This window comes from Streptopelia decaocto (assembly GCF_964273445.1).
Source record: "Streptopelia decaocto genome assembly, chromosome: 5".
In the NCBI taxonomy this organism is placed as follows: domain Eukaryota; kingdom Metazoa; phylum Chordata; class Aves; order Columbiformes; family Columbidae; genus Streptopelia; species Streptopelia decaocto.
The window spans coordinates 31,262,828-31,407,006 of record NC_138659.1 but is presented as its reverse complement, the minus strand read 5'-3'; the positions used below and the strand labels follow the sequence as shown (position 1 = coordinate 31,407,006).

At 41.1% G+C, this 144,179-nt stretch overlaps 4 protein-coding genes across 15 annotated transcripts; 2 read left to right on the top strand and 2 right to left on the bottom strand.

The window, feature by feature from the left end:
- Positions 1 to 61,926: 61,926 nt before the first annotated feature.
- PDC (phosducin) lies at positions 61,927 to 64,729 on the top strand (the record flags this gene model as incomplete). The annotated part of the gene is made up of 3 exons (XM_082053397.1): positions 61,927 to 61,987; positions 63,341 to 63,501; positions 64,202 to 64,729. 3 exons carry the CDS (start codon positions 61,927 to 61,929, stop codon positions 64,727 to 64,729), a joined length of 750 nt encoding a protein of 249 aa, XP_081909523.1.
- A 6,895-nt stretch (positions 64,730 to 71,624) lies between these two features.
- Positions 71,625 to 87,576, bottom strand: ODR4 (odr-4 GPCR localization factor homolog). 4 transcript variants are annotated; one of them, XM_082052642.1, is made up of 14 exons: positions 87,225 to 87,576; positions 86,340 to 86,474; positions 85,899 to 86,030; positions 85,445 to 85,540; positions 84,207 to 84,313; positions 83,141 to 83,177; positions 82,883 to 83,023; positions 82,166 to 82,261; positions 81,581 to 81,646; positions 80,121 to 80,249; positions 79,393 to 79,483; positions 78,005 to 78,190; positions 73,517 to 73,609; positions 71,625 to 72,322 (listed from the first exon to the last, which is right to left on the bottom strand). In XM_082052642.1, the coding sequence occupies exons 2-14, from the start codon at positions 86,436 to 86,438 to the stop codon at positions 72,255 to 72,257; spliced, it is 1,341 nt and encodes a 446-aa protein (XP_081908768.1). In that variant the 5' UTR covers positions 86,439 to 86,474; positions 87,225 to 87,576; the 3' UTR covers positions 71,625 to 72,254. The 4 variants fall into 4 exon arrangements, with proteins under 4 accessions (XP_081908768.1, XP_081908769.1, XP_081908767.1 ...); XM_082052643.1 differs by having other exon boundaries at positions 87,270 to 87,576; XM_082052641.1 differs by lacking the exon at positions 87,225 to 87,576 and adding an exon at positions 86,716 to 86,781.
- Positions 87,577 to 87,898: 322 nt separating this feature from the next.
- TPR (translocated promoter region, nuclear basket protein) lies at positions 87,899 to 126,210 on the top strand. 7 transcript variants are annotated; one of them, XM_082054821.1, is made up of 51 exons: positions 87,899 to 88,057; positions 89,524 to 89,628; positions 89,846 to 89,919; positions 90,592 to 90,688; positions 91,055 to 91,158; positions 91,829 to 91,993; positions 92,724 to 92,816; positions 92,939 to 93,019; positions 94,336 to 94,423; positions 94,908 to 95,048; positions 95,961 to 96,052; positions 96,846 to 97,043; positions 97,515 to 97,622; positions 98,154 to 98,380; positions 98,871 to 99,034; positions 99,422 to 99,561; positions 99,647 to 99,795; positions 100,070 to 100,232; positions 100,624 to 100,758; positions 101,329 to 101,469; positions 101,639 to 101,807; positions 102,272 to 102,438; positions 103,398 to 103,550; positions 104,233 to 104,349; positions 105,416 to 105,619; positions 105,714 to 105,898; positions 106,339 to 106,486; positions 106,884 to 107,021; positions 107,658 to 107,789; positions 108,139 to 108,269; positions 108,631 to 108,841; positions 109,175 to 109,321; positions 109,712 to 109,910; positions 110,561 to 110,766; positions 111,448 to 111,509; positions 112,447 to 112,655; positions 113,951 to 114,223; positions 114,976 to 115,118; positions 115,520 to 115,603; positions 117,076 to 117,276; positions 117,504 to 117,635; positions 118,125 to 118,215; positions 118,650 to 118,870; positions 119,771 to 119,839; positions 120,752 to 120,861; positions 121,484 to 121,590; positions 122,369 to 122,464; positions 122,656 to 122,812; positions 124,295 to 124,413; positions 125,054 to 125,152; positions 125,997 to 126,210. In XM_082054821.1, the coding sequence occupies exons 1-51, from the start codon at positions 87,907 to 87,909 to the stop codon at positions 126,050 to 126,052; spliced, it is 7,152 nt and encodes a 2,383-aa protein (XP_081910947.1). In that variant the 5' UTR covers positions 87,899 to 87,906; the 3' UTR covers positions 126,053 to 126,210. The 7 variants fall into 7 exon arrangements, with proteins under 7 accessions (XP_081910947.1, XP_081910952.1, XP_081910951.1 ...); XM_082054826.1 differs by having other exon boundaries at positions 114,970 to 115,118; positions 118,686 to 118,870; positions 120,770 to 120,861; XM_082054825.1 differs by having other exon boundaries at positions 114,970 to 115,118; positions 118,686 to 118,870; positions 120,767 to 120,861.
- Positions 126,211 to 126,214: 4 nt separating this feature from the next.
- PRG4 (proteoglycan 4) lies at positions 126,215 to 142,838 on the bottom strand (the record flags this gene model as incomplete). Of its 3 annotated transcripts, none has more annotated exons than XM_082054827.1 (10): positions 126,215 to 126,352; positions 127,280 to 127,405; positions 127,612 to 127,791; positions 128,513 to 128,669; positions 129,435 to 129,574; positions 129,769 to 129,855; positions 130,604 to 133,786; positions 135,258 to 135,368; positions 138,230 to 138,349; positions 142,742 to 142,838. In XM_082054827.1, 10 exons carry the CDS (start codon positions 142,836 to 142,838, stop codon positions 126,249 to 126,251), a joined length of 4,305 nt encoding a protein of 1,434 aa, XP_081910953.1. In that variant the 3' UTR covers positions 126,215 to 126,248. The 3 variants fall into 3 exon arrangements, with proteins under 3 accessions (XP_081910953.1, XP_081910954.1, XP_081910955.1); XM_082054828.1 differs by lacking the exon at positions 142,742 to 142,838 and adding an exon at positions 140,478 to 140,596; XM_082054829.1 differs by lacking the exon at positions 135,258 to 135,368.
- Between the last annotated feature and the right edge of the window lie 1,341 nt (positions 142,839 to 144,179).

Here is a 144,179-nt window from a genome sequence, read left to right as displayed (position 1 = left end):
ATTGTTATAACTAACTTTGTATGGAAATGTTAACAGGGAAGCCTTTAAAGAACATGGAAAAAAAATAAATCCTGTAACTGCAACCCAAATAAATCCCACTGCAAAATGTCCATGAACCCTGAGAGGGACAACACCACGCGTGAGCAGACCTGTCAGGAAACCTGGGCAAGATCCTCCAGCCAGCCCAGGGCTGGCACTCAGACCAAAGCCCAGGCAGAGATGCTCAATATTCAACATTATCGTTCAAGTCTGTGGGTATTTCTGCAAAGTCCTGAGATTCCTCCTTGCTGTGAGGCTCTCACTATTTCATTGCGAATCGCAAACTCATTCTCCCTGGTAGAAGTGAGCAGAGGAGAGACAATCGTGGCATGTCTTACACAGAATAATCCCTGAAACAGGGAGAGCTGCTGAGCGACGGCGGATTCTGGCTCACGTGCGCTGCTCGAGTTTATGCACGCACACCAAATGAAGATTAGATATGCCAGTGTTACAACAGACACATCTGCTTTAGCCAAGAGTAACTACGCTTAATTGTTTTGCTTTTATGACCCGCTGAATTTTACATCTTAGGAGCTTCCTCTTCTCGCTAAGTCCTGTTATGATTTCAAGGATGCTTTGCTCCTTTAGCCCTCACGATTTGGTAACAGACATTGGCTTTGCAATAACTAAATTCGTGGATAGAAACAGAAATATTTTGCTTCGATGCTTGAGAAATCCAGATGTGTTGCACATCACACTGTCTGCTACCACGTGCGTGTGGGTCCTCAACAGCCACGTTGCAACAGCCAGAGAGGGGGGGAATTGCAGTCTCTGCGTTCCTGCAGCCACCGTCACCGTAGAAAGTGCGTGTGTTCGCGTGACCCACCTCAGCAGCCACAATCGGAGGCATTTTCGGCTAACACACACAAAAACCTGCAGAAATCCGTCCCAGAGAGTGACATTTGTGGGTGTTTGAGACACCCGGTTGGCTCCAACAGGCAGTGGGAAAAGGGCGGTGGTCTCTGCTTCATCTCAGCTGCAGTTTTTGCCGTACAGAGCTGTACTTAGTTCCCCCATGGATTCCATGCGCTAGGACAAAGAGGATTGCTTAAAATTCCCGATGGGAACACGGCCAGTAGTGCAGGGATGGTCAGGTGTGCTCTGGTTGGGGGGAAAAGACAGAAATAGCACTGACGAGCAAACTTCGCCAAGATGATGCCGGCTCTTCCGAGAGGAGATGAGCTGAAATATGTGTTTGCTCTCACTGAGCTCCATCACCCACTGCAAACACATTTTAAAAGCGCCCAGAAATGCTTCCGTCCATTTTCTTTGCTATGAAAAGTTCCCTCGATCAGGATCGTAGGCTTAAAACAGACAGACCAGACAGCAGAACTTGACGGAACTCGATTCCAGCCCCACGGAGGCTCAGAAGCAATCATATCAAGTCCCTGTGGGGTTGTTATCAAGCTTGAGTTACTCAAGAGAACACGTTATTTAATGATGCTGGTTTGCATCATATCCCTTCCTCTCCAATCTTTTCTAATAAAATGCTAGAAGTGTTTTCTTGTTGATGAACACGCTGTTCTGAACCCTGCAATTGCAGTTACTTTGCTTTCACACTTTTGGATAAGATACACAGAAGTGTCTCATAAAACCGAATCTTTCAGCAGGTCCTTCGTGTTACTCAGTAACGTTAGTGGATAAGTTTGTTCCTAGAGGCAAGGCACAAGAGATTAAAAGCAATCCTTCCCTAATATCTGTATTTCAATCAAGTTATTCATATCATTAAGTGTCAAACCTGCACAGCAAGTTCCACACACAATTCAAAGTGCAATAAACCATTTTCCCTACCTCTGGTTTTAACCAGAGCAGACAGTGTAGAGCAATGCAAGCAATTTGGACCTTTTAAACAATTGTTATACCTGTGTGTTTGCTGATGCTTAATAATCAAATACATTAATGCCTGACCAAGGGTGTGTGACTTCGATTTTCTTAATCTATTATACAGAAAGAATCACAATAGGCTGGTTTTACTATGAAAATCTTCACTGTCTCTTAATACAAGTTAGGATCAACTTTTAAATATACACCACTGTGAATGCGAGTATAAATATAAAAGAGCCAAGCAGTAGTCTCAATGGAAATCACTGAATAACTAACACGGCTTAAAGACTACCCACCCTCTCCATATGTTATATACTATAGTTTGCCACTATACAAAGTAATTTTTTGTTCTCTGTCCAGCCGTTATGGGAAATAATGGCGAATAATCTGCCCATTTTCAGTATCTGGGACTGCAGGACAGTGATCAACAGGCAGGTGAAACCTTGCTGAAACCAACCGACTAACGCAGATTTTAGTTGCATTTTAGGAGAGCTTTCATCAAGCGGGGCTTCAAGATAACATTTTTATCATTTCAGGGAAACAGAAACAGTTCCTGGACATACTAACAATGTCTGAGTGCCTAGAAAAAGGGGAACCCCTCAATTTCTTTGACCTAGGGGCTTTTTTTAGCTGGCCAAGGGGCTGATGCAAGATGCCTGAATCATCGGCATGTTGCCAGCGCACCATGACCCTGCTACACAAAGCTCTGCCACCTGTCTACCTGCTCTCAGAGATATTTGCTGGGGCTGGCTGGGGTTTGCAAGTCTCGTTGCTCTCGGTGAGGAGAGGAAACAGCTGCTTTTATTCATTGTTTGGTCTGTGTTATAGAAAGACTCCAAAAGAGCACCCTTGTCTAAGACACAGAGGCCTCTAAGAGGCCACTCTGTGGACTGATCCTGGCTGAAAAAGCCACAGACAAACATTATACCTTGGGAGATCCAACCGGAGCGGCTGCTTTTGACACAGAACCCCAGGTCAGCCTCCGGCAGGACCGCCAAAGCTGAAATCTTCACGTATTTCCTCAAAAAGTGCACACCAAGGCACGTTACATAGGTTCTTTCCAAAAGACACTAGTAAATGTCCTTTATTTAAGCCTTGAGTGATCACCAAGATAGAGCATGTCTGCATCCCACATACACCCTGTGACATTTTCTGTGCTTTGGAGAATTGTCTCCCAAAGTCTGACGCAGCTGAAGTGATATTTTTTGTGAGTCAATCAACATCAGGTCTTGCATTGGCTCAGCTGGAAAGTCATCGAAAAGGGATGTGCTGAACCTCCTTCTCTCCCACCAGAAACGGAAGAGTCCAACTGGCTTCTGCTCATCTCCTTGTACGGGCACCGCTGGGGACGTGACATTTCATCCTTTTCCCCTAATTTGCAAACGTTTTTCATAGGAGAAAAATTCCTGTGTGTGACTGGAAGCACAAAAATTTCCTATAAGGTATTGATGTCATAAACCTCAAGTATAACTCAAAACTCCTGAAAGTTTACTGTAAATACAGTGGCGGGGAAGCAGATACACCTTAGCTGACAGGTTGCCAAGAAGAAGGGGAAAACCACTATTAGCAACGGGAGGATAATTGTTGGGAACCGCCGCAGTTCATGCAAATTTTTTTCCAATAGGAAGAAGGTCCCTTCCTAAGAAAGGCCTTTTAAACATTCACTGAGACTGAACTCTGAAACAGAAGCTGTGCTGTGTGGTCCCAGGGGAAAATGTTGAATAACGGTCTAATTTTCAGTCCCAAGAGGAGGCTTTTTTCTTAGTCTCTTCAAATGGAGATCAGGTTTAAGGAAGGGATGTTCACACCAGGACTCTTTGCTGTTTTGCTCAGGCAAAATGTGAGTTATCCTGCTATCCACAGGCAAGTGAAAATAAGATGTGTAAAAGTAATGATCAACAGACATAAAAAGCCTACAAAGATCACCATTTCTCTGGGCTGCTGACTTTCTGGCAAGATCCAGACAAAAATAAACTAGATTGAGAACTTTTAAAAATTAACTTAAATAAAGATATGGGGAATCAATGCATAGAGGTTTGCTCACTGTGGTTTCTAATACATGGGATTTTTACCTCCAGTCTGACCTTAGACTACACACAAATACACGTGCACGTATATCAGCTAGTGACAACACATGAAGGGCATTAGGGAAGCGTTTAAAGTTTGCAGCCAAATGTGGATTTCAACAAGTGAGAGTTCCCCAGTGCTGACATCTACAACGGCTGGGGAAGGAAGTTATTAAACTAAAGAAAAATCTTGGGCTTTCTACATCAGGTTGCCATTAAGCTCCTCATTTAAATTGTTTCCAAGTTAGAGAATATTTATGGGGCACTATACAAAAAGGAATTTGCTACTATATAATAGCAAATGTTGAATAGGACCACCGCATTGTCCATCACCCGTGACAAGGGCGGCATAGATTTTCACACCTCCTGGACTAGATCAGGAAAAAAGTCTGTTAGTCGAAATAATTCCATTTGCATTCCTATTATCCTCGTCTTCCAGGATGGGAAGTATGTGAGGAAGAATGTCACCTTTTAGTGATTTTTACTTTCCAATACCACCAGCAGTCAGGGCTGTCTCCATCTAATGCTGTACATCTGAAATGGCCTCAGCTCCTCAGGCAGATGCTCTTACAGGTCAGACCTATTTCTACTCCTTTTCACCCTCTCAGAGAAGAGAAAAAGCTGCTTTCCATCAGTGCTACTACATGCCCCAGCTGCAAATGAAGTTATTCCTCACTGCGAGCACTTGTGGAGCTAAGACTATTACCCCTACAGGCCTAGCTGACTATTTAATCTAAGACTATTACCCCTACAGGCCTAGCTGACTGTTTAATAATGGTGGGGTTTTTAAATCTTTTAAATTCAGTCCTTCATTCTAAAGCTCATACTCAGAGGCATTGCAATATGTGCTGACTCCAAGCTACAGGGCAAAAAAACCAAGATATATAGTAAAGTTATTTGCAGACCCAAACTGCTCAGGGTGGAATTTCTGCTCAGTAATTTTTCAGAACAAGACTGAACATCTCAAGTCCTGAACTTCCCTTCACAGAGTGTTGGGTTTGGGGTAAAATGTTCAGGCACAGAGGTCACATCCATCCTGGTGCTGTGATTTCTCCTGTAACCTCCATCCTCCAGCTAGCTGGCCTTCTTGCAGATATTGGCATCTTCCAGCCCTGCTGAAATAGAATACAATAAATATCAGGTAGTGTGACCCAATTTTCTAACAGCCGGCATAGACAAGCGGTCAGAGTAATGAAAACCTCTCTAATTATGCGATTTGATTCATATACTACATGTGCAGTGTGTGCCGAAGAAAAAGCTTCAGCGTTTCTGAGACATTCATCATCATCTACCTGTTAATCCAAACAGGACTGTCAGGCTGTACCAACTGCGCTCGCTCAGTCCTAAATTGCTCAACTTGTGCTAGATTTAACCAGTGACTCAAAATGTTGACAGTGACTTCTTAGATGCTGGAAATGCGAAAGGGAATAGGTCAAAAGATCCGACACCCGAGCGCTCTTATCTGGCATGGGTAGGGCGGCTCATCCTGGCAAAGCCTGGCACGGCAGGGTGGTTTGGGTGTGTAGAGCATGGAGAAGGCTCATGGGAGTTAAACCATCAGTCAGACCTCCACAAATACTGACTTGGCATGAGCCTTCATGGTCCAAACTGATCCAAAACTTCCTGCATCAAATTTTTCAGGGGCTCCAAACTCACTGTGCTTGGAAAGTCGTGGTCAAGAACAAGACCGCTCAACCATTTTCAACCACCAGTACTAGCTTTCTGCTGAGAACCGGGCACCCTAACTGGCCCAGTTGTACATCTTTTCCGAGAACTGGACGCCCTAACTGGTCAGACTGGAAAGCAGGATGGTTCCCATGTCACCACCGCGACAGCTTTCCCAAAACCACAGGGATTCCCAGCGGCTCCCTCTCCCAAGGGCAGGTAACCGAGCAGGTTTCTCCCAAAACCCTGACTGCTTTGGCCATGAGTCCCTCAGAAATGACATCTTTTCCTGAATTATTCTGGGTGACAAGAGCTTAACATCATACCTCCCTTCTCCATTACAGACTTCTGTGGTTGAGATGCATCATAGAAGCCTGCCTTCTCTACAATTTTATTTTCTAGTTTTTCCTTCAATTTTTTTTCCCTTGGAAGTGGGCATGCCTTTTCTAAAGATACCCCGTATTCCATATTTATATGCCCTATATAAGGGATTGATTCCACAACTGCCTTGTGCTGAAACAGAACCAAAATCGGAGGAGGAAGCTGCATGACCTGCGGTAGGAAATCTGTGTTGAATGGCTTTGCAGAGGCCAAAAGGCAGCTTGTATTTCTGACTGATAAGAAAGAAGATAAACCAGAGCAGGATGTGGTTTCTATTCACCTCCTCTCAGAAGATATAAACTTTGTAAAACAAAGCCCAGAACTCTTACACTAAGGAAAACATCCAAAATCCCCGAGAAATCTAAGGAAAACCCCAAGGAAACAAACAAAACAATTAGCTTTCTGCTTAATGAGACATTCAATTAGCGAGTCATATGCAACACCCCCACTGTATCTGTTCCTGACTCTGGTTGACTCAGAGGCACTTGACTTTCCCAGAGGATTAAGACATCACTGCCCTCTGAAAAGTGAAATACAGATGTCTGCTTCAGTGTTCATCACTGATTTTAATGGTGAAACAACCCTGCAGATGCTAAAACAGCATGAAGGCCAACATGACAAATAATCGAATTTAACCTAGGTCAGAAAATGTTTTGTGATGATGAACGGTTTTACTTTTTACACCTACAAGCGTAACTTCAACCCAATAGAACCAAACCATGTGTCATGACCAAAAGGCAACACCAAAATCAAAATTTGCAGCCTGGCCAGTGCTGCATCATGTTGGAGGAGACCCAGTCCTCCTTTTCCCAGGATTTTAAAGTGCTCTGGAGACAAATATTTACAAAATCAGGTACAAATGATTTCAGGTGTCTCATCCAAGTTCAGAGTGCTAAAAAAATGCATCAGGGAGGAGAATTACATGTTAGACTAATCGTAATTTTGGTGATCTAGGAATAGCATGACTGACCATGATCGAGAAGAGGGACAAAAACTCAAATCCTTCTAGAAGGTTCCCATTACACTCAATGGTTTTAGGTTCAGCCTGTTACAAAAAGGAGGAAGCCTTTGAAAGAAAGTTTATTGTTTTAAATGAAATCACCTTTTCCTACTGCATTGCTGGCTTTTTCTGCTTCCTGAAAGTGGTTTGGCCAATTAAACTAAGGGGTAAAATGGAAAAAGGAGGAAGACAGGCATTGAAACAGGCATAAGGAACACTTGCCATTTCCAATTATTATACACACTTGAAAAAGAAATCTTAAAAAATTGTCTCCTGCCACAATTCCACCTTAAATAAGTCCAGTGAGTCTGAAAGTAACTTCAAATAAATAAATCAACTTCCTCTCCTCGAAAAATCTGAGGGTAAGTTATCATTTGTCATTTTATGATATCCTAACAGCCTCACCCTTTATGCATGAGAGTTCAGAGAGAAGAAATTCCATCAAAATATGCTGCATCCAGAATGAGGAAACTATTTTTCAATGCTCATCAAATTAAGTACTAATGTTAATAGCATACACAGAAGAGGAAATTTGGGACCTGAAATTGCACTTTAGCATTTTGAACTGATATACTTCAAGTTTCTGTTTCAGAGTCAATGGGTTATGGGGATTCTCCCCTTTCCCCAGACCAAAGGCAGAAGTTATAGAGTTTGCTTTATCTGTGGGTTTGGCTTCCATTTAAAGCAAGTATATAAATATAACTATGAACCAAAAGCATTGATTTTGGTAGATCCAGAATTAGATTTTAATTTTATTTTGTGTGGCTACTAGGACACAGAAATACAGCTCAACCAAGCACAAACACCAGAGCTTGAACAAGCTGACTCAATGGATCTTGATCGGGGCTGTAGAAACAAGTTGTTTTGCTTCCCTCACTCCCACAACCCTACAAAAATAATGGAGCTGAGAGCTCAATTTTTTCCCCCTAAGGACTTTTATTATTTTTAATTAGTTCTATTATCTATTAGTTTTATCCCCAGCCCACAGCTGCAGACTCCACCTGAAACACAAATCAGTGGGAGACGGACACACCAGAAGAGGTGACGACACAGGCCAGGAATCAAGTGGCTGAACAACGTCCCTTTTTCTTAGTTCTATTAATATTTAGTTAAGCTATATTTACTGTGTCATTACATTGAAGTGAATATGGTATAATCCCATTTATTGTGTCTGATATGAAAGCAAGCTTTTTAAAGGTTAGCAGCATCTCTGATATCTGCACTAGAAACTATTACACACAGAGTAACTTGGGTTTGCTCTGTGCCTCGAACAGTACTTTTTTTTTTCTGAGAGAAAGTTAATTAAAAGCAATCTAAATAGCAGAAGCTTGTGTCTCTGTTTCCCGGTGTCTCCCCAGATGACGGATATTCAGCGTGCACTTTTCCTGCTGTCCCCCTCTTGTTTATTTCCCTGATTTCAAACAGAAACATCTCAAACCATCCACTTTCCTTAATGTCTCCTGGGCAGAGAGGCAAAAAGCACATGATTTCTACCAGTCTGGAATTAAAAGGATTGAGCGGCTTGCCAGAAGGAGCCGCACAGACAAGCGAGATGGATTTCTGCGCAAAGAAAGATGTGAAATTCAAGTCCTGGGGCAAAACAGACATTTTTGTTCCAGAGAGCCAATTTCAGTCATTACAGGCTGCCTTAAATTGTAAGAAAAGGGCATTTCTGTAACCACAGTTTTAAGAGTCTCTTTGCAAAGAGCTCAAAGCAACTCTGTGGCAAGCAGAAGTGGCTGCGGCACTTGGTGCATGCTAGAAGATATCCAAACACGGAGGAGAAACACGGTTAGCAAGCGCTTTGGGTGGGATTCAGCTCACCCAACTCTATCCGTGCAAAAGTTCAACAATTTGGTCATCCTGGCTCCATCTGTGGTCAACAGATAAGAGATGGATGTGTTCAGAGGATGAATCATCCCACTCAGAGGCAGACGTTCAAGATGTGTGGTACGAGCCTCGTTTAGACAAGACTTTCGGATGGCTAAATTTAGACTAAATTAATTCTATGCGACCATTACCTCACCCCAAACCTGTGAAGTCTTGCCCTTCTTGCATCAAGACTGTGGGAGATGTGCTCCTATTCAGATGTTGGCATTTCATCATCACTGAATAATCTCTTCAAACCCCAGTGTTAATTCCATTCATGCCACATGCCATTTACCATTGGTAAATTAGTCATCCTGAAGATTTCCAAAGCAAATACCAAATTCCCCTTTTCTACACCAGCATGCACCAAACTGAACTTGATTTCCAGGAATATTGACTATCTTAATGACTCTAGATTAAGATCTTTAGGAAGTGTATAATTTGTTTAATTCTCCAATTAGTACACATGCTAAAGACACTAATAACCACCAGCTGGATCACCCAAGACCCACCATGGCTTTCCGCTGATAAAACAACCGCTGGAGGAACAGGGCATTTCCAACAAGGCTGGGTGGATATTTTCATCTAGATTCCTAGTCCAGCCAACAGTGATAAGGGTTCAGCATTTCCCTTATTGTCTCAGTAAACAAAATATTATTTTACTGAACCCAACTGTTTCATGGAAATGGTTCGATTTGGTGAATTGCCCTCAAAGTAAACCCAGCACAAGGAGCTTCACAGCTCTGAAGCTCCAGGACTCAGCACGCAGCTCACCCTCTTCAAAATGAAAAAGAAGCACAACTTGGCGGGGAGGAAGAAGTTTTATTGTTTTCTGGTCTGTATTTGATTAATAATAATGTCATTTTGAAAGGACTCAAGGTTTCCATGGAAGGGAATGGCCGAGTTTTAACCCGATCTCAAGGACACTTTGATGTGGGAGTGAAGGTGCTCCAGCCCCACCAGGTGCTGCTCCTGCAGCCAGGTGCTTGGGGCAATGGGAGGTTTCACTTTTGTTTCGTTGTAAAATTGAGTTTCTTTATTGCAACTGATTTAATATAGCACTGAGAAAACACCGGAGCTTATTATTTAACCACTGTCTACTTTTACGAGGCCTCCCAGGAGATGAAAGCAAGTCTTCAGCAAGAAGCAACGGACGATTTCTTTCATTCTGTTCCTCCGGGAGCCTCTGCCAAGTTGCACCATTACGGTAAGAAATGCTGCTGAGAAAAGTGGGGGCCGCTGAGCAGAGGCTCCCTGCACACTGCCACAAAAGGAGGGTGGGTTTTCCCTACTCAAAGCTGATTCTCAGCAGTGCCACACACAGAAAACCAGAATTGAAACTCTCCCTGACATGACTTCAGCCCATCCCTTCCGCCACAAGCCATCCAGCAGTAATGTTGGATTTGTGGACACCTTTGCCACTGGGAAGCAGCTTTCCCCAACCTAGTTAAAAGTCGAGTCCAGGTTGTGATGCCAAGCACACGCAGAATCAGGGCTCAGTATCAAATCTAGGATGAGTCAGGCTGAGCACTGAAGACAGAGCGCATGGCTGCTCCCACCCATCCCTTCCAGCCCAAACTAGTCTATGATTCTAAGCTTAGATCCATTTTGGTAAGCTATCATCTCTATTTAGCATATCAGCCTTTGACTCAGGTGCTCAGGAAGCACAAGCCAAAATCTGGCTGGTGGTGACGACTGTGATTTCTCATCTGAGCACGTAGCAGAATCTGGCTGGTAACGGGGAAATTGTTTCAGTGAATGGACAGCAAAACCTTATTCTAATTTTGTTCAGAGCAATTAAGGAAATAGGTTAATTGTATAAAATTCATTACTGGTGCTTGAGTCATTAAAAACCATGTTGGGACCACCAATGCAGCTATGAGATTGTATTTCACATCCTTTCATTGCTTCTCTCTCTGGGGGAAGAAAAGGAAAATTTAGTGTGATACAAATGGCCAAAAAAAATAATCTAGTGCCAGAAAAACTTCATTCTGGAATTGTTTTTTTGAGGGAAATCATCTGAGGAAAACTTATATTGAGTCAGTTGCCACAATAAGAATAAGCAGCAACAGGAAGGTGCTGAGCTGCGGAACTTCAGGGTTATTCCAGCTCTGTTGTTGCTCAGTTACAACCCTGTCAAAACCAAAGCACACTTGTGTTGGTGCATCCATTTCTACCTCTTCAAAGTGTATTTTCCTTCTCCCTTTCTCTCCATAGCCTCGAGCTCCAAGTGATATGCTGTTTATTCTGGCTTTCCCCCACCCGCTTTCCTTTTAATTTTTTTTTCCCCCTTAAAAGAATGCGTGCAGGCTGAGAAATAGACTTTCCCGGCTGAGTTTTATCGAGTTCAGCCTCTCTGCCAAGGGCTGGATGCTGCCAGCTTAAGACGAATTTTCTCCTACTCATTTTCCCATCAGCTGCTCTGCGAGTAACTCGATGACCGAAACATCCGCTGCCAGAGGAATCGAGGGGAGAGCCCCTATTTTATCATCTCCCTTGTTAAAACGAGCAAACAAACACACGCATGGCTGAGCTGTAGGTTCAGACTGGTCAGACCCAGTTCGCTTCCCCTGTCAGCGCGATGCTGTTGCAGTCACAGGGTTTCTGCACAGGCAGCAGCACACGTAGGAGATGCCCAAAACCACGGCGGACCCCCTCCCTGTTCATATGAGCAACGAATTCAGGAAACCCCGAGTTTCCCCTCAGCACTAAGGAGTGGGTTTTCCATCACTGGGATGAAATAAATGTACCCCCAGTCTCTAAATTCACGTGCCATGCCAGAGCTTCCCGAGCGTCTCTGGGCATCTTGTAGTTTAAGTAATAAACATTTACAAACAGGTGGCCACGATGAGAAAAGACAAGGAAAAAAAGGGCAAAGGGATGACAATTTTCTCTTAGGTGAATGTCACCTTAAGGAAACAGTTTTTTGCTAAGCTAAAGGCGCTCAGATCTATAAAATTAACATGAACATCCAAATATTTGTTTATTCCCCCAGCAGACACCGAGCACTCTGCAGTTCACCGTATGTTCTGTTCTCACAAGGACTCCTGACAGCAGACCCAAGGGGCACGGAAGGGAGTTTTTTCTTCATGTCAAGGTGGAGGCTGAAAAACACCTTTTTGGACATATATAAAATGTGGTGGCTCTCATCCCATCTCCTGTGACAGATTTAGGATGAACTGGTGAATGGTAAGTTCTTCCCTACTTCTGGGTGTATCCCCCAAGCTACCAAAATTGCCAACATCATCTGTCCCGAGTCTACAAATCACTTAATTGCTGTAAGAGTATTAATGCCTGCAGGTGATCATGGGCCATCAACTGGTGATAAGTTCACACTACAGCCTCTCAAAGGCTTCAAATATATCGACTGTGAATGCTGCTGGCAAAGAAATGTATCCCTTCCTTCTGGACAAAACCACAGACAAGAAACTCCCATGATTTGGTTCAAGTGTTGAAAAAAGTCAGTGTACACTCTGGACTAAAAAAATGCAGCCAACACTTAGAAGCCAGGGGTTTTATTCTATTGTAACCATAATGACAGGGAAATTTCCTATTGTAGTTTCTATGGTTGCTAATAAACTAGTTTCTGATGAAGGGCAAGCATGGATGAAATACAAAAACCAGCACAGAACCCAAAACAGACTCAGCCAAAATTTTATGTATGGAGGAGAGCAAAGAGCTGGCAAGAATGACCCTCATTGGAAGTGAGGAACCAGATGCACAAAGGAACGGTGCTTATTTCCTAATTGACACTCAGCTCCGAGAAGACCAGACATGGTTCCTCCCGCTGCCCCAAGCCGTGATCAATTCGATCCAAATGATTTGACAGATGCTGGTCCAACCTATTCTTAAAAGCCTCAGACCCGCGCTTTGCTTTCATCAGAGAAAGGCAGTGGAGCTTCCAATTGAAAATCAAACCCACAACTTCTTGCTCTGTTGCTGTAGCCAAGAAGAAACAGCTCATTCCCTCAATCGCTGCAAGAGACTTTTTCAGACTTGGGGGCGTCCTCCTTTCCTCCAGGCTCTAGAATCCTGTCCTTAAAACGCGACTTAAAATTAAGTCTACAGAACAAAGTCCATCAAATACAGCTTAAAAAAGCAGAGCTATAGTTACACAACTCAGAATCCTCCATATCCATGGAAAAAAATTGTTTAAAAATCTTTAAAAGCAGGGGGTACACGAAACCATTTTTCCATTTTTCTTTGGTGATCAAAGTTCTCCAGACATTGCTCATTCTTGCCAACATCTTCTCTACTTTAACCAAGCCAGACCTTCTTAGGATCACTCAGCCACGACATCCAGCGCCCCGACACATTACCCGTGAACATATATTTATTGAGCTTTTACAGGTATTTCCACCCTTCAAAGTGTTATAAATGAAGACAAGTTTTTAGGCCAATCAATTAATTTTATTAAAGTTAACCAATTAAAGCAAGCGGTAATTAGGCAAAGCAGCGCTGGGTGACCGGGGGAACTCGGTTCCGCCAACGGGCACACCCTCCAGTCTTCGTGGGTGCTTATATAAGTTTTACACGTGTTCATGCATTGGTTGATGCTGTTTGCGGGCATCCAGCAGCTCTCCGGATTGGTGGAAGGTGTTGCTGTGGAAGAATTTGCTGTGGAAAATGTTGCCTTTTGAAAAACCGGGCACTGCTGGTTTTTGGCTTTGAGAAGCTGAGTCACTGGGGGGGTGCTTGTCCTATTTGACCTTGCTGCCTTATCCAGGCATTCAGGCCTTGGTTTAACTGTCACTACAAGGTCCTACAAAACATAATCAAACTTGTACAAACACAGTTACTACTTACAACAATATGCATAATATAACTGAGTTCCAATCGATTTGTTCAACAATAACAATTTTGACCATTACTTATTACAACAGTATCTTGGTTTTATTGACCTAAATATCCCCTCTCTGTTACTTATTATAGCAACCTATCAAATCTTGCTTTTCCTGAAAGCATTTGCTGCATCCACAAACGTACTATTAATTTTATTTGGCCTGTCCATTAAAATGCATCAATGTTAATGCTTAAATCATAAAATAGTCACAGATGAAGAGATGCACTTAAGTTGAAATGAAGCTTCCAGGAAACAAAGCGTTTCCATTTAAGAAGTGTTTAAAAAAAAAAGAGCACCGGGAACAGCAAATTTAATAATATGCTTTGCTGCATTATTATTTACTGTGCTTTAGTCTCTCAGGCAGTTTTACTGGCTGACTTGTCTTCCAAGACTGAACTAACCCAAACTCACCCAGCGCTTCTAAAGGGCTCATAAAACTTTAAGGCAGCAGGTTCACATTCCATAAAAATCCAAGTGCCTTTGCAGCACAGTAGGAGCATGTCTATGTTATCCTTCCCCTGCCTCTGTCCCAGGCTGGCACATCCATCCCCATCATCCTTCTTGAACCGGTATTTAAAAACCTCCTTTTGATAAATGGAGGTCTGCAGCCCTAGTGAGAACCACAATAAATCATGTCCATGTAGTAGGGTTTTATTTGGAGGAAATCTCCTCCCCTGCCCTTGGCGCCTTTTTTTGCTTTTTCAGCGCTGTCTCTGGCCTTCACCCATGAAATCTCTCAGAAGCATCAAGAGCTTTTGGCTACTACTGCTGACAACAAGTGTTTAATTGATCTTATTTTATGGAACCTGCAGAGTGAACAGGTCTGAGGAGACTCAATTTGCAACAAAGGCAAGTCCAGACAAGTCAGCTACACCCGGCTGGACACCAGTAACAAGACCTGGACTGGTATAGAGCTTAGACACAGTCTTAGAGCTTAGATTTTTGTTATACACCACCTGGTGCTGTAAAGGCACGCTTAAAGGTTGCTTTAAAAGTAGTTTTACTGAACTATGAAATGAAATGAAATTATCATTAGCAGAAAAGGTGGACGCATCCAACATCTGGAACAAGCAGCGGATCAGTTAATACTTCCCAGGGGTTTTTGGGCAGCACAATCCTCTTGCAACTATTTGTAGCTCCTGATATCATCCATCCAATGGCCTTTTTCTTTTTCCAGAGCTATGCGAAGCCAAAAGTGTGGGTATGCCTCTGAATCATCCGTTTAATACTGCATTTATTGAGGGAGCCTCACACAAGCTAAACGGTGTCGCAGGTGTGAGAGGGATTTTCTGGAAACGAGTGACTCAGCTGGAGTTCAGTTTTTTAACTGTTACTAACAAAGCTCAATTGGGCACAAAAGAAAATGATGCTTCCAAAGACCCTGCTAATAAATGTGGTGTCCACTGGATGCTCAGTGCAGTACCTGCTCACCGGTGTTGAGGCTTGAATCCACGGAATAGCTACGTTTGCCTTCTTTAAATATCCATTTCAAGCATAAAAAGACATCAGGAAAAAAATAAAATCTGTTTTGAATACACAAAACAAAGAAAGAAATCTTTCGCTCATTCTTTCGCTCTTCCAGCATGTGTTTTTCCCTCTCATTTTTAAAATCAGAGGCAATAAATCCCTTGAAACTCGTGTTTTATTTTGCTTGATGAAACAGCTAAGGAAGCAAATTCATCATGAAAGCTGCAAGGCAGGGCTGGGCAGAATGCTCATCTTTAAATATTTAAAGATTTATCTAGATAAACACTTGCATTACTTCAAAAATGGATTAAAATTATGCTTCATAAGGAGAACCAGAGAGGCCAAGCTGGAATATCAAATGATTCTTTGGCAATTTACTGAATACTTTACTTAATTTCAGTGTTAGATTCCCCTAAATCAAAGACAAACATCATCACGACCCTGGAAATCCGTCAGGAAAATAAACAGGACGCAAGCAAAATGTGGGTAGCCAGCTGGGGGCCAAGACACTGCCCAAAAACAGAAGGTCTTGTGAAGGCATTTGGACTAGGTAGCTTCGGAAAGGAAACGGAAAATATTACCTACAATAAAATCTACATGTAAATTAGATGTCTGTCATAAATCCAACCCAACGCTGTGTGCTGGGAGGCACGCAAAAGAGAGTTTGGATTGCCCCCAGTGAAATAGCTGCTGGATTAGAAGTCAAGCTGGCCCGAGGACAGGAATTTTTGTCTTGTGGAAATAAAATGAGGTTTTGACATTCTTCACGAGCATGTCTGCACATGTACCTGAGTGTGCCCAGCTCTGCCTGCACGTGTGCAGGGCGAGCTGCCCCCTAAAAAGGCAACAGCACCTCCCAGTCGAGATGCTCCACTGGGCTGTTGGACGGTCACTTTTCCTTCTGATTGGAAGCGGGGATACGAATTCCATCTCTTTTATGCGCCAAGAGAATCAAATGCACCTTCTGGTTGCTGGCAATTCAAGTTATTGAGAAATAATATTAATTTTTTTCAATTCCTACATGAACTTGCTGCGTCCTCCAGCCCCTGCGCACACCTGGGGATGGGGCTGGATCTCACCTGCCCCACATGGAGTTTGGAGTCATGGCCCCCTCAGCGTGACCACAGGGTTTGTCCCACCTTTGAGCGCTTCCCGAGGAGGCTCCAAAGGACATGTTTATGAGAACTGAGAATCACTGAAAAAATCCGTGTTGGTTTTTTCCTCCATAGCGATGTGTCACCTGCGTAGCTGTGCTCCACAAACAACCGCTCGCCAACACGTGGGCAAACGCTCAGGCGAAAGAGAGAGAAATGGGACTTCTCCAGCTTGCTCGAGCTGTGAAATCCTTGTGAAAAGATTAATTTCTTGAACAATGAAAAACCTTCCCATGCCTATGTTATGAAGAAAACCTTTCTCAGAAAGATTTCCAGAGCAATACTGCATTCTGGAGAAATTAGGGTGGAGTTCATGGGTACATAAAGGTTTTGGGTGCTACAAAAAACCTCCCTAAACCCCCCAAAGCCAGGATTGCCTTCCTGGCCATAGCTCTGCAGGGTAAACGCCCAAAATCAGTCCCTCTTCATTCCTCAGCTTCCTAGTTTTAACACCGAGTGACACCAGAGTCCCCGGTTGGCCAGTGGCGACCTCCACACCAGTGGCACCCTGTGCTACACATGAAGCAGCATGGAAAGAGCTCTGGCATTTTCCATAGGGCTTGGTGTCCTGTTTTTGTTAAAAACAAGTTTCTCTTTTAGTGAATTTGCCTGTCAGCTAAAGCTTCATATTACTTGCATTTTCCTGGAGAACCGGATACATGTTTTGGTAAACATAGCAATGGAATGCGAAGTTATTGACAAGGACAGATTCACATCTCGCGAGAGGGGCAACGAGAAACAGGTGACCAAGAAACTGACCAACTGTGTATAACGTCCCATTGAGGTGAATACTTCATATCAAAGTGGGAGATCACGAGGATCTCGTCCCTTTTTCGTCCCTTTTCCTTATGGCCGACATTAGGAGAGGACGTTGCGAGTCTCCTCTGGGAACTGAGGCCTCGTGACAGACTGAATCCAGCTCCGGTTGGCTGCAGAGTCCAGTCCAGGACTTCGGGTGCCAGCTCTGCAGTTGCTGAGACTTTCAAGATTGGTTTTGTGCATTTTGTATTATTTTCTCTATTCTTATTAGTAGCATTAGTAAAACATTTTTAATTTTTCCAACTCTCTTCTCTCTTTCCTCCTTTCCCTCCCGATCGCTTGTCCTGAGTGGGAAGGGGGGAGAGGCGGTTAACAATACGTCTGCCATGGGTTTATTGTCACCCTGCAATCAAAACCTACGACACTTGGTAACACTCCATCATTCAGACAATTTTAAGAGGGAAATAAAACTCAACAAATCAGTTTTCCACACAAAAAGTCCTTTGCGGTCACTCGCCTTGTGATGCAGACCATTCAAAATGCCAGGGGTGAACAAAGGGCAGCCCAACGTGTTTCACAGTCAAAGTTGTTTCAGGAAACCTCAATATGCTTGTGTTTTTCTCTCAAAACCCTCTCTCTGAAGCACAGCTGACCTGCAATGTCTTTATTCTCCTTTTCAGCCCCTTTTCCTAGCAGGAATGGCACAGGATATTGCTCTGATTAAATCCATTCTAGTTGGTATGATACTTGGGAGGTTATAACTGAAAGTATAACTTTCAGATGTACTCTCATCCTCCTAGCTAGATATTTAACAGATTTATTTAACTTAAGTCTGCTTTTAACCATAGCTCTACCTGACCTTGCTGGTGACGTTACCACATCACAGTGAAAAATGGGGGTTTGCGCTGGGACACCCTCTTGATGTGAGAGTTGCAATACCAAAGGCTGGTGTTTAATTTACATAGCGCAAGGAATACAAGTGCTGCAACCCTCCTGCATTCCTTGTCGTTAGCAGAGACACTGGGACAAGGTGAATTTTTCCTGTTCCCAGCCGTCACCTCCGAGTTATGACATTGTCATTGCTCTGCATCACTACATACTTTATATACAAGGGGTTTTTCCTTAGCTTACTTAAAATTTTGGAAGTCGAATCACAGAGTTATCGTTCACCCCATAACAATGATGCTAACACTTATAGCATCTTGTGTCCCGTGCTTGTCCTTGGTGCCATCTCAAGGCATATCAAGGATAAGAGGGTTATTAGGGGCAGTCAGCATGGCTTTACCAAGGGTAGGTCATGCTTGACCAACCTCATAGCCTTTTATGAGAATGTAACAAGGTGGATGGATGATGGCAGAGCGGTGGATGTGGTCTACCTTGACTTCAGTAAAGCCTTTGACACAGTCTCCCACAGCATCCTCACAGCTAAGTTGAGGAGGTGTGGTCTAGACAATAGAGTAGTGAGGTGGGTTGCAAACTGGCTTAGGGAGAGAAGCCAGAGAGTGGTAGTCAATGGTGCGGAGTCTAGTTGGAGGCCAGTATCTAGTGGAGTGCCTCAGGGGTCAGTGCTGGGGCCAATATTATTCAATATATTCATTAACGATTTGGACGAGGGAATTGAGTGTACTATCAGCAAGTTTGCTGATGACACCAAGCTGGGAGGAGTGGCTGACACGCCGGAGGGCTGTGCTGCCATCCAGCGGGACCTGGACAGGCTGGAGAGTTGGGCGGGGAATAACCTAATGAAATTTAACAAGGGCAAGTGTAGAGTCCTGCACCTGGGCAGGAACAACCCCAGGTTCCAGTATAGGTTGGGAGATTACATATTAGAGAGCAGTGTAGGGGAAAGGGACCTGGGGGTCCTGGTGGACAACAGGATGACCATGAGCCAGCACTGTGCCCTTGTGGCCAGGAAGGCCAATGGCATCCTGGGGTGTATTAGAAGGGCGGTGGTTAGTAGATCGAGAGAGGTCCTCCTTCCCCTCTACTCCGCTCTGGTGAGACCACATCTGGAATATTGTGTCCAGTTCTGGGCCCCTCAGTTCAAGAAGGACAGGGAACTGCTGGAGAGGGTCCAGCGTAGGGCAACGAAGATGATTAAGGGAGTGGAGCACCTCCCTTATGAAGAAAGGCTGAGGGAGCTGGGTCTCTTTAGTTTGGAGAAGAGGAGACTAAGGGGGGACCTTATTAATGTTTATAAATATATAAAGGGTGAGTGCCATGGGGATGGAGCCAGGCTCTTCTCGGTGGCAAACAATGATAGGACAAGGGGTAATGGGATCAAGCTGTAACACAGAGGTTCCACTTAAATTTGAGAAGAAACTTCTTCTCAGTAAGGGTGACAGAACACTGGAACAGGCTGCCCAGGGAAGTGGTGGAGTCTCCTTCTCTGGAGACATTCAAAACCCGCCTGGACATGTTCCTGTGCGACCTCACCTAGGTGTTCCTGCTCCAGCAGGGGGATTGGACTAGATGATCTTTTGAGGTCCCTTCCAATCCCAAACATACTGTGATACTGTGTGATACTGTGCCAGTTCTCCTCTGCTGGGGTCACCAAACAACTAGCTGTTGGCTGAGAAATATGGCCAAGTGACACCCCACCACATTGTGAAGCTGAGCAAAAAAGAGCCTTGCAAGAAACTTCCAATGAAAAATTCCCTCACCGACTCATGACCCAAGGCTGTATTTAAAAACAAAGCAGAGAGGGGCTGGGCTATTCCTGTTAGGCTTCATCTACAACCAACAGAGTTCCCAGAAATTCCTGTCTCAGAGAAAACACACTTTCCAGTTCAGAATAACAGAGAGATCCAGTAAATACAGGCGCTATGTGGTTCATTGTATTTTAATATTTTGTTATCTTAATGATGTAGGGTATGATGTACCAGATCAGCTGAAGACACACACTCTTCAGAAAGCCAAGATGGTCCACTCCACTACTGATTGCCTCCCTTTGTAAAATCTAATTAGATGAAAAAGGAGAATATCGAGATGTAATTGTAGCAATGAGAAAAACAAAATTTGATCGCTCCTTCTCTCCCATTCCTCCCCTCCGTGACCTCTGTCCCTTCGCTGACCACGTCCCCGCCTGCCAGAGCGCAGGGTTAGCATCAGAGGCTATAATTAAACTTCAGAGCTCCGTGACACCACCCTCCAAGCACGTCTGATGAGAGCGCGGCTGCGGGTCCTCAAGCGCAGAGCGGCTGGCGATGGGTGTTTCTGGTGGCACCTCGGAGCGGGACGAGGTTGGGCGGCACAGAGACCCACTGACATACACGGACACTCCGCAAACCACCATCATCATGGGCTGCTGAGACTCTGAACTCACTGCAACACCGCGGGGGGTTATTTTATTTATTTAAGTCTTTTTTTTCTTCTTCAAACAGAGAGCATGAGTCTGTTGGGGAACAGGGTTAGCAAGCACGGGGTAAGGGAGGACAACCAACCCAGTTTAGCTCAGGACATGCCTCAAAAAGGTCTGCAAAGATGTGCGAGACCATTCACACTTGTAATTATATTTCTTGCATTTAAATTCCTTGTGGCTCTCTTTTTTTTTCTATGTTTTGGACCAGCCAAACAGGTGGATGCAGCTCTTTGTATGCACAGCACAAGGAAAATGCCAGCCTTCAGGGGATATAAATAGACATCAGAGCTGGTTTTGGTGTTTCTGATGGTCGCCTGAAATACCAGGAGGGGAAAAAAGGCATCTGTCATCATGTTTTGTTCATAAATGGCTCTTTTCTGGAGAGGGATGGGAGAGGGGTAAAACAGGTTTGTGAAAACCAGCACACATATCAGTTTCTTCACGTTCTTCCACATAAATAAATACATTATGCATTGCCCTATTCTGACCCATTTCTAGCGCTTCTTTGAGCCTACACAGTTCTTCCTGGTCAATGTGAAGCAACCAGGAAATCTCGTTGAAAAATACCCATCCTCTGAAAGGTCTCAATATTTCCCACATTACACTGGACAAACATCATCCCACCCCAGTGCTTCTCACGCCATCCCCTTCACAGCCCCAGCAACAAGGAGAAGCCTGTGAAAATGCAAATAAGGTCAGCAGGAAAGACAGTTTGCTTTCAGATCACGGTTTGGGTGAAGTTTGCCATTTCAATCTATGCAATTTCTTCCTCTTTTATGTGCCACCCTGCTGAAATTTGGAAATTATAACATGCAGTAATTTGTAAGGGAGACAAATCACATGCAAATGAAGTTGTAGTAATGTAAGCGAAAGAGGCAGGAAAGTGAGAGAAGACACACATGAGAAAAAAAATCCATCTCAGTCATTATTTTCCAAATTGAGATGGTCTAAATACCAGCCCAAGGACCCAGTGGCCTCAGGGGGTAGAGGTAACTGGACAACTCAACACAAGAAATAAAGACTTCACTGCAAATGCAGTCTGCGAGCACTTGCGCACACACACCACACGGCCAGCACATCATCACCCCCCATGAAGGTGCTTTTCCCTGTATCCCTGTGGCCACACCACGCGACTGAAAAGGCGGCCATGGCACAACGGGCAGGGACACCGCGGGGGCTCCGGGCTCTGATGCACATGGGCTAATGGCATTTCCCTCAAACCACAGGCTGGAGTCCAACGGGATGACTGTGGAAATGTTTTGTCATCTGCCCCAGGCTGGGAATAGCCCACATTACAGAATTCGAAGCGTGTGATGAAAAAAGAATCAATAACATTATATCATTCTTAGCAGGAAGACTGTATTTTCAAAACAGCCTGCTGCCCCTAGCAATTGAGGCTCAGACTCAATCACTCTAAGTCAGTCCTATGATGGTTTCTCTCATCCCACCCGTCTTGCTTTTGCCAGTCGGGTTGCCTGCAGGACACAGGGATCCTGGAGGACTGAGACAGAGACCTGAAAAGCTGACAGTGACATGAGAAATTTCCTGCTTATTTTTGTTGTTAACTTCTCTGGAGGATCATGCACACTCTACAAATTGCAGCACAAACTGATCAGAGAGGGTAGAAACTTCATGATGCTAAAAAGCCAGTTTCCTAGAAATCAGGCGAATGAGTATCTGTCTTTCTACACAGTGGCCACAGGAGAGAAGTCATCTGGATGATCGTTTAGGAAAAGAAATGCCTCAGACTACACAAGTCTCACAAGGTTTTGCTACAGAGGCAGCACCATACTCCTTGGGAAGGTGTATTTTGCTACAGACACCAGCATTTCTGGCTGTGATGTTCCATCTGCTCCCTCTTGTCCCTTCTCGTCCACACTTTCTCTCACTTGGGATACATCAGCTCTTCACACCTCTGCAACCTTCCCCCTGTATAGCCTGCATACACAACCCTAAGAAAACCAGCCCTGGAGCAGACTAGGAAGTTTCAGAAAGCCCTTTTTCTAGATGATTAGTCAAGAATCTGTAGCAAGAGAGAGAATTTATTGCTCTTGTGACCTAATTCTGCATTTGCTCCTGCTGTGCCTATTGAACATGGTACAATCAGATTTCCGGACCAGCTCCAGGTAGATGCCAGAGGTCCGGCTGGGCAAGGAACATGGATGAAGGGAGACCCGTGAGTCTCATAACCAGATGTGGAAGCTGTACATGTCTCTTACTCCAGCTCACTCTCCCTACAACACTGTTTATGTTCCCAAATAAACAGGCAAGCATCTATTAATATGAATGCTGTGTATTTAGAGACACAATAAGTTAGGCGACTTGTTTTTCTGCTTTCCCTCCTTACCCAAAACAAGCTCTTGGCTTCTTTTCCACCATTCTACCCTACTTCTTTATGGTTTCTGTTGCTCTGTAAAATGAGTAGGGTGAGAAGCTCCTTGATCTCACTCTTCCTGAACAACTAGGAATAGAGTGTTACTGCCCTGATATGATCAAGAATTCATTAGGTCACCTCTGTTTGACTATTACTTTTGCAGAATCTGATCTTTGTTTCCCACAGCAGCAGGAAGCCTTCTTCTTGAAGCCCTACAACGTTTTAACCATTAAACACACAAACGCCACTCTTGTATTATGCTAAAGTCGAAGCAAAATAAATGATCTCTTACATAAACTGAGAAAGTCCAGAGGGAAATAGGGATAGGAAATGAACTTCCTTGTTATGCAACTCATCCTGCCTAACTCTTTAAAGAAAACCTCAACAAGTGAAGCTAAAATGGCAGATGCAGAATCTTACTGTGTCAATTGAACATTGACTCTCTCCAGCCACATAAAGGCTGTGTGCGGCAGGAATGGCCCTGTCTGGTTCACATCACCAATGGAGGCACTTTATGCACACATAGTGCTCCATCGCATACAGCCCTGTCAACATGGATTCAATCGTGTCACCATTTTAATGCCGTTTTCTTATCTATTCACAGAAAATAGAATCACTAAGTGGGGTACGTTGCTTGCACACATCTCAGCAAGCCATTCGAGCAAATCCATTTATAGCATCCCTGCATTGGGAGTGAGGATTGAAAGTCTCTTTTCAAAGGCGTCCAGTCTGCGCCGTGCACTGGGTTTTGTGCAGGATGCATGTGCAGAGCAGAGCCAGCACCCCCAGCCAAAAATAAGACTGCAAAAGCACATTTTGAATACCTCATGGCAAAGCAAGATTAAAGTCAGGAGCAGTGTGGTTTTCCTTGTGATACAGGAGCTGTGAGAAGCAGGGCTGGGGAGATACTGTTGTGCTACAAAGCAAGGTGCTACCCCTGAAGTGCCTGAAAGCATCTTACCTGTCTGTGTTAAGTTTCCAGCAGCATCCTTAGCCTGTAACTTGAGAAAGGAAAAATACAGTCTAGCACACCACCCTTGGAATACAGCCCACCCAAGCCCAAGCTGGTATTTATGGTTTCCCTCAAAAAAGGTCACCAAGTACTCTGCAGGACTAGTGTGGGACTGTGTATCCACATGCGAAGTTGGAAAACTCACTAAAATGAGTGCTTAGTTCTATGCAGAAGAACCATTTTTCTGTAACTCCCAAAATCTTCCTTAAAGCCGTGGATTTCCTCCTTCTCCCATTAAGCCATCATAGGAGAAGTTTCCTAGATCTCCCGTGATGTCCCTTACAAGCTAACCAGCCTATGGAAGCCTGCAACTCACAACAAAGTCAAATGAAGCCCTTGTGATTTAAAAACGAGCAAGTTTTCTAGCACCACTTGAAGAAGAAAACAGCTTTCCTTGGTATTTTAATAACAAGCACAGCTAGAAGCGCATGGACTGCAGGCCATTTGCATGGCCTCACAAGCTGGCTGAAAAAATTCGATGGTTCATATTAAATTTAAAACCTTGAATTTAAAGGGGTGAAAATGGTAACAGTAATTTGCTAGAACAATTCAAAGTTTCTATTTGGGAAATGTAAAGTTCTAAATGATGTTTTCTTCTTCATGTCTTGTTCCCAGGAAGGGTCAAGTCTGTACAGCACAACCCAAAGTTGCTTTTGAAGGAGAGGAAAATTACATTTCCCAATGTAATTTGCCTTTCACTGTGAGTAAAAAAAAAAAAATAATAATAAAAAAAAAAATATATATATATATTTGGATATATTTCACACTGCACATAACGAGATGATGAGAATTGTGGTTCGGTTTGAGGGAGAAAAGAAAGGAAACGATGGCTTTTGGTTGATGATGCTCCCAAGCAACCATTTGTCTGAAGTTCTACATCTCCAGATTTTATACGTAAAGGGAATACAGATGTAGGTGAGTAGGACCAGAGACATTTGCCAGTGTACAGCAAGGAAAAGGAAATCACTGTGTCAAGCAGAAGTGGCTCCTGGAGGAAATTAGGGAAAAATAGACTTTTTGGTTCTTCACCTGGTGAAATCAGGAAGCAGATTCATTTGAGGTATTTTTAAGAAGTTAAATGGAACACCAAGTTAGCTTCAAGTGTTGTTTACTTGGATTTCTTTTTTTCAGATGAAACAAACTTTAACGATTCTATGAAAAAAAGCACTTTTGGGAAAAGTGCACCTCAGCATCTTTGACAATTGGAAATTCAAAGTTTCTCATTAACCAATATTTCATTCCTATTTTGTAAAGGTGGAAAACAGGGAACGGAATAATAAGAGGCATATTAGAATTTTCACAAAGTCCAAAAGTGACAAAATAAATGAGTTAAGACAACAAGGCATAAATTGCACAAGTCAAATGGCACCATACTGATGGCACAGTCAATGATCAAAGCACTTCAGCAGCCCATCCTGTTCAATTGCCACATTGTACTTGCATTAAGCTTTGGAAAACTTCTGAGAAATAAATATCTTTACCCTCAAGACGCTTTTCAAAGATGTCAAGCAGTTCACCCAAGGATGTGAACAAAACCAAGCTCCACAGAAAACCAGCAGGACATTTCCCTGGCCTTTCTTAGGAAAACAGCAGGACAACTGGTCCCTGGGAAGCAAGACAGACATACAGACTGATGCAATCACGGACTAGTTACCACAGGCTGGTTTTAAAAGAGCTATTCCATGAAGCTGCATTTTGTATTCATGACTACAGAAAAAAGAGCAGACTAAGTATCTCAACTGCACCTCAGTTGTGATGCCCAGTACCCAGCAATGATGTTGACCACGTGAATTTTCAGAATGATTTGAAGTTCTAACAAGATCAGGTACATTATAAACTGATAGTCTAGCGACTACCAAGCTCTTATACTACATAAAGAAGCAAAAAGGAAGCTGTGGCTGCAGGAATGCTTGGTAAAACAAATTAAATGCAGGCTTCATCCAGAGGTGGTGGATGCCCCATCCCCAGAGACATCCCAGGCCAGGCTGGACGACGCTCTGAGCAACCTGAGCTGGTTTCATCCCTATCAAACAACTGGTCTTTTGCATTTTCGAAGCAGAAGTTCATCCCAGTGCAACTTAAAAAGCTCTTCAGGGGAAACTACTGAAAGTAACTTCTCCTTTGCAAAACGACCTGCCCAAGATTTAATCTTCTCCTATTACAATTACTTCTGTTTCATGAGAAAAAAAAACTCATAAAATTGTTATAATTGGTGCTAGGTCAAAGCACACATTAATTAAGAAATGAAGGAATATTTCTATTAATACTGCTTTTGTAATGTAATGTCTGTCTCCTGAAATGAACTGCAAGCCACTAAAAATAGCAAACTGAACAATCTTTGGGGCCAGTGTTGTCTCTGAAATATAAACAGCTCCAGAATTTTATTGAGCACACAGAATTCCTCTGCTCCAACCCCCTTCTGCTCACAGGCAAAGAGCCAACAGAAAACCGACTTGTAATTAAAATCCTTGGAATTCATGCAGCCACGCAATTTGCTAATATCATCATTTTTAGGCACTGAGTTAGCACACGGATACCACTGTGCAATCTTTATCACCGTATCTTTTACCTCTTCTGTTTGTGTTTAGCTCTTCCAACCATTTCCAAATTTACAAGCTAACGAGAATGGGTTTATTAGTGGAGAACTAAGGTGCCACACAAACATTTTGTTTTAAAGAGTCTCATTTTTTCATACTTCTGACAAGTTTCTTTTTTTCCTATTCCATTTCTTTTATGTGTGGCAATTACAAAACTGCTTATTCAGTTCATTATTCTATTTTTCTTGGAATTCTTCTAAAAATTACAGCCTTTTCCAATAAATACTTTATTTTTCTTTTCCTTTTTATTAAGAGATTTCCAACCAATTTGGACCCAATATATTGTTAACAAAGCAGAATATGTTTCCAGCAGCAAATACTGGCTGGAAATGCACAATAGAATTTTAGCTCTGTAGAAAAAGAGAAAAATCATAAAATATAAAACTTCTCATATCAGATAAAAAACTAAGTCGAAATGGAGTTAAGGTTGATATTCCAAGGCTATAACATTGTGTGAAAGATGCTACCTCAAAAGTAAGCAAATTAAAGAAGTACAAACTACATAAAAGAAATTTCTTATAAGAAAATAGAGATATTTGAAATCCATTTTAACACAAAATTCACACATGTTTAGGTATAAAAAATGAATATATGTACTCAGCAATTGTTGTTATGCCTGCGTTTGAGGCACAAAACCTCAGAGTCAAATCTCATAGACATACACAAAGTATTTTCCTCTCCTTCAAAAGCATCTTTGGGTTGACCCTTCCTGGGAACAAGATATGAAGAAGAAAACATCTTTTAGAACTTTACAGAGCATAGAAAAGAGATTTTGTTTTTTGAAGAATTAAAAAAATTAAAAAATGTGTTAAGACTTAAGTTAGGCAAAGGATTGCTGGAAATTGAACAGGAAATTTGAACAGTATCTTTATTACTCCACCAAAACAAAGCTTGGCCTGGTACCAGGAACTGAATTGCATCAAGAACTTTCATTTGAATAAGTTTAAAAAAATGAAAAAATGGGCGTTGCTATGAACATGTGGAAAACTGAATGAACTCTGAAAGATGTAATGCTGTAATTTGAATCACAACGAACTAGCTCACTTAAAGAAAATGAGGTTTTCTCATCCCTGTTTCCCAGGAAGAACTCTCTCAACTAGGGAGCAAAATCAGTATGACTGATTAACCTCCTCTGATTAATAAGGTCAGAGTGAGTCCGTCCAGAAGACTTAAGCAATCAAAGGCAAAATATAAGATAAAAATCAAGAGACAATGTTCATTTCTGCTGACTATTGAGTATAATTCATACTCAATAATACACACTCAGTCCAGTAGGATCTTCATCATGGAAAATGTGCCAGAAGGTTGACTTGAAAGATTTTAGCTTAGGAGAGTTAAAAATGACAATATCATCTTCTCTTGCAGGGAAAAAAAATGAAACAAAGGACTTATTTCAGCAGATTGGTATACCGAACCATAACAATAGCCCTTCAGACAGTTTTAGAGTGATTATTGGTAAAGGTTGGTTCGTAATTAAGACTTTCAATCTCAGTCTAATAGTGAAGCTACTAATAACTGCCCAGCATTCAAGTACTTCCAACAAATTCCCATCAGTTTCAATTAAACAGACAAGAAATGTGCCAAAAATAAGCACTTTTGAAGGTTTTACTTGCTATCTACTCAAGAGGTTATTGCTACCCTGTGTAGGCATCATACAGCACTGGTAGAAGCACAAGAAAAATCACTGTTAAAAATGTTCTATAATTTAAGACAAGCACAAATAGATTGGCAGCTGGTGAATCAAAATTTGATGCCAGTTCTCTACGCGTTACAAATGTGAATGACATTTAGCATTAGGGGACACACACTGTAATCAAAGGAGGAATAAAAGCAGCTGTAGTGAAACTGCTGCTCTCAGTGATGCCCAAGGACAGCTCTGGGCCAGAGTTTTGAGAAGAAAATAATCTCATTTCTCTCTAGACTTCTCAAAATCAATTTATGCACATCTGTAGGGAGCACATTAATAATTTCCCTCTGACATTTTATCAGGGAATTATCAAAACAAATAGGAACACTGCTCAAACTTGTTTTCTTGGTGACGTTGCCAGACAAAGATGCTCAAGTTGGCCTCAGCAGCAGCTGCTTCGGGGTTGCAAGATCTTTACCATATATACATGGGCCATAAGGAAGGAAAAGAGTCAGGGAGCAACAGCTTCAGAAATACAGAAGAGCAAAGTTCGTTTTGAGTCAGGAAACTGAGACAAGATCAAACATATGTGGGTTATGACAGGAGATTTCTGCTCAGGCAAGCTGGTATCTGGTCACCAAATCTTGAGAACCCACCAGGTAGAGGTGTCCTTAATATTTACTAAACCCAAACATTTGTGACTACAATGTTAAATATCTATAGTAAGACAAGACATTAAAATAAACATTTGGGGAAACAGGTTTACAGACAGAGTAGCATAAATAGACTTTGCAACCTTTCCTCACTGAAAAACCTAATTGCAGTCATTTGGTCTTGTACTGAAATGGGATTTGCTGTATTTCAGGGAAGGGATTAGAGCAGAAATCCTTCTAATGAACATTGAATTCATCACACTGCTTTATTCATGTCTCCTGCCCCATTCCCTCTCTAGTTCTTCTCATTTCAGACTGACATAGTTGGAATTACGGAACAATTCAATCACAGGGTGAGGAGAAGGAAAAAAACAGGGCAGGGCATATTCTGTCTTTATACAAGGATTACAGTGAGGAGGAGTGTTCAAAATGAAATAAGCTTTTGCAAGCAATTAGTGCAAATTCCTACAATCTTGGATTATTTCTCTTTGTTACTATTCAACTGCAACAGGCTAGTCAGAACAGGAATTCTCCTTTTTGCAGGTGGTGTTCAAGGTGTCTGTACAGACACATATAAAACTCACCCACAGTTACTAAAGTTGTGTTAGAATTTTAAGAGCAATTAAAACTAAATCTGTTAAACTGGCTCAAGCTTAGACTGAGAATCAATCTTAGAAGCAGCATGAAGGCTATTTCACTGGTTCTCTTGTGCAAAGTCAAGTGGAGATTAGAAGAATGTCAAGAAATGAAATGTGATGCAGACTGCAATTATTAGGAGAAAAAGTTTTATCTTCATCTCTTTTCCATAATAACAAACAGCCCTTTGGCTGACGTTTCAGAAAATTCAATCCATCATTTCAAGTTCCTTAGAACTGGAGATGTAACTTGTGAAACAAGAAGTGGTTAAATTCCTGCTTCTTGTGTGAGATGGACCCATTGGATCAGGACTGCCCCACAGGGATTCCCAGGCAGGGGCCACTCAGCTCCAGAACGCTGCCCCCCTGCCTGACTCACCTCGGGTCATACATCGGGGGGCAATACGGTGCAGAAAGCTTTACATGATGGAGAGCTTTATACCTGTAGAATGGCCCTGAAGATGCCACTGCATTACTGGTGTCCCTTGCCCCGCGTGCAGGACAAGGCAGCAATACACCGACAAGACATTTGCCCATCACCCATGTACCGATACCAAGGCAAAGGTGCAGTTTGTGTCATTTGGGCATCTCTCAGGCTCAGAACTGAAAGCTGGAAGCTAGAAGAAGATTACAGCTACTCTTGCTTAATGTTTTCTGTACCAGGTACAGACACCACAGCAGCAAAGAATTACCGTTTTATTTCATTTCAGACATAGAATCATCTTGGCTGGAAGAGATAATCAAGCCCAGCCATTAACATTAATACAGAACAGGCAGTAGGTAACAAAAGCGAACCTGGCACCTTGAGTTTAAGTTTTAATTTGCTGAAGGTGTTACTGTAAACCGTGATTGAGGTTGGGCTTCAGGTTAGGAACACAGTGTCCGAAGAAGAACAGAAGCACCTGCATTATGTCTATAATAGTCTTGATCACAATTGTGACTGATGGACTTTGTTCAGCCTGTCTTGACTACAAACACCCTGCCCCCAAAACAAGAGGTCTGAAATCAAATGGAATAAGTAACTTTAATTTTATTAATAACTCAAGTTTTATTAAGATGTAGCTCACCCAGCTATGCTTAAAGCTAAGATAGGTTAGACCTGCAAGTCCTAGGAGACCTTTATTAGCCATTAATGTGTATATTGCAAAAGCCAGAAAGGGATTAGACCACAGGAGACACAACAGTCCCAGTTACCAAGAAGTCTGGGACTTGGAACAGCAAAAGATCTCTGGGCAGTCAGAAACCTGAACGTGAAAATGCCAAGATACACACAAATTGAAATTAGTAGCACCAACTCCTCACCAGTTACCCTTCTGTTACCACATCTTTAGAATTTTTTTTAATAACTTCACTTGCCAGGTAATTTATAAAGCAAAATGAGCAAGAATAAAACATTAATTAGAACTACTGCTGAACAAGAAATAAATTATCCACTCTGCCACAAGAAGACAAACAAGTTGAGCAGAGTGGTCCGTACACAAACACTAACAAGCGCATGAACTCAACCTATTTTATTAATTACTGCTCTAGTAAAGTCCATTTGCTTGTTATGTCCTCTGCCACCTCTGAAATTAATGAGCTCAAAGCTAACCTCTTTAAAACCTGTTAATGGTTACCACCTGGCTTGCTCGCACTAAGCCCTTTTGAAAATTTGGAGAGATACTTTACATATCACCCTACTAATTCCAAGAATTAAAATAAGTCCCCATTCTCTGAAAATTAGTCACCAGTTTTTGGTCCACCACCACTGTTTCCAGTCAAAACATTTGAAAAAGGAAACTACAGCAGCCAAGATAATCACGCACTGAGTTTTCAGGGGTGGATATTTTGACACCTTAAATTTTACCATGGAAATTTGTTCTGCTTGAATGAATCAGCAACCTGGAGAAAAACCAAAGTGAGTAAAAAAAAATACTACAATAGGTTGTGATTCATTTTTTCACTAAGCAGCTACGTGCACTCATACCATGCTGAAGGACACACTGTGGAGATCACTGCAGCAAGCGAGGAGAACCCAAACTAGCATTTGCATCAGCAAATGAGGGTGACACATTCACCAGGTTCCAGATCTTCATCACTGAAGAGGTGCTTTGACACCACAATGATGCATCTGGCAGGAAAGTCAGGGGACAAAGGAAGAAAGAATAACTGAAGAAGTCAACTTTTCACAGCAGGAATCTCTCCCTAGACATTAGGCAACATGTTTTACTCCTCAGAATGATGTTAAATATTAAACATACTGAATAACAGGGTCTAGAGCTTTTGCAAACCCCATTTGGCATTTGAAACAGTATATCCTTTCATTACAAGCCTGGAACAGAGTACAGGTAGACACTGACTTATCTAATGTGGAGAAACTTAGTACCCTGCATCGTGCTGGTCAGTACCAACTAGTGGTACCTGCATCTGAAGTGAAAAAATTTACCATTTTCCCAACTAATACCAATGATTTTCTAGTAGGGAAGGAGAACTTAGAGAATCGCTTTTGTCAAAAACAAGCGATCACTCTAAACACACTTTGCTTATACCATTTTGAACCCACGTCTTCTAAAGGACCTACTTGTGGAACAGAAGCTGGTTGTTTTGTATCATGACATGAAAGTATAGATCACACCTTTACTACGTGATGTAATAAAACAACAGTTAGGAGCCAGCTCTTGCAAACATCCCTCTTGCCAAAACATCCATGTTAACTGCAATCAATCACTGGGTCCGTGTAAACAAGTTCATAATTAGTGGTAGTGCAGTCTGATGAGCGTCATTAACTAGTTTACTTATGAGACAACGTCTCAGTCTATGGACTATAGTCATGTATACTACAAATCGGCATAATTTCACCGATCTCGCCAAAATTCCATCTACTTTGGGCTCAATTGGACCTTTAACTCAGTCTCGGAGCACAGGAGATGTGGCTCCCACAGTTTGGCACACAACACACAGCAACGTGTCCCTCAGACGTCAAATGTCAGACCCAACTGCAACAAAGACCATATGGAACAGGGCTGGGCAAAAAAAACCAACAAAGATGCTCTTTTGACTCAAAAAAAGCTGCTCTTTTTCTAAGTTTCAGCTACCTTGCTGAATCACACCTCTCTCCTGCCCAGCTCTATGGAAACAAGACATGTAAAGTCCACACAGTGTATAGATTTGAGCAACTAACCCAGCAGGATCAGGGGTTTTCCAGTAGGAAAAAAGAACGTGGTGTTTCATTTCAGAAGTTCACAATTAGCCTACCAGAACAGGGGAAAAAATAGAATTAAATGTCGCTATTTTAAAAAATTATATGTCCATAATGCTTCTTCATGAATCCATCTGGCATGCAAGACTGGGTTCATAGCTAGGAGGGTTGCATTGAATTTTCTGATGACCCTCAATTTTACATGCACTCAGCTAACCTAGGAGATTAAAGTACTTTTTCTTCTAAAAGAAAATGTTTTGAGAGCACAACTGTCTCTTATTTCAGAGACTGAAGTCATAGCAGGTCAGTAAGAAGAGAAACACAAATACAAATCGCTATTTTTTTCCTTGCGCTCGATTCCTAAACCGCCGCGCTGAGGCTTCACGAGTGAGCAACTAAGTTTTCTTCATCTGCTGCAAGCATAAAGTTACATCAACACCCTTTATTGATCACCGGCAATACCTGCTCCAGTGTTCACATAGAAGAATTATAGGACTGTTTCTAATTTTCTTATCTGGAAAGTAACTTTTCCCTACAGAGTTTATCATCGTTCAGGCAATTTTCAGTCTGTGGAGAGGCTGAGGCGGGAGGAAGATGCTGCAGATGTGGCCGTCCCCTTGGCGTCCCCACGCTCCCCGTTACTAATGGTGGCATCACGCCGGGCAGACGAGCCACGCAGGCATGACTGTACCGCGACGTGCTCCAAGGTACTCGCGTTCTTACACAGCTGTATGCACACGGTACGGGAAGGCAAGGAAAAAAGCGTTCTGGCGCTTGACATTTTGAGGAGCAGGGAGGAAGGCGTGCGGTTTGGCGGGTTTCCTCCCACCCCTCCGCCGTCACCCCACACGGTCCAACACCAAGCCTGTTTTCCTACCGTCTGGATATCGGGACGGCAGACGTGAGTGCCAGACCGGTTTGTGATTTTTGCCTAGCAATTATCTTCTATCTTTTGATAACATGCTGTAGCCTCCTCCTTCGCAGTCAAGAGCTGTCCTGACACGGGCGTTCTCTAAAGCAGCTCTGGAAACTGCTCTCTTCTCCAGTTTGGGGTTTCCGTCCTTTTTCTTTAAATATTTATATTGGAACAACCTGTTGAAATATGCAAGTGTATACAGAAAAAGCCTTGAAACTGGAGAAGGCAGCCAGTTCTACTTCATCTATTTGTTTTCTTGCTGCAGTAGAGAGAAGCCAAAATACAGGGCTGGAAGGAGTTCAGACTGAAACCGCTGGAACATGGCAATGAGTTTTTTCCATTACTAGATAGAGTTTTATCTATCAGTTTGGAAAATATTCTCAAACTGTACCAGTGAGGTTAGGAGAAGGTCAGTAAAAATGAGAGAAGGCCTCCTTTCAATTATCCCCTGCTTTAAGTATTTTTTAAGAAACTACACAACAAATTCCAAAGACAGACACAGGAAAATATAATGACCACAATCTTCAGTAACAGCTGGGGGATGTATTTAACTTGGAGGGGGTAACATAGAAGAAGCTTTAAAAGGCATCTTTGCAGTCCCCTAAGCCCTGGCCAGATGTGCTTTTTCCATCATGTAACATAAATCACTGCATCCTGCAATGATTTCAGTGAGTTACCAATGTCCCCAGGGGCTGCTGGAGATCATTGAGAGCAGCAGGTGCTCCCTTGCAGCTCTACCTGTTGCAAAGATGGAAAGAGAACAGAGGAGGAATATCATGTCTTTTTAAAGCATTTAATCCAGTCTGAATTGCTTGTGAAACCACGATTCTTTGTTACATCTGTAAAGAACAAGATACATTCATTTCACCTTAAGCTTTCATTTCCCTTTCATCCTGAGGGACTTGCATCATCTGCACGGCATTTCCTCATTAGCTGCTTTTCACTTGCTGCCTGTAAGTCCCATTACTTGTAGGGACTACACCTCTGCAGCATCACTGACATTTGTCTTGAGATCAAAATGATCAGTGTTTCACAGAAATGAAAATGTTACAGCTCCATGCAGCTCCTTCAGTAGATCACCTGCAGGCTCTCAGTGCACCCAGGCCAAGGTGAAGCCGAGACCTCCTGTTCAGCCAACACGCTCTTGGGCAGTTCCTTGAGTGTAACTGTGAAAATAGCCAAAATCTGACTTGACACGTGCCTCTTGTTCCTGTTAGAAGTGCAATAAAGAAACAGTGCAGCATTAAACCCCCACTTCCCTGATCTCTCCATTCAGAGCACCCCAGCACAGTTGTACAATGTTTTACATATTCCACTTCTTCACACACAAAAATACAGGCGTGTATCTTGATGAGATTTCTCTGAATGTACTTAGTCAGGATACTCTGGAGGTCAGCTGTACGTCGTGGATCACTATTTAGTATAAGAGATGGATGATGTGAAGCATTAAGCATGTTCTTCTCTCATCTAGCGGCTGATGATGAACGTTTAATTCATCTGTCCAAGTACGTATACTGGGACTTCTCAAAGGAGGCTCAGGAAGTTTGGTGGTGAGATCAGTGGATTTCGATGGCCACTCAGCACCAATATTACACACACATCTTATATTCTTTGGTATGGCCTAACCAGACTGCCATCTGACAAGCAAATTCCTATAATTTATGTCATAGGCTTCAGGTTCTTGTATTATAACCAACTCACAACAGCTATGTAGAAATATGCTGCTCACACAGCATAGAAATATAAAAAGGTAATTCCTCTTAATATCTAAATCTTGAGGTAGGCGATCCCATTGGGGATCCCATTCCAATCTAAATGAGAGTCTTGACCGTATCAGTCCTTCTGTCTTGTTTATATTTGTTTTAATCTCTTTGGGCAAAAGACCTGGAGGTCTGCTCCAACCAGGCATGACTGGATCCACAGAAATAAAAGTAAAAAGTATTTAAGTACATATGAAAAGTAAAGCCCTCCATGCACCTTCCCTCTGGCTGGATAATGAGCATCTTTCTTTTTGTGGAAGAGAAACAGGTTAAAATACTCAGGGTGATTAGCCAAGCAATCATTGTTGATAAAATTATAATGACCACAGCAATATTTCTCAACATTTCCCTGGATGCATTGTAATGCAATGGATAATGGAAGAAATAGTGCCAGGACTGATTCCAATATGCATTTCCACAACATCTTCAGGAAGTCGTGTTAGAAGGACCACTGTCAGATATTGACAGGTCCATTTATAAAAATCTATAAAGCACTCTTGATATGCAAGACCTTAGATTTTTAAATAAGTTAGGTAACCAAGGATATGTCCAGAAAATTACTTCAAACCATTCATCTTGACACATTCCGCAGCTGAACTCAGCCTGCTGCAACGGTTCAGAGGAGGATTTCTGAGTGGAGGAATGTGTTGCTCCCACCTTTTCCACCGGCCAGGACATAAAACTTTGTGAGAGATGTTCACAAATACTAATTCTCACATAAAAAAGCTAACTGCCGTAAGCACCCTTCACAGCCAGTAAAAATAAAGTAGCTTGTATCATGTTATTTTACATAATCTTGTTCTAGAATTGCAATATTTTAAGACATGATCTTGATTAGGCTGCAGTGCTGGTATAGAAAAGATCCAAACCAAACCCTTAGAGATATAGAAAAAGGAAAGAGCCTTCAGCACAGACATGTTAACATCACATAAATCAGGCAAGAATGGGAGCCAACACAAGTATGATTTAAGAAATACATTCGTTCAGACAACAGAGAAAATGAAAGCCCCGGGATACAGAGAAAGCAATCTCTTTCCCTTAAAATTTGGAATATGCCAGATTATAATGCTGCTGGGCTTAGTGCCATTAACACCATGCCAGACTGGGCAAGAATCCTCTTCCTCAGGCAATGACTGGCAGGTTCAACAAAGGAACTCTTTCGAAAGTCAAATGAGGTAATATAAATACCCAAAGGAATCAGAAAAGGCCAGGGGACTATTTATAGCCCATTCATATATTTTTAAGTTTGTGAATCCAACATCCCAGTGAGTCAAATGAAGTCAACTAGCCCATTAATTCAGCAGTACCTGAGCGAAGCCAAAGACTGTACTGAGATTGCTTGGGCTGATTAAAAATCTTAGTGCTACCTCTTGTTCCATTATTGTGTTCTCTACCAAGAACCACACACTTTGAATTCCCAAGGCAAAGCTTAATTACCTCTTGCCTCCTTTTCTCTTTGATTAAAACCAATACATTTACACCAGATAACATCCAGCACATCTGACTGTTGGGCCAACTTCTTATTCTAATTGTAACAACTTCTTGTGCTCCAACATTTCATGACTAAAGTCCCTGAATTGTCAAAATTTTGCCCTATAGTTTTTGCTATTATTAGAAAAATAATAAATGTGGCATACCCATGGAAAGGAGTCAGTAAAAGAAATATGCAAGAATGGGAATTTGGACACCAATGTGCTACAGGAGGGGAGAACGGAATGTAAATGAAGGAAACATGCTTGAAGCTTAAGTTTGAAACATGGAACGTCCTGATGTGTCCTTTATCCTCAGAAAGCGAAGCTAGCACATAATCTTACCCCTGAATGTCTTTGTACTGCCACGTCTTCGGCAATGACTACTTTTAAACTCAGTCCTGCGGAAGGATCTGGTCTGGTTGACCTCAACGCCTACAGAAGGGCTTAGGCTTTTGGCTTAAGCCAGAGACGGTAACCAAGAAAAAGAAAATTTCCTTTTCCAAGGAGGAAAAGTTTAATTAAGCAAAACAAGATAAGGCTTATTGATGCAAGGAGAAGGTTATCGTGAACACATTACCAAGATTACAACAAATGACTTGCGCAGTCCTCATGGTAGTTGAGCCTCTCACGTGATTGCAGCTGAGAGAGTTGTAGGTGCCCCATAACACCACGATACTGCACTAATCCACTTGCAGCTTCAAGCTGGAACACTCAAATTCAGTTTAGCATGAAACAAAAAAGTGCAAGTCAATGCCAGACATAGAAATCCTTATTTTAGAACATTGCTTGGGTTCAATAACATAACTGTGAAAATCCTCTGTCCTTCCTCAGCTTTTACACAGAAAAAAAATTCTCATGTTTAGTAGATATTTCCATTATTTTTTTAAATAGATTTTATATATTTTATGTTGTTTTCTCACAATTCATGTCGGAAAATATCTGCACAATCGAAGACTGAAGTCTAATTTGCTGGTGTCACAAATCACTTTTTTGCAGGATGGCTGTCACCGGTCAAGGGTTCAGAAACAACCTTGGCAACAGGCAACACCGGATCAGATTGGGAGGTGGTGTAACCCAGACTAAGTTAGAATTAGTAACTACTGCACACATCTTTTTAAATACGTCTCATAAGCAGTACATCATGCTTCACATCTATAGATCCTAATGGTTCCATCACCCCATGTCCTGCCTCTTCACCATCTTAGCTTTCACTTTCAAGGTCTGTACGTTCTAAGGCTTGTTTTGACCATAGTGTGGGGAAAAAATACTAGAAACACTTGCTTCTGTTGAATGTGATAGAGCAACAGATCAGTATTGTCTTGAAAGATATAGAAAAAGATCATCTGGAAAGTATGATTTAGGGCCAGTATTGATCTTCAATATTGACTTGGTCTGCACTAATTTCATCATCCAGAAGCAGGGAACCTAAGCACACGGAAAAATGCTGGGTATTTGCCATAAGAGCTTTCAAAATCCAGAAGATTACTTCAACTAAGAAAAATTATTAACTTGAACATGGTTATTCTGTGTGTCCTTCCCAGCAGATCCTCATGAAGCGTATGTGGCTGGAAAGGTTTGTGTGTCTTTTTTCTGTTTCTTTGTATAGAAACAGAGTCGTAACAGCATCATGTTGCTCCCAGTTGCCAGAATTTTGCTGGCACCAGCCACCAAACGTGCCCTGTGCTGTGTCTTCCCAACAGGGAAGTTACACTCACCCAATCAAAGAGGAACTCAGATTTGCTTACTCAACCACATGCACACACACAAATTTGAATCTCAAATACTTGAAGTAAAGCGTGCACAAGGGACCTAAAAGTGTAAAAATTCTTTGCAAAGTTTCATGTAGGAATGCACAAGAATAAGGCACAGCCTGTTCAGATAACTCGCTGCACCAAAAGGACAAATACTGATTAGAAAAATAATTATCAATTAATTAAACATTTACTGTAATTTTTCAGTTTCTCCAAGGAATCAGAAGCAACTCAAGAACTCACACTCTGCTATGTTTAATGCACGTGGAACACGAACATATACAGATTTTATATATATACACACATATATAAAACAACCTATGTATCTGACCCAGAGATTCATTAGCAAAAAGCTAAGACAGAAAAAGCACAACCCAGCCAGAATTTCAGCTCCCAGAGGACATTTTCGAGGACTCTTGCTCAGGAAACAAAATTACAAGTTCACTTATCCACTGAAAATACTTCAGTGGAAGTTACTGAGAAGCAGTAACCATGAAGCCCAAATTATGCCATTTTTTACTGTCATTTCCCAGAGTTTAACAACAATATACTGCGGTTCTTTTGCTTCTAAGACACGGACAGTGCAGCAAGCTGCCAAGAATTATCTTCACTGGACATAATGACCACTTGGCCTCCATCTGGGAACGAGCGGCTTAGTGTGGTTAAATTCCTCCATGACGCAGGGGACTGGACCTGATGACCAACAAAGGGTTCCTTCCAAATATCTTTCTGTGATTATATGCTGATTAAATACCTGTGTGTTTTGCCAGTTTCTTTCTCCATTTTGCTTGGAATTCATCAGGCAGGCTTAGATCTGCATCACTTTATGACGTCCAGCATTATATGAATAACTGCCCACCTCCTTTTTGTGTCTTCCCCAATCACTTCTGGCTTTTCATGTGGGTTGTTTTTTTTTCTTTCCCCTGGTTTTACAATAACTTACTCTCTCCATGTCATAACTGTAGCCCTTGTAGACAGACCTCCCAGCCAGCCCCTGCACGCAGACAGCCAGCACAAGCAGTCTGACATTCCCATGGTATATTCTCCAAAAGATCTGGCAAAAATCTGCCCTTGATAAACTGCAAAAACCCCACAATATTACCACAAGCAATTAGAGTTTCACTGCTACCCATGACGTTCAACTTTAAATAAACTTTGGAGGAGCAGCTGGCCATTGCAGAGAAATCTGAGAAGGAGCTTAAAGAGACCAGAAAGCACCACACTCCTCTCGCTGGTACAAGCAGTTTGTTCAGGTTTTCTTCAAAACAGGCAAATAGGAGAGAGGTTTGAAAGACCTTTCCTGGGGTCTCAGTGACATTGCTCAGTGTGGCGCTTTAGCACAAGACCCACACATACCCTGATCGTAGAGGACGCCATCCAAGAGGAGCATGGATTCTGGACTCTGTTAGGGGAAATCTTCCTATTTGCTTTTAAAGCTTTTACTGAACCATACATGGAGCTCTGGTTAATCCCCGGGAAGGAAAACCACATGTTCACAACAAATTTCTTGAATGCATCCTTTACACCCAGCCCATGGCAAATGCAGTAAGACTCGAATTGGCAACGTCCTTAATGATACCATATTGATCAGGTTTGAGACCATCTGAGGAACCTGAACAAACTCAAGTCCATGGGACCCAATTAGATTCATCCCAGGTTCCTGATATAGTTGCCAAGCCACTCGCCACCTAATTTGAAAGGTCATGGCAGTCAGGCAAAGCCCACAATAGCTGGGAAAACAGAAACATCACACCTATCTTTGAAAAGGGTAAAAAGGAGAACTCTGGGAACTAGCAGCCAGCCTGACCTCTATATCCAGTAAGATCATGGAACAGATCCTCCTAGAAGCTACATCAAGGCATATGGAAGGCAGGGAGGTGATCAGAGACAGCCGGCATGGCTTCATCAAGGGCAAATCATGACTAATCTGGTGGCCTTTTACAATGGACTGAGTGTGTTGGTGGATAAGGGAAAAGGAACTGATGTGGCCTATCTTGACTTCTGCAAGCCTTTGACACAGGCCTATAGAACATTCTGGTCTCTAGACTGGAAAGATAAGGGTTTGATGGATGGACTATTTAATGGATAAAGAAATTGGCTGTATGGCCACATTGTAGTCAATGGCTCAGTGCCCAAATGCAAACCAGTAGCATGTCCATCAAGGGTCCATACTGGGACGAATGCTATTTAATATCTTAATTGACAACAAAGACAGTGGGAATGAGTGCACCCTCAGCAGGTTTGCAGATGCCACCAAGCCGAGTGGTGCAGGTGACACACCTGAGGGATAGGATCCATCCAGAGGGACCCTGGACAGGCTTGAGGAGTGGCCCATGCAAATCTTATGAGGTTCAACAGGCCAACTGCAAGGTCCTGCACCTGGGTCATGGCAACCCCCAATGTCAGTTCAGGCCAGGGGGTGAAGGGATTGAGGACAGTCCTGCGGAGAAGGACTTGGGGGTACTGATGGGGTGGCAAATTGGCCATGAGCCGGCAATGTGCACTTGCAGGCAGAATCATACCCTGGGCTGCATCCCCAGCAGTGTGGGCAGCAGGTGGAAGGAGGAGATTCTGCCCCTCCAGTCCACTCTGTGAGACCCCCCTGCAGTGCTTGTCCAGCTCTGGGGTTGCCAATACAAGGAGATGGGCCTGTTACAGCTGGTCCAGAGGAGACCAGGAATATGGTCAGAGGGCTGGAACACCTCTCCTATAAAGAAAGAGTTGGGGTTGTTGAGCCTAGAGAAGGCTCTGGGGAGGCCTTATGGCAGCCTTTTGATAAGTTTGGAAGAAAGATGGAAAGAGATTTTTACTAGGGCCTATAGCAAAAGGACAAAGGGTAATTGTTTTAAGCTGAAACAGGGTATATTTAGATTAGATATTAGGAAGACATTCTTAGCTGTGAGGGTGGACAGGCACTGGAACAGATCACCTAGAGAAGCTGTGGGTGGGAAGGGTTCAAGGCCAGGTGGACAGGGCTCTGAGCAACCTGGTCTAATGGAAGAGGTCCTTGTCCACAGCAGGGAGTCTGGAACTAGATGATCTTTAAGGTCCCTTCCAACCCAAACCACTTGATGATCACATTGAGGAGTGGCAATATGAGGGTCATAAATCACTATATTATATCCCTATGAGAAGACAATAGGAGAATTGCTTGATCTGACTCCAAACCGCTGCTCAATCTTAGCAAGCAAAGGCTACCACCAGTAACTGAAGAGACAGAAAAGCCTTATTACGTGGCAATGAATTAGTGTAGAGCCTGTAAGCGCATCGCTGAACAGTTCCCAGCCTCACCCTTTCCGCATTGTTCTGGTGGAAGAATTCGCTGCCTGCGTATGCCAAGGTGGAGGAACCCAGGCGTGAGGGGAGAATTACTGTGCCTTAGGTAAGAGTGCTCCCTCCTGGCTACACATCTGAAAGAAGAAGACCTGAAAAGAAGTGATCTTCATTTGCCTAGATGTAAATTGAGAGTCGGGCATCATATTGTCCTATGCACTTCATTTTAAAAAAAGAAGTTAGGAGTGTTGGAGTAATGGAGTAATGGAGTATTTCAATACTATGAGAAGCCCTCGCCCCACGGCCAAGACACCTAAGGAGGGAAAACACTTTTTAAGGAGGGGAAAAACAGATGTACCAGCACTTTCAGCTGAACATTTCCACCAATATATTTCCAAAAGCACTAGCTGCACCACGCTTTCTGCAAATATTTCATTAATAATCAATCGTTCATTTAAACCTCACAATGAATGGAATACTAAGTATTAACAATTTAAAGTAATTGTTTTGATTTTTGTAGAAAAATGGTCACTCTTCAAAGAGGGATTAGGCCAACTTAAAGGAGCACACAGAACTGTTAATGGTAGTTTTATCAACAGGCGTGAAATACAAGAATCCAGACTACATTGCAGCCAGGCAGACATCCAAACCCATTTCCAACCGTCACACCTGAGGAAGCTAAGGAATGCTTATTTTAGTAAACTGAGTTGCCATGTCTTCATATGACAACCTAGGATTTTTACCCAACCTGTAAGTTAATTTAACATTTCTGCTTGAAAAGCATTTAGAGAGTTAAGTAAAGTGCAATGCACACAGCCTAAGGGTAACTTACAAACACACTGGAGGAGATAACTAAGGGTGGTGCAATACACAGGATTCCTATTTCACTGCCCACGTGAAAGCATACAGAAACTAACCCGAAGTACTATTTTTTTAGGGTGTTTAGGCAACACTGTTTGCAGTTTATTTAAAGAACATTTGAGAAGACAGTCCTTACAAAATACAACCTGCAGCCATGGGTTTTTGAGTGACTGCTTTTATACTTTCCTCACCCAGAACTCATTCAAAACTACTCTACAGACGTGATTTCCCAAAGTATATTCCATAATCTCAGTCGACTAGCTCATGTAATTACTCTCATAGAGCCACAACTGCTGCTACCATTGGCAAATAACAGCAGATAGGTCTCAGGATAAAGATGGAGGGGTTTGTTCTACAAGGCAGCAAATGGCTGCATAAAATATATGTAAGATGACAAATACAGATACGGTTCTCACTCTGAATGGTCGTCTATATTTCTCTTTTAGATATGCAAATATTTTATGAAATGTCAAGTTGCTGAGCTTTCTGAAATACGGTGTTTGATCTTTTAAAATACGTTAAAGATAGCGAAACCTAATGATGTACCAAAATACATACTAACGCTTTCCTTCTCAGTCGTGTCTTTAGAACCTCAGATCAATTTAACGTTATTAACCCAAGGAAATGGGTATAAGCAGATAGGAAAGCCAGCTTGCCGTGTGTTAATGTGACAGATACCGCAATGCTTCAGGCATACGGCTCCTCCCGTTCGAAGGCAAACACCGACCTCTATGGGCAACATGTAATGGTGCAAAAGAGATTTACTAGGTAGGATATGGATAAGGATCCTTTCTGTGGATGCAACGAAGAACTTCAGAAGCTGTCAGCGGGCATTGAACCGTCTCTGTGTGTGTGACAGAGACTCGGGCCGCACTGGGGTCAAAACCAAACACAGATTATGGGACAAAATGCAAAAATATCCAACAGCAGCGCATGGCAGTGAGAAAACAGGACAAGTGTAACCCCAGCAGTGTGAGGACAGAGAGGTCTGGCCACCAGCACCTTCAGGACTATCGCCTGGTTGCACGGGGGTGCGCTGAACTTTTCAGTGGAAACAAAAATACGTCCAAGTATTAAGTTTTCTATGCGTCAGAGCTTCAATGGGTTAAGACACAACAGCTCCATGATTAACGGGATATGGGAAACACATTGCTCGTCTTCCTGCTCTTTATTTTAATCTTCCTTAAGTTAATGACAAAGATGCAAACAAATGGAGTTTTGCTAATTGGTTTAGGATCAGTTTCCACGTCAAGACTTGATCCATCTTTTTGCAACAAAGGGCTTTATAAGCCAATAATGTACAAGTGTATTTTTATAAATATTCTTGCAAGTACAAATTCTTCATCATTAGATATAAAAGTATCATGAAATATCACTAGTAATCAATTACAGATGTTTTTTTTCCTGAAATCATGGCACATACACTACAGCTTGCTAGCAGAGAATAAGTAATTTTAAATTAAATACATTAAGGGCATATTTTAGCTTAAAACTGTAGAAGTAAAAAAGAAAAAAAGGAGGGAAAGGAAAATAAGGGGAAAAAAAGTAAGAAAATCTACCTGCTGTACAAGACCATAAACTGTTTCAAAATGGCATTTTTAGGCCTCACAAAGCTTTTTGGCCATGCTAGTTTAAGAGGCATACTGGGAATTTTTAAATCTCTTTTATGTTCCCGTGACTTGCAGTAGATAAAAGGCAGAGGGTGATGGAGTTCAGTCATATCCAGGCCTCGCACTGAAGTAACGCTGTCACGGAGGAGGAAATTAATGTCCGCAATGCGAAGCTGTAAAAACGGATGAAACGAATAAAAGTAGAAGGTCAAACATTTAGAAGCAACGATATTGAATATCACAGCCATACACAAAGCAATCTCAAACCTAATGCGACCCACTATCTTAAAAAAAACTGGAATCTGACAAGTTTATATTTCGAAATCTCCTTGTCACAGAGGTGCCCAAAAGTCAACATAGAGAAAGAACCGGCTCCAAACAGACTTTATTCCAGACAGAACCCTTTAGCAAAGAAAACCAACTGAAAACAGGGTTTATCCAAAATTATTCAGCACTGTAGCAACATTATAAAACACAGGTTTGGATACGAGTTGAGGATATTATTACCACACAAGAACAACGAGGATCCCCAGCACATGTGCTCACTCGCATGAAATGTCTGGCTTTTGCTCTTTAGAACAGAGCGAAGTGAGCTTCCCAATTCAGTGGGATCTTCCATTAAAAATTAACAGCCCTCTCCTAAAAGACATTTAAATATTGCATAAGGAAGGGAAATAAATGAAGAACCGTAGGTCTGTGACAGCTGGTGCATGGCAGGTAGGAAACATGGCAGGATGGGCTCAGCGAATAGAGATACAGCCAAGCAGGAAACAAAAACAGGCAAACAAACACATGTATATAAACCACATAAATACTAGAAGCTATGGGGGGAAATGTCATTGAAGTGGCATGTCTGATTTAAAAGGAAATAATATCATTTTGGCTTCTCAAAAGATTTTTAATTGGGGCGCAAGAGCTGTTGCCATCATGATGTCCCATCAAACCCAGATCCAGGTCCCAGCATTTCCTCCTGGGGCGTTCCTGTGTTCTCCACTTGGCACTTATGCCAGATACACAGTCGCTGTCTCAGCTGTCTGCGACTTCCATTTCGAGATACAGAAAAAAGCTGCAATAATCCGTAGGTTTGTCTTTCATTGCAAGAAACTCTGTGAAGAATTTTGGCAGATCCCCAACACGTCTACACTGTTATTTCTGAGGATAAACCAACCTTTAACGTGAAATTGAGTTTATCCATACAGGGGAAAACTGAATTCTCTTATCCTCATCTACAATCTTATTTCTAAGGAAACAGCGACCCCGTTTTTCAAGAATTTGCAACTGATCCTTAAGGAGCTGCCACAGTGTTAACGGGTTGAATAATTGATGATCTGAGGTTGGAGGCTCCTCGGGCAGGGTCAGGTAGAGCGGGTGCCCAGGACTGAGCTTTCAGCTTTCTCAAGGGTCGCTGCTGGGTGGACAAAAGCAGGACTGGTGGTTGACCGGTCATTGCTTTATCACTAAAGTTAGTCACAAATCACATAAAACCTTGGTTAACCCAAATTATCAGAGAGCCACTCCAGCAGCCCCCTCGGAGCCAGGGTCCCAAAAGCTCTTGGTCCCCTGCAAGTCTCACTATACCCTTGGGACAATAACCCTCATGTAGCATTTTCTCCCTCTATATAATGTTTTGGGGTTTTTAACTCGGTCAAATCTGCTCATTTTGGTGCGACAATAAACTATCTAAACTACCTCCATTACTGCTACATAAGCACTTCGAATGAGCTGGAAGCTAATGGTGGACCGAACCATGGAATAAAAGGAATGCAGTTCACATGAATTTTTTTGATTAGCTTTATCCCAGCAGACATTATGAAACTTACGGTGGGATAAACCCACCAGCTAATTTGAGTAGAGAGGAAGAAATCCAAAAGGAATAGTAATAAAATTCTCTCTTTCCCTTTTCTCATTTGCACTGTGTAGTATTTCATTCTTTAAATTAATGAGAAATATTTAAAAGGCCATCAGGGTTGTGAGAGTAGCTTTCCTACGTGCAGTAACAGGTTCTTATACCATGCTTATATCCATCCTTATATCTTCAGCATTTTTAATACACCTTGCTCTGCAATACCGAGGGGCCATCTGTATCTCTTCTTCAGCGTCACTTGTTTTTCTCCCTTCCCAATTATATCTATGCACTAAATCCTTTAAACCTCCATCCAGTCTGCAACTCCATTGGCTCAAACTAATGAACAGAATTTTCTAATTCCCTTATCATAATCCTATTACCTGTCCAGGGCTATTTCTGCAAGGCTCATCATTACACCGAGATGTCAATCTGAGACCGGGTCTATCTGTGGTCACTTGTAATCCAGCTCCTCTCCTGGACACCACCAAGGACACTTGGCAGCGCTTGGAAAAAGTGGAGCTGAGCAACTGAGCCTCTCAGGTAGAGTGATTTGTATGTCGATTGCCTTTCAAGTTTTACTGCAGTAGGGGAATGAAATACGGTGTTTTGAAGACGGCCACAGCTGCTAAAATTTATTAGCGCTGTATTAAACATTCTAATAAATAAACCTAACTGATATGGTCTCTCAGTAGAACCTCACCTTTGGCATCAGGCTGACCTGTAGCTGTTGAGATAAAAACTAATGCCAGATTTCCAGTTACAAACTTGGCAGGCAGTTTTGATTGAGCTGAGAATAACAAGCTACAAGAGCCGTCTTTATTAATTCTTTAAATAATCACAGGTTTTGCTCTAGCACGGACAGTAAGCGGTGCTTTGCTCCAGATGGAGTCATTTGGGGGAAGAGGAAATATATTAGCAATCTGACCCCTGGGCTGCTCGTGGTGTCTCAGAAGTGACACCTATGTCTAATTTAACTGAGCTTTTAGATTCTTTGCAGGGTGTCCTATCTCTCTTTATTTGATTTTGCCATTGATTTAATTCAAAATGGGATTTTGAAACCTAGCTGTATATAAGAATCTGCAAGAGAATATAAACACACCATTTGTTTTGGGGTGGGGTGGAGTTCAGCGCATTGGTGAAGGGTGAGCGAAGGGCTCAAATATCTGGGATAAGGCCCAGAAAGCCTTCATGTCTGGGTCCTTTGTTTTCAGAGCCTCCAAGAAACTCTAAATCTTACCTTTAGAATAAATCCTATCTAATTTCAGGCTCAGAATTGTTTTCTTGCGAAAGAATGTTGTGGTAAGTATGAATATTGGCGTGGAAGAATAGTAAATGCACAGGACAAGAAATTTCACTATGCAGCTGGTGTGACAGCATTAATTTTAGGCAGGTTGCAAGTATGTCACTAAAGGTGTAAATGGTGCATTACATGAAAAGATGAAGGAAATGTCCCTGCTCTGAGGGCAATCTGCCCCCGACTGCAGTGGAACAAATCATCAAGTCCACGGTTTGGTGGAGATGCTTCACTTACCTGTCAGTATTTTGATGTTCTCAGTGGCAAGCCTTAGCTATTTGTAATCAGATTTGGATTTGCTAGGGGGCATAACAACAGCCATCTTTATATATATGGAGGGATAAATATGTATATTTTATATATATATATGTATGTGTATATATATATGCCAATCCTTCAAAACTAACCATAACGAGCAAGCGAAGAAAACTTAGTGTATATAATAGCTCACTATCTCCCCCATTTTATGATACTGAGAGGTTGCTTTCTACAGCTGAGATCCCCAGAAAATAAGCATGTTGTGAATTGTACAGGTCCAGGTGGTCAAGAAACCCCAGGGCAAAATTACATTTGGGATTCTTGCTTCCAACTTGCTTACGCAAACTATATGATATTTGCAATCAACGGCTTTACAAGTTTCCTGCGAGTACTTGAAATGTTTTTGGCAGGAAGTAACAGTTTGAACATAAAGTTACTCTTCTGCAGCTGGTATATATACCAGATTGTGAGAATTATACATGAATACTTCATCCTGTTTCAGAAGGGGATAGGAGACTTTAAGCTGATCTCTGTTATAAATATTAATGTCTAATCCTAGCAATTCTAATTACAGCACAGCTAAAATCGTGGGGAAATGCATTAGGTAATGAAAGATAGTAATAATACAAATTGAGAGCAAATCGCATAACTAGAGATGATCGCTGTAAGCCAGTATATGCAACTACTAGTTTTCAGTGATAAAGGGATCACTAGCAGCAATGGATCTTCAAGGCATCACAGGGTTCTCTTATTCCTAATGCACAAAGTGCAAAAACCCTACAGGTATTTTACATCTTAAAAATACTCTTATCTGTTCATATCCTCATCTCAGCTGCAAAGATTTTCCTGAGTGAATTACATTATTAAAGGACATTCGTACCCCCTTCCAGCCCTTAAAGAAAAAGAAGGAAAAAATAATCAAAGAGAGCAGCAGTTCAGAAAAAAGGGGAAAAGGGCCTGGCTGATACAAACAGTAGCCCCACCTCAATGGGGAAATAACTTTCAATAATTACTGCACTAGACTGAATTACAGGGATTAGTCAGCTCAGTTGTGCAACTCACTGCAGTTACAGGAGGCTGCAGTTCTCACTTTTGCTGTGCAACTCCAGAGTAGTTTTAAAAGCAGAAGACACAAGGATTGATGAAAAATCTACATCACCCTTAAATTCCCACCCTGTCTTTTAGACCTATTGTCTTTGTAGACCACTTTCAGATGTCTAGTGGTATAAAAGCAGAATAACAAACCCATAGTCCACAAACCACTGTGGACAGAAAATCCTCCAGAGCTCCCTGGTTAGACACTGGTGAGCAAGGAGAGGAAAGAAGAATCAAGTTGCCTTCATGATTTGGTATGTTTAATATGGCAAAAAATGCAGGGAGCTCAGCTGGAGAGGCCAGTAACCAGCTTTCAGTGCTATTCTATCTTAAACCAGGTCATAATCTTCATTTTAAGGCATATGGATAACCAGAGTTAGACTGAATGATAACCTCAACTCTGAATTCCTTGTATGAGCACAAGGATTTAGCCTGAGTCCAAATACAGTGAAATGTTTCTCACTGATTTAAATGTAAGCTGGAAAATGCTGTAAAACTCCATTATATTGCAATGGGCATACACCTCAGTTCTTGCCTTTAACATTCAATGCCTGTGGAGTTCAAGTGAAAGCTGTAGAGGAATTTCCCCAATCAGTCTACCTGTACAGAGCAATTCCTATCCTGCTGCTTGCTGGAAGGAAGATATCAAAGAGCTATGAGTGGAAGAACATAAAATGAAAGAGAAAAGCAGGGTCTGCCCAATATGGGGTATGAGAAGGGTTGGCCAAAATTAGAGAAATAACACTTTCTGGTTAAAAGGATAAAAATCAAAACAAAACAAAACAAATCCCTTCCAACTATTTCAGGTGAAAGATTTTGTGAATTCTTATTGCCTGTTGTATTACTATTATTTTTTTAAGCTGAAATGAAACATTTCAATTTTTCATTGGCATTTTCAATTTGGACAGACACGCAAGACGAGGGCAACAAGTAGTACAGGAAAGGATGATAAGCCTGAAAAATAGCTCCATATATTTGCCTGCCAAAACAAGAAGTGGTGTTTGATGACCCAGAACCCTTTCCACTTTAACAGCCAGAGATAATAGAAAAAAGGAAAATGCAAGAAATCGCAGTGATTTTTTTCTGACCGCGTTCAATCAGAGGAAGGGATTGCAACACTGTAGGAAGAATGATTCCTGCAGAGCGAGCTAAGCCGGGCTTTAGTGGGCCATGCCAGCTGCTCTGAGCAAAGTACCTGCTGCATTATGGAACTCCCATGGTCAAAGCTCCTCCAAGAAATGCCCAAATTACTACTCGTTTCCCAATAAGGGATCTGTGAGCTGTACCTACAGCAGTGATTTCAGCTGAAACTCAGCCAGGCTGGCAGGCAGATTTGGTTCTTCATCTTGCAGGTGAGAACATCTTACCAAAGTCCTGAACAAAAACTCCCTGTTTTTTTATTTCTAATTGTTTCAGTGTTGATGAGAACTCCCACACAGGCAGTATCTTTGCTTTGAAAACATTAAGGTAATAAATTCAAATGGCATCTTGAAAATAAATTTGTTTCTATTTGCAATAGTATGTCATTGATAATACAACAACAACATTAAAATATTCTTAAATTATTCCACTTATGGAATATCTTAAAGAGAATAGCCTTGCATATTTGATCTTAATTTGAGATGAAAGCATGTAATATTAAAGTATTGTCATTTTTACATGAAGTATCAAATAAAATAATAGAGGTGCTGAGTCCTATTCTTCACAATTGCTGGAACCCTATTAAAATAGCTGCCTCCAGCGGTACCCAAAGACAACCACATGTTGTCTATCCTTAAAGCAGTAACATTAATAAATAATAAAATAAATACTGAAAATACAGCCTACCTAAAAATAACCTCGCTAAGTCTTAAGCCCAGCAGAATTAAGTAGACCCTCAGGAAGAGTTAGGAGAAGTCTACATCAGATGAGGAAACACACCGGCCATTGCCTGTCTGAGGTTGAAATACAGACTCTGAGGACTTCCAGGTGCTCTTTTCTTCTCAGGAGACCATCTCTCCCAGTTTTTGTTTCCATTCTCCATGCTAGTTGAGTTCTGTAGTTCTCCCGAAAAGGGCTTCAAGCCACTGAACCAAGTTGTCAGGAATGCACAACCTATGGTAAATAAAACAGTGGGATGTATTTATTCAGAGCTTACTTAGATGACTTTAAAAATCATTTTAGAAATTGTCTATTTATTTAAAATACATTAACAGTCATTTTAGGGCTTTACAATTTTATGATACTCTTCTGTTTAGTATGAATATTGATGCATCATCCAAGACTCTCCTACAATTTTATAATACAGGTATTAATATAGACTTGCTGTCATACAGACCAACCTAGTGTTTATTGACTGTTAAATGGTTAAGTGAATTATAATTTGATTTTCTTCGCAGAGCTTGTTGGAACACATCAATAAATGAGGCTCTTGCAAACTGATTCACATTTCAACTGTTCTATTGGGACAGTTAATGCTGTAACAGCCATTTATCATGTAAATCCAGATCAGTGACATCACGCTCATCTGAAATAGCATGTTTTTCCTCTGATTTATGATGCTCTCTGGTTTTATATCTGAGTGTAATTCTTCCAAAGGGACAGCGAGTGCTCTCACGTGCATTCACATCTACTTTTTTAACACTGAAGAATTCACAAATAGGGCCCCTTTAAGAGCTGAAGCCACACACACCCACCAAAATCATTAGAAAAAAATAATCCTAGAAAAATCAGATTTAATTACTTCTAATGCTCACAGAATTCTTCTGCTTTTCTAAAATCGGCACAGTGCTCATGGTTGCTGCTCCATTCCCTTCCATGACTGCTGCTCCATCCCCTCCCATGGCTGCTGCTCCATCCCCTCCCATGGCTGCTGCTCCATCCCCTTCCATGGCTGCTGCTCCATCCCCTCCCATGGTTGCTGCTCCATCCCCTCCCATGGCTGCTGCTCCATCCCTTCCCATGGCTGCTCCTCCATCCCCTTCCATGGCTGCTGCTCCATCCCCTTCCATGGCTGCTGCTCCATCCCCTTCCATGGCTGCTGCTCCATCCCCTTCCATGGCTGTTCCTCCATCCCCTTCCATGGCTGCTGCTCCATCCCCTTCCCTGGCTGCTGCTCCATCCCCTCCCATGGCTGCTCCTCCATCCCCTCCCATGGCTGCTCCTCCATCCCCTCCCATGGCTGCTCCTCCATCCCCTCCCATGGCTGCTGCTCCATCCCCTTCCATGGCTGCTGCTCCATCCCCTTCCATGGCTGCTGCTCCATCCCCTTCCACGGCTGCTGCTCCATCCCCTCCCATGGCTGCTGCTCCATCCCCTTCCATGGCTGCTCCTCCATCCCCTCCCATGGCTGCTGCAGCCAGTTCTGCAGCTGCACTCAGGTCCGTGCAGCAGCTCGGGTTTAACCAAACATTGTGCTCTGCTGCATAAATAAATCCGGAGGGAGGAGAAAACCCACCATCAGAATATCTTCAGTATCTCTTGTTCTTACTTCTCTTGATCCTGTGGCCAGCTGCTGTGAACACGGGAGGACAGGACCTGGCTTATCATGTCAGCCATGACAGCAACGAGACTGGGCTGCCCTGCTGCTTTGCAGAAGGTACCTAAATCCTGCAGCAGCTTCCTACAACACGAGGAACACTGTGTTCAGACACGTACCACCCATTTCCTATTTTATTCACTAGAAGCTTGCACCGTTGAGCATATTTTCCATTTACCCTCGAGATTACCACTGCAGACCCAAAGGGATTCAGAGATCTTTGCCCATACCTAGGACCGCAGAAACTGCGGTGCTGTTATTTCTTGGGCTTTACATGGCATTGTCACATTGCGCAGGTGACAGTGATGCTTCCCTCAGCCTTTGCTCCAAATTCTGTCCCTAGGAGGTAGATTGGCGTTCGAGTGCTGTACTGGTGCGCACATACAAAGCAAGTGAAATGAATTGGTAAGATCTTTTCTGATAAGATCATTATGTTCCCTTCATTGTCCTTTTGCCCTTTCACTTCTTTTTCCCCGCTAAGCAAACAATCTCCGACATCTCGTGCTGCTTGTTATAACAAGCCCTTTTCTGCTGATGCTCTTTTCTTCTGCTCAGATGAATGTTAGAAGCCTTCAAGAAAATACCACCGTTAGATGGCTGCAGCCATCTGCTTCTTATGGGGTGATACGACTGTATCTATGGCTTCTTATGGGGTCATACAGCTGTAGCCTGACCTCAGGGGAATATTTGGAATTAATTCAGGATACAGCCATGGCAATCTCTGTGAAGGAGTCTTAGAAACAACTAACGCTGCACAGAAAAATTGGCCCAGAATTTGTGTTCCAGTTTCTACATAAATAAAAGCAAGTCACAGGGAAAGTATCTAGTGTGCTGTTTATCTAAGCTGTGCTCTGGAACAGGATAGGAAAAGCACGTGTTTTCAGCCATTGGCAATTTTCTACAAATTATAACATTTATTTACACATTCAGGGAAACTTGTGTAAATGCCTTAGTTGCTGCATAACCGCAGCCCCAGCTTGCTCAGTTCTGGTCTGCAAAGGAGGCAAAGACATTCTAATTTCATGCCATTTTACAAGCCACACGTGAAGCCGTTTGCAATTTAGCTGGTGAGTTTTCACCATGTATAATTAAGAGTCGATATTGCAGGATCCAAAGGGAAACATGAAGCCTCTGGAGAGACACCAAGGGTATCTCTAGAGGAAAGGGGTAAATCGTGAAGCCAGGGCCCTGACGTACCCGCTGCGGGAGTTCCAGCTCTGCAGGGCTCTCTGTGGCCCCACAATATTGTCCACTTGGCCTTTCATCTTCTGATTAAACATAGGGAATACACTCCTACTGTCGCTTTTACTTGTAGTTTCACAGGGATGTCAGGATCATATACAGCAGAGACAACATTATTTCTCATATTACAAGCAAGGGCGCCAGGCCGCCCTGCGTACTGTAAGGCTGCAGCTGGCTGAATGGGACTTGGCCGTGAACCATTTGATTAATTACTTTATAAACAGTTACTGTATTTTTTGGTAAACAGTCAAATGAAAAAAAAAAGAGCAACATTCTGTTGTAACATGTCCAGCTGTCCACAACTTTACAGTTCAACAGAGGAATTTTGTTTCCTTCTATTTTGGATATACTAACCCGACTCAAGATCGCCAGCATCCTCCTGACAGCATCTATGCTGCCTCTTTTCCACTTTTACGTGGGGATCTTCTCATTTCACATAAATATGGAAATTAATCCCCCAAACTAGCAAGTTTCACTCTCTGCTCTATAAAGGGAGACAAGTTTGCATCCAGTAGTGCAGATGTAGCTATTGTGTTAGCGCGAGTAAGTGTAAGTCTTGCTTGAGCTGCTCTGACTTTACTCTTGAATCATCTCCGCAATACACATGTAAATCTAATTAAAGTCCCAAGAAGTTAATAAATACACCCTGTCAGGAGTTACTGGCCAAGCTTGCCCAAAGCTCTATCCAAAGGGGTGAGCAGGTCCCACTGCAGAGAAAGGCGCTAATTCAGTGTTAACAGCGGCAGAGCTGGAACGTAATATAACTTTTCAAATGATGGGATTGGAAGATGATATAACTTTTCGAAAGGCGGGAAAGCAGCAAAAAAATTCTTGATACATCTCAGAGGATGCTTGTTAATGCTCAGAGAAAGCCAGGAATGAAGAATACATTAATTTGAAAGCTATTATGAACAACTTTTTGGGGTTTTAATTGCTTAATTCTCTCAAATTTGAGAGAAAGACAGCTTAGGTAGACCCTGCATTTATAGGGAGCCTGGTGGCTAGGTCAAGCCTGCCTTTTGTAGATAACAAAGCGTAGATATGAAGAAAGCAAAAGCAAGAATTTCTGCTCATTTACTTCTACAGTTATAAATACATATTTGTAAAAAAACCTGCAACCAAGCTAAGAAAAAAACAACCAAACAACCCCCACGAAAATGAAATATTGGAATTTCTGAGCCAAAGCTATTTTCCTAAGTGGGCAATCTTTTGCACATCCAGAGCCTTAGGAGGCATTTTCAGGCAAGCCCTGCCCAAAACAGACCGTGCATGTTCTCCCAACTTCCCAAGGTTTCATTCCTCCCAACCCTCCACCCCAGGCACCTTTTATCTTTTCTGGATGGGAAGGAGAAGTAGGTGTCTGTCCAAAGTCCCTACAGGGTACAACTACTTCTAAATCTTTAATTCACCTCACAACAAATTTAAATTTCTTCCCTTTTCCAGCAAACACTGGCCATCGATGTCTCCAAATGTCTGGCTCCAGTCACTGCTGGAGTTACAGCTCTGACATATGTGATTTTTGACAAATATAGGGATTATACGAACTGCCAAACATCTGCTGAGCTTGGGAAAAAAAATACATAAAATCTCTCCCCTAAGGCTTCTGCCATTCATCGTGCCTTTGCTAATTACAGCAATAAACTGCAACCAAACTCTGAAGGACATGTCAATTCTAGCAGGCATAGAGATGTTTATTTAGAGTTGGGATGTTAAATATGTACTTAGACATCAACTGAAAACTCTGTCCTGACTTTCAGAGTTCCGCGGTGAAATGCTCAGTCCATCTGGCAAATCTGGGCGGGCATTGAGGTTAAACACGGATTGAGGTTTTGTGTCTTTAAATAGCTGCATTTGAAAACCTGGCTGTTCTGCTTCGGATTCAAATAGACACGGTCTTACCATCAACCACCCTCCTTTGGCACCCCTATGGATAGAGCCAGGGTTTGGTTTTCAAATAATATAAATGGATAAGAGGTTTCCTGAGAGAATTTTTAAAGTAATAGCAACTACATAACTGCGCCAATGCGATCCACAAATTTGAATCCTGAGATCCAAAAGACATTGACCATTTAATATACAAAATGAAGCTTTTTCAGATTAGAAAATTTGGTTAATGATAATTGAAATTTGACGTTATTAGTGTCAACTAATATTTTTTCCGAAATAATAAAACAAGTCCTGTTTGAAAAGATCTGCATTCTGCCTTTCCATACAAAACATGGGGGTCCTGCAGTAGAAGTGAATCTGATTGATGTGAAAGATGTTGAGCTAATTGCCCATTTCAGAGCGAAATCCAGAAATAAATGTGCAATCCATACAAGATGAAGAATTTCTGGTGCATAACGATACACCAGATTTGGAAAGACTAAAAAAACAAACAGGAGAAAGGGATATTTTTTTTAATCCAATGCTTTTTAAGTTAACACAGTGCTGTAGCCTGGGGCAGTCACATAGGGAATTTCCTAATTGGGAAAGCCTGAAGGAGAAATTAAACTTTGAACTGCATCTATTTAAAGTGTTTCTATCTCATGAATAAAGAACAGCGTAACCCTCCTAAAGCGGATGGAGCGAATAATCCGATCCTGCAGTCTCAGTGACCTTCCTATGTCAGCCCATCCTGGGTTAGATTTTCTTCCTATTGTACGGTCTCTTCTTTAAGCAAAGTCCCAGTGTTTTGAAATAATGTATTTTCCTCAAATACAGTGATTTAATCACTACCTGTTACACCATGTTTTTCCTCTAGGTAAGCCCAGGAAATATCGGTTTATCCATAGAAGCCTGTTTTTGCATGTCTGGTAACACAAGGCCGGTGCAGGTGGTCAAGGCAGAGGTTGGCGGCTCTGAAAGCTGGTTCTTCAATCTGTATTTACCCACCTTAACATGAGGGACCCGATGGTTTCTGGCTGCAAAGGCAGCTGCGGGTACTCGGTGGTTTCCAGCAGCACTTCTTTGGTTGGGTGCCTGACGGTCATTGTCGGGAGCGGATCACTAAAGGTGCTGATGGCTCTTGGCTCTGAAATCCTGACCTCTGCCATTGACTTTGCTGATGTAATGATGCTAATGCGTCTTGTAAATCTAAATGCAGGCGTGCTCCAGGATATATAGCGCTCTTGTGCTTTTTTTGCCCGCCTTTTATTTTTGAATTAAAGGGACCAGCTGAGAAGCACCTTGTTCCTGTGACACTGATGTGCTCCAACCCCCTGCCCAGTCTCTCATTCAGCAAACATGCGTTTTGAGTAACGGCATGAACTACACGGCATACAGAACATGCAAAGTGAACAGTGTGTTGGAATAGCACCTTTCGTTTAGTAGCTACGAGGCAGATCATGGCCAGGTCTGAAGCACACGTGTCCCAACCACGCAAATCGTGCAAATCCACGTTCAACCATTCAACCTTCCCAGTTCCCCGGCAATGTCCCAGCAATCGCTGGGGATTAGCACACACAGAACTGCATTTTCGGAGGGATTTGCATGTATGGAAGGCAGCAAATTTGGGCCTAGATCCTGTTTATATTTTGAGAAAAATATTTCGCATGTTTACTTATTGGACTAGTAGCTAAAAAAGCAAGATTTATTTATTGGCTTTGTCCTTAACAGAATGCATCTTGCCTTTTACAGTTTGTTTAGAGATATTTTTTTTTAGTAATTTCCCTCTCTTCTGTAGCTATAATTTACCACTAGAAGACACTATTTTTGTATTTACAGCTGCAATATATTACAAAGAGTAAATAAGTCTTCACTACGAACACACAGGCATAGCTTTTATTCCTGAGCTACCTCAGAAATTCAATATGGATAGAACAGTTGGAAAAAAAAGGTAATTTTGGGTGCACAGAACACTTTGTGAAGGCTAAAGGCACAACATACTTGTTACTAAGTAGAAAGCATTATTTCATATTGCATAAAAAGGAAACACTTTATCACATGGCCATCTCTACCCTGTGGTAAGGCTGGCCCGTCTGGTCTAATGACAACACAAGGATGAGCATCAGTAATAGGAATCGCTCTTCTTGAGCTAAAACAGACCCAAAGCTCACAGAAATTAAATGCCATTGATGATCTGCAGACCTGATAAGGAAAATATTTTCTCCCCATTAGCACATTTCAAATAAAAATCACAGAATCACAGAATGTCAGGGATTGGAAGGGACCTGGAAAGCTTATCCAGTGCAATCCCCCCATGGAGCAGGAACACCCAGATGAGGTTACACAGGAAGGTGTCCAGGTGGGTTGGAATGTCTGCAGAGAAGGAGACTCCACAACCTCCCTGGGCAGCCTGGGCCAGGCTCTGCCACCCTCACCGGGAACAAGTTTCTTCTCAAATTTAAGTGGAACCTCCTGTGTTCCAGTTTGCACCCATTGCCCCTTGTCCTATCATTGGTTGTCACCGAGAAGAGCCTGGCTCCATCCTCCTGACACTGCCCCTTTCCATATTGATCCCCATGAATGAGTCCCCCCTCAGTCTCCTCTTGTCCAGCTCCAGAGCCCCAGCTCCCTCAGCCTTTCCTCACACGGGAGATGCTCCACTCCCTTCAGCATCTTGGTGGCTGCGCTGGACTCTCTCCAGCAGTTCCCTGTCCTGCTGGAACTGAGGGGCCACAACTGGACACAATATTCCAGGTGTGGTCTCCCCAGGGCAGAGTAGAGGAGAGACACTTTCATTTGTCAAAAGCAATGACAAAAGGCAATGAAAATGCAGTATATCTTCTAAATCAGCAAATTTTTGCCCCACAAAGGTTGCAGTTCATCTGACACATCACATGCTGTTAAAATTATGCAAAAGGAAAACTTGCCAGCAGTAGCAATGCAGCTGGTGTCCTGGAAGGTCTGTTGGGTACTTACTTAGAACTAAGGAACACAAATGGCTTTTGTGATGACGTTTATTATCATGTTGCCATCGCTGGACACCATCCTGCATTGCTAAGTGCTGCCTCTGACCTCTGCGATCCATGGTGCTCTTTGCCTGACTCAGGCTTGAAGAGATTATGTTAACAGATGACCTTAACGAACTTCTAAAAGACAGCACTGTCGGCCAACTAATTATCATCGAACCGCAGAATCCCAGGTTGGTAGAGAGCACAAGGATCATCTGGTCCAACCTTTCTTGGCACAAGCCCGTTCTAGACAAGCTGGCCCAGCACACCTGAATCTTAAAGTGTCCAATGTTGCAGAACCCACCACTTCCCTGGGAAGATGATTCCAATGGCTGATTGTTCTCACTGGGAAAAACTTCCCTCGTGTCCAATCGGAATCACCCCAGGAGCCACTTGTACCCATCGCCCCTTGTCTTCCTTTCCTCCAGGCTCAACCAGCCCGGGTGTCTCAGCCTTTCCTCCCATGGCAGCTGCCCAGTCCCTGGATCATCTTTGTGGCCCTTCTCTGGCCCCTCTCCAGCCTGTCCACAGCTGGTTTGTGCAGCAGGGACCAAAAGTGAGCACAGGATTCCAGGTGTGGCCTGGCCAGCACTGAGCAGAGCAGGGTGATGACTTTGTCTCTGCTGGCGATGCCCTTGGTGATGTGGCCCAACGTCCTGTTCTCCTCCTTTGCCGCAGCAGCAGCCACTGATCACTCAGATGGAGCTTGTCGTCCCACCGTGCCCTCAAGTTCCTCCCCACCGAGCTGCTCCCCAGCTGGGTACAACCCAGCCTGTGCTGCACTCTGGATTATGTTTTCCCAGGTGCAACACCTTGCACTTGTCTTTGTTGAACTTCGTAAGGTTCATGCCAGCCCACTCTTCACCACTCAGTGTGGTGCCATTGGCAGACTTCAGCAGGGTACGCTTGATCCCACCATCCACATCACTTACAAAGATATTAAACTAATCCTAAGTAGGACCCACCTTCAGCTGGGTGCTGCAGTGTGTGGCTCCTATCTCTTGCAGAGGATGGCTCTAGCTGTCCCCACCGCCGGGCACACCAGATTTAACCCCCCTGTAAAGCCAGGGAGGTGACAGCTTTGGATCTGAGAAATCTGGTGAGGGGTCATTACCACCAACTCTGTTGGGCTATTTGCTTTCCTGTCCCAGCACTATGCATGGACATTTCCTCATGGAGGTATTTGCACAGTGTGCTCTGGAGCTGGTAGGACCCACACTTCTCCAAATACCAGGAACCTCCTTTTTTCCTTTGGAAAATGCTGCATGCCCAGTGTATAAAAGAACACCACCCCCCAAAAAACCCCACCAGCAACAAAAACACCTCATCTAAACACTTTACAAGGATGTGGAAGAGTTTCCCGCCCTGATGATTGCCCACACACAAAGCATGGTAACTTACACCTTTTTCCACTTAATTTATTGAAAGGAGAGCCAGCTCATCCTAGAACTGAGCGTCCCATGGATCACCTTGCACTTACACATTCATTTGCCCTCGTCCTCAGGTTGGGAAACACCTGGCTTGGATGGCCTAATTCTCCCAGCACCAAGATAAGCACAAGAAATATTTATAACTCCCCTGAGCGTGAAGAACAGTTTGTATAACTTGCTCCAGGCTCAGAGCCTGACTCAGCCACAGAACCAGGATTAAGTTGTAGGAGTTTCCCGCTCCCAGGTCCATGGGCAGCTTACCAGCCTGCGCGTCGCCAGGACCGCCGGCTCATGCCGCGCTGCAGAATGGTGAACCGCAGCTTTCCGTGCTGCTATGATTCACCTAATCTTTTCAGATTTATTAGGCACAACAGATCAGTAACATAAACTTTACAGAGATTTTTCATTTGTTAAGCAATCAGTTCCCATCTCTAACGTTTCACCGAAAGTGTGCTCAGCTTTCTGGTTTGAGCATGCAACAGACTGCTTAAGTTTCATACCCTGTGTTTTTAGCACCTCTCAGGGCTACAAGCTGTTAAATAGCAAAGCACACAGAGAATCAAGCCCTCTCTTTCCTCATGGAACAAAGAAAAACCTCAGCATCAGCAGACAGAAGAGCTTTTTGTAGATGTCCATGTAAGCCACAGGTCTGACTTAGGTGACTTTGACCCAGCATATCCACACAGCTCTCCAGCCCTGACATGGCAAAGATTCATATTTCCATTTCAGAACTGATTTAATGGGAATTGGTCCAATAATTTGGATCTATGTGCTGACAACAATCTATCTACAGAAAGAATTTAGACCGATAAAGTACAGCTCAATATCTGCTTTTCTTCCAAACTTATTTGCAATGCTTCTCGCAGGTTTTGATTAATTGCCACAAGTACATGTATGGAATAATTTATTCTCACATTTACTAATTAGCTTTGGTCCCAATACACACCAGAATCTGATTCCTTGTGTCTTGCTCAGCTGTTACTCTGGTTTATTCCTTGATGCTGGTATGTGAAGATGAAGATGCATTTCCTCTTGTGCATGTGTGCTACAACACTAACATCACCCCAGCCTAACCCACCGGCAGCTCTGAAACACGGCATTCATGGCATGATAACCTCTCAGCATTTACTGTGAAGTCCAATAAAGCTTACCTTAGCACCTGAACAGCTAAAACTGCTCCAGACTGGATGGGAGTGCTTAAGACTCCTGTGGACAGAGACACTTTATCACATTAGAATTACCGGTTTCAACTCAAAAGGAAACTTGTGCAATGTGAGAAAACACTCAGTACCGTGCGGTGGCAGAGCTGATGCAGAGGGCTATGTAGATGTCTATCAGCAGTCTTGTAAAAAAGCGTGTGAATAATTGGTACCTTTTTCCTCCTCGATGCTCTGCCCAAACCCTGCTGCTCTGGGATGCTCTGGCACCACCCAGCTGGGCTCATCCATAGGAATACACAAGGAAACCTCTGCCCCTAAAGAACAGCGGTTCCTCTTAACCCCTCCAAAAATTCCATAAAAGACAAAGGCTCTTGCGTGAGTGCTGCTGTATCACAATGTCCTGTCATTGCCATCCACTACTTGGGTTGCCGTATTTATAGACCAGGTGGAACAAGAAAAGGATTTTGATTTACAACCCACATAATTTTCCCTGTTTGTAGCAAACATGGCCAAACCAGTACAAGCAGTTTATCTCCAGGGTGTTCAGAAGTCTCTTGCCCAACAGCTTCAAATACTTGGCTCTGTCTTCTATATGAAAAATGAGCAGTTCAGGCAACCCTTAAAAATAAATACCTATAGGACTTGGGGGAATAATAGGTTCCTGATTCCAAGGGGAAAACAACAAAGGAAAAAAGAAGAAAATACTCAGTACACATTCCCAATGCAGACAAGTTTTACAACCAGTATTTCACACCATGTTCCCAGTATTCTCCAGTGACTGAGAAGGAACAGTATAACGAAGAAACCCTCAGCCAGGCAGTTTCTGTAAGAATCTGGCCACATGTCTTTTTAAAAAGACTGACATATATCCTATTTGCTTTTGATGGGACGATGAGGATGAGATGCTCTACAATTATCATGTGTATCTCGATCTCCACGGATAGCTAACAGCTGCAGGGAATTACACACCGCCCTGTACCTGCTGGAAGTTTATCCCTTTTCTATCCTGTTATTAACCATTCTCCTTTTCGAACTTGCAGCATCTCCTACTCCAGCCACCAAAATGGAAGAAAATGCCAACACCAGCTTCGAAGAAGATTTTGAAGGACAAGCGACACACACAGGCAAGAAAACTAACTGCTTTTCTTTTTTTTTTTTTTTCCTAAAAATAAGGTAAATTGTCCCTGTTCACTGGGGAAGCTCAGAATTCAAGTCGATCCAATTGGTTTGACAACAAACTTGCACAGAAACATCGACTCCAAAGCCAATGAGAACGGGTTTTGGAGTGACACTCCTCATGGAAGGGCAGGTGACACCAAACTGACCTTTGAGCCAATCTCCTTACACCCGAAGCAAATGGCAAATGCAGAAAACAGCTGAAGAAGCCACCAACAGCAGTGGCCCATGGCAGGTCTTGTTGGTTTATTGCTTCAGTCACAAACAACAGCCTTTGTCCTTCCAGGGATAAGAGAAGAAAACAAAACAGCAACAAAAACCACACTTGCACGCTAGAATTAGGTTATAAACTTTCACTATAAAGGTTGAATTATTTTTTCCTTCTTACAGAAGGAACATTCAGTGCTAAAAGTGAACTTATAAATCCTTTTGGCAAACACAGCATAGCATTTAAAAGCCTTAAAAGCATCCTTGCTCAGAATCACAACTCTTTTTAACCCAGCACTCAATCACCATGGTTTTTGTGAGTATTGACATTGCATTCAGCTCTACAGACGGGCATCACTTCATCCCACCCCACCAACAGGTAATGACACGGCAATCATTCCCTCCCTCTGCTCCGATGGCTTCGTTTGCTTTGGGCTATAATAAATGTAGCTCTTGTAATAACTCCTCCTGGCGTTCTTTCCCAACCAGCCTCACTGCTCTTGACTAACATTATTATATACATCTATTTTTCTAAGGACCCAAATGTAGGGCACTACATCAACACCTAGGCTTCCAAATAGTTGTAGATATCAGGCTGTTGTACGGTTATTGTTACGCCAAGAGGTTCAGGCTAATTCTTGCTTTGGAATCTTGTTTACAAAAGATCAGGTCACCTTCCCTTTCCAGCGAGGGGTGTGGTGCCTTTAGCCACCTCTTTAAGATGTTGAAATTTGATACAAAACAGAGTGTTGGCAACTGGCAACACCATATCTCTCTCACGGCAGGGAGAATTGCTTACTTAGCCTTTTCTATAGAGAAATGCAAATATACTCCTACGGAACACCAGCTTTGGCCAATATGTCAGTTTTTACAGGTTTTGATATCTCCATCCTCGTTAACTACTCATGTAATTCCCCAAAATCTTTGTAGTAGATCCTGACAGGAACTAGACCATCAAAGTAACCCAGGTTAGGAAAAAGTTATTTCTTTTGGATGCTAAAGTAACACACTGGTCCCAAAGCACCAAAGAACAGAACCTTCTTAAGACAACTTGTTGCTGCAGCCAGTTTCTCATCTAACTTCATGTCTTTTAGGGCCCAAAGGTGTGATCAATGACTGGAGGAAGTTTAAACTAGAAAGCGAAGACAGAGACTCCCTATCCTTGAGCAAGAAAGAAATTCTTAGACAAATGTCTTCACCACACAGATCTTTCAGTAAAGAGGATAAAGACACCAGAGAGAGATTCTGCCGCAAGGTAAGAGAAGAAAAGCAAAATAAATAAAACTTGATTCTATATAAAACATACTGATTGTAAGGCAGAAAATCCTCCATTTGCCAGATTCAATTTCTTCGCAACTTAGCAGAGCTCACACAATACAGACAGAACAAATGCATGCCTGACCATCTATCCAGCCCTATCTCAAGCAAAGTCTAACTTCACTAAAATAAGCAGTGTATTTCACAACGTATCACACAACATAGTTTGATCTTTCTTCCTCCCTTCCCTGCCTCAGTGCTCTATCCTTGGTTAAGGCAATGGAAAAATGTTAACACGTTTAAAAACCTACTAGTCAGGGTAGAGCTCTGAGCCTGAACGTTGCTCATTACTACTTACCAGTTCTGAAAGTGGGGGACCCAACCCCCCTCCAAAAAACCACAGGAATTAAACTTTGACCCCGCTACAGTCCCTGGCACAATTCCCACCAACTCTAGAAGACCTGGAAGTTTTTGCCAAAATGTGGCAACTGTCTTTAATACCATCAAGTTGACATGCAAGTGTTGAGACGGGATCTTCACCCGTCTCCCAAAGAGACCTTCCAGTGTCACTGTGGGAAGCGATGGCTTTTCTGGCTAAGCTTTCCACGCCACGTTCTTTAGACAACAACTTAGTCTCTTCCTGTCTCAGCACCGACACATTACCACTTATTAATACAACATTCTCTCAATATTCACAGATGAGCATGCAGGAGTATGAATTAATTCACGATGAGCAAGAAGATGAAAGTTGCCTACAAAAATACCGCAAACGCTGCATGCAGGATATGCACCAGAGGCTGAGTTTTGGGCCAAAATACGGTTATCTGTGTGAGCTGCAGAACGGGGAACAGTTCCTGGAAGCCATCGAGAAAGAACATAAAACCACCACTGTCATCGTCCACATTTATGAAGACGGCATCAAGGGCTGCGATGCTCTCAACAACAGCTTGGCCTGCCTGGCGGCCGAGTACGCCACCGTCAAGTTCTGCAAGATCAAGGCCTCTGACACGGGGGCTGGCGACCGCTTCTCCAGCGACGTGCTGCCCACTCTCCTCGTCTACAAGGGTGGGGAGCTCCTGAGCAATTTCATCAGCGTTTCTGAACAATTCAATGAGGAGTTCTTTGCTGGGGATGTGGAGTCTTTCCTAAACGAGTATGGGCTGCTACCTGAAAGGGAGCTTCCAGCGCTGGATAACGGCAACGCAGAGGAGCAAGATGTTGAATAGCTAGAGCGCCGTAGTCCTCGCTGTCTCCCTTCCCTCTTCAGTGTGGTGTAAATCAATCTCAGTAACACCCGCCTCATTTAGAGAAGGCTGCCTTTGCTAACTTATTTGTAAGATACACGTATGTATACATTGCTTAACTGCTAGTATGTGAATTTTATTTAAAACATATACGACTGGCAATCCTGTACATAATTATTGCTATGCCAGCTGCAAGTAATAAGAACAGGAGACAATACTGGTGGTGTTTAAAAAAGCAAGGAAAAATAAAAAATGAGGGCAAATGTGTGTCTCCATTAAGCACAAGGAGAACTGAATTCCAACAGGAACAGGATGGATCCGTCCCTCTGTATGCACAAAAAGCCATCTCCACGCTCCGGAGTTACGGCCAGTCCTGGCTCTGCAGATTCACATCTACTGGGTTCAGTAGGAACAAGATTTCATCTGGCGCTTTTAAGGACAAACAAACAGCCCGATGTCCTTGCATTCCTAAATGGCTTAGGTACCTAGGACATTATTTTATGCTTCTGCATTTAACTTTCAGTATTCATGAAAATACGGATGTTAGCTCAGCGCTTTGGTAAGTTTGCCATCCAAACAGCTAGCACAGACACATTATCAGCTAATTGTTGCTCCATATTTTGAACAGTGATTTTTAAAACGTCTGGGAGTTACTGAGGAAGTATATTGTGCTTATGTAATTTCTCTGAATAAAGCTTAACAGCTCTCAAAACCTGCCATTAGAAGTGTGAGATACCTTGGTAATATTTAATCTTAAAAACATCTGGAATATTAGTAAACACTCATTAGACGTTTACTAAACTCAAAGTGTTGAGTTTTGCTAAAGGGATGCTGCTGGGAAGTACGATTTAACAATCTGTTTGAGAAGATGACACAGGGTAAACTCACTTTAAAACCTCCTTTCTCTGTAGGTGTAAAAAAATCCCCATCCTCCACTTCTGATACCAGAAAGAAACCTTAGAAACATTTCAATGATTTCTTTTGCACGCTGGCAAAGCTGGAAGTTAAATCTTACTCTGAGGGTAGAAATATCTGTATCTTACTCTGACTACAGCGACAGATATGTGCTAACTGCACACAATTTTGCTGATAATATTTGAGATTATCAAAATGTTAATCATTTTCAGTACTGATGTGACTCATTGGTTTTTGATTTGATAGTTTCATGTTTCGCTGGCTTTGGTGGGAGCTTTCAGTCCGGCATCAGGTCAGCGTCCCAGCACAGAACTGTCACCCCGCGAAACTGCGCGTGGATCAGTGAGAATCCAGAACTGAGCAGCTTCTAAGTACTTTTTGTCTTTCACTTTTCACACATGGAAAATTCACGGGGGTAGCTGAAATATACAGTATTTTCAAACAGGTCTGCACAACAAAACAACTCAAAAAGACTCGGGAAATATAACCCCACAAAGCTGAAGGAGCCATGAGACACCCTGTCAAATACAAGGATTTAAGCCCAACTTATGCCTTGCTTTAAATGATGGTCAAAAAACATACATCTCTTTTGTTTGTCTCAAAATGCTCCTGAATTTCTACTTTTCAGATAGTTTTGTCATGGATTAATAATCTAATAGAGCACTGGAAACTTCACCTCCATGTACGTGTGGTGGGTGCACCCACCCTGATACAGACCAGGGCTTCCAATGTGGCAGCCGCTGCCTCATTTGTGCCCCTCACACTCCGCTGTGGCAGGCAGCATGTCCACCCTTTGATGGGGTCCCCACCACCATGGGGAAAAATTTAAAGCAATATAACAAGGGCAAGTGTAGAGTCTCGTATCTGGGCAGGAACAACCCCAGGTTCCAGTGTAAGTTGGGGAATGACCTATTAGAGAGCAGCGTAGGGGAAATGGACCTGGGGGTCCTGGGGACAGCAGGGTGACCATGAGCCAGCACTGGGCCCTTGTGGCCAGGAAGCCAATGGTACCTGGGGTGGGTTAGAAGGGGATGGTCAGTAGGTCAGAGAGGTTCTCCTGCCCCTCTGCTCTGCCCTGGGGAGACCACACCTGGAATATTGTGTCCAGTTGTGGCCCCTCAGTTCCAGCAGGACAGGGAACTGCTGCAGAGAGTCCAGCGCAGCCACCAAGATGCTGAAGGGAGTGGAGCATCTCCCGTGTGAGGAAAGGCTGAGGGAGCTGGGGCTCTGGAGCTGGACAAGAGGAGACTGAGGGGGGACTCATTCATGTTTACAGATAGATAAAGGGGGAGTGTCAGGAGGATGGAGCCAGGCTCTTCTCGGTGACAGCCAGTGACAGGACAAGGGGCAATGGGTGCAAACTGGAACACAGGAGGTTCCACTTAAATGAGAGAAGAAACTTCTTCATGGTGAGGGTGGCACAGCCTGGCCCAGGCTGCCCAGGGGGTTGTGGAGTCTCCTTCTCTGCAGACATTCCAACCCGCCTGGACGCCTTCCTGTGTAACCTCATCTGGGTGTTCCTGCTCCATGGGGGGATTGCACTGGATGAGCTTTCCAGGGCCCTTCCAATCCCTGACATTCTGGGATTCTGTGGTGTCCACCCTTTGATGCGGTCCTGACCATGACATCTACCCTTTGATAGGGTCCCCAGCACCACGTCCCCCCAGTGAGGTGACCCCAGTCACAGCCACCTCTCAGGCAGGGCAGCAGTGAGAGGCAGGACCCCTCACTCACCTGTCCCCAGTGAGGGATTATTTATCCTGATTTATCCTTGAGAGAGGCCTCGCCCCTTCAGGCAAGCGATTATTTCTCCTGGGTGCCCCTGAGAGAGTTTCCTGCCTTGTGTATTTGGGCTTTGGATCATTATTCTGTGTGTTAACCTGCAGCAGTAATACCCCAACTGGTACAGCGAACGTGTAGAGGATTAAAGGTGACCAGAAATGTTGCCTGGTTTTGGGCTACCCCTCTGATTCTCAGCGGTTTCTGTCGCTTGGTTTCGGTTTTGCCGTGAAATTAAGTTCGTCTGGGCAAATCCTTTGTCTGGATGAGTTTCAGTTTACCTCTGTGACAGCACACCGGGCAACACGAATGAGGTTCCTCCTCTTAACAATGCACAATCTTTTTCGGTCTGTAAAACAATTAATTCTTTTATTCCACTAAGAATTCAAACAGCATCGTTCTGTGCTGTACATTTCTGAATGCAAGAGTGTCATAAGGAATAAAGCTTTTCCCCCCCGAGCAGTTCTTTTTGCCCTTACACAAGCATTGTATTTACCCTTCACATAAAATCATCTTAATCTTAACATTTCTTTTGCATCAGTAGTTAACTCTTTGTAAAGCCGCCATTTGCAGATATACCTAACGCTATGAAAATGCCGTGATCTTATAACAGGTTATGGAGAAGATAATGAATTCTCGCACAAAAATAACCAGCTCCTTGAGTAGCGGGACAATATTTGTCTTGGATTTTCTTTATGTTATTTATGTTTTAAAGAAGAGGCATGAAAAAATTCTGTTCCTCTACACACCAGAAAATCACCACATAGCTGGTGGGAATTTGAACATTCTCGAGAACTTTCCCTCTTGCTCAAACTCGGTTCCAAAGTGATTAGGTTGCACATCAGCAGCTTGATCACATAAGCATCACTTCTCTGAGAAACCAGGCTGGAAGCAAATAAATCCTAACAAACAATAAGCACCACAGAAACTACATTTATAACTAGTTGTGAGAAATGAGCTGACACTCCAATTTAAGAGACAGATTAAACATGTTTAAGCAGGATTTCCTTCCACCTGTAATTTAAAAAACAAAAATCAAAGAAAAAGCAAACACACGTGTGATGTCGAGCCTCAACAGAAGCTCGTGACTAATGCAGTTGCAAATAAGGTCTGATTGCAGCAGTCATTCGTATTTCTGCAGAGAAAAAAAACCCCTTAAACACAAAAAGCAAGACTTGACTCAAGCATCGTGAAGATTCTCAAATAACAAACAAGTACATAAATAAAATAATAAATGTGTTATTAAGCAGATGGGAGCAGCCTTCCCGCTGCCCTCGGCTATGGTCACTCTTCCTTTAGACTCAGAGACCCTGAGTGTCCTCAAATATTCTGGCGCAGGCAAAAATGGGAAAGGAAACTGATTATCAGCGGTGTCACTGCTGCTCAAACTAAGCAGCTCTAGTAGATGCGTGTCTGTGACTGCGTGCCGAGCGCTGCCCCTCAGCTCTGAGGAGTTATACATCTCGTTGGACAAGATCACTGAGGCGTTTTAAAACTACATTTTAGAACGACATAGCACAGAAAATAAGGTTTCTGTGAAATTACTCCGTAAGATCAGTTTTAGAACTGCACTCTGAAGAACAGGATTTTCAGATGTGGAAGTCTCAACCGTTCCTATAGACTCTTTCGTATTAACAGTCATGGATATGAGTTACCAAAGCTCCATTTCAGGCACGAAGGAGTTTTCACAAACTGTAAGCTTCAGAAGATGACACAGGCAGCAGGAAAATTATATATCTACATGAAACCTGAGCACATGTTAAGCAGCAGTCAAGAAATAGACATTTTTCTCTTCCACATGCCTTTCTGTTTCTCTTAACTCATTTCCTTACATTATGAATGGCCAAGGGTAGAACCACAATGGGAAGGAAGACGACAATGAAATCCCCTCTTGGTTAGTTCTGTAATTCTTAGGCAAGCAAGAACCTGCTTCCTTCTACATCCACTGTTTCCTCACGGCAGGATGACTGGAAGGCTCAATCTGTAGATACAAGCCAAATTACTCATTTTTTTCTTTGGCAGGGTTAAATAATTTTCTTATTGCACAGATAGTTAAATGCAGCATCCTGTATTAGAGCAGAAACCTCACCCAAAGCAACTTTTCTTGGCCTTTTTCCAACCTCAAACCGGAGAATTAGACTCCACAGACCTTTGACAGTTAGTTATGGATTAATTTGACATTCTGTAGAGACACTGCAAAGAAAAAGATCGTTTGCTAAACATTGAATGAGCTTGCAGGGGGGAAGAGAAACAGCGTTCTTTGCTAATGGATCCATGGAATAAAACCTCCAAACAAGCTCTACTTTTTACACCACCAGTGCTAAATAAGATGATCTATTGGAAGAGCGTTTCATGACAACTTTACTCTCTGGTGTGAGGTATTTAGCATCTCAAATGTTACACTTCACTTCTATGGCTGAGTTTTGAGTAACAGGCAACTACAGAATAACCATTTTGTGTTTTACCTCCAAAAGCATCCATCACCATGGGGAAAAAAGAAAGACAGAGACAAAAAGAGACAAAAGACAAACTTCTTTCTTCTCATTACTCCCCTGCTCCTCCTTCTAATAGAGACCTTAGCAAAGCAATTTTTAAACCAACCATATCTGAAGCACATTATAGAATGCCCATGGATTCCACCCATTTGCCCAGAATGACGTGCACCGATGTCACACGCGGCAGCTGAAGGAGTCCCCTGAAAACAGACCCTCTGCTCCAACACCCCCTGCCCTGCTCCAGCAATACTGACACACAAGATCAACACTGTGTTCCAAAATACAGGTATCATACTACAAGCAGATCTTTTTTCCAAACAGACTACACAGATGAGGCAATAGTATTTAAGACATTGTTCTCATAGTTGCCTTTTGTTAAAAGTACGCTAGTACAACCTCGATTATGCTTTAGAGCTGAAGTGCTTATATTTGTTCTTAGTATTCCAGTGCCTTTATACAAAAAAGAAGTTTGCAGTGGAACTAAAATGCCCGATAATACAGAATCCTATTGTAGTTTAGATCCAAGTAAACATCATGTTTTATATACAAATGATCTTTTTTAAACTTATCAAAATTCCTCCCTCCTTCCACTCTCTTCGTGGCAAGCAAACAATAATGTTATTGCCTAAAGTACCCAGGAGAAAGCTCTGTTGGGCCCCGTTGAGCTTTCTTGGGCTCTTTCGGACTCTGATGGGCTCTGTAGGGCTCTTCCAGATCTTGCAAGGCTTTGTTGAGCCCTGTTGGGCTCTGTCAGGCTTCATAGGGTCCTGTTGGGCTCTATCATGCCCTGTCAGTCTTTGTCAAGCCCTGTCGGGCTTTGTCAAGTCCTAGGGAGCTCTGACAGGCCCTGTCAGGATTAGTTGGGCCCTGTTGGGTTCTGTTGAGACCTGGTGGGCATTATTGGGCTCTGTCGGGCCCTGTCAGCGACTGTCGGGCTTTGTTGGGCTCTATCATGCCTTGTCAGTCTTTCTTGAGTCTTGTCGGGTTCTGTCAGGACTTGTTGAGCCCTATTGGGCTTTATCGAGCTCTCTTGGCCTCTGTCGTGCTCTGTCAGGCTTTTTCGGTCCCTGTAGGGCTTTGTCGGGCTGTCGGTCTCTGTCGGTCCCTGTTGGGGACTGTCAGGCCTTGTCATGCTCTGTCAGGCTTTTTCAGTCCCTGTTGGGCCTTGTCGGGCTCTGTCAGGCTCTGTTGGGCCCTGTTGGCTTTTGTCAGGCTCTGTTGGGCTCTGTCATGCCTTGTCGGTCTTTGTTGGGCTCTGTCTGAATTTGTCAGGCTTTGTCGGGCTTATTCAGGCTCTGTTGGGCTCTGCTAGGCTCTGTCAGGCCTTACTGGGCTCGGTCAGGCTTTGTTGGACTCCGTCAGGCTTTGTCAGTCTTTGTTGAGCCCTGTCAGGCTCTGTTGGGCTTTGTCAAGTCCTATTGGGCTCTGTCAGGCCCTGCTGGGTTTTGTCGGGCCCTATCATGCCTTGTTGGTCTTTGTCGAGCCCTAATCGTAAAGTTATCATCTGTTTATAGTCTAAAAATCCTGATTAGCAACCATTTCTGACAACTTGCATCGATCTACAAGATAATCCACAAGGACTGCATAGAGGTAGCTCTTGCTGAAGTAGTTAATATTCCAACAGAATGATGACAGGAGTCAGAGCTGGACCAAGAAGTTCTCTGAGTTAACAGCAGCATATACACATCTCAAAATTTCTATGTATTTTATTGATTTCTGAATTCTCCATGTCTTGAAGTAAGGTATTTACATGCTGAATTGGTCTAGTCTTTAAATTACTAAAAACTATTTGTATACCTACTATTCTAGTTAAACAACATTACCTATGGTGAAATGTTGCATTCAATAGATCTAATTTTTCCCCAATTAACTTGAACGAGATGGGATTTCTCTTAGCAAAGGAACCCTTAAAGCAACAATTGTCTTAGCAGGTGACTCTGCCAGTCTTACCAATAGCCTGAAAAATACCAGTAGCAGCCTTTTGCATTAAAACAGCAAGTTAGAAGAAAATGAAGGTTTTACATTTGTTTAAGGGATTTTTCTAGAAAATTATACTATCATTCATTTATACAGAGTGACATGGTTATTTTCTTGTAAACTTGATTCAGTTTCTACAATACATGATATTGGAACTGCATGATTCTACTTGATACATTAAGTGCATGCTGGAACAAGGTACCTGAACCTATCATTACAATTTATATTGCACATCTAACTGGTGATATTTAGGCAACAATTCTTAATTACTAAGATATTAAACCCAGATGATTCCATCTCGTAACTGGCCAATACTTCCATGAAGCTCCAGTTCCTTGAGTTTAATCACTGAAGTAATTGAAGGAGAAGATCGATGCCAAGACTGCAACAGCAGCGGCGATGACCACACCTAAAATAACAAAGGCAATTCATTGGGTGAGTGGCACGGGCGCAGTTGGCAGCAGCCAGGGTGTGGAGGGCAGGGACGAGGTGAATGACAAGCAGAAGAAACAGCAAGAGCCACCTCAACAACCATGTACCACTGCTAAGCATAAAGTTAAAGCCATGAAGTCAGATCATGAAATTCTAAAAGCTCCATGTGACATTTGTCATCAGAGCAGGACCCTTCCAGCAATGCAGGTGACTACACACTTCTGCAGTGCCTTGGCCACGTCCTGGCCTACGAAACAACGCACTGACTCTGCACTACTGCTTAATTCTAGGAATCGGACTATGAAACAATATAAAAATTAAGCTTTAAGAAACAAAAGCTTTGAAGTTTTGTTCTTTTCTGTGTGGCGCTACATCTACTCCATAAGCCTTTTTGTAGCATAACAGTCATTTTTCTATTGATTAACATGCTTGCTACTGATGCAGTTAAGACGACATAAAAAAAAACCCCAAAGACCTCAGCGATGATTCAAGTGAAAACATTTTGACATCCACAGCAAACACATATTTACTGCTAGTACTCTAATCTTCCGGTTACCATGTCCTACTTCTAAGAATTAATAGAAAACAAAAGCTACTGTTTTGTTGGCTAAAATATAACTGTATTTTAATATGAAGAGACAGTGAAAGCTCACAGCAAAGAGCTGTACAAAGCACAGACAGATCTACGAGAGCTGGATGCAGAATATCATGGAGAAGCTGTAGCTGAAAGAAGAGTTCTGTGGCTGGAGTTCCCTGAATTATTGAGGCTGACAATTAGCACCCAAGCCCACGTGCATTTGTCAGCTTTGGGAGGAGATTACTGAGTCACCAGCCAATTTATGGGTGCCTACTTGACAAAGCCATTCAACTGTGTTATTTTTCAAGTGCAAAATTATAAAAGCGGTGAGTCTCCATGAAAGTAGTAAAGCCTACACGAGCCCTTTGTGCGGACTTGTAAGCGGAACGAATGCATATACTGGTTTTGTTCCCACAGCGGGTTGTGTTTTTTCCTTCCCCAGAAACACCCTGCCCCTACAACACTGAAATGAGGACTCATTTCAGTAAAACACTGCATTAATCTCACCATCTTCTTAATAATTCCGTGGAACAGTACTGAAAGGGTCCATTGAAGTTTCTGGATTGCCGTAACAAAACCAGGGAAATAACGTACCCATATTTTGTTGAAGTTTCAACAGCAACGTTGCTTTTGTCACTTGTTTCTGTTGTGTGTCATCCGCGTTGTCAGCAATGGGACAAATATCAACTGCACGGAAATCAAGTGAAGAAGTAAATACTAGGCGAAAAGCTAACAGTTGTGTTTTACAGTTGAATTAATGCAAAAGGCCAAGAACTTAATCTCAACTTTATAAGAAGTAAGTTTATGGTAGAAAAAATACAGTTTATCATAGTAGAAATAGTACAGTAGCACCAGTATAGCACCAAACTATTCTATATGGCTGGAAGGGTAAAAATAAAGAGAAAAAATACATTTGTGAATGAGTTCCTCTTCCAAAGCTCATTTTCCACACCCGGCTTCCAGAATAACATATCCAACCACCTTTAGGTAACTCGGGGAGAATTTGAGTGCTTTGAGAGGGAACCACCAAAACGAACCATTACCCACCTTCCAAGATCAAAGTTTGCCCTCTAAAGCCATTTGTCTGGAGCTCAGGTTACACACAAATCCATTGCCACTAAAAGAGTGAGCCCGGCATCATTTCCCTACCTAAGAGGCATAAAATGCTTTATTTCAAAGCACAGAAATTCCTTAAAAATCCATTTTCAGAGCAGACGCAGAGGACATGTGCCCCTTTGGAACAATTACTAAATCCTTAGACTATGCAGCCAGGCTGGGAGAGCGCATGACTCTGTTTCCAGTCTGATGGGATTCAAACCCATATCTAGTGCAGATTATCTTCTGGACCAACTGTTGCAGTGAGATCTGGATGTTTTCAGAAAGAACAGAATGGGCACAGTGAGATGAGAAATAAAGACTAACAGATTCTTCTTGTTCAGAACATGAAGAAGAAAACCCCCCAGGGGTACCAACTATCAAGTTTTAGCAGTCTATGGAATAAAACCACATCTCCCATCTCCAGAGGGGGGTTGTCAATCACCTATAAATTACAAATTATATAGCTGAGTAATACGGCACATCCGTTGTGTGATTCATATGAAAATGATTCATGGAAAAGTACTTTCTCTATCATAGCATTAGCTATGGGGGAAATGTATAATCTAGATGGGTGATTGTAAAGGTTGTTTCTGTCGCATGAGTCATGTGTGTGCTTGTCTTCAAAATCTCCTCCAGTCAAACTTGCCCAAGATGTTGTTACACACAAGCACTCTAACTGGACATTTAGGACCTGTCTCTAGCCATTTTTACCCCTGAACCTACTGACTTTGTATAGGATGTACTATCGCAGAGCAACTAATAACTGCTCGGTATGAAACTTAACAGGATAGCAAGACCTATAGATATGCAGATGCGTACACATGCATCCACTAAGCATAAACATTATTTTGAGATCTCTCTGCAACCTGCATATACACGTAAAACAAAAATAAGGGCACAACATTTCAATGCAAGGGGTGCTATTCTTGAAGAGAAACGACCACATATTTCTGAAGCCAACTGGTCCACAATGAAGCCGCAGTTTCATCGTTAGTTTTTCTATGCGAAGGAAAACGCATCGTCATCTGCCTAAAATATGAACAGAAATCTTCAACCGGAATAAATGAATTGTTAATTGTTGCAAGATACTTTTCCAAGTAAGTACATTAACTAGCACAGTAAGAGCACCACATTCTCTCCAAACTACTTAACAGAGCTTTCAACTCCCTAAAATAACGTATCTATTTTAGAGAAGCTGACCCCATTTCTTGGGTCACCTTTGAAGTCTAGACACAGCAGGTTTCTTTCTGCTTTAGTTTTCATGAGCAAGTAGGATAGTTTGCGCCCTCTAACTCGGTGTTTCTTCGCACCTTCATAAGAACCGCTGCACTTTTAGAAAAATGGCTTTGGAAGGTGCACATCAAGGCAGCAATGCTTGCTTGTTCCGGAAGGGAAAACACAAAAAAGAGGAAAAAAGAAACACCCTTGAGCTACTTAGGTACCAAAGGCATTTATGTCATTAAGGAAGACTTGCATTTGAAGTGGCTGTGGTATAAATCACACAAAGAGTTTTCAAAAGCAGATGCTTTCTAGTACCAATTATATGAATTATTAATTCATTAATTCTTCCATTTGCTAACAAAGATGGGGATGCGATTACCACTCCTGAGGTCCTATTTAAGTTTATCTACTCAGGGTATTTAACATACCACCCCCTGCACCAAGGAGGAGCAGGGATTTAGCAAAGCCAATCCTAAATGCAGAGCTTTCAATTGCTTGTATTAAAGCACTAATACCTTGAAAGCGCAGTGTCAGAGCTCCTTATATCTCTCAATCATAAATAGGGCAGTTTTTACTTTCTATTTTCCATGTAACAATTTTAAAGCATGACCTGATAGACCTCGCTGGAGAGTTGTACAAGGAATCAAGAGAGTAAAACTGTAGGAGATGGCAGCAGGGGCTGTACTAAGCACATAAAACTGACCTTCCCAAAACACCTTTATTTCGTATATTTTGACTCGAAGCTCCTTAAAAAGAAATCTTTTGGCAATACTGATTAGATAATCTTCTTCTCAAGTGCATATTTTAAAAAGCAACAGCAAAACCAAAACAGAGATTATTTGAAAAGCCTGTTCACGTTCTTGAATTGTAAACAGTTCTTTTTATCAGCAACTTCACTATGACGGGCATTTCCAGTCAATTCAAGGTCGGTGCCCAAGACCACAGGCATTTTAATACAAAAAAAATTCACTACAAACCAACTTTTATACCATTACTGAATTCTGACTGTTATTAATAGAGATAGCGCTAAGCTTTGAGAAACAACAAATGCTACCCAAATTGGAATGAAGCGTTGAAAAAGCTTTTACACAGGGGAAACCTCAAACTCTCATTGTGTCACAAAAACATGGTTACAGCAACGCTTCGACACCTCACACCAAAGCACCAATAAAAGTCAAATTGCAAAATCAATGCTTTTTCTCACAATGCAGAACACTTTTCTTACCCAGTTAACAGGTCTAATTTCTAAAACGGCCTTCCTGGCATTAATAAAAGTGTGTAAAGAACTGAAGATTTTAATAAGCCACAAGTTATTAATATGGTAACAATAATTCCCAGAATTGAAGAGCACTGTGTTGATAGCATTATTACCACCATCGCTATGAACAGAGCCCATTATACAGACAAACTTTATGGTGTTCATGGGAATAAGCAATAATAGCTTAAAGATTGTTAAAATTACGCTTATAACGCAAGAGAGATTTTTATTCGCTTTCCTGTTTTTCGTGATGGTCTTGAGCTGTGTACATCTGCTACTTTGAGATAATGAGCCAGATTCACTGCTAACAGGTTTAGTTAAAACCCAGGAAAACTAAATAATTTAGAAAGGCTTAAGAATTTGTGGTTAGCTCTGAAATTAAGAAACTCAAAAAACCCTCCAAGTAAACAAGTAGGTCAAGCAGAACATCAGTTCACCCTATGCACCAAGCTCATGGCTATGTTTCCCATTTTTTGGTCCCAAATTATCAACATCAAAGAGTCTCTCTTATCTGAGAATTTCTTTTTAAAATTTTCAGTTATAAAACTGCAACCTGTAGCTCATATTCACATTGATGGGAGAAAAAAGGGAAGAAAAGAAATCTCTTAGTAAGATCATAGGAAGCATTGTTAGATGAATTTCAACTACAGATTTGACCCCTACATTGAAATCAAAGCCACGTGGGGAAAAAAATTAAAGACACAACAGGAAACAATTTAAACCGAAAATATTCAGAAAAAGAAAGTCAATAACTACATAAAAAAAAAAAATATCTCTATTAAAGGGAACATAACAGTCTTGTGATCAGATCAGAAACTTCTAAGATATTCAGTAGAAAAGGAAAAGCGCTCACAATTTTCTTTCCATTTCAAGTGAATCACAAAACTTCAGGTTTGGGCTCTGCATTTGCTACAGAAATCAAAACACTCCGAACAAAGAAAGATACTTGGTGTTTTTGAAAGACTCAGGTTCTAGCATGAGAACTTCCTGAAAGATGCATTAGACTATACACATGGTTTTTAATATTCAGTGAAAATTTGTAGATTTGAGAACAGCTGTCAACTTCTGATTTTGACTTAGAATAAGTAGTGCCAGAACTACTCAGCTCTTAAACCAGCAACATTGAACTACTGAAGAAGTAACCAGAATATAAAGCTTTCTATGGCTTTTTTTACAGTTTATTTGCCAATATATATATCCTTAATTCCGGTGCAGAGTAACGTACGTAAACCTTGTTCAACTGAACCGTAGTTCACGAGCTGCAACCATACTTGCACAGAAAGAGCAAAATATTTGAGAAAAGAGAAAAAAAAATCTGTTAAAAGTCAAATACAAATCCACCAAGAGCCTTTACCACTTTTCACAAATATATTTAAACTGTTATTAGATTGATATAAACCCTTAGAGCCTGATATGAAGGAAGCCAACTTGAAGCATATTCACATGTGGATGGAAGTGTTCTGTGCCATCGGTCACCATTTTTGGCTCTCAGATCCCATATTTACCTGTGCTCATCTCCTCTGCCACGTGGATATCTTCAGCCTGCACAGCTTGATCCAACATCTCAACAAAACGTTCCTGAATTTCTCCAGCGGCCTCATCACCAAACTTATAATCGCTGAGCATCACGCTGGATCCAGCCACGGGGACAAACAGTCTTTGAGGTAAGACATGATATTGCCTTTTAAAGTCTAAAGGAAAAAGGGGGAAAAATTATCATCCAAATAAAAGCCTTGACAGTTACGATAAGATTCTTTATTCATCTCTGACCATAAGATAAAGATATTGCAAAAGAACTGCTCAAGGTTTCCACGTAAAAGTCTTGGTTTTGGGTTTAGCTGTTACTGTTTTATGCAAGTTTTGGCTGCTATCATACTGATTTATGTTCTTATGTTAGTCTCTCCAGAAATACCCAAGAGAGCTCCAAAACAGCCCATAAAGTGCTAAACAGCCCTTTTTTTCAGGTTCAGAATGACTAGCAAAAGAACACTGGGAGAGACTGCAGATAAGAGCATCCACAGAACAGCGCATGATTTCAACACCACAAACATTTGGCCATCAAGCCACAAAGTACGGGTGCCACCTAAAGAGGAAGCTGAAAACTGCATGCGATTGAAAAGTTCAAATCCTGCAGGTTGAAGTTGGCTAACGCCAAAATGAACCATGTTCTCCTAAAGCAAATGGTAATTCTGAACATGAATCATTTTTCCTTACATAATCCACCCGTTTCCATTTCTTTTCTATTTTTCCTAAAATCACTATCAAATATAATATCTTTTAAAAGGCTTTCCCTTCTTTAAGATCGTCAAACTGATTATTTTGACTGCTTTAAAAAACTCCAAACAACACAACAACATGTAGATAACTTGATACCATTGCACCAACTCAAGTTTAAAGAATCACCCAGTATGAGCTGGGAGATTTGGTCTCATCATGTACCCCATTAGGTTTTAATATAATCATGCTAAGTTTTATTTTCATTAGATCAATTAGCACGGTGTTCTGGCCACTGCACAGTGCTCTGTTGAAGTCAAGCTAATGCAATCCCACAGTTATTCACCTTGCCTAAATAAGATCTACTTCTTTAAAAAGGAGGACAGGGGTTTTCAACTACAGTATTTTTAAAAACTGCAAAATTTCTCATCGGTGAGAAAGAAGCTGAAATTGCATTTTGTGGTCAGGAGAACTGAATACAAACTTGGTATGAAAGCTGCGATGCCAAAGCACATATCTGGACTTGACAAAAAATCCTCAGGATTTTAAGAAAAACTCAAGGCTGCCAAACAGAAATTGTGTCATTTGCTCGTTATTCTCCTCTAACTTCACTACACTAGCAGAATTTTCTACAAGAAGCAAAATTCACTCGAAATGTTATTTATTTATGAATTCCTACTTTTTTTTTGAGGTCCTTCATTTATAATCAGATCTTCAAACAGTATTTCACACCGATCACTCAACGTGTTTATTATGTCTCTCTTCAAAGCCTGCAAGGACAAAGCAAAACCATCAGTAACCTAAAAGTCATTTGCAAAGCTTTTGACTAGTAAGAAACAACAAAAGTCGTCCCGCAGAGGTTTAACCCGCATTGAAATAGTTTTTCCCACAAAGTAAAAACTCTGAGGAGAATATTAAACAATCCAATAAAGAGAAGCTAACTTTAAAAGAATTAAAATCAAAACCAACAAAAATGAAAAGCTGAGGAAAATGTTAGTATTGTTAGAACTGTTTTTAACAGGAACGTTTAGAAGTTGTCAAACAAAAATAATCACAAGGCATTAACTCAATAAGGGGAACAAATGAATCTGTATTTTCCCTCCAAACATACAAAAATATAGTCTGTAACGTTTTCTTAATTTTGAGACAATTCTTCAAAGCTAATCAGTTTGACAATTTGTGCAAAGATTCACTGGAGAACAGCCTTAGCAACAGGAAACGTACCTTCTAGAAGTGAAAAAGGAACTGAATCCACCACACACACACAGTTTGTTTCTAAAACAATCCCTGTGTTCAAGGGCATGAACATTTTGACCTCAGTTTAGACTGGGGCAAAGAAAAAACAGTTTGACAAATTTCATGTATTTCAGAAAAATGTCTGTGATGAGCTAACGACCTTTTTACTACCTGAATGGCTTCTTTAACTTTTGGCTTGTTGTTATGTACGTAGGCTCTGCATTTCACAGCACCTTTGAGATTTATGGAACCGCTGCAGACCTGGACTGTAGCTGTTGATCTACAACTTGAACCCTGGGACTGAAAAATAAACAGGTTTCGGTTTTATCTTGTTACCAAGGCACTTGCAGCATGAGTAACAAAAACCAGAACTAGGAATTGATAGCATACCTTAAAATGTTTACTTATAACCTGTTTTCCCTCACGATTTATAACTCTGGTTTTGTGGGGTTTTTTTTAGGTTTGTTAGTTAAGACTGAAAATTTCTTTCCTTTTCCATTACAGAAAATGTATTTACTTTTGCGGACATTTCTTGTGATTTAAATATTTGTGTGTATAAGACTTCTAAAACTTTCCAGGCAAGCGGCTTGTGGCTAATATTAGTATCACAGTCTAGAAATCCTTTTAAGATTTTTTTTTTAAATGAAGTTTGTATGTCTACTATACAGCCAGCATAAGCTACCATATCCTGAGATTCATCCCACCAGTCAGTACTAAATTATAAATGTGGTGACGTTTAGAACTGTATTAAACTGTTGCCTAGAAATACTCACCCTAATTACCCAAACAATGAGTCTGTTGTGTGAAGGACTTTAAGACACTACCTGGAAACACGGGGAGGCTTAACTTCCACAAGAACTGCATAAACTGCAACTGAAATAAAAAGCTTTCCTTCCTCTGAGGCAATAAACCATTGGACTAATGTAACGACAAAAGATACTCATCAAGTCTTTAAAATGGCATTTTAGGCATTTATAAGTTTTGCTGAATGTAACTTTAGAGAAACCAGGAACTACTTGACAAAATAGGGCGGTCTGCGCTATGCAAGAAGCCGACAACACATCTGGACTCGTCTGGACTTTAGGACCTTGACTGGGGCACCTAATTCAGGGGTCAAGTCAGTATAACCTCTGGTAGAGAGGAAACTCCTGACATAGACCCAGCAGCTCCAGATTCAGATTTAGCTCACAGGATTTGTACTTGAATCCAAAACGAGTGACTGAGCTGCTCACAAGGTGTTCAAGTGCATGTCCACAGCTAACTGTGGTGACTCTGAACTTCCGAACAATGCAAAGCCACCTTCAAATCAGCGTACACAGGTACGCACAGGTATCCTCCTACCGCATGAATTAGTCTGTGGGATTTCATTTCTACAACCAGCTTTTAGAATTTTCCTTGCAGCTGGACTCTGAAATTCTGAGACAACGCGGTTATCACAGCACGAGAATTTCCAAATACACAGAATACATAGATCTGGCCACAGTTTCACAGTCAGAATCTGTGAGGGAATAAAAAGTCTTAGGACAAAGTAAGCTGGATTTCTAGACAATAATTCACAATGTTCTTTTATTTTTTATTATATTTTATAAGCTAACAGAGAGGTTATACTTTACAAACCACTAAATACTTACCAGCTGTGTCAGAACTTTGACATCAGAAAACTGAGTGCTGGATTGAATATTTCCTTTTGACTTTTTCTGAGGGGGGAAAAAGTTATGTGTCATGAAACAGGAAAAAAATCTCCCTGATTCAACATCTCCTCACTACCGTATAAAATGTGCCCTAGTTTATAGCTTTTAAGAGAGAAAATGGCCCATAGAAAATAGCTGTGAGAAGATAATTACAAAACTAAAAGGCGAGATGGATGCATCAGACAAACAATGTGTTTCCGCCCTTTGTTAAAAATATAGACACATGTAGGTCTTAAAAAGCTCATCACCTACATTCATACCTTACTCATGTTCTTTAATGACCAGACAGCGCATAGAAAAATTTTTAGTCAGACTTCCCATATAATTATTGTGTTCGCATTGCAGGAGGAAGAAGAGGCAACTTGCAGCAATGCAGATGGGAACACGAGCAGCCCTGCGTATTAGTTACCTACACAGGCCAATTAGATCAATAAATGCTGTACAGAAGATGTCTCCAGCGCTATCACACTGAAGGTTCTCACCACACAGCTATTAGAGTTCAATTCCTTCTTGTTCAGCACTCACCTGCCCTTCCAGTAGCTCTGTATCTTCATCTTTAACTTGTCCATTGATCAGAAAAACACTGTCTTCAATTTGTTTGGACCATCTATTTAATCCGTTCTTTAAAAAAAAAAAAAAGTGAAAACACAAAAATCTCATAAGAAAGAGGAAAGAGAATTTCACTAGAAGAATCAGACAGTATCATGCTGAAAATTATTACACATTTCAACAGTTACTCTGAGAGAGTTTTAACGTCTCTGAGAAACCCGTTTATATGTTTTTTCCGAAGCGAAATCTTACAGCCAACATGTTCAGAATATATCCATTAAGATGCAAGTATTTCAAAATATTTAAGTGCTACCCTAGGCATTTTATTTTTGAAAGTCAATTAATATCAAAAGCACCCTTTACCCCATCCTAATTGGATGTAAAGTTTCACTAGGTGAAGCAGAAGAGACTTTGGTTGGAACAACCACGACCATTGCAAAAGAATTTTGAGCAAAGGAAACTACCAACACTAAACACCGCAGAAGAAAAGTCTTTATCCACTTCTTATACTATTAATGTTTCATAGTAACTTCAAATAACATTTAAAAGAGGAAAAACTGCCAAACACACCTGCTGTTTAGTCCTACTCCTCAACTCGCATTATGCAAATCTTTCTCTGTAATTTAATTCTCAACAGAGGGAAGGGTGTGGGGACGGGGACCCCCTGCGCCACTGGCACAGCCAGCGAGTTACCTTGGTGTTCTTCTCCAAGTCGTGGTTGGGTGAAGTAGCAAGAAGTGGAATGTGAATATTGACGTTTACTGTGCAGCCCAAAGCCAACCAGGATGCAGACAGAGCGCTCTGGTATTTCCAATCTGCTGGTTTGGCTGAACTCTGAGAACAGAAAGAAGCAATAAAGCATCTATACAAAACACTGTATAGAGATTATTTTTTTAACATTGCTTGTTAAGCATTAAAAACTGTATATGACACACAGGATGACGAGCTCACCTTTGGGTCTTGCACATCATAGGTTCGGCAAACTACTCTTTGCTACTTAAAGAAAAAAATCCAGTGAGAAGCAAAAAAATCTCAAAATAAAACAACAACAAAACCTAACAGGAGCAATATGCAATTAACATTGTCCTTTACTTCTTTGTGAAGCCTCTTGTCGTCAACAACTGTGACCAATTTAGAATGAACCATTTCATTGCATGCTGAAGCAACATCGTTGGTCAAGAAACCAGTTTCTGGCATAGCGCTATTTGTAGTTACTTTTGCTTTCTCTGAGAGACTGCAAATAATAAGACGTAGACATGAACACCTCGTGAATACATTTAACTTTCCATTTAGCTATAGCTTTATTCAGCATGACTGTAGATAAGGGTAGCAGCAAACAATCATTGCAGCTTAAAGAACATTTTAAAAATAAGTACCAAGGCCTCATATTTGTTCTGAAACTGTTTTATTTTCAGGGAATACTGTCTTGATTATTTTTCATTAGTGTAAAAAAGTGGAAAAACATTTGCCTGTAAACTCCAACTATCATAGTGATACTGTCCCAGCTCTTTCAATATTAAGATCAATAGGTATCCACAGGGAGAACCACCAAGGCACCGATTTGCAGTTTATCCTCCTCTCTCTCACCTCTGTGAGGCAAAGCCTTGCTTTCTTCTCCGTGTATTATCTCGTTATCGACAGACCCAGCATTCTCCTGCAGCACTAGTACCGGTCACACACGCCTGCTACTTCTTCATCTCCACATCAGTATCAACGGTAACAGCAAGCTCAAGAAGCTATACGGTATTTTAGATCTTTTCATCAATTTATGCAAATCAAAACTGACTGGGGAAGGCATCATTTGATGCCACCACACACAAATCTAACCGAAAAAAAGATGGAAATTTTGCAAGGATAAGAGAGCCAATACTCTTACTCTTATCAGAAAACTCCATCATTTTGACTCAACTGACCTATGCCTAGCTGAACTCAACTTCCTCCTCATAATTTATGATTTATTCAGAAATAACTACAGAAACCATGCTCTCAACCAATAAACCTTGATCATAAAGGATACTTTTTAGTAGCAGAACAAATTTGAAGAGCTGCTCTGTCTGAGACCTCCTCCTCAGAGGGTTTCCAGAGCCTTCTTTTCATCAAGGACTTCTCCACTGAGAAGATTAGCTGAGGATGAAATAAGTATTACGGATTTTTCCACAAAAAGAATGCATTATTATTTCTGGAAAACAGTTTTGCACTAAAGTTCTAAGTCCGAGCAATTCCATAGTTAAGCATAAACAGGAAGTACACCTGCCATGTCACCAAAATGTCATGTTAAAAGAATATTCAACAAAGATTTGTAGGCTACTACTCCAAAGCCAACGTTGCTTGTGAAATCCTAACTCAGATTTCTTTTTAAACTTAACCAAGCAACACACATTCACATATTCAACCCATAGGCTTTTCCCCCTACAGAAATATTACTGCTTTATGGCCGTCAGTTGAGGATCCGGAAGGACAGCTGTGCAAAATAGCTACTAATTCAAAAACAAAACCAAATTTTAATTCAGGAATGACTTATCACCTGGACACAGCTCACCTTTTTTGTTGGCTACTAGATGCAGTTATCACAACTGAGATGCGGTTACGCTGCACTGTAAACATTGAATCTCGGACCTTACACTTCAAAACCTACTCATGTTTAAATCGCTGATCATTCTTACCTTACAAAAACGATAAAATGAACCTACATCTACAGAACAGAAACTAAATGTGGCACTAGATGCCCCAACACTGTAAAAAAAATGCATTTTAAGTCTATTGGACTGTAGCATGTTCTATGCAGTTTTTAAACATAACCACACACACCCTAGGTAAATACTCCTAGTTCTATAGAATATATTCATTTTAAAGGAATCAGAACTATAGATATTTCTCTATTGTAAACATCTCTATTCTGAACAACTCAGACAAAAAAACCCTAACATGCTAACACTACTAAAAACCGTGCCACAAGGATTTAGCTTAATATAACCTTTGACTATGTTTCCTTAAGCTACAATGTCCACTTCCAGTAAATCCAGCAAGATTTGCTATTGCAGTAACAAACACCACAAGGAACAGAAAGTTAGCAAATACAGGCTGCGGTACAGCCCCACAGGACAGTGATTTTCAGAGGTTTCAGTCTCAAAATCATATTTGCGCTTTTAGAAATAAAGCCAGAAAACAACCATATCTACTGAAGACAATGACAGAAAATTACTCAGCTACACACCTAGAAATATTCCTGGTTTGTCCACCAGGAAGGACACTTACCCTGCGCAGAGCATTTTGACTATCTTTTGACAGTTCTGGAGTTGCAATGATAAATACACCAAGAACTAATAAGCCTCCAGGAAGCATTCTAGAAACCTTCAAAATAGAAATGAACATGTATTAATAGGACTCAGAGATCTAGCAACCACATAACTTGATATATCAAAAATTTCTAATGAGACAAGTACGCGTTAAGAGCAGAAGTGAAATAATTAAGACTGTTTTTCACTTATAGGTCCCTCTGAAATGTAGAAACACAGCACCTCATGAATTTTCTCATTTCAGTCCTATGAAGTCATCTTAAAACTTGGAAAACAACAGAGATGTTTTGGTTTAAAACATCTGTGCCTATGAAGGTTGAGAAAAAGCTTCAGATTAAACAAGTGATGAGGTTTTCTAAGTCTTATTTCCTTTCTGTTTGTCCCATCCCCTCCATTAACTTGCCCTGCGGTACCTGACTGGCGTGTGTCGTTATCCACTCTTCATCAAGGGACGCCAGCTTTGCGGGACTGACGTTATCCTCCTTCTGCTCTTCCTTTGGAGGCGTTCGAACAGCCCGGATCACATAGTCTCTTTGCGGGGAACACTTTGAAAAGCATCAACATAAGTAAATACACCACGAAGTTGACATCTGAGAATATACTGTGTAATATAGCAACTGTAAGGTCTGCTTTACAGTAGGTATCATTAAGCTCTGCAGTAACCTGTTACAAAAATAATTCCCTCATGAATTTGCCTCTGCCTTAAAGCCTCATTTAGTGATAAGTTTTATCTTTACGATTTTATTTTCTGTGCGTCCTGTCTTCCACAGAATGATTTACGATGATGAAGGCCAAGAAGGTTTTCCCCTGTTAATGTGAAGCAATAAATTAGACTTCAAATATTTCACACTTACCTGCCCTATTAACAGGCCGGTGACATAAGGCTTCAATTTTGTGGTGAGGTCTGAAAGATACTGCCCAATAGCTTCCTCAACCAAGTACGTTCTACCCATTGCTGCAGGTTTAAGACTAAGTATCACAGTTTCAACCTACAAAACAAATAAAGTATAAAGGCAAATAAAGTATATATACTATGCTGGTTACCTGAAAGAAAGATCCTGAGGAGATTAATACTTTATCTTTCAAAGGTTAGTTGCTTTATGATCTGCAAGTCTGCTCGTTTAAATGAAAAACATAACTTTCTACACTAGAGGAAGGAGCACACGACTCTTATTAGAAAGAAAACTATTTTAAACACCTGCCACTGAAATTATATGGGAAGTCACGCACACAAACGCCAGGAAAAACGTCTCTCCAAGCAACAACTTCTTGCTGTATCATGATCCACCAGAGGCCTGAATGTAAAGTGTGCATTTTTGCAGACACACTCCTCTTGGAGAGGCTTGTGCTTAGACATGTCATGCACAATTTCAATTGCAATTCCTAAGGCATTAGAGCACAGCATGTGTGGACTATCCAAAGGGCCTTTACAGCTCCCATCAGCTGCATGGACCCAGGACACGGGGCCTGCCGCAGACAGAGATCCACGCAGACCGATTTGGAAAACGGATTCGTGCACCGAGGATTTCCACAGGAATTAACTATGGAAACGCCGCAGCCAAAGAGCACACGATGAGGAGGAGAACAGGCAATTTGAGTCCCCGCACAGGTGTGTGCCGGGCAGGGCTGGCGGAGCCGCGGCTCCGCGCCGGCGGGAGGAGGACAGGTGTCCCGCACCCCCCTCAGCACCGACAGCACCTCCGCTCCCGCCCGCTTCCCGCAGCGCTCCCCGCACTCGCCTGACGGCCGCGGCCACCGCCGGGTCCCGAACTCGGCACCGCCACCCCAGCTCCGCGCTGAGCCGGCCAATGGCGACGTCACCAACCCGCGCCGCTCGCGGCCCGGCTCAGCGCGATGACGCACAGCAACCCGCCACCGAGCGCGCGAAAAGTGCGCGCTGAGGGAGAGCTCGGCGCCAGAGCAGCCATGCTTAGAGTGGCGGTAAGCGGTAACTGCTCTTCCTGGATCCTCCAGGCGCGAAAGATGGCTCGGAAGGGAGTGAGGGTCGTGACGAGCTTCAATTCGAAGCCTTCAGGACTCCTGCCTCCAATTCAGCGGCTTCAACGCATCAACCAGCAACTCTCGCCTCACTCAACATGGCGGATAGAGTCGCCTTACCGGAAACGGAAGTGCTGGTGGGGGGGCTGCCTCCTTCATTCTGAACTTCGTTGATAACATTGAAAACTCCTTCTCTGCAGACATTTCAACCCGCCTGGACACCTTCCTGTGTAACCTCATCTGGGTGTTCCTGCTCCATGGGGGGATTGCACTGGCTGAGCTTTCCAGGTCCCTTCCAACCCCTGACAGTCTGTCATTCTGTGAAAACTACACTTCCCGTGATGCCGCGGGGCCCGGCCCGCCCGGCGCGTGCGCCGTGTGGCGAGTCGCCGCGGTAGGAGGCGGGGGGTGAGGTTGCCCAAGATGGCGGCCGTGCTGCAGCAGGTCCTGGAGCGGGCCGAGCTCGCCAAGCTGCCCAAGCCGGTGCAGGGCAAGCTGGAGCGCTTCCTGGCCGACCAGCAGACCGAGATCGACGGGCTCCGAGCCAGGCATGAGCGCTTCAAGGTGGACAGCGGTGAGTGTGGGGCGGTTTTGGCGGGGAGCGGGGCGGTGGGCCCGCCGGCGGGGGCTGAGGGAGGCGGCGCTGGGCCCGGCGGGGCCTGCGTGTCCTCGGAGCGGTTTTGGGGGCTGACCTGGGGGTGTGAGGGGGTGTGTGTGTGTTCTCCTCGTGGGGAGGGGTCTTTGGCTCGGGAGGGCCCTGTGGATGAGATCCGACTCTCACTTTCCCTACGTAAAAGAAGTTTCATTTAAAAATTTTAATTTCTTCATTTTTCGTTTACAAAGGACCGTTCAGGGTTAAAACTGCGTTCCAAACGGGCTTAAAGAACAACTTCTCGTCAGATTTTTTAACAAGCACTGATATGCTTTCAGTCTGCTTTGATCCTTGTCGTGGAAAAGAAATTGTGATTTGTTTACCCCGCTCTCAAGTAGCCTTAGGTTTATGCTTCTTCTGGTCCATATTAAAGACTGTAATCTTTCTGTAAAATGCTCCTGATAGAATCAGCGTTTTTATATTGGAAGTCACTCAATCACAGAAAAATAATACTGGTAGCAAACTGGGGTAGAAATGGGAGAAGAGTGGAGATGCACGTAGTCACTGGGCAGAGTTGTAAATACCAGTTAATTTATAGGTTAGGTGATACACTTCCTATGTAAGCTTTACTGCCGCCTTTCCTTCAACCTTTTTGTCTCTTTCATGATAGAAATCTGGTTAAAGTGAGTTCGTAAAGTGTTGTGTAAGTTGAGGTAACCCACAGATTTTAGCAGGTTTAGGTCCCTTCTGTTCACGTGTGGCTGGAGAGGCAGTACTATTTGATGTTGTAAGATGATAGGAAGCGTAAGATAAATAAAAATCCCTTAATACTTCCTTAGAAGTCCATTATGCCTGAGAGTAAGATTAATTTTGCTTTTACCAGGTGTTTTACAGTGAAGCTCTATGACACAGTTACTATCTCAGATGACCAAGATTTATATCTAATTATTTTTTTCGGTGCTATGGGGTATGCAGCGTAGAACACAAGAGTACACTTGAATAAGCATTCATTAAAAATTTTCTAAAGTCGATACCTAGGGTTATGTATATTTTATGTTATATGCATAGAAATACACTACAGGCAAAAGAAGTGTTAAGTTGGTGAGACCACACTGCATAATTGTGCTGATACAACATTCCTTGGCTATGTCCAAAACGTTAAAGAACTATGAAGTTTACTTTGCCTGTCATTTTATGGGTCCTTCCTGGAACCATATCACTTTCGATGCTAACAAAGTATTTTAGACAATATCATTTCAATGTGGAAATGCATCTTTTTGCTTTCAGAAAGACTTTTTCTTTAAATTCTACTGTGGTCTCATTATTTTTAGATTTTTTTTTTTTAATACTGTTAATAAAGATGTCCATTTATAAGGATCCTTGATAAAGATAAGAAAGAAAAAGAAATGTTTAGTAAGTGAAATTGAGAGAACGTTGTTATTTTGCAGAACAACAGTACTTCGAAGTAGAAAAGCGTCTGGCTCAAAGTCAGGAGAGACTTGTAAATGAGACACAAGAATGTCAAACTCTCCGCGAGGAGCTTAAAAAACTTCGTAAGTATAACTGCACATTCGCAAGGTTGGACAGGATATTGGTTCTTTAGTCCAATGTTATGGTGAAATGCCTTAAGTTTTAAACAGGAGTTGAAAATCCATCTATTAACTACACTTGTTGTATCTGCAAGTGGAGAGATGTTTTGCTTTCACATTTAGAGGGTGAATTCTGTTATGTTGTAGTGGGGATCCTTCACTACTATTTCTTCTCCAACAGATGAACAGTTGAAGTCACTGAATGAGAAAAATAAAGAACTTGAAGCTGCCCAGGACCGTAATACGGCCATCCAGGTACTGAGAGAACTTGAGGATAAGTTGAAAGACTTTGGTTGACCTATCTCATTGCAGCAATAAATTTCCAAACTGGACTCTATGAAATATCAGTACAAATAGGTACTGATGGACAAATTTACCGTACAGGAAAATTGCTTGAGTTTTTTCATTCAATCCTGACATGGCAACAAACTGAATTACAGGTGAACATACACCAGAGCAGCTACTTTATTTCAGCTTGGCTAGATTGTTTGATTCTAGCTGAAACCTGCTGTGATGTGACTTTAAGCTGAACCTCCAAAGTCAGACAAAAGCGTGAAGAAGAGCTGTGGTTTTTCCCCCATCTTTTCCCAGCCTCCAGCACAGTTTGCCTTGCCTTATGCTCATATGGATGAGTCACTTCAGCTGACTGATCCAGCAGAACCCTAATTTTGGAGCAGGAAGTGAAAACCTTATTATTGGATGGATTTGTTCACAATGAGAAGACGGATCTGATGGTTTCCCCTGAGTGGCTTCCCTGGGCCCGACTGAAGTGGTTGTCCTGACACCTTAGAAGGCAGAGGCAGAACTACAGCCTGGAAGTGATCCAAAACTATTGACTCTTACTTGATTTTGATACTGATTGTTTGCATATGTCAATTCCTTTGTTACTCTGTTACCTCTTTCATTTACCTGTGCAATTTTTTTCAGAGCCAGTTAAGCAGAGAAAAAGAAGAACTAGAAGCTGAAAAGAGAGATTTGGTTCGAACAAGCGAAAGGCGATCTCAGGAAGTTGAACATTTAAACGGTATAACCAAGAACTTATTAACAAAATACTTCACATGATTTTGCTGATTAAAAGGCATGCTTGAACATTGGAACGGGTATGGAGTATCCAGCTTGTATAGGCAGCACCAAGTAGTGGATTTGCAGGGAACAATGTTTAGAGAAGAGGAAACGAGGCAGGAAATTACATGCTAATTGCAGAAAAACACAGCAGTTTGATGCTTCGTTTTGTAGATATAAAAGCATACATTATATGTGTAGCTTATTGCACAATATACAATTACATACATTATATGTTGCCTGTTCTCATTCTTTACAACTTAATTAAACTGAGTAATTAAACCTGGTGTACATTTAGCCTTTTTTAACACTGATTTCCCTCCTCCAGAGGATGTTAAACGCTTAAATGAAAAGCTTACAGAAGCAAACACAGAAAAGGTGAAACTTCAGTTACAGCTGGATGAGCTTCAAACATCAGACGTTTCCATGAAGGTGAGCAGTACTTTATATGCATAGTATGTGTTAATGTTCTAATTAGTAGTTGTTTGCGTGTGACATAACAGTAATTTTGTCATTAGTGACTTTGAAAGTAGGTCGAGTGTACCTCTGTCATTTATAACAAATTATTTTATTATGAAATTGGTGGTTGTGGCTGAAACTAAGACATACATTTATAGAAGGCAAGGGGACGTCATGTTGAGCAAGCGTGTCCAAGCCTTATTGGTGGCTGCCTCTGCACACTAGGAAGGACTCCAGGTCCATGAAGGCAGGTAGAAAGGAGAAAAATAGTTGTTTGTGAACCTGCATCATTTCTCTGGGCAGAATAAACTCTATAAAGAGCTAGAAGAAAGGAGGAAAGGAGAAAGAAGGGGAGGAAAACTTTGATAACTTTAATTGATTTCTTTTAACTAGATACTAACGTAGTTAATGTTCCCACCTAATGTAAATTTTGAGGAAACTAACTCAAGTTTCAAGAGGTTCTTGTAGTTTGAGACTAGGAAGTTAATATTACCAACGTAATAAGGGACACAGCCTGTCATTTGGTGCTATTTAACAAATTGCAGTACATTTTTACAATTCCTACTCTGATCATTGTCCTTTGACTAGCTTCTTTGTTTTCTATGGAACCAGTACAATTACACTGCACAATTTTCTTTTTTAGTACCGTGAGAAGAGGTTGGAGCAAGAAAAAGAACTTCTACAGAATCAAAACACGTGGCTGAATGCTGAGTTGAAAGCCAAAACAGATGAACTTCTACACACTGCCAGGGAGAAAGGCAATGAAATCTTAGAGCTTAAATGTAACCTGGAGAACAAGAAGGAGGAGGTAGTGTAATTACTGAGTGCTTTTGCTATTTCTTATAAATTATACCTCCTGATTAACTATATTAAACAAAACAAAATACTTTAATAACTGCATTTGAAAAAATATGTTTTACAATTAATAAGGAGATGTTCTTTCTTTTAACATGTGATTTTTTTTTTTTTTGTTTAAGGATACGTATAGTTACCGTTACTTAGAATAGAAAAAGATTTAATTAAAAGCTAGAAATTTTAGAGTCACTGATAATAGCATTATACCATTATAGAGCTTCTTAAAATGTATGGGAATACAGTTCTAAATAAGAGGAAGGGGCAGAAGGACCTGACTTAACATTCTTTGCGGAGTGGGGTGGTGATATTTTTGTTTTCCTGCAACAAAATATGTGGCAGAATCCATAGTCATATTTTGAACATATTCAGCTTTAGTGAGTATCTGTTTGGGTCCCTGAGCAGCTTCTTCAACACCTGTGACAATTGGTCGGGTCGGAGCCAATACTTGGCTCCGGTGCAGCTTGGGGGTTTATTTGGTTATGCGTAATTGGAGCAATTAGGGGACTCTTGCTTTTTCATTTAGTTGAATGCACAGGAACAACCATTTATGCTCTTTCTGGAACTTTCAGGGGTTTTTTAAAGTAAAAAAAAAAAAAAAAAAAAAAGAAATGGCTGTTTTCCAAAATAAACTGGACTGAAAAGGCAAGTTTTATACATGGTGTTCTCATTTATTCTTTGAACAGGTTTCCAGAATGGAGGAACAGGTAAACAGTTTGAAACAGTCAAATGAAAATCTTCAGAAGCATGTGGAAGACCTTTTGAATAAATTGAAGGAGGTAAGAAGGCTTGAAGTCTTTGTGAAATAGCATTACATTTGCTTCTACAAAATGAAAAACGAAATGTGTGAAATAGAAACAATGGAATGCTCCCCCACCCTGTCTCTTCTTTAATTTACTAGGCAAAGGAACAGCAAGCTAGTATGGAGGAAAGATTCCACAATGAGCTGAATGCCCACATAAAATTATCCAATTTGTATAAGGTGAGTTTATTGATTCTGTTATAAGTGTATATTAGTATTACTTGGGCTGAATCTTAGCATGAAACAGTGCAGGCCGGTTTTGGGGTTTTTTTTCCCCACAATATATTGATGTGTGCAAGACTTAACTGCCATTGCAAAACCTTGGGAAACATCCAAAACATCATTTTCTTTGCTTCTGTCTTAGGCAGCATTTAAAACTTTACATTGCTTGGATCATTTTGTAGATTAAGCAAATCCGGCGTTAAAATAGTGTAAAATAGTGATTTTGATGCGCACCGTTTCGAGGCTTCATGTTGTATGAATGTGGTTATGTCTTACAATGCTGTATTGGGAGGTAAAGGTTTGTGTGGAAAATATGACTGTGCAAGAGATTTTTCTGAGGTTGGTTAGTAGAAGTTTGTTTCAAATAACACTGCAAGTGTTAGTGATCTGATTAAGGCACAGCTGAATGTCACATATTGTGTCAAATTAGCACCATCTCAACAAGTAAGTTTTTGTTTTGTTAGCTCAAAGAATGAAAACTATCCCGTAGCTTATTGACTAAGACAAAGTCAGCTAACAAGCACAACTCATTGCTGTGTAGTTTATGCATGTTATATCCACAGGTTATGAGCTCTCTTTCCTGAGTTTTCTCACATACCCACTTGATCATTCTACCATGCTCAATTGTGTGTTCTGCATTAATATTTTGATTAGATGTGAACAGATGTCCCTTTATTGAGCAGCAAGTCAACAGCTAATTTTTCTGAAGCATAATGCATTACTATTTGCCTTTTAATTTGGTTTTGTTTTGTTTTGTTTTAAACTCCTGTTCACTTATGCTTTTATCAGAGAATCATTGATTTGAAGGGGCTTAAAAGTTTGTCTTCTGCTTAACGTACTTGTAACTACTGATATATTTGTCTGACCTGATATTAAAAGTATTAAAATGGAACACCCTCCCGTGGGAGCCTATTCTAAGATTTTCTGATCAGCAGAAGTGGACTCAACTTTATTTCTGTTATCTCTAATGGACTTGCAGAATTGCTGAAGTATTATACCGCTTTGTACTTGCGAGATCTCTAACTGGAAGCAAATATACATAAATCATCGATATAAGATTCCCTAAAAATACTGAATTTTTCATAATGGTCACAATGGAATACTCAGAGTGAGACTTAATCCCAGAGGAAAGAGAATTGTCCAGTTTAGGTGACTCTTTTAGCATTTTACTCAACAAATGGAGCGTTCACAACTTGAGGTCAATTTGAGCTTTGTATAAAAATATAGTCATTATTGCTGCGCACTAAAAGGTGAAATAAAATGCTTTTCTTTAGAGTGCTGCTGATGACTCGGAGGCAAAGAGCAACGAGCTGACAGGAGCAGTGGAGGAGCTGCACAAGCTGCTGAAGGAAGCGGGCGAAGGTGAGTCAGGAGTGAGAAACCGTGACTGGGACAGAACTACCTGGATGCACTGAAAAATATGGATTAAACCTTTATGAAAGGAACTTCATTGGGCTTTTGGGGATGGTCGCTTTGCAAGAAAAACATTTACCTGACTAGTTGAATGTACTCGGAGGGTGTGTGGGAGGGAACTGTTTTCAGATATACCTGGAATTTTACTTTGGATTTTGACACGAGGATCTAATATTGCAAGATATGTCTTCATTTTAGTTTCTTCTTTTGGATTCCTTTTCACTGATAAACAGTTCATATTTTAGCCCTTTTCTTATCCAAGTTCATAGGCAACAGTTCATGCTTTGAGGTAGTCTTGCTACCTGCATGAGCTTCTGCAGATTGTATAAAGCTAAAATAAAATTTAAGGTGCATATGCAAATTTTGACCTTTTGAAATAAAAAAGAAAAAGAAAACCACAACACAGCAAACTGCTTATCTGATTGAATTTCAGCTAATAAAGCGACCCAGGAGCATCTGGCTGAGGTGGAAGAGGCAAAAGCTGGAATGGAAAAAGAACTGAGAGAGAAGATCAGTAAACTGGAGAAGGAGCTGGAGAATGCCAATGATTTACTGTCCGCTACAAAGCGCAAAGGTAGAGATGATGCTGGGAACTCAAACACAGTCTCAGTCTTTCTGTTGTCTTGTGTGAAAATACTATGCTTAATTTTTGTAGGAAGTGCTTTAATCTTAACTCATCTTTGGTCATTTTTAATAATTAACTGTAGAAGCTTTTTCATGTGTGTGTATATATGAAAATATATTTTTCCTCCATCAGAAAATGCATTTCTATGAAAATGTTTTTTGATGTTTTTTTGTTAATCTGACTTATTTTTTTCAAAGAAAAGGGAGAGGAAACCTTTCCTTGAGGCTGAATCATCATGCTTTTAATGGTTTTCTGGAGAGGGGAGTGGGGATGATAAACTGTTCTTGTTTTCCTCTTAAAAGAAAAAAGGGCAGCAGAAAACAAACCTCTGTCCTTAAATTTTTACTTAACATTAAATCTTGCTCAGTATTGACTGTTCTATCTTTTTTTGTTGAAAATAATAGTTTGTTTACTACACATAAGTAATTTCTAATGGAAAGAGAGAGCAGAGTAGGAAGGAACAGAGAGGCATGAAGTGTATTTGCTACGTCTGAAGTATATTTGCTATGTCTCTCTGTTAATTTAAAGACCATAAACAGCGCTCTGCCACTCCAAACCTCTGGCAGTTTGCTAGGAAATCTGATATAAGTTTTGTTCTAGCTATTTCAATTGCTTATGTTCAGAAATGATGTCGCTTTCAAGACTCTAATAGCAAAAGCTTTTCAACATTTCAGATTATCTCGGTCAGGGACATTGATAACGTATGACAGGGAATATTGTGCATAATACCAGTCACTTGCACATGTATGTGTATTACAAAGCACAAAGGTGTATGTATGTATGTAGACATTCTTAATAAAGAATATCTATGATGGGAATTATTGCAGCTTTTAATGGTGGTTGGTGGGATTATGTCCGCAGGAGCCATCCTGTCCGAGGAGGAGCTGGCAGCCATGTCCCCCACCGCTGCGGCCGTAGCCAAAGTGGTCAAGCCTGGGATGAAACTTACTGAGGTAAGTTCTCTTAACTCTTCCATTTCGAGGCTCTCGAAGTGCCAGCAGATACAGCGCTAATAATATAAGGGTGCAGACTTCATTCACGGTTTGGGATTTGATGTAACGCCTGGCTGGAGTCGATGAAATCTTTCAATGCGTTTGAGGGAGACTTTGCTAGCTGAGTTATTGGGATTTTTTTTCAAACGTACTTTACAGTTTTACTTTAGTAGATCAAAACATTTATATGGGCTTTAAGTTATTTTTCTAAATTTTTTTTTTTTTTTTAGCAAATAAACTTATTTTCTTTGTGTGTTTTTGGCAGGAGCTTTTTTTTGCTTATTTACAAAATTTTTTCATCTCCATTGCTTCGCATTTGGCCTATACTTGCAGAAAAAATAATCATATGTTGTACATATTCTAGGGTTTTTTTTACACTTCTATTTGTGCACTTTTTATTATCATTTTGTTTGTGATTGGTCTTTCTCTCCAGCCATTATTTTGTAACACTATTTTTGATATTCCTATTGTCTTAAGCTTGCCTAAGATTTGTCCCTTTTACATAGAATTATTTTATTGCACACAGTTGCTCTATAAAAGTTTGCAATTTTTAAATTATTAGAGATAACTGCTTTGTCTTGGTATGAGTCCTAAAGACACATTGTTTTGAAAGTCCAACTTGTTTCTCTGGATCAACTAGTTTAGAGTTGTATAAAATGATACTGCCATAAGTTATGAATTGTGTAATTACCAGTGGTTCTTTTTTAAGAGGTCTGTCCAGGTGTATCAAAACCAAAAAAATGTTTTGTTGCAGCTGTACAATGCGTATGTAGAAACTCAGGATCAGTTGCTTTTGGAAAAGCTGGAGAATAAGAGAATCAATAAATATTTGGACGAAATAGTGCAGGAAGTAGAAGCCAAAGCACCAATCTTGAAACGTCAGCGTGAAGAATTTGAGCGTTCCCAAAAAGCTGTTGCTAGTCTGTCTGTGAAGCTTGAACAAGCTATGAAGGTCAGTATAAAATAAAAGAGCACGTAAAATCATGGAAAAAATGGATTTTTAATTCCTTAATGCTAATGGTTATCAGTAAATGTATAAAATGTATCTTTTAGTCAACTTTTATTGTGGGAAAATATCCGTTGAACTTTCTAGCTTGTGATTTATTGGACAGGACAAATAATTTTACAAACAAAACATTTTTTCAGAATTTTTTATAGTGAAGGCTTAAATGTGGTGACTCACAATCTTTCATTTCCGAGAGAGAAAAATGCTTTGTAAACAGAGGTGCTCACTTCCCATTAGTTTTAATACATACGCTAACGTAGCATGAAAGAGGTTTTGATTCATAAATATGTGGAGTTTAACCTTTGGAGTGTAATTTTAAAGTAGTAAAATGTAGCTTGATTCACAAGACATTATCTGACTGGAAAGAAATGTGTTTGAGCTGAATTGCCATGTTTGTTAATATTTGTGTGCTTGCAGGAGATCCAGCGATTGCAGGAGGATGCCGATAAAGCCAATAAACACGCCTCTCTCCTTGAGAGAGAGAACCAGAGACTGGAAATACAAGTAAAAGATCTTTCACAACAGGTAGAACAAATGTTGCCATGGTTAAATGTGCTATTTGCAATTTATTTATTAATATGGTGCTGTATTTCTGAAGTTTATTTGGAAGCTGTGTTCAGTGACAGTCATGTAGACTTTAGTTCTCTTAAGAGCCTTAGTGATGTTAAAAGCTTCTCCTTAAGACAACATGGTATTTACATTTCTGCTTATAAAATTGGACTAAGTTTAGCTGAATAGAAGTGATGCTGCTTTAGGATAATATTGTTTGACATCTGGCATGGAAAAGTCGTAACTTCTTTGTTTGAAGTGTCCTGTGATCTGTTTGCAGAACTGAACATGGACTATCTACTTGTGATATTGATGTGGTTTCCTTTTGTCGAACTGTTTTTTTTTTTTCTGTAATGTAACTGTCTTACAAGGATTTATTGATTGTAGTAGTTTGTATATGGTAGGAGAAAATATTTAATTTCCAAGGACTTTATTTCTATTATACTGTTTTTCAGAGCAGAATTTTGAGTCTGTTTGCAAGTCTTACACTAGAATGTTCTCTTTCAGATTCGTGTGCTTTTAATGGAACTAGAGGAAGCCAGGGGCAACCATGTGATTCGCGATGAAGAAGTGAGCTCCGCTGACATCAGTAGCTCTTCTGAGGTGATATCTCAACACCTGGTCTCTTACAGAAATATTGAAGAACTTCAGCAGCAGAATCAGCGTCTCTTGGTCGCTCTTCGGGAGCTGGGAGAGGCTAGAGAAAAAGAGGAGCAAGAAACAACATCATCTAAGTGAGTGATGTGTAAACTGTTTCTACTAAGTATTAACAGGGATTTATTCGAACACTTTTCAGGTTTTTTGCTTCTGATTGGTAGTGGTTGTGTGCACGTATGTGCATTTGTAAGTGTGCATGCGCTCATGAGCAGCTATGTAATTCATAAAGGCGAACTGTTATTAAGCAACATTGTCTTCAGGGTTAGATTAAAATGGTTTTGTAGGTATACATCTTGTAATAGGTCCGGTCGTCAAAATCCGAAGTAAAAATAAATTTTAGTGAATGTGATTTCACAGAACAGCGCTGTTTATCAAAAAAGAAGTTTTCATTCCTGTTAGCTGAACAAAAAATGGAATGTGTGCATATCTAATTCACCAGCTGTAAAGCCCACAGAAAGTAATTCTGTATTAAAAGTTCTCAGCCTGATTCTCTGCTCAAGCTACTGGGTTGTGTCATCTTGGTTTGCCTCGCTCTTTCTTACTGAAAACAACTGTTGGTGGTTTCAGAATTTCGGAGCTTCAGAGTCAACTCGAGGAAGCTCACAACGAGCTGGAAAAGCTGCGTGAGTCGCGTCATCATCAGGTGCAGCTTGTTGAGTCTATAGTTCGTCAGCGTGATATGTTCCGCATATTGTTGGCACAGACCACAGGAGCCATCATCCCTTTGCAAGGTGAGCTTCACATTTCTGCACCGCTGAAAAGATATAAAATTGTCCTTTTGTTACGAGTTTTCAGTAATGGTGCTGTAATGGTACTGGTGACTTCTCTTAACCTGCTAGTCAGTTTTTACCCTTACTGGAAAACCTACAAATTTGGATTTAGACACATGATTTTATTTTTACAGTATAATAATTTGCTACATAATGACTGACATGTAGTGGTGACTTTGTGTGTTCTGGTAGCTTATTGTAGGTATAAAAAATGAGTTGCTCAGGATAGCCCAAGACTTGCCCAGCAATACAGTCTTAGTTTTAGCCACATTTCAGTGTGGTTATATGGTTTGCTTTGGCAAACATTCATTCAGTGGTTGCGTTTAAAATCCCTGTATCTTTTTTTAGCTTCAGGTACGTTGCCAGAGGAGATTTCTCTTATGTCTACTCCAAAGCGCCCAAGTTTACCTCAAGCCATGTCAACTCCTGCTCCAGTGTCAATGGCTGAGTCAGTGGAGGCTGTGGAGGCTAAGGCTGCACTTAAGCAGGTATATTTTTCAATAAGCACTGTAGAAAGCTATCATTACTTCTTTTTACACTTGTAAGCACTTTAATGCGTGTTCTTGGATGTAGTTGCAGGAAGTGTTTGAGAACTATAAAAAAGAAAAGGCAGAGAATGACAAGTTGCTGAATGAACAAAATGAAAAGCTTCAGGAGCAGGTCACAGACTTGAGGTCACAAAATGCAAAGATATCCACACAGCTGGAGTTTGCCTCCAAACGGTAAATCAACTATTTAATTTAATTGCCTAATGTTCTCTGTCAGGAGAATCTTGTTTGCTCAAGAAGAATTGCCAGTTAAACATTAATAGTGTCTATTCTGTTAAAGAACACAAAGGAAATGGTGGTATCAACAATATACCTTCTAGCTGAGCGAGCCACCTATGTGAAAACTGATGCCCAAGAACACAAAACATATAGCTGTGTATATACACCTCTTGCAATTAAACAGTTTAATGTGGCAAACATATCCTTTGCTTTGTTGTTCCATGTGAAGTTATGAAATGCTGCAGGATAACGTTGAAGGCTACCGGCGAGAAATAACATCTCTGCATGAAAGAACCCAGAAACTCACAGCAACGACTCAGAAGCAAGAGCAGATAATTAACACTATGACTCAAGACCTGAGGGGAGCTAATGAAAAACTGGCAGTGGCAGAGGTTAGTGATTCAGCGTATTATACTGCTTGGTATTCCGCATTAGCTCAAGTGTTATGATTATCTTGAAAGCTGTCGGAACTTGAATGTGTGGCTTTTTGAGCGCATCAGCTATTATATTTGCTGCCTACATTTGCAACATTGCACAAAATACCTCAAGCACTGGGTGAAGATGGAACAATGTTCCGAAGGTCTTTCAGTTTACAGAGAGAATGCAATTCATCAAACAATTATGTTCTTACTGTTCATGGCTTAATTTGCGTAAATTTTAATTTGCGATCTGTAATCTTAAAAGCTCTTTTTTGAAAGTAATATTAACTGATCATAAAAATAACATTAATGAGCAGATTTGGGATTGATAATCAAGTTTTTATTGTTATTTGCTGTCTTAAAGGTGAGAGCAGAAAACTTAAAAAAAGAGAAAGATATCTTGAAGATGTCAGATGTGCGTTTGACTCAGCAACGTGAGTCTTTGTTAGTTGAACAAAGAGGACAGAACTTGCTGCTTACTAATTTACGAACTATTCAGGTATGTGGTGTTATTCTTACGTCCGAGGTTGATCTGTCTTTCAGAGTTTTCAATAAATACCTGTTGAAATGGAATAAAACAGTAATGGGATTGGGTTGTAGGGTGGCTTATTTTTTTTTTTGCTACAAATTGACACTGAACATAAAATACTCAAGCAACTTGTTTAAGGAAGTTTGTTATTCCTGTCGTAAATTACAATACTCTGTTATTTACCTGGGAAAGTCCTGAGAATTTGGGGTTTTCACAATGAAATGGCAACAAAACTTATGAAACAGAGTAATAGGAAAAAGTCTGTGTGTTAATTTTTATGATAGCAAAATTTGCCAGTGCATGCATTAGCAATACTTATTGTATTACTATTATTAAAAAAATCTTTCAAAACTAAATCATAATCATAAGTGCTACTTTTCATAGTTTCCTGCATCTACCTTTTATTGCTTGCTCCCTACAGTAGTTTTTTTTTTTTGTTGATGGGAGAAGTATTGTGACAACTTTGTATAAAATGCTGCAGTGATTAAGAAAATTCTTTAAAGTGTATTGTAAGCATGGTGCATTACGTTCTTTTATCAGGGAATACTGGAGAGGTCCGAGACAGAAACGAAGCAAAGACTCACTAATCAGATTGAAAAGCTAGAGCGCGAGATATCTCAGCTGAAGAAGAAACTAGAAAATGAGGTGGAACAAAGACATTCCCTTACCAAAAATCAAGAGGTGAGTATAATTATAAATATACTAAACTTGGTTTAGTGATAATAAAGCCACAGTTGCATGGTTTCTGCCAGCTTGCAGTCTATGGCTTTTCATATGTGAAATTTGTGAACATACTTGGTCTTTGTGCCGTTTGTGAATAATTACAAGTTTAAGAACCTTGTGTTTTCAGGTTCATATCTTGGATCTTAAGAGGCAGCTTGAGACTGAGACAAACCGTCACATTAATACAAAGGAACTTTTAAAGAATGCCCAGAAAGAAACTACCATGTTGAAACAGCAGCTTAACAACACGGAGGCTCAGCTCGCATCTCAGTCATCAGTGAGGGCTCCAGGGAAGGGTAAGGTGTCTGTCTCTCTATTGAATTTCTCTTTATGTTAAGCATTGCTGTTTGCAGAATGGTGAAAATCATCATTCATAAGAATTTAGAATTGGGAGGACAATACGCTAAATAATAATGCTCTTCACATATTCAAACAAATGATAACCAGGATGATTTGTTAAAGTAAAATTAATTTATGAGCAGTCTTTGTCAATGGGATCCCTTTTTTTTGTATTTGAAAGAACTTAGGTCTGTTAGGTCACTTATATTTAAATAGCCTTTTTTTTTCTTTTCTGAATCAACAAAGTTTATAGTAAGCCACTATTTTGGTTATGGCTGACAATTTTATTTAGGGAAGCTTTGTGAGGGTGATTGTGTTTTCCACGTTATTACCCTAAAAATAAATCAGTTTTCAACAGAATGGTGGTTTAAAAAAACTGAATTAAACTTCATTGGTTAATGAATGTGTTCTAATATTATAGGTCAGCCTAATGCAAATGAAGATGTGGATGATCTTGTAAGTCGACTAAGACAAGCTGATGAACAAGTTAACGACCTGAGAGAAAGACTCAAGACTAGTTCTAGTAATGTGGAACAGTACAGGGCCATGGTTCTTAGTCTAGAGGAATCCCTTAATAAGGAAAAACAAGTAAGTAGTTATCATTGGTTATTAGAGCAAACCCAGCAACAAAACAAAAGACGATGAGACTTTTTGTATACAGTACAGTCTGTAGGATTATGGGAGGAATTACAAAAAACCTCAAGTTAGCTTAGAAGACATTAGAATATAACGTAGTAAGACCTTATTTAAGACAATTTCAATTAGAAACAGTTTTAATCATAGAAATATTAGACCTTTTTGCAGCATATTTTTAAAATGTGGAATAGTAACTTTGACTCTACGCTGTATTCTGCCACTGTCTTCTTTCGAAAGAGGGGAATTGACTTGTAAAAACTCTTCTGTATAACCCTGTGATCAGTGGTTAAAAATATGAATTAACCCTTAATCAAAAGCAGTTAAATTCACACCTTCTGCATCAGTAAGGTCTTCAGCCATGCAAAAGAGCATTCTGTATGTGGGATTGATGGGAAAAGCTTAAGAATGACCTTCTCATCTGTCATACACTCCACCACATTAATAAGAAATGAAGCCTGTTCTTCCAGGCAATTCAGCATAGTGGAATCAATTAGATTGGGAAAACAGAATTCTCATTTTCTACTGAAGTCACAGCATCAGTAGATGCTGTTTGTCTAGTATGCAAGTTCTCTGCCTGTGTTCTGTCACTGTAAAAATTTCACCGTGGCTTCATTTGCTTTTACAATATTGCAGATTCTGGTGTGTAGTAAATGGCTACTGCACATTTGAGTGCAGCCACGTAAAACTTTTCTTAGGTGTATCTCATGAGGTATTGCAGCTTTGAAGGGGGGGAAAAAAGAAGAAAATGTCAGTGCTATTTGTGATTCTCCAAATTTTCGGTGGTATTCTAAACGAGATGCTAACAACACCTATTCTGGCTTTAAATTGTTTAAAAAAAAACACTGCTTTCATATCAGAATACCGTATTTAAAGGAAAGCCAATTGATCTCTTATGATGGATTTTAATGAAGGTGACGGAGGAAGTTCGTGCAACAGTTGAAGCTCGCCTGAAGGAGTCTTCAGAGTATCAAGCCCAGCTAGAAAAGAAGTTGATGGAGTCAGAGAAAGAAAAGCAAGAACTGCAAGAGGAGAAGCGTAAAGCTGTGGAGAATATGGAACAGCAGGTATGCACTGCACATCCTCTTCCTTAAACTCTATTGCATAGAATCCACAAGAATGTGCTTTTCCATAATTCCCTAAACTTCAGTTTGTTTTCACAGTATGGTAGTGTCCAAAACCTCAATCTTTTTTAGGATGTACAAATGGGTAACTAAATTTGTGAGAGGTTTCCAAACATGATTAGTACGTTGTCACTTTCTTAAGGTGATTGTGTATTTAAAGCTGTCAATATCTTTCTGAACTTTGAGCACTGTTTGCAGAAAAACGTGGGTAAAAGCCTTTGAGACGGGTCTCAGAAAACCCTTTTTGGAACATGAGCCAAACCCAAATTTGTAGCATGCAGGGTAGTCTGTGCCCTTACTTGTCTGGTTTACAGTGGGATTCTTACTGGGTTTGAAAGAAACAAGATGACTGCAACTAGAATTACTGCAGGCCCAACTCTGAAAGAGCAGTTATCTATTTTTACCAGGAAAGAGCTTTGTATATTAATAAGTTGAAATCTTGAAAGTATTTCTCTTTAGATTAAAATTAGTATTTAAAAAACATACTAAAAAATAACCATACTTCAGTTCTACATTATTCAAAGCCTCGCTGTGTTCAATACTCCGTAAAATACTTTGTGTTTAGTCTTAATTTTTTGTTTTGTTTATTTATTTTGGTTATTTCCCTTGTCCCCCATCACTACAGCTATCAGAACTGAAGAAGAGTCTGTCCACCATGCAATCAGAAGTTCAGGAAGCTCTGCAGAGAGCCAGCACCGCTCTAAATAATGAACAGCAAGCCAGACGTGACTGCCAGGAACAGGTGTGTTTGTAGTATTTGCCTATTTCAACCAGAGGTGGTAAATGTAATGTTAGTTTTTAATTGATTTTTCAGTTGAACTCAAAACTTTTGTTAAGGTAGTTCTGCTAATCAGAGGCTTGTGGAGGCAAGAAAACTGCTTTAAAAGCACTTCATTGAACAGCTGCTTATTTAATGCTTCATTGTTCTACCTGATCAAACATTGTGGTAGTATCAATTAAACTGACTTTGAATACAAAGCTGTGCTGCAAGCACAGTTTGTATCATCTTTAAGAAAACAGAAGATGCTGTTTCTAAAGTCTGTCTCGTATGTAAAAAAATTGATTGAGGTATGTAATTAACTGTTTTTAATGATTTACTACCTCAGTCTCCTGATGGGAAGTAGAAAAAAAACCTGAACTCTCACAACAAGACAGCGGGGAAAATATCTTTCTAATCCAAAACGTAATTGCCATCTTTTAAAACTGAGGGAAATATTATATTTAGCAGCACATGGAAAGATTATCTTGTTACCAACGTGGTTTTTTTTTTAATGGGAGTCTACTTTTCTGCAGGTGAGAGTCCTGGCAACACTGATTTGGTGTAAAGAATGTTGAAAAACTTTTAGCTGCTGTTTAATCTAACTCAAAATTCAATTGACAGGCATTTCCATCTTTTTCAGCAAATACTGACCATAGTCGGTAGCTTTTTAACCTCATGCAGCAAATATCTTTGCCCATTCACATGCAGAAGTAACCAGGGGATGTTCTTAGACACCTGCCTGTTATCAGTGCAGAATCTGCACCAAGAGGTTTAATTGTAGAGTAGCTATATAGAGAGTATATCCTCCTGCTAGCTGCTCAGAGAAAATGATATAAAATTCTAATTTTTCGTAAAAATAAGAATTTCCTTAAGGGAACTGTTCTAAGCTTATCCATTATTTTGGACTCGAGAAGGACACAGGTTTTGCCCCGTGATTTTCTTTTTGATTAGTGGTCACTGACTTTGTCTAGAATTTAGGAATCTCTTTATACATATCAAACGTATAACATTAAAGGGAGCAGAATCTATTTTTTATATTTTTCTGCAGGCAAAGATGGCTTCTGAAGCACAAAATAAATATGAACGGGAGTTAATGCTTCATGCTGCTGATGTTGAAGCTTTACAGGCTATTAAAGAGCAAGTTGCCAAGAACGCAGCGGTGAGGCAGCAGCTGGAGGATGCCGCTCAGAAAGCGGAGTCTGAATTATTAGAGTGCAAAGCCTCGTGGGAAGAGAGAGAGAGAATGATCAAGGTATGATTTGTTTTATGGTTTCAGTGTTTTTTTTTTTTTCAGTTAGTGGAAATTCCGACACAGAATTCACAGCCATCGAACCATTTTGTTATAGGATGAAGCTTCCAAACTCGCATCCCGCTGTGAAGATTTGGAAAAACAAAATCGATTATTACATGAACAGCTGGAAAGCTTGAGTGACAAGATGGTGACTTCGATGAAGGAAGCCGTGCCAACTGCAGTCAATGTTTCTCTCAATGAGGAGGGCAAATCCCAGGAGCAAATCTTGGAAATTCTTAGGTAAACTTAACTCTGGGCTCCTTCTCCTAGTGTGGTTATAAATTAGTTGCAAATTAAATAGTTCTGTATTACTTTAAAGGATGATGTATAAAACGTAGGCGCTTTTTTGCTAGGTAGGAGGTTGTTGTGCTACATCAGAAACTAAGAGAGGAGATTTCTTTCTACTCCTAGGAAAAAGCTGTGGGTCAGTTAAGACAGGAAGCTAAATCAGATTTTAGCAAATGTGATTGGTGAGGAAATTTCATAGAGGTGATTTATTTCTCATTGTAGTTCTTAAGAATTTGTGGAGATTTTCACTAATTCTTATCTAGCAGTCTCTTTTTGATCTTTCTGAACCAATTTCTATATTCACTAGACCTTCAGATACAGGATGCTTCACCTTGAAAAGCTTTGTCTTGCATTTTCACGGGCATGATGTGTTGTTCATTGTCTCACTGCAGATTTATACGTCGAGAAAAGGAGATTGCAGAAACTAGATTCGAAGTGGCCCAGGTGGAGAGTTTGCGGTACCGGCAGAGAGTTGAGCACCTGGAAAGGGAACTCCAGGAACTGCAGGACAGTCTCAACGCTGAGAGGGAGAAGGTGCAGGTATGGTTGGATATTATCACTTATGATTTGAGTAAGAGAGGGCTGTTCTCTATGTTCTACTCTGTCTTTGCTGCCTCTGCCCAAAAATGAAGTTTTGGAAGAACTGGGAGATTTTAAACTGTGGTTACTGTATAGCCAAACAGAGGATCTTGTTGCGAGTCCTATGGAGCAATGTGGCAATTCTAAAATCACATCAGTAGGGAAAATAAAGATAATTTCTCTGTCTCTTTTTTTTTTTTTTTAATCCCCTATTTCTTAAATGATATTTACTTACTTTGAATGTACATGTGAGATAGTGAACACATGATAGCTTTGCAAGGTGGTGGTGTGCCAGATCCAGAGAAGTATATATGCATGTGCAAGCAAAACAAATGACTGAGTTAAATCTTTTCAAAAGGTGACAGCAAAAACCATTGCGCAGCACGAAGAATTAATGAAAAAAACTGAGACCATGAACGTACTGATAGAAACCAACAAGATGCTAAGAGAAGAGAAGGAGAGACTGGAACAAGAGCTACAACAAATTCAAGCAAAGGTTGGTACTGAGGCTCACATAATATTTTCAGATATTCAAGCCGATGAGTTATTGTCTGGATATACCATTGCTAATTACAATAAATACATTATTTAGATTGTGCTTATTCTTTTACGTTATACGCAAATGAGGAAACTTTCCGTTTAGAATTATAGAAGACATTGGTCCCCGTACAACATATAGAAGTTCAGTAACAAGGATATTATGAGCAGGTGAAGGAAAATGGCACCTGTAAAGCAGACCACAGCTTTATTAGGAGTTTAAAAGGGCGATACTGTCTCCTCCCATTTCTACACACCACTTATTTGCATGGGATCCAGTGTACTGTTGCTTGGCTTCTAACATGTAATTAATAATCTGTTTCCTGTACCAAAGTATGAAGTGAGAATCCAAAATTGTGAAGTTGTACCTGTATAATTTTCTCTGTAGGATCATCCCCTGCGCTTGCTCCTTTTCCTTCTCCCTGCCCCCAGCTCGCCACTGAAAGGCAGAGAGTTGGAAAAGAACCTGTTAATACATCATGACTTCTTGAGTGTCTGTCCCTCTTACTGTTCTTACTTTTCATGACCTACTGTATTCAGTTTCCTTCGTTCTTATAAGATCCAGAGAGTTTAGTCCTCAGTTGTGTTTTGCCAGGTACGCAAGCTTGAGGCAGACATCCTACCTCTGCAAGAGTCTAATGCTGAACTGAGTGAGAAAAGTGGGATGTTGCAGGCAGAGAAGAAGCTGTTGGAAGAAGATGTTAAACGCTGGAAAGCCCGGACTCAGGTGAGGAATGCATGTTTTCAAAGATGTTGTGGAAAACCAAAAACCAAACACAAACCAACAAAAAATCCAACAGCAACAAAACTCAAACACAAAACCCACAGAAAAACCCCAAGCAAACAAAAAACCCAAAACAAAGACCAAAAAAAGTTCTAAATTTTCTTAAAAACAACAAGCTAAGAAATGTATTTTAATTATAAAGCATTACTTATACAACTTCAAAACAGGCTGCTCTAATTCATAGGCATTCCAAATCAAATTGCAAAAGCAGTAGCTCTAATTCAAGGAGATTTTCTGGATATAATTGTATAATGATCTTATGAAAACGCAACCTGTTTTCTCAACCTTTCAGCATTTATTGAGCCAACAGAAGGATACTGATCTTGAAGAGTATCGGAAGCTGCTTGCGGAGAGGGAAGCAAACACCAAGCGCATACAACAAATGAGTGAAGAAACGGGCAGGCTTAAAGCAGAAATAGCCAGGTGTGGCATAAGTCAATTATTCAAAAGTTTTGTGCAAAGCAAAATATTTGAAATAAAGCTGGATCTGGAAGTGGAATTTCTTAACTATCTCCATGTAACTATGCAACTTTTGGTATTCTTGCTGTAGTGTGATAATAAGCAGGTAAAATAAAGGGAGAGTTGTTTTGGAAGCTGTCTTTTAGCTGAACTTCTTCTAAACTAATGTATTGTATTCTACAAATACTCATTTGTATCATAAAATCCTAGAAAACATAATTCACTACAGGTAATGCCTGTGATATTAGATCAATGAGCAATATCGAAACATATTGACTATTTCGAACATCTCATTTGCGTCTTCCCCTAATCTCTTGTTATTTAGAACTAATGCATCCTTGACTACAAGCCAGAATCTTGTTCAGAGCCTGAAGGATGAAGTAACTAAAATAAGAACAGAAAAGGATACTTTACAGAAAGAACTGGATGCTAAAGTGGCTGACATACAAGAAAAAGTGAAAACTATAACACAGGTCAAGAAAATTGGGCGCAGGTACAAGACTCAATATGAGGAGCTGAAAGCACAACACGATAAGGTAGATACACTTTGCAAAAAAATTCTATTTTAGAAGTGTGTTTTCGACTAGAATAATGCATAATCTAGCTAATGATCTTCACATTCCTTTTGTATAATAATCTATGAATACTTATCTGTGAAGAGAAAAGCAGAAAATGACATCATTTATTGTACTGTTAGCTCAAAACATGAGCTGCGTATCACTTAAGATTTTGCAGTATTCTTAAAAAACTTAAGATTAGAATTGCTGAACTTTTTAAACCATTGGTTTGCATGCAAAAGCGACTTGTGAAAGTAAGGCTGATCTCATCAGATGGAGCCCTTTAGCCTGATACCACTTGACATCTTTCAGATGGTTGCGGAAGCATCAACTCAGCCTCTTGTAGAACAACAAGAACAACAAGTTTCTGCCCAGGAAGTACAAGAGCTGAAAGACACACTCGGTCAAGCTGAAGTGAAGACAAAGGCTTTGGAGGCTCAGGTTGAGAGTTTACAAAAGGTAAGAACAGAACAAGCATGGTAAGGACACTGAACAATTTCAGAGTACTTAAATATGTAACTGTGAGGAATGGGAGGGTGGTTTTTTGTGTGTGTGCACGTGTATGCACAGAAATATGCAAAATGACCTATTTGTGCCTCTACCTTGTTGGGAAGAGGGACCTTAAACCTTGTTTAAATCCTGTGCCCAGTGTGTCACATTATTTCTTGGAATGAAGAAGTGGGAAAGGTAATGCTGTTCTCTCAACTGTTGCATTTGGAGTGGACTGGTCTCCCATATTGTTAATTAAAAACCGTTTAATATTAATAAAGTGGCCAGCTAATACTGGGCCCTTGGGGCTTGTTTAAAGTAGCTGGTTGTGACCAGCAGTTGCAATCTCTCTCTTTCTAGACTATATCAGAAAAGGAAACGGAAGTTAGAAATCTTCAGGAGCAGATCACACAACTACAATCAGAACTTGCTCGTTTTCATCAAGATCTGCAAGAGAAGACTACACAGGAAGAACAGCTCAGGCAACAGATCACTGAGAAGGAAGAGAAAACGAGGAAGACCTTGCTTGCGGCTAAGCAGAAAATCGCGCAGTTAGCTGGTATTATAATATTTTATTTCTGGCCTTAAGGTGTCTTCTGTTTGGCCTTTTTATTATTTCTATGTAAAAGCATTTAGACAGGATGCTTGGGAAAACACGGCCTACTTCATATTTTACTTAAATGTTTTTTCTGGATTAGATGTTACAGGAATTGTTCTAAAACTTAAATTTTAATTCCTTCAGGAGACGAAGTATATGACAATGGAGGTAAAAAAAGTTTTACTCAGTTTTAGCCAGCAAACATGATAACTCCCATTTTTTATCTTACTGTTGATTAGAGATGACACAGGTAATTTTCTCTTGCCTTCTCTAAGTGTACAAGTGTGAAACAACTCCCTCCTTTACTTTTAATTGATGTTGAGAGGAATGATGGTACCAGAGCTTGCTGAAAACATCTTGTTTCATTTGCGACTACTTATGTAGTTTTTTCTTTATATATCTTTATTATGTATTTTTATATTTTAATTTTTTTTAAATAGAAAAATGGCAGGTGAAAGTTAAAATTACCTCTAAGAGCTCCTTTGCTAGCTTAACGGTTTTAAGATGTCAAAATACATCATTAACCTATTAAAACAGCCAGGTATTCAGCATGCAGGGACTTAGCAGGCAGCTTTACAGTGGCGAGACTGAATTCTTTCCTTTTCATTTAGGTACAAAAGAACAGCTAACAAAAGAAAATGAAGAGTGGAAGCAAAAGAGCAGCTCATTAGAAGAGCAGAAGACTGAACTGGAGGTGCGGATGAGCGCACTGAAATCCCAGTACGAAGGTCGAATCTGCCGTCTGGAAAGAGAGCTCAGAGAGCAGCAGGAGCGCCACCACGAGCAGCGGGATGAGCCGCCAGAGTCTACAAACAAGGTACAAAATCCTTTTAGCCAGCTGTGTGAGAGGAAATAAAGGGCTTGTGTGTCTCATGACTGAGCGAGAACAACTGTCGGTGCCCTTCTCTAGCTTGGTTTGGTTTTGTGTGTACAGTACTTAATGCTCAGGACTGCTTTACATGAAGCTCTTTTCTCTAAACATCCTAAATAGCAGATGGAGATTCTTGTCATAGGACTCCTACACTCTATATATCTCAATGAGCCCCCCACATTGCTACTACCTTCATTTTGGAAATATAGTTAGCTTTAGGCAGGACTCAGAGCTTAATTTTAATCATATTTCCTGCCACAGGCAGAATTCTCAGTGCTAACAAGCACACAGATCATTCAGTGCGAATTAGCCCATGAGCAATTTGCACTCTGCCCTCCACTTCTATATTTTTATCCATGCATTCAGTGTAATGAGTTTAAGCTCCTCTTCTCTCCATAGCTTTAAAAAATACCTGAGAAATTACTGAATTGGTTTACATACTTGCTATCACTGGTATGATTTTTTTTGAGAATTTGCAGTATTCCCAGAGTCTGACTAAGTATGGTAGCAAATCTGTTAAAAAAACCCAACTACTAGCAAAGAGATCTGTCTGCTGAAGTATTTTACCAAATTACTTGCTCTTTTTTGTATTTACGTGGCACGATACTTCTGTTTCTTACTTCATAGGTCCCAGAACAGCAGAGGCAAATCTCTCTCAAGTCTACGCCAGCTTCAGGTGAAAGAGGAATGTGAGTTGAAGGGTTTGGGGTTTTTGCAGAGTTTGTGGCTGGTGTTTTTTGGTTTTGTCTTCTTTTAGTTGCTGTTCTTTTTAGTAAACCACTGGCTTTTCACAATTTTCCTTAAGCAGCTTTCAAGATACTGATTGACACAGTATGATCTTCCTGTCTACTCAGCTGCATTTAATCAATAAAGCTTTTAAGAAGTCAAATAGTCATATTAACCACCAAGAAAGTGGTATCTGGGAAACACAGAAGATTTTAAAAATATTTTCAGACTTCAAGATTCTTGTGGTTATACAGTTTCGATTATTATCTGTAATCTTTTTGGTTTCGGGGCGGGGATATTCCTTATGCAAGAATCTCAAACATGAGAAATGGGCTGAATAGAAGGTAGCTCTAACAACAGATAAAATAGTCAAATGACTAAGCTCTAAAGTGGGAAATATTACTGTATTACTGAGTTTAGGTGACAAACTCTCAGTTTTTACGACAGCATCCTTTTGAAGGGAAGGCTTTCAAAAATGTTCCTTGAATTTTGGCTGATCCTTCTCTCAACCAAAAGATGATGTTGCTCTGTATTGAATTAAGCAGTTAGTTTTAATGTAAGATGTATTTTCTCGCTATAATAAAGACCCAGCACAGCTAATAGTGCAGGCTACGCGCTGCTTCTTTTGATCTGCTTACAGAGTTCTAGTTGATTACCTTTGAGGAAACTTGTCAAACCTCTAAGCGGGACAAAATGCTGCTTATAGGATAGTTGGTCTATCTTTTTTCTTTTTTAAATATATAAAAAAATTTGGAAGACAATTCATTATGCCTGTGTCGGGCTTTTAAATTTTAAACTTTTAAAAACGAGTATTTCTGTCTATGAGAATATATTTACATGTCATGTTTTTAAAACCTGCTTTCTGCGCTACCATGGTGAAACCAAGATCCTGTTTTTCAGTGCTAGCACTTCAGATCCACCAACGGCAAATATTAAACCAACTCCTGTTGTGTCAACTCCAAGTAAAGTGACTGCTGCTGCGATAGCTGGGAATAAATCTACTCCGAGAGCCAGTATCCGCCCGATGGTGACACCTGCTACTGTCACTAATCCTACTACTACTCCAACAGCCACAGTTATGCCCACAACACAGGTGGAGACTCAGGAAGGTGAGCATTAGTATGGTGTAAGGATCTACAAGTAATCATAGAATGGTTTGTGTTGGAGGGATCTTCCCAGCTCCCCCAGTCCCCCCCTGCCATGAGCAGGGACATCTTCACCAGCTCAGGTTGCTCAGAGCCCCGTCCAGCCTGGCCTGGGATGTCTCCAGGGATGGTTCATCCACCACCTCTCTGGCCAACCTGGGCCAGGCTCTCACCACCCTCAGGGACAACAATTCCTTCCTCATGTCTGGCCCAAATCTCCCTCCTTGTGTTTAAACCATCACCCCTTGTCCTATCACAACAGGCCCTGATAAAAAGTCTGTCCCCATCTTTCTTATCTGCCCCTTTTAAGTCTGGAAAGGCCGCACTAAGGTCTCCCTGGAGCTTCTCTTTTCCAGGCTGAACGCCCCCAGTTCTCTCAGCCTGTCGTCATAGGAATGAAATAATAAAAACTTTGCCTTGAAATCTCAGTAATTATTGGTTTGAAAATATGTCAAATAATTTTATTGTCCTTGCATTTCTTTCAATATTGCACTTCTATGACTGCCTCTCTTGCAACAAAGTTTATGATTATACAGTATCACAGTATCACAGTAGGTTTGGGATTGGTAGGGACCTCAAAAGATCATCCAGTCCAATCCCCCTGCTGGAGCAGGAATGCCTGGGTGAGGTCGCACAGGAACATGTCCAGGCGGGTTTTGAATGTCTCCAGAGAAGGAGACTCCACAACCCCCCTGGGCAGCCTGTCCCAGTGTTCTGTCACCCTTACTGAGAAGAAGTTTCTTCTCAAATTTAAGTGGAACCTCTTGTGTTCCAGCTTGATCCCATTACCCCTTGTCCTATCATTGTTTGCCACCGAGAAGAGCCTGGCTCCATCCTCATGGCACTCACCCTTTATATATTTATAAACATTAATAAGGTCACCCCTCAGTCTCCTCCAAACTAAAGAGACCCAGCTCCCTCAGCCTTTCTTCATAAGGGAGATCTTCCACTCCCTTAATCATCTTTGTTGCCCTATGCTGGACCCTCTCCAGCAGTTCCCTGTCCTGCTGGAACTGAGGGGCCACAACTGGACACAATATTCCAGATGGGGTCTCACCAGGGTGGAGTAGAGGGGAAGGAGGACCTCTCTCGATCTACTAACCACCCCCCTTGTAATACACCCCAACTGAAGATTGTAAGCAATGTTAACTCTATCTGCAGAACACTGAATCTGCTTATTTAGGGCGTTCTGAAATGGAGAATGTGAACTGTAGTAATTAGCATGCCGACAGTTGAATGCGCTCCTGTTTGCCTTTCAGCCATGCAGTCAGAGGGACCCGTGGAGCATGTTCCAGTCTTCGGGAGCACCAGTGGGTCTGTGCGTTCCACCAGCCCCAACGTTCAGACGTCTCTGTCTCAGCCCATCCTGACTGTTCAGCAGCAGACTCAAGCCACGGCGTTTGTGCAGCCCACCCAGCAAAGCCACCCTCAGATTGAGCCCGCTGCACAGGAGCCGTCCCCTGCCATCGTGGAGGTCGTACAGAGCTCACAGATAGAGAGGCCCTCCACTTCCACAGCCGTCTTTGGCACAGGTTGGTTTTATTTTCTAGGCCTGCCTTTTTGAACCCCTGTTAAGCCAGGCCTAACTTCAGCAAAAGAATTTGCCCTTTTTTCTCCCGCCTGAGCTTATTGCAAGTTTTACAAACTTCTGATGTTAGGCTCCTTTCTCAAACCTTAAGAAATAGTCACTGAATTCCTTGAAGCAGAAAATACAAACTTGTGTTTATCCGTTCAGAGCAGCATCGGGGTTTAATATGTTAAACCTTGCTGCCTCTGTTTCCGTGGTACTGTTGGAGCAAGGTTCATTTTAGGAGTCACGAGTAAGCTACTTAAGCTGGAATAGAAAATATAGAGATGAACACAAAAGCTGCTTAGTGTGATACACTGTTGCACATCTGTTTGGCCTGCATCGTCTAAAACGTTTATTCCCCAAAATACACTTTTCTAAAATGCTTTTTTTGTTTTCTAGCTGATACTCTGTTAAACTTGTAGGTGAACTTGTCAGAAGTAAAAATGCTGAAAAAATATCTTAATTTAATTTTAATTACATTTAATTACATCTGGGTTCAGTCAGGTCATGAATATGGGTCCAAGAGTATAAGACTTGTAACCAAAGGGGCTGATGGTTCCATGGCCTAGGAAACAGCACAAAGTGAGTCATTCTGATACTACTTGTTATCATCCAATGTAGAAAAAAAGGTGATACTCTGGAATAAAATACTAAACCTTCTGATTTTCTTGTCTGTACATTTGAAAATAACAGAAAGGCTCTTTTAAGTTTCAGCTACTCCGAGTTCTTCGCTGTCTAAACGTCCACGAGAGGAAGAGGAAGATAACACTGTGGAAAACTCGGACCAAATTTCAGAGGAAACGGTGGATGTGCCTCTTCCGAAGAAACTGAGAAGCGTACAGAGAGTTGGACCTGAGGTTTGTGACAACATAAAATGCTACTACTTAATCTGTCTTATTAACTCTCTACGAGGTGGATATTGCATACCAGAAAAGGGCAAGATGGTGTAAGAATGTTATCACTTAATTAGCTGAGAGAATGGAGGTGGAATGGGAAACCTTGGGGGTTCTTTTTTGGTCCCGAAAAGATTAGAGCACTGAGGTGCAGTGGACTGGAATGGGGAAACTATTTCTCCAAGGCAGAGAAATCTAAGGTGCCATATAAAAGCAGAGCAAAGGAGTAATAGTGGAAGGGGAACAAAATGATGCCTGTGATCTTTGTGGGAAAAGATCATTAAAAAAAGAAGTTAGAAAAATCTCAAACATCTTAACTTTAGCGCTAATGATGTTTTAAACAAGAAAAATGAATGTTCTTTCAGGAGGAAGTGACAGCAGAAGAGAGCACTGATGGTGAGGTAGAAGCTCAAACATACAATCAAGACTCACAAGACTCAATTGGAGAAGTAAGCATGTTTGAAAAGAAAAATATTTTCAGCAGAAATAGCTGTCTCTTTCACTATCAATGTTTTTAGAAATGAAATAGCAAATCATATCTGGAACTTTTCAAGTGGAAATCACTTTAAACCATTTTAAGTTCAGACTTGCTGTGTTCAAGGATACATATTTGGGTTGTATTGCACTCTACATATAGCTATATAAGTAAAATTCAGGATGTTAATGAAGCTTTGCAGTTTTGAATTTCAATTTGATGTGGCGTTTTAGAAATCCTAGTGTCCTTAACCCCAGTTTTCTATAGCAAAACTGAGATGGAGAGGTTAAATAAGTCACGATCTTAAAATGGAATTTGTTTTCAGTTCTTCATTTACTCCTTTGGAGAGCTTCTCTTTGTTTTCTGGCCTTTATTTTACAGAAGGATTTGACAAATCCTCAAGCAAGCTTAGTGTTAGATGGGTCATGATGTGATAGACAAAGAAAATAAGTTGGTTTTGTTCTGGTTCTGTAAAATGCCCATTGTAGCTGTGTTAGGAAAGCTAAATATAACTGTAATTTGGCAAAACCTCATGTTGAGCTGTGGAATCTATTTTCTTTAGGCAGTGGCAGGTTCTGAGTCTTTAGTCGGTCATTTTTCCCCTTGTATCCATCATATGTTTAAAAGGCATGACAAACATTTATCTCCTCATTAAATCCCAGCTGTGTGCTTTCTATTCCACAGGTATCTTTAAACCTTCTTTAATTAAACAACTCAATGTGATAATTTGAATTCTGCTGCTAGACAAGCATGTTCAATTTTAAAGTAACATGTTGTTCAGGAAATAATAACCTAGTTATCATACCTAAACCAAAAGTCTTGAATGCTACAAAAGGGATGTGGTAAAGTCTTGATTGTTTTTTTAAGAGATTATGAGGGACTCTCTCTTATGCACTTGTCTTTTTTCTGAACACTTCTAGTCATACTTGTCAGGTTTACATGTTTTGACTATATGTACATGCTGAATGGAAGGAGAATTGTTTGCTCACTTTGTGGCTGGTGATCATGTGCACTGTGTTGCTGTTTCTCCAGAGCAAAAGAACTCTAAAGCAGCAGCTCAGGATTCCTGTGTAGAAGAGAGATGGTTGCAGGTGTTGGTGTTTGTCCAAAGTAGATGGCTAAACATTCAGAGAGCAGATTTTCATGGGTGTGCATTCAAATACATCATATGTGATACAGTATCCCTAGTGATGGCACCTATTGGAGTTGAACTCTGTTGTCCTTGTGGGTCCCTTACAACTCAGGACGTTCTATGATCCTATCCCAGATCAGATTTGGTAGGGAAGGGTAAAATATTTGTGTTGTAGAGCAAGGCCTCCATTTGACTGAGGTTGAGATCTGAGAGATCTCAGAAATTCAACACATGCTTTCTTGATGAACATGTGAAAATCGGATATGCCGTATTTGATTTTGGTTCCTCCGGTAATTCACATTTCTCTTTGGCAGGGTGTTACCCAGGGAGAGTACACTCCCATGGAGGACAGTGAAGAAACTTCTCAGTCTATCCCGATAGATCTTGGACCTCTCCAGTCAGATCAACCAAATAATTCATCATCCCAGGATGGTCAGTCCAAGAGAGATGATGTCATCGTAATTGACAGTGATGATGAAGATGATGATGATGAAGAAAATGAAGGCGAGCAGGAAGTACGTGTAGCATGGAATTACTTTATTTATGAATTACTTTATGATTTTATCTTTGATCCGATGTAAAGTTCACTGTGTGGGACTAATTGTTTTTACTGTATAAATACTCTGGATTTTTGTAGTCTGGACTTGCAGTGTGTGGACACAGCCTGTTCCAGCTGTTCCAGCAGTGCCCCTGCTGCAGGACACGGCTAAGCCCATCAGCTGCTGGTTTTTTATGGTTTTAGGACTATGAGGATGAGGAAGAAGACGATGAGGATGATGATGAAGACACAGGGATGGGAGATGAAGGCGATGACAGTAATGAAGGAACTGGTAGCGCTGATGGCAATGATGGATATGAAGCAGATGATGCTGAGGTGAGATTTGTAGCTTTTTTTTATAGCCTGTTAAATTTCTTGGAATAAATCGGTGTTGTGATGCATCTGGACAGATTGACGTACTTGAAAGGGAAAATCTTAGTGTGAATTCATCCCAGAAAATTGAGGCTGCAAGTAGGTGATAGTAATTCCTGTGTTTTCACAAGAAGACTCAACTTTGAACGTGTAAGAACGTTGAATGAAAACGCAAAGTACAGGGGCAAGCAACAAATAGTGTAGTCGGAAAGCTAGTAAGGCAGTTTCTTCAAAAGCTGGATATTTCATGATTATTAAGCGATCATGGCTCCATTGTTCACGTTTGCGTATGTACAGATACGCAAAACTCCTGAAATTTCATACAGTTGTATACATTTACACAATTTCATAGATATTTACAGAAATATTTTAAGATTATGATGTCTTTGATATCTTTACAGGATCTCAGTTGTTCAATGCTAATCGTATTATATCTATGTGGGGTTTTTTTAGGGTGCTGATGGCACAGATCCTGGAACAGAAACTGAGGAAAGCATGGGAGGAGGCGAAAGCAACCAGAGGGCAGCGGATTCCCAAAACAGCGGTATGTTTATTCCATGTTTCTTCAAAGTCTCTGTCTGTAAGAAGGGAAAATGTAGAAGCTGTTTTGCCTGTGTTAAAATATGCACTTAAAAGTAAGAATATAAGGCAAAATGCTAAAAGTGATTTTAACCTGAAATGTAGATTGTTTTGAATTTTTTTTTTTCTGGATATATTCTGCATTCCCTTTTAAAACCATGGAAGCTCTGGTTGCTGTGGAAATTGCTCTCGATGGCTCAGTAGATTAACCTCCTCTTTCTAAATCAGCACTTAAATAATCAGCGGGTTTTTTTTCAGTGCTGGTGTTGATGTAGCTGGCACAAGTGCTCTTTTAAGTGCTTTTAAATAACAGCGCTCAGCTGTCACCACTCTTGCAAGGTTAGAAACATCTGTGTTAATATGGAAGCAGAATTTGAAGACTTGCCTTCATGTTTTCAGCTCAGTTTGGGGAGCACACCCTTCTGTATGTTTTAGGAGAAGGGAGTACAAGCGTTGCGGAGTCCACCTTTCCTCACGAAAGCCCACGAGAACAGCAGCCATCGTCCGCCTCAGAGAGACAGGCCCCACGGCCCCCCCAGTCACCGCGCAGACCCCCGCATCCCCTGCCCCCACGACTCACCATTCATGCTCCTCCTCAAGAACTGGGTCCCCCAGTGCAGGTATAAACCATCTCTAGCAGTTGAGAACTTCTGAAACCTTAAAAAAATTACCATATGATTTCTTCTAAGTAAAACCCAAGTACTCTGCCTATTGTAAAAATAGATTACATCTATTTACCATCCTGAAATGGTTAGGCTTGATCTTGAGTGTCTCTTCAAACCAGAATGGTTCTATGATTTTAAAAGTGGTATCTGAGCAAATGGACTTAACCTGTCTCATCCTGCAGATTATGGCTGGACAGGGATCATTAACAAGAGTCAAGTGCTCCTAATGGATTTGTATCTTGAAATTCTTATACCAGTGTTGTTTCAATCAGTGACTATGGATATTTCCATTATAAAAGCTGTTCTTGAACAGACTGTAACTTGGACAGGTTTGCAGGGGGTTTTTATTGGTCCCTGCCCCAGTGCAGACTGAGCACAGGAATGTTGCTGTTAATTTTCTAACCTAAACCTTTCACAATCAGTGCCTGACCCGTGATAATGCTTTAACACACACCTATAGATTTTGTAAACTAAACATTACACCCTGAATTTTGCAAAAATATCCTGACTGAAATTTATGCTTTACCATAAACTGGTTCTGAGGCTCAAGGCCACAATATTTCAGTGCTCAAGTTTTCTGTCCTTGGGATATAGTTGAGTAAAATAGTAATGTCACTTACCCGGAATTTAAACCTACATGATTCTTTCATGGTTAGACCAGGCAGCAGACACAAGGTGTGGAGCAGCCACAGTCTGTTCTTTAAGACGTTACGATGATGTACTGAGCAGTATTGTACACTGACATGTCATAGTTACACTTGTTTAGCCACTATCTTTCATTCTGATTGAACAATTGTATGTTATTAGAATTCCAGGAAAGCATTCACACTGCTTCTTTTTTTCTTTATTGTAAAGAGAATCCAGATGAGTCGGAGACAGTCAGTGGGGCGTGGACTTCAGCTGACTCCTGGTATAGGTGGAATGGTAAGGACTTGAACATCTACTGCTAAAAACCTGCATTGGGGGAACATTCATAACTCTTGGGGTCTGTTTTGGTTTTTGAAGAAGTTTAGCTACTGAATTGAGGGGTGGGATGGTTTCTGTAGCCTTGCAGATAACATCTTAGTCCTGTTAATTTCTGTATTAATGAAAGGTAAATACTAGAAAAGTCCCAGGAAGCTAAAGCTGTTCAAAAGAGCTTGAATTTCCTTTTGTCTAGGGTGGTTTTAATTAGTTGTTTTTAGAATCAGTCTTTTGAAGTGGATGGAAAAATAAATTAAATGTTTTCAACCTCATCCTTAAGGAGCAAGGCTAATTTATGCTTTCTGTCTGTCTCTTTGAGCTAGTTTCCAACCCTTTATTCAACTTCAGCTCTGGTTTTCAGAACAAATGTTCAGTGAGGAAGAAGAGAGAGACTGACTAAAAAAAAAGTATCTTTTCTGAGATCAAAGGCATCAGCTCAGGACACAAATCTACAGGGAACAGACTATTTGACTCATACTGTGAAAAATCCCATGTGGTCAGTACATTACAGCAATCCAGATAAAGACAGATGATTCGTATCTGTTTATGAACACATCACCCTAAGATTGCTTTGTAGTCTACAGGAAGATGTCGCACTTACATGATAGGATGGTCTCATGGAGTAGACTACTAAAAATCCTTTGAAAGATGGGTGACCTGCAAATGTGTATTTTTTATTTTGGTTTGATTTGGTGTTTTTCATCACCTGTACGGGCAGTCTATGAAACAAGCTCAGATTTAGATGTCTGAAACCGGACAAGAATTTTGTTAGGGCTAAATCTTTGCTTTACTGGACAATGTGGAAAAAAAGCAAACTAACCTTTAACTTAGCTTGGTAGAAACTGGAAATAACGTTGTAGGCTCTCATATCAGCCTCTTTTTTTCCAGCAGCAGCACTTCTTTGATGATGAGGACAGAACGGTTCCAAGCACGCCGACTCTTGTAGTTCCACATCGTACAGATGGGTTTGCAGAAGCCATTCAGTAAGTAGATGTAAAGAAAAGAATAAGGCAGCTATTTCTTTCCATTTTGCAGTGGAATGAAAATAAATTCAAATTAAATGAACTCGTGATTGGAGTGATGTGTTAAAATGTGCGAAGTGTTATGATAGATGACTGTATCTACTAATAAGTAATCGTTATTTGAACTGTGTATTCTGAAACTCATCAGCAAATCAGGAGGCAGATAATCTCCAATGTATTGTAATGTACTGACTTAAGATAGGTTCTTCTATTTAATTTCCTTTCCTGTTCTTTGCCCCACACTCCCTGCCCCCTAGTATTACCAATAAAATAGGTAAAATTATCACTTCGATTTGGGGTGATTCAGCAATCCACTTAAAATTGTGAGAATTTGTAGGATGACTAAGTAAAGAATATTGTCTTCAGGATTGTTTTACTGACTTTGGAGGCAGTCCAGATCAGTTTGAGAAACTAATTGCTATTTAATTAGCAGTAGTTTAGCTGATTTTTGTGGTTAGTGTTAATTCATTTTGTCTCATGCATAATATGTTCTCTTGTTTTGGTCAGCTGGCTTTCTGGCTCCCCTACACCTCCTCAAATGACCTGAAAAGTTGCAGAATTCCTTACATGTTTATTCTGATAGTTCCCCCCAGGTAGCTGGAGTTCCTAGATTCAGATTTGGACCCCCTGAAGACATGCCCCAAACCAGCTCGAGTCACTCAGATCTTGGTCAGCTTGCATCGCAAGGAGGTAAACCAGTTCTCTACTTTGTTTCTGTGGTTGCTAGAGAGAAAAACAAATAATGCAGTCAGTAAAATGCAGTTCTACTTTGGGTGCTTGTTGAAGTGTGGAAACCCACGACTCTTAAATAATTGTCAGCAGAGGGACACTAACAGAAAGGAAAAAGGTGTTTCTTCCAAGCTGCTGCACTTCTGTTTGTAATATGATTTTTAAAGTGGAATGCTTCTCTGGGTAGGAGCAACAGGCTTGTGAACCAGAGAAACTGGAATTTTATGCAGCACAGAGTGCTTGCTGGACACAAGAAACTTCATTTAAGGAGAAATTAAATATTGAAGGAATGGATTTCAACTTTAATTTTACTGTTGATCGTAGCTTTCCTGTAGTAAAATAATAGGAGATAACAGCAAATGCAAAGAAATCTTTGGGATATAGCCTTATTTGCAAAGAGATGGCCAGGCAGTTGGTCTATAATGGTTTTGTTCTCATAAATCAGTCATTTTCCCCTCTATCCCCATCAGCACAGAATGGGTATGCTTACAAGAAAAGAAGAAAGCTCACAGCAAAACAAGCGCATAAGAAAAGTATGAAAGTAAAACAAATATATTTTCATCAAGGTTTTACCTTTTAATAAATTATAATTAGCTCCGGCAGTAAGTCAAAACAACTTAAAATAACAATCTCCATATTTAAGTACAAATCACTGAATTTCATCAAGTGTACAGAGGGAAGACAGTTAATCTAGTTTTTAGCTGGCTATTTTATTTGTCACTAAAACTTTGTGTTGCAGGTTTAGGAATGTATGAAACCCCACTATTCCTTGCTCATGAGGAAGAATCAGGTGGTCGCAGCGTTCCCACAACACCGTTACAAGTAGCAGCACCAGGTAAGTGACAAGACATTTTCAGGCTGAAGTAAAGGCTGGAAACCTTGACTTTTCCAGAAAATAGTTAAATTATTGTTATAGCGCTTATTGCTACGTCGGGAGTATTTCCCTGACGTGCTTTTGATTTCCAAAGGTTTTCTGTAGGAAATTCAAACTAAGTCGATGTTTATTAAACTACCTTTCATGTACAGTGACAGTTTTTACCGAGAGTGCGTCAGCCGATGCTTCAGAGCACGCTTCTCAGTCTGTCCCCATGGTGACCACATCTACCGGCAACCTGTCCACCACCACGGAGCCTGGAGCGGGTGACGACGGGGATGAAGTTTTTGCAGAGGCAGAGTCTGAAGGGTAAACTGTGACTCGTTTGGTTCACTAAGACTTGACGCCATGATAGTTTTTCATCCAAGCGTGCCTGCGATTCATTTTCAAGTTTAACTTATTCTGGTAGGACAGACGACTCGAAGAGGATTTAGTAATTTTTGGGAGGTAGTACAATCTGACCTTTTCTTCTAAACCCAAAGATTTTCTTCTTCTGATTTAGCGTAGCTAAAAAGTCACCAGAAATCATGATTTCTTTATTTTTTTTCAGAATGTAGAGGGCTCTGTAGTGGTCAGACACTGAGAGTTAAGGCCCCGCTTTGAAGGACTAGAGTTTGTAGAATAAAGGCTAAAGCATTCCTGTTTGCTAGCAGAGAAAATCACTTCTTGCTCCAAAGGATCTGCAATGAAGTCATTCAGTTTGGGCAGTGAAAGGACAAAAGATGGAGCACAAGGGAAGAGGATAAGCAGTTTTTAAGAATTTCATAGACAATGATATTGTCTTCTACTTTTCAAGTGCAATTTTTAATATTTATAGTGATTGCTATATTTTTATTATGATCAAATGCATTCCAAATCTAAAAGGGGAGATGTTATCATTTCATATTGTATTTTGCTTTTGATTTTTATTGGGTACATAATAATAAAAAATGTGTACTTCACAATTTACCTACACTTTCATCTACTGATTGCGGAAGGTTTGGTCATAAGAAAAATGAAATGTTCCTGCTGCGAGTTAAATACACCACACAGTTTTCCTGATGCAGCACCAACTTGGACTGCAAGTCTGCCTGCGAGTAGTTAGGATGAAAATTGTGATGTTACAACCGCATATTTGTTTCTTACAAAATATTTAATCTTCACTGAATTAGAAGTGTGTCTATAGACAAACTAAATGATTTGTGAAGCAATCCATAGTTGGGACCAGGCTTTTAGCGTGGTGGGAGAGCAAGTCAGTTGTTAGCAGGGAACAGTTTACTTTTGGTTATCATCTTCCAACAGTTTTTATTATACTAATCAAGGTAAATAAAAAGTATACCAAAAAGTGAGCTACATTTAAACTAAATTGAATGTTTAGTTTATTTTTTCCAGCCCTATAATGCTTTTAGGCTTTTATCTTTTGAAGACAGAGTCCGAATAACGTAGGTATTGCACCCAGGAGTGGTCTTTAGGCATAACCAATTACTGCGGTCCATCTGCTTCATTCTTCCTGTCTAAATATACACACCACCATCACGTCAGGCTTTTTTAGTTATTAAATAGCTTCTCTGAGATACAATTAGTGTGTTGAATGTGCATCTGGAGTGGGCTGCATATCAAGGAAATTACATTGTTATTTTTTACAGTCCAGATAAATCTCTCATGATTTAGGCAGGGGGAACACAAGAAAACAGAATAAAACCAGGGAGAATTTCTGGGGAAAGACGGGAGTCTGTCTGCTTCAAGGTGATGCTTTTTTTCCTCAGCTTTTTGAAACGATGAGAATATAATTATATGTTCCTTCTATTACAGAATTACTTCAGAAGCAGGCCTAGAAATTGATAGCCAGCAAGAAGAAGAATCTGTTCAGGCATCTGATGAGTCAGATCTTCCTTCAACTAGTCAAGATCCTCCTTCTAGTTCATCTGCAGGTAGGGGTTAGTTGCTGGAAGCAATTATTTCATACTTTTGGACCAGCGTCAAGCACTGCTTGTAGCCAAGATACACAAAATAGGACAGAACTCTTGAAGCATCGTTACATTTTTATGACTATAGTCTTAACAGCAAAGAGTTTCTGCTTGGAGTGCAGTAACTGGAGTAGGCTGAAGTAAGAATAATGCTTGAAGGGGCAAAAGTTATTGATAGATTGAAAAGTGCATTAAAATTATGTATAACATAACCACACTTATTTAACAATGTATTACAATGTATTCCAATATCAAACGGCAAATTTCAACAATGCAAATACCACAATTACTTTTGCACCAACTTGATACTTTGATGATACTATCCAGTTATGTTTGATGTCAGATTTAAAAATACATTTTTCATTCAAACAGTAAGTAAATCACAGTTGAGTTATCAATTTACCAGCTAGCGTGGGTGATAAAAGAAGTCCCAAACTGACTTGTTTTAAGGCTTTTATTTACATGAGAGAAGCTGTGAATGAAATAAGGATGCACTTTCATAATTTTGAAGTAAAATTTGAGAGCACGATGCATATCAAATCATGTAAACATTGAGAAACAGCACTAGACACAGACGTTCTTTCCTGCATTTCCACTTCTTCAGACACAAGCAGCAATCAGCCGAAGCCGTTTCGCCGTGTCCGACTTCAGCCACCGACATTGAGAACTGGTGTTCGGGGTCGCCAGTTCAACAGACAGAGGGGTAAGTGTTCATGGTTGCTCAAATTCAGCCTTTTTCAAACAATTTTTAGTACTTTCTTCCTGTGGGGACCATATATGAAGTACTACTTTATATGGCTACATTTGCTTGTAAGACATTGAGTAATACAGCATCCCTGCCCTAACTTCCAATGTCTTACCCTAAGAGCTCTGTAGTTTTGGTTTAGTATGTTAGTCTGAGCGTTGTTTAGACAGGCAGACTTTCTCTTATGTGGCACTTGGTTCTTAGCAGTGGACAGAAAGTAAATGGCAGTAGATTGTGAATTTATTATAAAGTTTTAAAAGATTTTTTTAAATGTTAGGATATAAGTTTAGAAATCTTTGGTTTTTAACATTGCATATCAGTTTCCCATTTGGTACATCAAAGTTTCTAGATATTATATCACCATGTCTTATGTCGATTAAAAAATAAAGTTTATGGAAGTATTACAGACTTTTGGAATTCGATATGGAGTTAAACCACAACAATAAACTGTTGTTTGCAACTTTTGAATTAAGAAAAATCCTTAGATGAATTGTATTTGGGTTGGCATTATTTTAACATTGTACAAGACTTGCTACTAGCACTGAAATACAGGTGTCTGGTATTACAAAGGAAAAAAAAAAGTGAGGAGGCAGACCTAGGATTGATGTTCTTTATAGTCTTATCACCATTTGTTTAATAACAAAAGGGGAGGGAGGGCAGCTCAAATGTTACCAGAAAGGAGCAATTCCCAACAGAAAAATGAAGTATCACATGTGCTAATGGTTGGTTAAAAGGGTGAAAAGGATTTATATTAATGTATTTGTTGTGTGTTTTTTGTCTTTTCTTTTTCTTCCTGACACAGGTGTAACTCATGCAATGGGAGGCAGAGGAGGCCTGAACAGAGGCAACATTAATTAATGGTCTGTAAAGTAATTACAGCTGTGTATACAAAAGTGCCAGTTTGCCTGTGGTTGCTTTAGTGTCATGAAGCTAGAGCTTAAAGCAGCGTTTTATACTTAGATTTGTGTGCACACATTTCGATGTCTTTATTAATAAAATTAGACAAAATGTCAACATTCAAATGGCATCTTTTTTCAAAGTCCTCTGCTGCGCATCACTTGCTAGGACAGTTGTACCAGTCCTTGGTTACAGTCTTTCCTGTGAGAGCGGTAACAGGTCTTGCTATTCTTCTGCCAACATCCAAACTGTAGTACCGATCTGAAATGAAGACAGGTCAGAATTAAATTCCAGAAGCTACATCTAGTACATGGAAAGAATCTTGAAGGTAAAGCCTTCCTTTTGGTTTCATTTAGACATAAATAACCTTTTAAATTCCATGTACGGAATTGAGAGGATAGAACAATGAATTTTTGTCCTCGACTTTAAGTGTCCTTTTCTGTGTTTAGCTAGGCTTTACAGTACTGCTAATAATTAAATCTGTTCCAAGAACAGTGAGTAGGGAATAATACTATTCTACTGCTGGAACACAGAAATAGTCTTAAGAGTTTGGAAATCAAACAAACGATCCTGAACTGACTACAAAAGTGGGAACTCTGGTCCCCAAGTGTGAATTGGCCTGTGCTAAGGTCAGAACTAGGTCATACTGGCAGAGACTTAGTTTAGTATCCTGTATTTGGATACATCTAGTTTCTAGAGCTCATTGTTTTTTTGGAATAATCCAGAAAATTCTGAGGAATGCTTTTACGTGATCCTGGCAGCAAAGTGGCTCACGTCCCTCCCTTTTTTGTTCTGTCAGAAACGTAGTTCCATGGTGAAAAAACTATCGATGTGTTAGTGGTCCAAGGATTTCAGTCTATCATTAATATAATTCTGCATTTAAGTGTCAGGTTTTTTGTCACTTTATAAGCCTGAACTCTTACGGCAACGCATTCCACGACTGGCTAGTTTGAATCATTGTACATTGTTGCTGCTAGTTGTCCTGTAACTTATTTTTTTTTAATAGAAACATCTCTCCATTGCAGGCAACATTTTGATTCTCAGGACTTTTTAGTAGTGCTTAAAATTAGTCTTGCAGAACCACAAGTGAGACCCTCACGCTTTGGAAAGCTGAGAGATTGTGGGCACCTTTCTTCCCCACCCCTGGGCTTTTGAGGTCTCTAGAACCTTGCGTTAGCTGTCACTTACTGTAGGAGAAGGCATAATAATCGTAGCCGTCTGGCTTATTGTAGTTGGGTAGTGCTATTGTCGAATGAATTACTTTGGGGAGCCCTCTCCAGTAGGCGGTCACTTTGATTTCCTTACGCAAAACTCCTGCAAGCAAAAGAACACTGAAGTTAGGAGGTGTCGCAGTGTGTCTGCCGTGAGCTGTTATTTGCTTGTATTATCTATATCAAGCGAGATCAACTGGATTAAAAAATTTAAAGTACTATGTTTAAAAAAATATGGAACAATGTTGTGTTTCAGAAGCTACTAAGATTAAATGGTTGTGTAAAAGAAACTTAATAAACAGAAGTTACCAGCTGGATATGGGTTGATTCTGACAGTCCGAATAATGGTTGGAGTTCTCACTGCACGTTGGACGCGTCTCCTTATGACAAGCCTTGGGATGAAAGCTGGGTACCGTATGGTGACCCGTGCCCTTCGCTGGCACTGCTTGGCTGGCTCCTGTTTGTACACGTACTGTTGCATGTTGCCATCTAAAATAGACATTTGTTTCATTTGGTTAAAAAAAATCAAACGGAAACCCACACAAACAAACTCACTTTGTGTTTCAAAACAAACACAACCACACACACAAACCATAACCAAAACAAAAACCACCAGGTAGATCAGATATAAAAATGTCATCACTACTCATATGACGTGTAGAAAATCAGTAGCATCATTTTACTACAGCTCTGGCAGCCTTCAGCTTTTTATATCTGTTCCTATGTTTTGAGATTAAAAAAGCCTCACTATCTAAATCAATCACTTGCTTCTAGGTGTAGTGACACCTCCTGTGCAGGGTCATCACAGTCAGTGTAGCAAGATAAGGAAACTGCATTAATTTAAAATATGAAATAAGAAATAGGGAAATTTCCATACATACTTACAAACTAGTAAGATTAAAGCCTTTCATTTCTTTTTCTACGTGAGACTAAAATAGTTTTAGCATCAGATAAAAGTTATTTTAATGTTTGTCTGCTGTAATGCCAGATTCTGTCCCTTATTCTTTTTTAAAATGCATTTAAAGATCTGTGAGTGCCAATACAAAATTTTAAAGCTTTAGGCTACTTTTTGACCATTTGCACACTCTGACACCACTGACATTTCTGTTTTTGAAAGAGATTAGTTTTTCAGGCAAGACAGAAATGGTGTTTTATTCCTAAGGCAATTCACCTTTTGACCATCTGTGAACTTCTGAAATACAAGACATACCTTTTTTGATAAAATAAACAGATTCTGGTCTGTTCTGGTATCTTGCCACGGGGAGGGTTGCTACAATTTTCCCACTTAGCCCTGCGAAGCCGTTGGCAAGAGGTTTGGGATACCCTTTATCCATCACACCGTTGGTGAAACGCCAGTAAAGTGGACCCTGGTGATTTATGGAAAAAATGAGCTTTAGAGGAAATTCATTCTTGGTAATTAAGCTTCAACATAGATGTTACAAATAATGGCAACTTGATAACTACATTGTAAAACTGACTGGAAGCACTACTGCATCTATTAAACCCAGGAAAAATAAATACTACAACTTCATAAAATACCTTTTGCAGTAGCTATTTTGGAGTAAGGATAGAGTTATCTTGGATATGAACTGTTAGGAGTCGTTATTGAACAAAACAGTTTGCTTTTGAAATCTCTTAAATTTCCACTGATAGAAAAAGCTGCTTGAATGCCAGGACTGAATTATTAAATTGGGAAATAACTTTATAATGTTTTTAATGAGGTGGGTGCATTTCTTTATTGTCATCTTTCAGGAAGGGAAATAAATGTATTCAGGAACAAATTCAGGCCATGTTTGTGCAAGGGAAAAACATAAAATACTCATAGTTTAAAGAGCTTGGTTTTTCTAAGTGTGGCTCATATGTAAATATTACTCAATCACCAGTTATTCTGTCAATACTTTGTCTCCTATTGGGGAAAAAAACTACAGAATTGAGGTTTTTCCCAAAAGCGACACCTCAAGAGGTCTGGGGAAGAGACACCACTTCACCCACTGGATTTTAAACCCACCACGCTGTTGAAAATTCCGTTTTTTCTGTAAAACGTGCAACACGAGGCTCCTTTTCTGCGGGGCTGCGTTTCAACACCTGTCCCTCTCTGGAAAGGAGGGAGGAGGGGAGAGGGGGCTGCCCACCTTGATGAAGAAGGTCTTGCCGTCGCAGTTGCACCTGGAGAACACGGCGTCGATGGGGGACGGGATGCCCCAGCCGTCGCGGATCCGCCGCGGGTTGGTGGTCGGCGGGGTCCGGCCGTTCAGCAGCCAGTAGTAGTGCCCTGTTGTGCGGGAGGAGCGCCGGTGAGAGGCCGGCGGAGCGGCGGGGGTGGCGCTGGAGGCGAGGGACCCCCCGCCCTCCCGCCCTCAGCCGAGGCGGGAGCGCGGTTCGCGCCCCGCGGGCAGCGCTGAGGCGGGGCCGGGGCTTTGTGCGGCCTCGGGGGCTTGCGGCCGGGCCCGGGGGGCGCTGCCTTACCTCGGAAGACAGCCAGGGTGCCGTTGGGCAGGGCCACCATGCCGTCCGCCGGCTTCCCGCTGCACAGGTCCTTCTCGTCGCTCAGGGCTGCGGAGCACACGGGGCAGAGCGCGCGTTACCTCAGGAGCCGCGTTACTAACGCGGCAGCGCCGGGGCCGCCACACGGGGCCGCTCCCCGAGCTGCTCTGCCCGGCATTTCTCATGCAAAAAGTTTAATTACTCGTTTAAAAGACATCTTTGGAAAGTTTGGCTCTCGTGTTTTGGTCCCAGGAGCGCGAGACCAGCCATTTACCTGACCAGGTATGGATATCTTTGTTGTTTACCGTAGTACCCGTGATTCAGAAAAAGACCTATAAATGCATCATGTGCTATGTCCTTCATTTAATTTCTTAATGTTCCGGGATGTTTACTTGGTATTTCTTCAAGCTTCTCTAATGGGTTTGCCCCTCCCCCTTCTTAAAAAAAACCATTTACTTTCCGTTAAATACAAAGAAATGTTGAATCTGTTTTGGACAAAAATCCACGTATTTTCCTTTTTTTTTTTCCTTTTGTTTAGATATCTGTCAATATATGATTGAATAAAATGCCCGAGAACTAGGGAGCAATATCTGATTAGAAAAAAACAAAACAAAACAAAAAACAAACAAAAAAATACACAACAAAAAAACAAGATATGAAAGATGTTGTGGCAAAAAGCACAGAGGAAAGAGAATACGAGGTACAGGGAAAAGGCTTCTTGTCTGTGTCGTGTGATGTTTTTGTGCGTGACCACAAAACGGCAGGTTAAGCTCTGGTGGAATTACTGGTGCTTTTGTACATTTTGGAATGCAATTACCTTGTGTTTCTCCAGTGAAAACCGGCAGGTCCGCAGTTTGTATTGAAGGCTTGTTGTTCATCTCGGGCTCCTCTTCTGCTGGCTGAGTTTCGGGTTCTGCTGGCCGAGGCTCATCTCTGGTGTCAGTGACCTCCTGGAAATGTATGGCTGGCTTGGACGTCCCTTTAGAAACAACATACATTTCTTCTATTGCGTCTTTTTTCTCTCTTGTAGCAGTCTCTTTAGTAGGTGTAGTTTCCTCTCCCTTCTCAACACTAGGTGACTTTTCAGTGGCATCTTGCATTTCTTTTTCAGGTGTGATGCTGGTTTCTTTGGTTGGTACCTCGTTTTTACCAGCTGTTGTCTCTACAGCATTAGTAGTGCCTGTGCTCCCTGCAGCTGCTGCTGTTACTGGCTGCTTAGTTCCCATAGTTGTGTCCCTTTTAGCTGTTGTCACAATCTCCCTGGGTTTAGGAGTTGCATCTGTTTTGGCAGTTGTGCTCAGATTATCATCTGGTTTAGCTGTTACCACCATCGTTACAGTAGTTGTGTCTCTTCTGCTTGTTATAATGTCTTTAAGCAGAGTAGTTTTGTCTTTCTTGGGTGTTGTTATCTCTTTGTTCACCGTGGTTGTTTCTATTTTAGTTGTTGGTGCTGTGGTTGTAGGAGTAGTAACGCTCTTAGCCTTTGCAGTTGTGCTGGTTGCTACTGTGGGTGCAGGAGTTGTGATTTTCTTCTCTGTTGTTGTTTCTGAAACTGTGCTGTCTGCTCCAGGTGTGGGTGTTTCCTTCCTCGTTGTCGTAACTGCCTCACTCCTCGGCGTGGTGGTGGCTTTTTTAGCAGCCGTGACAGATGCAGGGGCAGTTGTTGTCACTTCGGTAGGTGAAGTTTTCTGGATGGCTGTGGTGGCAGCTGCAGGACTGGTAACCTTGACCTTAGGGGTGGTGGGAGACTCTGCCGTGGTCGTTGGTTCTTCTGGGGTTGTCTCTTCAGGTTTGGGGGTGGTATGAGACTCTGCCTTGGTGGTTGGTGCTTCTGGAGTTGTCTCTTCAGGTTTGGGGGTGGTGGGAGACTCTGCCTTGGTTGTTGGTGCTTCTGGAGTTGTCTCTTGAGGTTTGGGGGTGGTTGGAGACGCTGCTTTGGTTGTTGGTGCCTCTGGGGTTGTCTCTTGAGGTTTGGGGGTGGTAGGAGACTCTGCTGTGGTGGTTGGTTCCTCTGGGGTTGTCGCCTCAGATTTTGATGTGGTGGGAGAGGCAGTTGTGGTTGGTGCCTCTGGGGTTGTGTCTTCTGGTTTTGGGGTGGTGGGAGACTCAGCTGTAGTCGTTGGTGCCTCTGTGGTTGTCTCTTCAGGTTCGGGGGTGGTGGGAGACTCAGCTGTGGTTGTTGGTGCCTCTGGGGTTGTGTCTTCTGGTTTTGGGGTGGTGGGAGACTCAGCTGTAGTCGTTGGTGCCTCTGTGGTTGTCTCTTCAGGTTCGGGGGTGGTGGGAGACTCAGCTGTGGTGGTTGGTTCCTCTGGGGTTGTGTCTTCTGGTTTTGGGGTGGTGGGAGACTCAGCTGTGGTGGTTGGTTCCTCTGGGGTTGTCTCTTCAGGTTCGGGGGTGGTGGGAGACTCAGCTGTGGTGGTTGGTTCCTCTGGGGTTGTGTCTTCTGGTCTTGGGGTGGTGGGAGACTCAGCTTTGGTGGTTGGTGCCTCTGGGGTTGTGTCTTCAGGTTTTGGGGTGGTGGGAGACTCAGCTGTGGTGGTTGGTTCCTCTGTGGTTGTGTCTTCAGGTTTTGGGGTGGTGGGAGACTCAGCTTTGGTGGTTGGTGCCTCTGGGGTTGTGTCTTCAGGTTTTGGGGTGGTGGGAGACTCAGCTGTGGTGGTTGGTTCCTCTGGGGTTGTCTCTTCAGGTTTGGGTGTGGTGGGAGACTCTGCTGTGGTGGTTGGTTCCTCTGCGGTTGGCTCTTCTGGTTTTGGGGTGGTGGGAGACTCTGCTATGGTTGTTGGTTCCTGTGGGGTTGTGTCTTCAGGTTTGGGTGTGGTGGGAGACTCTGCCATGGTGGTTGGTGCCTCTGTGGTTGTGTCTTCAGGTTTGGGGGTGGTGGGAGACACTGTCGTAGTTGTTGGTTTCTCTGGGGTTGTCTCTTCAGGTTTGGGGGTGGTGGGAGACTCTGCCATGGTCGTTGGTTCCTCTGGGGTTGTCTCTTCAGGTTTTGGGGTGGTGGGAGACTCAGCTGTGGTGCTTGGTTCCTCTGGGGTTGTGTCTTCAGGTTTGGGGGTGGTGGGGGACTCAGCTGTGGTTGTTGGTTCCTCTGTTGCTTCAGGGGTTGTATCTTCAAGTTTTGGTGTGTTGGGAGCATCTGCCTCAGTCATTAGTTCTTCTGTGGCCTCAGGCGTCATATCTTCAACCTTTGCGGTAGTGGGAGCATCTGCCTCTGTCATTGGTGCCTCTGTGGGTTCAGAGGTTGTGTCTTCTGGTTTGGGGGTGGTAGGAGAGTCAGCTTTGGTTGTTGGTACCTCTGTGACTTCAGGGGTTGTGTCTTCTGCTTTGGCGGTGGTAGGAGGATCTGCTTCAGTCATTAGTTCCTCTGTGGCCTCAGGGGTCATATCTTCAACCTTATCAGTGGTCAGATAGTCTTCTTCAGTCATTGGTGCCTCTGTGGCTGCAGGGGTTGTGTCTTCAGGTTTGGGGGTGGTGGGAGACTCAGCTTTTGTTGTTGATGCCTCTGTAGCTTCAGGAGTTGTCTCATCAGGTTTAGGGGTGGTGGGAGACTCAGCCACGGTCGTTGGTGCCTCTGGGGTTGTCTCATCAGGTTTAGGGGTGGTGGGAGACTCAGCCACGGTTGTTGGTTCCTCTGGGGTTGTGTCTTCAGGTTTGGGGGTGGTGGGAGACTCAGCTGTGGTGGTTGGTTCCTCTGCGGTTGTCTCTTCAGGTTTGGGGGTGGTGGGAGACTCAGCTGTGGTGGTTGGTTCCTCTGGGGTTGTTGTCTCTTCAGGTTTGGGGGTGGTGGGAGACTCAGCTTTGGTTGTTGGTTCCTCTGGGGTTGTCGCAGGCATCTCTTTCTGAGCTGTAGTGGTCTCTGTGGTCGTTGTTTCTTCTGTGGTTGTAGGTGGTAAACTGGGTTTGGGACTTGGTGTAGTTGGTTCCATTGTTGTGGTTGTGTCAGGTTGTTTTGTTGTTGGAGCAGGACTGGTCTCTGTGTTTTCCAGTTCACTGTCGGTATCTATGAGAATACACAGATGTTAAATTAAGGTATTGGAATTGCAGTGCAGGCGCCTGTTGCATGTTCATTTATTATACTGGTTAGAAGTAGTTGCTTATCTTTTGATTAGCAATAGTTGTTTTTTATAGCCTTTGCTCTAAGAGCTTTCTGCGTAAAATTGCACTTAATTAGCTTTAAAGTAGAGTTAGGGAAATAGGAGGAAATCAGACTTTCAGAGTACAGACACCTGACTGCATCTCCTACTGTTCCTTTTTATCTTGTGTGTTTTTCCTTTCGTGATTTACAGCTTTAAGACTTTCTTTACTTGTATATGTAGTTATACTGACTTAAGGACAATCGTTAGTATAGCTTTATTCAGAAAAACATAACACTAAGTCTTTCTGCATTTTAGTCTCTGAGTCTTATCTCTGTGATGTTTTACTGTTTAGCTCTTCTTTCACATAGGATTTTTTTCTATTACTCTTGCTGTGTTGCTGTCTACCATTACAACTGAATTTGTATTTATTTCTTGAAAATCTGAACAAACCAAGTGCAGCATCATGTGATTTGGGGCCATATTGTTCAGCTTTTGAACAAATATAAAAATCCCAAAAGATCTGAGGTGTTGCTGGTGGTCACAGCTCTGATGCAGCATCTTTCCCAGCAAACGGGAAGAATTTCTAATACTGCAGTGTGAGAAATAATCCCTGGGTAAATGTGTTGTAGAAATGGTGCAGTATGAACAGAACGTTACAGAACAGGTTTTCCTCCCACCCTGTGTGCCCAAAATACCGTAAGCCAAGTGGGATCCTGTTAACGGTTATTTGAATTTCCTTAATTTTATTTCATTTGACCTGCTATCTTGATTTTTGTAATAGGAAGTAGCCACAGAGGACAGGTTAAGTATTCCAAATTTTAAATAAAAAAAAAATGTAAGGTATAAAATATTGGCCAAAATTTACTTCTAGTCTCATTTCATACTTGTTAACTTGTTCAAACTGACCTCCCAAGTTATCACTTAAAATGCTGGAACAGAATATCAGAGAACACAGGAAAGCAACATATTTTCCATTCAGAAAAAATAAATTATCCGTGTTTTTTGAAGCTGCCTGAGGCCTGGCTTGATTAAAGCTAGAGAAACCTGCTAGGAGACTTTCCTGTCCTGGTCCTGCCAATTCATCACTGTCCGAAAATACAACACCCTTCCTGTTCCAGCTCTGGACTTGCTCCAAAACTGACCATGGCCTGTAACTTTTTTTTGGAAGACTTCTGATCAAATCCCATAGAGATGCAGGAGACATCACCACACTCCAACATCTGTGTGAAGTGAACTCTTGGTGTCCTGAGGTCTAGGTGAGGTAATTAGTTTATAAACCGAGCAGTTCCAAGCTTGGTAATGTCTCGCATCGACTTGCTATTTCCAGAGCAGGAAAATGGTCTTTAATGTTCCTTCAGGTAACACCCATCCTGTCTTGTCCCTGTGCTTTCCTACCTTCCATCACTTCATGGGGCTGCGTGACTTCCTCTGGCTGTTTCTCCTCATTTTTGGGTGAGATTTTTGGTGTTGGTGGAGGAGTTGTAGGTGATGGCTTTTTTGCATGTGCTAAAAGAAATAAAACAATCTGTTAATGTTATAGGTGCTTGGTGTGAACTGCATAAGAAGAAAGTGGTTACAAAATGTCAGTGACCATCTTCCATACAAATCTAAGGTTCTTCACATCTGTAGGATTCTTTAAAGCATTTTCAGGGGGGAAAAAAAGAGAGGAAAAAAACCTTCTTTGGATCTCTTAAGTGTTTTCATCACAGATGTGAGAAATGTTTTTCCTGCAAGTTTGAGATGAGGCATTCTTTGCTAATATGAATTTTGAGGTGGGAAAAAGATGAATTCTGACCGGAGCTCTACATTCTGAATATTTGTCTCTTTTTTTTTTTTTTGGCAGTTTATATTTTTGACTACAGATGTCTTGGGGCTAATTTACTATAGTGGATCTCTGAGAGCTATCATGTTAGCCAAGCATTTACTCTGATAATCCCCTGAAGATTTAGTTACATTATCATTCTTCAGACGTGATAATTCTGCACATAAGTGAGCATTTCAGAGAGACATCTTAAAAGCTGTTGTTTCCTTGGAAGAGATGGAAGCTATAAAGCCGGCATGGACCAAAGAAACAACGCGAGGTCTAAGTGTTAAGCTATCTTCCAGTAGGTTGAGTTTTGGGAGAAACTGGAGGTTTGTGTTCACATTTTCCAACTCTGAAGTTTGCATGGGATTTCACTTACATCCAGTAAGAGACAGAATATGTATTTTTTTGGTCAAATTGTACAATTGGAAGTGAGTCCCTCTGTTCCCGCTAACATAGCCTTGTAGAAGGATCTTGTTAGTTGTGAAAAAAGCGTGACAGAGCTCAGGGATCTTTTTGATCCACCTGAAGGAGCTGGTAACTGCCATAGGTACATACGTAATCAGCCTTTCACACAAGGAGTGGTATTTTTCTGTAAGAGGATGATTGTGGTATTGAAGGATTTGCTTTCATAGCAAGCTGGCACTTAAAGCAAATAAGGTGGGATGGTACACTGCATCCTGAGGCTTTTGTTGAGAAAGGGAGAGAAATTGTAATTGTTGAAAAAAAAACCACTTTGAGAGCTGAACCAGCTTTCGGAGGAGTCAGTAGTGGCAGGGGGAGTGTTTGACCAGTCCTCACCTGTGCGTGCGTGTGTGTTCTGGGGATATAAGGGCTTCTGGAGGATAGGAGAGACACATTGTGAACTTAGAGAAGATGCAGGAACAGCAAAATGAAAGTTCACTGCATGGCCTTAAGTTATTACATTGTTCCGAAAGGTTTAACAGGTTTCTCAGTTACCTACACATAGCAAAAATACTCAAATTCTGAGTACAGTGGTAGGCTGGGGTTTGAGGGTTTTGTTTCATTTTGAGTTTGTTTGTTTGTTTTTACAAAAAAAAAAAAATAGCAAAGCTAAGTAACTAAAATCCTAGAAGGAACTTTAAGATTTTCAACAGTTGGTTAATTGTCATTGCATTTGAACTGAAGAAAAAGTGAAACAGCTAACCATCTTTTGTGAGCATGCTTGCATGTTAAACTCAGCATAAAGTAAGAGGTGTAAAGCAACCTCAAAGGCAGCAAATTCACCTCTAGACAATTCCAATACATTTATCTTCTTCGAGACATCTAGTTAAAAAATGCTCAATGCAAAATCGACTGCAGTATAAATCACTATGCAACCGAGAAGCAAAACCAAGCTGCTATACCAGTGCCTGGGGAGCGGGAGCGGGAGTGGTTGGTAATGTGAACCAAATGATAATCCAGAGCTTGCCTTGTTTGTTAACCTGCACGCTTTGGAAACTGGCTGCCTTGGAGGCTGTCTGGTCTGTGAAGGCAGCATCCCGATGCCAATTCATATTTGCCAAGTGTATTCACGGAAATTAATTTAGGCCTGTAAGTAGCAGAAAGTTTAAGGACATGATGGAATTAAACATACTGTGTTGGTGTTTTCTAGACTAGTATTCAATTGCTAGTGTTGTTGAACCTACATGAAGGTGAAACTGCTCCTTCAGTGCTCAATTAACAAAAACCCATCAGGTTCTGCAGTGAAGGACACAATAAACCACAGTGACTGTGGATCAGAGGAACCCTTCCCTGAACTGAATTCGCAGTCTAAAGGTCACGTGTGCATTTTCTTCAAATGCCTCTGGCTGCAGTGTGGATGTGTAACCGCTCCTAACCAAGCAGATCCTCCGGTTCCTCCACCTTGCCCCAGAGGATGGGTTTCTGTGTGAGATAGGCTGATTTTGGATCTGATGGGGAGGATCTAGGAGATCTCTCTATATGCTGCCAATGATTGCAGTAACAAAGAGCAAGTGGTTTTGGAGGTTGAAGCAGTGCTATCCCAGTGCTGGGAGCAGGTATTCTCCACTTTCGAGTGGGTTGCAGGTGAATTTAAGGGAGTTGGACCTTCTTTTATTACTATCTGTTGGTAGATGAACTGGACTTATTAGTGCAATGTGTTATTCGTTCCCCCCAGCATTCTGTCCTTGAACTCTATTATTGGTGTAATTTAAATAGCAGGAGTGGAAATGCGCATGAAAAACCTGACTTTACAGGTAGTATTCTGGGTGATGGTTCTTACAGTAAATTAGCGTATGACTAATACTAAAAGAGGCTAGTGCAAAATAAAAATTTACCCTCAGAGTTTGTGTCTTGGTGATGGCCTCCAGTATATCTACCTTTATGCACCTGTAAAGTGTTCATGCTTGAGAAAATGACCAGTTTATTTTTTGAAATTTGGTTTTGTTACTTTTCTGTGTGTGTGTGGTTGGTTTTGGTTTTTGTTCAGTATCTAACTTCTGGTGTCCTAAGAAGCCTACACTGTTACTGTTTCATGATGATGCAAAGCATCTCTATTTAAATACATCTAGGAAAATATAGTGATAAAGAAATCTCTTACCCTCTTTACACTGTTTTGCATAGTCTGGGCAACATTTGCCGTATCTCTCACATTCTGCGTCGCAGTCGCATTCTCTTCCTCTTTCAAAGGCTTCAAAGCAACGTCCTCTGCAGGAGAGGGCTGAGTAAGGCAGAAAAACAGAGTTAGTGTTTTTGGCGAGCTCTCATTTAATGCTGGGACCTTTCTACAGTGAAGTCACTTGCTTAAGCTGAAGAACAGCTTCATAACATCAGGTGGTTGTTCTGCTCTGATCCAGACCTTGTTTGTGTAATCAAGAGTTTTGAGTCGGGCTGTATGACCGCAACTGCTGTTTCCAACTGCAGTATATTGAGAGAATTTAGGATTCGTAGCGTGATAAAAAGCATCCTTCGAGTTCACTTTAGCTAGGTCCCATCATAGAAGGTTTCCATTTCCCTAATCAAACAGCAGTTATCCTCAGAATAGTGTAATATTGAAATTCTGGCTAGGGTTTTCCAAAAGGTGTTCATCAGGGTGCCGCTTTGCCTCAAGAGTGATGTGTCTGCCAAAGCATTTCTGAAAAATATCTTCCTAAATAGGTCATGGCCAAGTGTACCTGGTGTCTCTGGGCAAATACTACAACTTAGTTGCGTGAATGAGTTAACGAAGTTACAGAAAATGACTATTTTTGAAATGTTATCCCAGTCTATTTAACACAGTTCTTAAATTATTAGTACTAAATGAGTGTATATCATGTTTTGACATGATTAATAACCACATGCTTTTAATAATTCATTATTGGTTAACTTCTGATAGCTTCAGTCATGATAGTACTTCTGCTTCATATTAAATAGTGACCATGTGGTTTTGGAAAGTGTGTTCACAGCTATTACAGACTTCAGCAAATCATGGTTGCTGTATTTTTCAAGGACAAAATTTGACCCTAAACATTTACATTACATTGCAATGTAATATCTATTAACCTTCAGTAGTACCTCTAATAGGTACTTGGTTGACTTTTAAATTGAAATGATGATGTTAGACCTGAAATTTATTTTTGTTGAGGATTCTTATAATCTCATACAATTGAGCTAACAATTAACTATCACTTTATATTTCCAAAATTTACCATATAATCTGTTATTCTTGTCTTGTGTCTTTTCTGTAGATAAGTCTCTACTGAAGTTATTGTCTTTGTGGCACACGGGCCATAAAATCATATTTTACAGTTAAATCACTATCTATCAAAATTAGGATTACTGTACTGGCAGGTTCTGAACACCTTTTGACCAGTGTAGGTAAAGTGACTCTGCTGATGCCAATGGCTTCATCCACGGGCATAAGTGAGAATTGTTTTTATTTTATAAAGTTAGAGCAGTCTTTATTCATGAACAATGTCTGTCATTTCTCTCATTTTGTCAGAATTAATCATGCACTGAGCAACAGTCCTTCGCTTGTGTCCTTTAAGGATGGTGTCTGCTGTGCTTGCTCGAATTCAGTGATTTAGGGTAGAACATGGAAAACTTCCTCTAGCCTTAAACTCTTCCTTGAGATGTTACATAGATGCCCTATTGCTGGGTCTCAGAAGTCTCGTTTTACACCTGTAATCTGTCTAGAACTACAGTGTAGTGTAGTGTAAGAAAGTGCAGTTACCTAAATCACTGATATTTTTTTACTTGGGTGATTCATAGGAAAATATGTTTTTAACTCTCAGTAAACCAGTTTGCAGTGCCTATATTTATTTACACTATATGGTTTTGCATATGAAATAATACTCATCCAACCATCTTTTCCATCAAACTCTGGACGTAGTTCTCATCCAGAGTTAATTTCTCTTAACCCTCTGACTTTGGATTAGACCCTGCAGCCTCCACACTTAAATTTGAGTTGGAATGTCCCAGAATTTCTTCCCGGAAAACCCTGGATTTACTTTTACCTTTTTTTTTTTTTCTTTTGTATAAGAGACAAACAGATACAGCACAAATGCACTAAGAAGAAGAAAATAAGCAGTAGACAAACTGTTCCCCCCTCCTTGCTCTACTCTTCTAAAAAGCAAAATCCTTTTCTCGGTGATAACCTGCGGATACACAATTTTCTCTGAATTGCAAGAGGTTATCACTGAGTTTTTGAAGGGGAGAACAATACACGTATGAGAGGAGAACAAGGACGTGGTGAACTAAACGAGACATTTAAGCATTCAGAGGAGAGACACTGGTGTGGGAGGGAGTTGGAGCGAACAGGAAGGGAAGTTTTGCCGATAGGAACTGGGTGGGTTTGTTTGGGAACTTACCCACCGTGCAGACCTTCCTGAAGTCAGGGCAGCACTCCATGTAGTGTTGGCAGTTAAAATCACACTGGCAGTCGTGCTCTCTAGAATACCCTTCCCCACATCTCCCTGTACAGCTTGATAAATCTAAAAATCACACAACACTGGTGTAAACGTGGCCAAACCCGAATGGTGCGTAAGGAAACACTGAATGGCAAAGTGGTGAGGTTTATTACTATTTTTTTTTTCCTATGGAATGCTATTTGGTATTGCAGAACCCGTGGGCCTGGTAGAGCCCCTCCTGCGTGGTTTGCATCAGCGCGCTCAGGTTGGAGACTAATTTATCCTGTTCCTCCTGAAGTTAATGAACACTGAGGTCTGGTTCAGTAATACAACCTCACCAGCTCTGGCATCCAAACTAGCCCATGCAGATTTATCATAAGCAGTATATCAGCCAGGCATGGTATTGTTTTGCAGACTTAATTCAGCCTGTGTGTGACTATATGTGAGCACCTGCACTACCTGACAGACTCCATTTTACGTTTTGTAATGTTCTACGTAGTAACCAAATAAAACCAATTTAGCTTGCAAACTGGTGAGCACTGTCATAATAAATACAGGCCCCCAGAGCCATTTTTATTGGCAGTTTTCAAAATCTGCCTGCCCTCTATATTATTTTCTTCCCTGAGGTCAAAGAATAATTTGGTATCAACTCTGAGGCTGCTAACAGTTGGGATCTAGTCCTGCGATCTTCTATGAAGTACTTTCTGTTTGTTAAGTAGGAAATTACTTATTAGCAGAGTAACATAAAAACTCATCCCACAATGGCTTTACCACTAGACTGCTGTAGTGTTGGAAGATGCTGGATCGTAATAAATGGTGCAGGTTACATCAGGAGCTCTGCTTTAAACCTGCATGCATTTGAGTTGGCAGTGGTTTGTTACCTTCTGCTGCCAGATCAGATATTCACCCTGGATCAACTCCCCTTCCTACACAAAATCCTTGCTAATGTAACATGCTAACAGCTTCTTCTGGAAATGAAACATGCAGGACCACAAGTGAAGCGCCCCTGGATACAAACAAAGAAGCTGAACAATCAGCAAGCTAAAACACAGTTAAGATTATCAGCTGAAACACTGAGGAACAACAAGAAAATAACAAGAAATAACATATAACACAACACCAAAGACAGTTTCTAACAGCACACACTTCATATGTGTGTGTATGAAGGAAGACTATGGGATAACAATTACATATATTGTGATTTTCAGCAGTTAGGTATAATGTTTGTTACCACTTCTTTGCAAGTAATGAGGTGGGACTAAGGAATTAATGGAGGATTCAACTGACTTGAGTTAATGGGCTCTTAATAGAGGAGTTGAAAATAGAAGCTAGGCATCTTCCTCTATGGCTGTGTGCCCAATGTATTGCACCCTTCTTCCCTTATGGGAAGAAAATATAGAAAAGTCCACAAAGTAATGCCTTCTCATTCATTTATTTAGGTTCATGACTTGTAAGTTATGAAGTTACTTCTAAGGAAAATACCTAACTGGTTCTAGTTGCTGGGCAAATCGTGTCTGCAGGGCCCTGGTGAGCTGTTCAAATACGCAAATTTTGTGTCTTCTACTATCAAGTAGTAATTAATTATTTTCTACCAGCAAGTAATGTTATCACTCTAACAACTCGATAGCTACTTGAGAACTGTGAGAGTACAGGACTTGCAAGTTCTTCTGCTTCTTCATAACACTGCAACTTCAGTTAGAAATCAATTACAGAGGTTTGAGAGTAAATAAAAATATGTACTATTAGATGAATGATTGCCAAAATTTGCATCGGTGGTAGTAATAACAGTGCCTTTAATAAAGGCAAAGCACTTAGTATGGTAAAGACTTTCCTTTCACTGAGCCTACTGTATTTAAATGTTTCTAACCTAATTAGGTGGATATTGTAATTTTGGATTCTTCCTTGAATCATACTGCAAATCACTTGGGCTAAATGTGTCAGTCCCTGGGAAACAGGATCTTGTAGAACATGCCTGCAGAAAAAGAAGTTAGGTTCATGTGCATTTTGTGTGATACTCATTTTATTCCTCTAAAAAAGAGGGCCATGCTGTACCAGATTATATTTATGAAAATATTCCGTGATGATAAAGCTGAATCATAATGCCTGTCTGAATAAGTACGAAGTTCTAGAACTAGCGAGTATTTTTATGAAGATGCATTTGAAGCATTCTTAGTATTTGTCAGATATCCTAGACAACCTCCTTTCCACTTTGTGTGTTACAGTACCTTGGGAAGACACTTCTTGAACCAAGGACAGTGAAAGGATCACCAGGGACAGGCAGAGTATGTTCCATATGGTCATTACTTTCAGGTACGACATCATCCCTAAAAAGAAATAATCTCATATCACTACATGCAATTCAATTAATCAGTTCATAATTTTTAAAAAGTGCAGTGCATATCTTTATACATAATACTTGTTTAATAACATAAAATTAATACTGAAATTATTCAAGGACAAATTGCTAATTTAGAATTATGCCATAAACTCTCTCTTGCTTATTAGTCGGTTAACTGTTAAATTTTGTAGTAAAACTAGGAAAATTATCAGAAAATAAGGAAGTAATATTTTTCAGAATTCTGTTATGTGAAAGCTACAGACACAGTCTTCTGCTTTTTAGCATGGATGCACTTCAGTGCAACAGTTTCTAAGGTTATTCTACTGATAAATGTAAATGTCAAATAAAAAGTAACACTGTTAAAACATTAGTTATTAAGCAACATAATTTTATAAACCAAAATCTATAATTGCAATATTAGTGTTGTAATGTGTCAAATGGTAATGTAGGATAAAAGTACATCTTTCAAAAGGAAAATGTGCCTGTTTTTTCTGTTCCAGGTCATCATTTTCCTTTGGAAGATGGAGGAGCACTTGGATTGAAACGCTTAGAGTAGAGGTAGGTATTGCACTTACCTAACGAAGAATACGTCTGCTCTCTGTGATGTTTCAGATGCCTTATATATTGCTTCGTAACTACGCTGGGGTTAACTAATTAGACAGCTTGTTAACCAGAACCGCCAATGACAGCTCATGACAGCAAACTTTCCACATGAGCTGGAAGAGCTCCCAGATGACTAGACGAACGCAACATCTGGAAAATACTCCCATTAAGAAAAATGATTACAGAAAAAACTAAATAGGGACTTGCTAGTCAAAACACATTTTGATTACTGAGGGAAGTGAACAAATTGTCCTGAATGCATCTGGAAGGCATTAGATATTATTGCATAGCAATAAAAAAAATCATTCTAGGCAAATGCTGAGTATATTTTCTTTCTTGTCAAATGTAGCTTAGGTGACAGTAGCCTAAAATTGTGCAGTATTATCTGCTACTGATGGTGTATCTTCTCCAAGAAGTTTGAGATCTAATTTGTGCAGTCTGAAGTAATTTGCCAGTTCTGTGCTGAATAGATAGTACTGAGTGGAAATTTTGCCAAGGTATTGGCTAGAAATCAAAGAATTTAGTCAAATCTCAAATAGATTAAATACATGTAAAACATCAAAATGAATGAGATAAATTGTTTTAATGGTATTTGTGGGTTTAGTTCCAGATTCAGGGTGCTGGAAATGGTTATTTGCAACTCCCTCTCGGAGCTAAAGGAAGTTTCCTTTGAAACTTGTAGTGGTCCTGATGCTCAGAGTTTGGGGGGGAACTTTTTTTCA

Coding starts and splice junctions, on each gene's coding strand:
- ODR4 (XM_082052641.1), bottom strand. CDS start 86,766: ATGATACAGCAAGAAGTTGTTGCTTGGAGAGACGTTTTTCCTGGCGTT. Junction 84,314..85,444: donor GTCAAAATGCTCTGCGCAGG/GTAAGTGTCCTT, acceptor TTTCATCCTCAG/CTAATCTTCTCAGTGGAGAA. Junction 83,024..83,140: donor ATGATGTGCAAGACCCAAAG/GTGAGCTCGTCA, acceptor TTCTGTTCTCAG/AGTTCAGCCAAACCAGCAGA.
- TPR (XM_082054820.1), top strand. CDS start 87,907: ATGGCGGCCGTGCTGCAGCAGGTCCTGGAGCGGGCCGAGCTCGCCAAG. Junction 104,350..105,415: donor GACGTGACTGCCAGGAACAG/GTGTGTTTGTAG, acceptor ATTTTTCTGCAG/GCAAAGATGGCTTCTGAAGC. Junction 117,636..118,124: donor ATGAAGCAGATGATGCTGAG/GTGAGATTTGTA, acceptor GGGTTTTTTTAG/GGTGCTGATGGCACAGATCC.